Source organism: Adiantum capillus-veneris, chromosome 20, assembly GCF_014529385.1.
Source record: "Adiantum capillus-veneris isolate H3 chromosome 20, ASM1452938v2, whole genome shotgun sequence".
NCBI classification, from domain to species: domain Eukaryota; kingdom Viridiplantae; phylum Streptophyta; class Polypodiopsida; order Polypodiales; family Pteridaceae; genus Adiantum; species Adiantum capillus-veneris.
The window spans coordinates 142,629,921-142,774,099 of record NC_140950.1 but is presented as its reverse complement, the minus strand read 5'-3'; the positions used below and the strand labels follow the sequence as shown (position 1 = coordinate 142,774,099).

Here is a 144,179-nt window from a genome sequence, read left to right as displayed (position 1 = left end):
ATTGAATCTATATGGGACCTACAAAGTTGGTCTTGACCAATTGAAATACAATCGTTACTTGAAGCTCAACTTGGTTGATGAAGAATGCACCGACACTATTACGGTGGTGATCAATGATCCATACATAGAACTCTACATCGACAAGCTCCACCTCGGTGACTTTGTTCACATTGACAGCCCAGTTGTCAGACGCAAAAATAGGGTAGATGGGGGGTCAGCACTGTATTCCTTGTACATCGATGCTACTACTGCTGTAAGCATAGCGGAACCTTTCTCGGTGTCTCTTACATTCGAACCTGATTGCAAGATACGTGCATTTCTTGATGAGATAGGTGCAGAACAATCTTCGAGTGGACGTTTTCAATTGAGCACACTTGCTTTTGTTATTTTACAAAAGCACAGCTCGCAGTCAAGATTTGGTGGATTTATTGGTGACCTTTTGATTGCAGATGGTCCTCTCCCATCAGATAGGGAATTTGTAAGAATTGACCTATCTTGCTTATTGTTTTCTGCTCTTTTATTATACATTTGAAATCTTCCATGATATATTGATGCTGTTTTTTATTATGTTTCCATATTAATCTTTTCTTGCAGCTGAGTTTTGTGAATTCTCGCAAAGATGATTGCCAACAATTGCTTCAAGAAATGGTTGTGATGGCCCTATAATGTGCGTCGCAAGAAAAATCGGTGCATTCCTTGCCAAGGCCAATACCTTGTCAATACTGGATGTTACAATTCTAGTGCATGTTCGCAGTGCACGCCTCAGAGAGGAGCTTGCCGCCGTCTTTCAGGCTCAAACCAAAAATTTGGGCTACAATCGTGAGGTGCACTCATATAGCATATAGTGATTTATTAGAAGTGACTTCTCTCATTTTCTTACATAGATGCCTTGTCCAGGTTGTTGGCACCCTCCGATTCATCAACTAAAATAGTGTGTTGCTGGAGAAGCATTGTTCGAATTGTAAATCCATAAAAGTGTATAGACTTAGGCAGGCACCTTATTGTGGATCTTGCAATAACAACACCACAATAATCACAACACCGAAGCTGGAAGCACGTATTGCAACAAAAGACAAAAAGCTTCTTGATGTGCAAGTTATTGGTGCAGCAGCCGATTTAGTGCTTGCATTGGATAGAACCTTCAACCAAATTTACGCTGAGTCCATTTCCAAGGGAAGAAATACCTTGGCAACAACCTCACGGTTTGGCCGTTTCAAAATCAACGCGAGTGGCCACGTGGTGGCGTATCAAACTGAATCTTAGTCTTGTAAATGTTTGCATTTCATTACTAGCTACCCTTTACTTTGCTTGCTTGTTCTAATTATATCCTCAAACAAAACCAATGCTTCCATCCTCTACTTCTTTGTAACGTGCTTTTGCACACTTTTGGTTGTGGTTCTAAGTATTGTGGTTATGCTTGTTCTAATTATATCCTCAAACAAAACCAATGCTTCCATCCTCTACTTCTTTGTAACGTGCTTTTGCACACTTTTGGTTGTGGTTCTAAGTATTGTGGTTATGCTTGTAAGTATTGTTCGCTTCTTCCGCGAATTGAGAACTCAAAACATTTCTGTATTTCTCTTCTCTCTCTCTCTCTCTCTCTCTCTCTCTCTCTCTCTATCAATTATATGCAAAACAACAAACAATACTCTCTTCCTCTCTCTATAATGAAAAATTCTACTAGTTTCAGTATTCCAAAAGAGATAGACATTGACATGCTATTTATGCAAACACATCCTCTTAATCAACAATTGTTTCTAGCAATCCATAGTGTATTGCAAACAAACTTAAGCTTTTTAAACTTATAATGCAACAATGCTTGTTTGAGAACCACTTAACAAATTTTATTACACACTCTTCAGCTTCATTCTTCTTTGGATCACAACTAGAGTCATTGAGTGAAAGAGCTACACAATTGCATGCTCTATACGATACTTGTAAAACATCGATGAGTTTCACAATGGAAGTCATCAATATTTTTGCTCACAAATTCGAAAAAACACTTACCGTAATCCTTCACAATGCTACAAATGGACACAACAAAAAACAAGTAGTTGGAAAATCAATTGAACAGTTCAAAAAAGGACTTCTAATTATAAATGGATCTATTATCGGCTTCATCTATTATGCTTTCATTAGGAGAAATATGAACCTTGCATGGGCCTTGTAAGGAATCCTAATTTTTAGGAATTAAGGCTAATGTTGTGTGGGGTTAAGGGGGCAAGGGCATTGAAAAAGGTAGTTTTGAGTAGGCTTTTCTAGCTTTTTTGTTAGACAAATGTGTTGGGGTATAAAGCCCAATGTGGTCGCCCAGGTAAGTGGGCGGGCCGCCATGTATGTACACATATTCTTTTGTAAAAACCTAATAAGAACTCACTATGCTCTACACATTACAGTAGAGCGAGTTCACCATATCGTCGTGCTCTTCTTCTCGCGCACTCTCTCGCGTCACACTTCCGCTCGTACTCCTTCAACTGTTATCAGAGCTCAGATCGAGGCTCGGGGCACCACTGCAGGAGGCTAGAGTCACCAACTCAGATTGGAGTGAAATTCGACAGGCGAAGACATGGCCCCAAATCTCGTGGGAAAAACCGAAGGTCTTGTTGTTGTCAGAATTTCATTCTGAGGTCATCTCGGCCACCGTTCGGCTTCAACAAAGGTCTGCGCAGGCCATTTTCGACTACTTGGTCTCGACAGGTGCAGATCCGACTCTGCAAATTTGGGGTTTTTCGGCCTACGACTGGAGGTGCTGAGGATATCGACACTCCCAGAGTGTTGATTTGTGGCTGTCTACACATCGAAGGACGGCTCACAGTTCTTGGAGGCGTGTCACATACGACATGGGCGCATCTACACACAGACTATAGGCGACATCCACTAGTTCATCAGGTAGCTTGTGTTTGCTGCTTGATATTCCAGATTTCATCCTGACATTGTAGGTACTTCCACATGGGATGTATTGTCAGAGATGATGTATGTCTGTTGAGGGTTTGCTGGCTGTGAGTCACGCAGCAAACAACCGCCGCAGCGGTTACAGCATACAATGGGAAATTTGTGGATGTATGACTTTGTGGGAAGTCTATGTACTGTCAGATTTACTGTAGCCTTTGTTGAGGGTCGAGTGAGGTTTTATTGAGCTGGGGGATTCTCGAATGTTGAGATCCTTTCGGTGATACAGGGCTTGGAGCGATCCCTCGAGCACCCTTAGATAGGCAGCTAGGATGTATTGACTGTGAGTTAGACAGTTGGGATTGCATCTTTGCTTTACTTCCGTTGAGGCATTGTCACAGTCTATGCTTACAGGACAGTCAGAGACAGTACAGGTGCAGGACAGGTTTACCCACAGCTTACAGTGTTACAGAGAAAGTGGTTTTTTGAGCTGTTTTTTGGTCTGTTTTTAGTACACCAGAGCCATTTTACAAAGGAGACTCTGCCAAAATTTCTGCAGAATCTGAAGCTTTCTTGGTTCATTTGACAGGTTGATATTGGTTCAGAGGTCAGTTTACAGGGGAAACTCTGCCGAATTTTTCCCAGGAAAGTAAACTACTGTGAAGCGTAGCTATGGCTGGATCACAGGACAGTGCTCTTTACAATATCAAGAAGGTGGATGGAACCAATTTCCCATTGTGGAAGAAGCAGATTTGGCACGTGTTGGTACAAAAGAAGCAGATAAAACCTATAAAGCTCAAGGGGATAAAACCAAAAGATATGGACGAAGATGAATGGAGCGAAATGGATGAATTGGCACTTTCTACCATTATGCTGACTTTGGCAGAAAGCGTTTACTTCAATGTAGCAGACGAGATGTCGGCTTATCAAGCATGGTTAAAGCTGAGTGATCTTTATGAGAAGCAGAGTGCAGCTTCACAGGTATACTGGCTTAAGAAGCCTGTTGACTTGAAGATGAAAGAAGGGACACCTATGTCCAATCATCTGAATGAATTCAACACAATCTATAGTCAGTTGTCAGCTCAAGGTGTCAAGTTTGATGAACCTGTTAGAGCTATGTTCCTGTTGATCACATTGCCGAAAAGTTGGGACACTTTTCGCATAGCTTTGAGTAATTCTGTACCTCCAGATGGTTTGAACATAGCAGGTGTAGAAGGAAGTCTGCTTACTGAAGAAACCAATAGAAAGACAATGGACAAAGGCAAAGGAACAGCCTTAGTTGTCAGGGGAAGGACCAAAGAAAAGTACAAAGGTGGAAAGAGGAATCAGTCTCGTAACAAGTCCCGCAGTGCTAAAGGCAAGAGTGACATAGAATGCTACCATTGTGGCAAGAAGGGTCACATGAAAAGAGACTGTAGAGAATGGAAAGCAGAAAAAGGCAAAGAGAAAGCTGAAGACCATGGTGAGAAGAACAAGTCCTCAGTGAAGATTCAAGAAATAAATGTGACAAACATTGTTGCAGAGGATGACAGTCTAGTGTCAGAAGACATCTACTTCTTGAAGAATACAATGGACTCAGCTCTTCTTACAGCATCTGATGGAAATGCACTGAGTGACTGGATTATAGACTCAGGGGCATCACTTCATGTGTCTCCAAACAAGGAGTGGTTTACTTCTTATGTGACCACTAAAGATCATGTTCGGCTAGGCAATGGGCAGACATGTGAGATCTTAGGTGTTGGAGATGTTCAATTGAAGTTTCAGAATGGCTCTTCTTTCACGCTAAAGAATGTGAGACATGTTCCCGCAATTACAAAGAGCTTGATCAGCACAGGTTTACTTGATGATGCTGGCTACGTCACCATTTTTGGACAGAACATGTGGAAGATATCCAAGGGTTCTATGACAGTAGAACATGGAGTAAAGTCTGGAGGACTTTACATGATTTATGTATCAAATGTCTCTAAAAATGTAATCAATGTAACCGAGCAGCCGAACGTTTCTTTGTGGCATAGCCGGTTAGGACATATGTACAAGAAGGGAATGGAAATCTTGTCTCGTTCTGGTTATTTGTTTGGCTTTTCATTTAATGATTTTGAATTCTGTGAGCATTGTCTGTATGGTAAGCAAACACAGCAGCCACATAAGCATAGAAGCAGTAGAAGAGATACACACTTGGCACTTGTTCATAGTGATTTGTGTGGACCTATGCCTAACCTATCTCTAGGAGGAGCTTCTTACTTTATGACATTTATAGATGATTACTCGAGGAAAGTATGGGTTTACTTTCTCAAGCACAAGGATGAAGCGTTTAGTGTTTTCAAAACGTTTGTGACACTTGTGGAGAATCAGAGTGGCAAGAAGCTTAAATGCTTACGCACTGACAATGGTGGAGAGTATGTTTCAAAGGCCTTTTAGGACTTTTGTGAGTCAAAAGGTATAAAACGTGAACTTACTGCTCCTTACAATCCTCCTCAAAATGGTGTTGCTGAGAGGATGAATAGGACCATACAAGAGAAGGTCAGAAGTATGTTGTCTAATGCACAGCTGCCAAATGGGTTTTGGGCTGAAGCTGTATCAACAGCTGTTCATCTTGTAAATAGATCTCCTAGCAAGGTTTTTCAGAAGGATTCAGTGCCAGAGATGGTATGGTCAGGCAAAATGCCCTCATACAAACATCTCAGAGTCTTTGGCTGTGAGGCATATACTCACGTTCCAAAGGAATTTAGGAACAAACTTGAGCCAAAGAGTAGAAAGTGCATCTTTCTAGGCTATGGTAATTCTGGTGAGATGGGGTACAGAATTTGGGATCCCGAATCCAGAAAGGTTGTCTGCAGCAATGATGTTTACTTTAATGAATCCAAATATCATTCTAAACCAGAGAGGGTTGAGGAGATTAGAAGAGTTGTCTTCCAAGAAGATGGACCTGCACGTGCAAGACAAAATGTCAGGGCTCAAGAGGAGCAAGGACAGGATAGAGTGGAACCACAGGTTGTGGCTGAGCCTGAGCCACCTATTGTGCGTAGATCTAGACGTGTCACGCGACCTCCTGATAGGTTTGTTCCATCTATGAACTATGTCATGTTCACTGATTGCAATGAGCCTTCATGTTACAAGGAAGCAGTGCAAATGAAGGACTCCGGGAATTGGCAATTGGCCATGCAGTCAGAGATGACAGCTCTGCATAAAAACAACACATGGAAGCTAGTTAAATTACCACAGCGCAAAAAGGCTCTACCTTGTAAATGGGTTACAGGTATAAGATCACCGCTCATGATAGTCAGCCAAAGTACAAAGCAAGGCTTGTTGCCAAGGGCTTTAAGCAAGAACAAGGCATTGACTTTGATGAAGTCTTCTCTCCAGTGGTCAAGATGACTACATTGAGATGCTTTCTTGCATTGGTTGCCATATTAGATTTGGTGTTGCACCAAATGGATGTCAAGACAGCGTTCTTGCATGGTGATTTAGATGTGGAAATTTACATGCAGCAGCCAGAAGGGTTTGTTGAGAAAGGCAAGGAAGATTGGGTATGCCAGTTGTTAAAGAGTCTTTATGGCTTAAAACAATCACCGAGGGCATGGTACCATAAATTCCACAAGTTTATGCTTTCTCAAGGCTACAAACATAGTGAGTTCGATCAATGTCTATATACAAAGAAGGCTAAGGATGGTAGTTGGCTGATCCTTATTTTGTATGTGGATGACATGTTGATTGCTGGCAAGCACTTGGAAGAAATTTCAGCTTTGAAGTCAAAGATGGCAAAATCGTTTGACATGAAGGACATGGGTGAGGCAAGTCATATACTTGGTATGCGCATTGAGAGAGACAGATCAAAGAAGTTGATTTGGTTATCTCAAACAGAGTATATTGACAAGGTTTTGCAACGTTTCAATATGGAGAAGGGAAAGGCACTGAGTGTTCCATTGCCACCATATGTGAAACTTAGCAAACAAGATTGTCCTTTGTCTAAGGAAGAACAAGCTGAAATGGATAAGATTCCATATGCGTCAGCAGTGGGTAGTTTGATGTATGCAATGATTGCTACTCGCCTAGACATTGCATTTGCAGTGGGAGTAGTAAGTCGATACATGTCAAACCCAGGCAAGAAACATTGGGAGGCAGTGAAAGGAATATTGAGATACCTGAAAGCTACAAAGAGTATGCGTATATGCTATGGGAGTCAGGAGCTAAGTGTAAAGGGTTTTACAGACTCAGATTATGCAGGTGACTTAGACAACCGAAGGTCTACGTCAGGGTATGTCTTTACATTGGCTGGTGGAGCAGTATCATGGCGTTCTAGATTACAAGATTCTGTTACTCAGTCTACTACAGAGGCTGAATATGTTGCAGCATCAGAGGCATGCAAAGAATCAATTTGGCTTAATCGACTAGTAATAGATTTGGGAATCAAAGAAGAGATGCATGTGTTATATTGTGATAGTCAAAGTGCTATACAATTGGCTCGCAATCCAGTTTTTTCGATCTTACAATCACCTGGAGGTAAGCACATTATGGATGTAGTCACCAAGGACCTTATCCGTAAATTGAGAAATGTGGTTAGTGATGATGACGTGCAACAAGCTTGTGATGAAGCTGGAATCAGCACCAAAGCCTATCATGCTATTTTCCAACTCCTAAAGGATGCCCTCAAAGAGCATGGCATTGTGGAAAACCTATTTCCCATTCCTCACAAGGTCAACCTTGCAAAAAAGGCCACAAACGAAGATGTGTTCTCCCGCATTGGGAAATACCTACACATTGAGAACATAATGCCAACTTCCCTTTATGCTTCGTGCGCAACAAAGACAAGGGGAAAAGGTAAGAAACAATCCATAAGACCTTCGGAGAAAGGCTTCCCTTACACAATGTGGAACAATATTTCTGTGGACCGTAGAAGGCTTCAACAAGCCATGCTTAGATTTTATGAGTTACCTGAAGAAGGTGACACACTTTACTTTTTTCTTTGGTATTGTTCTTATCATAGACTTTGGAGTTTAAGGTCTTGGCACTATTTATTTTGTAGTGCTTGGCACAAAGGTCGCTTTTGTGTTGAAACTCGATGAGTGTCAAATAGTGAAAGGACGAAGGTTAGAAAGGCTAAGTGTCACTCTAATGAACGAGGCCCTTTTGCAAACCAAGCGAAGGGAGTCAGTCGAGGAAGTCAGTCGAGCCATCTCCCACCCCATCTTTTAGCATGCAATCAGAGAAAGACATTTGGTGGTTGGGTGCTATTGAGGTGCCCAAAGAGACCAATGGAGTACTTTCATGGATTTTTGAGAGAACTCCATGGATAACAGAAGTAATACACTCCCAAATTGCAGGTCAGAAGTTGGATGTTGAGGGTTTTGGTAGTTATGATGTGGAGTGGCACTTAGGTGGGGACTTGAAGACCATAAAGTGTTTGCTTGGCTGCAAACAAGGGGCTTCTTCTCTCATGCCTTGTCCATTTTGCACTCGAGGATACAAACCTAATGGACAAAAATCACATAAGAGCACTGCAAAGGTCGGTTCCATGCTTCCATGGCAAAGGCATGGAGAACAAGGGTTAGATTTTCGTGATGTCGAAAATCAAGGTAGAGAATGGGAAGCGTCTGTTCTGAGATGTCCCATGCTCAATGCCCCAGACCGTGATCAAAAGGACCACGCTTGGAATCCAATCTTTCCATTTCCTCTATCGAATGTATATTTTTGTACATTACACGCATTTGTGCGCATTTTTGATAGGCTATTGAAGCTCCACATTGACTATGCTTTCACGATGAAACCATTGGAAAAGTCCAAGGAAGCGATCGAAAGAGTGGAGGTACTCTTGAATTCCATTGGCTGTCACGGTGGAAATGTGTCTATCGTTGCTGCAAAGAACACAGGGGAGGCCCATGAAATTGCTCAACAAGTGGAAATGAATGGACAAAAAGCTAGACACTTTTTAAAGAAAGTTTCCCAAGGAAAGCCAAGTCGATATGCTGCTCAAAACAACTCCAACCAGTAGGCAGGTAACCTTTGGGAGCTTTGGAAGGAATTATGCAAAACTACTACTGACAATGATTCAAATGGCGAGCTTGCAAACAAGCGCAAGCAAGTTTGGGTACATTTTGATAAAATGGTCAAGCTTATGGGCCTTAACAGCACAACAGAAGAACAACGCCAATCATTTCAAGAAGCCTTGGCGGATTTTACCAAGGTCTTCACCCTTTCTTGGGGTGAAAATAACATCACACATTACATGGTAAGTCATGTTACATGGTGAATTTATTACAAGGGATTGTTTTTGTTAAATAATGTGGATCGTTTACTCATGTGAACAACATATCTTGTTTGCGTATGGTGCATTTTTTATGCACAAGTATGGATCGCTTGAAATTTTTAGCACTCAAGGCATGGAGAAGTCCCATTATCAAGCACGGGGAGTGTACTTCAAAAATACTCGACATGGTGGTGGAATGGTGCAATCCAATTATTTGGAGGAGATATTCAACAAGTTTTTTCTCACAACATTTGCTCGTAAGCTCACAATGGAGCATGCGCGACAATCCAAGATTGCTATTGAAGTGCGGAAATGGAGTCGTCAAGAGCAAGCAACAAGTAGAAAATGTCGTAAGGTCCCGCCAAGCATGCTGCATGGCGGCGATGCAGAGTGCGACAAGGATCAAAGTGGATTCTGCGCGAGTTACTACACGTGAACGCAGGGTCCAACTCTTAACGACATGTTCATTTAAAAAATAATATTTTTTTTCAAAATTGGTGTGAACAGGGCCCTTTTTAAATGGGCCCTTATAAATATTGCATGCTCTCATAAACCACTCATTTCTTAAGAACAGGTGAGCTCTTACCATACGAAATGGCGCGCACCAAACAAACCGCGAAAGAGCATCCGCCTGCCAACAAAAACACCCTTCAAGGATGTGAGAAGCCGGCATGGCTTAAAGGCACAAGAAAATGGCCACGAACACTTGGTCGTTCCAAGAACTCTTCTGGCAATGGGCATGGTAGTAGGGCACCAGAGTCATCGAGGGTTGTTGAATCTCCACATCCACAGAACAAACACCTAGAAGAAGAATGAAGCAACATGTCTAGCACTGGAGAGAAGAAGAGGCCCAGCAAACAACAGAGTCCGATAGGGAGGAGCCGTCGCGCCACCAATCACAAGCAGGACCATCCACGACTCGGGTGGTCCATACAGACACTGAATCAGAGAGTGAGCCACCATGGCTGCGAGCTGATATACCGCGCACACACCGGATGCCCAATGGGGGGAAGACATTGCCTTGAGGCCAGGGAGCTCTCCCCACGGCACAAGATCGGGAGCCAAGGGAAGAGGCTGCAGATCTAGTCCCTAAGCATGTAAACAGGCACAAGTCTAAGTTTTTCAAGAAGCCTAAACGTCGCCAGCCAGCAAATGTGCAAGTGCCCCCAAAACAACCGCAAGTATCCTAGGGGGTAGAGAAGCCTACCATGTGTCAAAAAAAGAGTGGCCACAAGGGCGCGCAAATGGGCCATCCAAAACTGATGGATGGGCCATTTGCGCACCCTTGTGGCCACCCTTTTTTTGGCACCTGGTAGGCTTCTCTACCCCCTAGGATACTTGAAAAACATAAATTAACTCAAAGCAATTGGTTTTGCATCATTACTTTAGAGAAACCACTTCTTCTCACTCAAATGTGTTTTATACTTTCTCCAGTATCATGTGCATCCAACTTCCGTTGTGTTGTTACTTCAAGCAAAAAAGACAGCTTATTGAAACATATCACCAATTACAACAATTTTCAAGATTGACAAATCACATTTAGAAGAATTTACAAGATAGAGAGACAATTCTGAATTTTTTTTATTACTTCCAAAAAGGTGAGTTTACATCATGTATCTGAGGAGTTCATAATTTTCTTGAACATTTCATGGCGCCTACCTTGCACGTAAGGCAACTCCCCAGTCAAGATGGACTGCGCTATGGCCTTTGAGTCAGTTGAGCCAATGGAAGCATGTATCCCTATCTGGGCAAGTACTTTACCATGGAAGCCAGTGCCAAACGTTGTGCATACAAGGGATTTACGCACTAGGAACACAAGATGCGCAGTTTGAGCAATGGTGCTCAAACACAAAAACTTGCTCAAAGCTTTCAACGACCAAGTCATAAAATGGGCTTGGGGAGTAAATTCATTATGGATAATGGCCACATCGCCAGGGGGGAGTTGTCCTAGGTAATGCACAAGGGAAGACTGAGGTCCAAAGCCCGTCCGCTTGCCACCCGTCCTTGCAGCAAAATCATCAACCTCCACGACATCCTGTCATAAACCAATGAAGTTTGAGAAAAAAGACAATGAAGGATAAAATAATAACATGAAAATTAGGATAGAGTTTACCTCCTGCTCCTTGTCGTCCTCCTCCCTGTTGCCCTTTGCATCCAAGTCAATGCTCCCATGCACCGCAGCTACGAGCTTTGGATCATCAGATGGGAGGTTGCATAATGGCATAGGCATCCTAGCGGCCTCAACCTTGGCTTGCGTGGCTTGGAATTCTTCCTCAGCCACGTGCAACTGCTCTGCTACCAGGACCTCCGCACATACAACTGCAATAGTATCAGCAAGAGAGTCCCCAACTGGCAAGAGCTTGCTTTCTAGGGCATCTGGCGTATTGTCTAAGGAACATTTGGTGCTATTGCATAGCACGCTCAAGCATTCATCCATGCGCAAGCCAAATGCTTTCTCCAAATCATGCATAAACACATACTCTTCCCCATCCACTACCACTAAGGAGAAGCGGCTGGTTTCTACCTCTGGGATAGCCACATCCGTCAATTGTAGTGGCACTGGAGTGTCACTAGGGCCAGCCACAACGATGGATTTCTCAACCACTTCCTCGAGCCCCCTGGGGTACTCGAGCTGAAGTGTCTTTCCTTCCGCTGCAAGGTTGATGGGGATAACCTCCTACTCCTTGGTGTCCCTGATAAAGGACCCAACCTGAAGGTGTGGTAAGCGGAGCTCCTCCAAATCATGTTCCTCACTCACCAAGAAGATAAATGTTGCTAGCCAAGAAAGGTACTCCACCCCCAACTTGCGCTTCTTGAGCGCTGACACCCCTGGGGCTTGCTCGTCCAAGAAATGGCCTGCGTCTGTGGCAATTTCTTAGAATCGTCGCAACCGCTTGAAGAATGGGCGATCACCTTTGTGTATGTAGTGCAAAAGATTGCAAGGCACCCAAATCCCTGCTTGTGGGGAGATAGATACGGAATATTTTATGATGTGCTCTTCCATGAACAGAAAAATCTCGGCAAATGCATCCATGTGAAGGGCAATTGTGGCATCAAAGTCAGGGAGCCGAGTAAAAAAGGTGTGGAGGTCCAACTTCCCTTTGTATTTGGTGTCCTCGAGGAAGAGGATGAAGCGTGACAACGGGGTGGATGTGGGTGCAGATGTAGAGGCTGTGGAAGAGTCCATGCTAGACTAGGGTGTAGATAGAGAGTGGAGAAGCTCAAGAGTTGCAAAAGTGAAAATAGTGAATGAGTTATGCGGCCCCCCTTTTATAATGGTCCCTTTTTTTAAGGCATTTAAAAAAAAGGCACTTTCACCAAAAAATGCTCTCTCATCTCAATGCGAAAAATTATATTCAAAGACATGATTTGCCGAAGCAAAGCATGTTGATTACATCGGGGATCGTTTTCAAAATTGCAAGAGTTACAAAGTTATAAGAGCGATAGCATAGTTCCATCCATCCCCCAGTCCTCCTCGACCTTCAATTTGTCTTCCATTCTCTTCCCAATCTGCGGACATTCATTACAATAAGCATCCAATGATCGACAAACTACGATGTATTGAAAATGTGGTGGAAGGATTCTCACCTTGTGACCTGTAAACGAAATTGTGTTTGTTGAAGGGCCTCAAAACCCATAATAACCAAATGTTTCTCGCACATTACTGAGAGTCCAATGCTTGTTCACTTGGACTGCCTCCAAAGCATCATTGGGCATCTTCACTGCAATGTCCAAGCTTGCAATAGCACCGTCTACACTTTGTAAGGGAGTCCACACTCCAAGCTTGCACATCCAACGATCATAATGAAATCGTATGTACAAAGAGGTGAGGGATTTCAAATAGCTCATTCCAATACCTGAAGTTCCAACCTTACAACGGTGCCGGTCCCCATTGTGCATGCCCTCCACAAAACCCCAGTCCTCTTCTAAAAGCCTTCCTAATTCCTCATAATGCACATCTTTACATACAAGCATTGTGGTAGTCTCCACAAACCCAAACTCTTTAAAAATGTACACAAAACAATGAATAGGCAAACACCAACTCAAGCCCACAGACCTAGAAGCTTTAGAGTATTTCAAAGAGTTTTGGACATCTATTATCATCTTTTTCTTGAAAGATGCTACCGACCATAAATCTGGCACCAGCCACTCCATACTTAATAAGGAAGTTATTTTGATGGGTTTAAGCATTCCAAACTCTTGTGTAGAAGTAGGCACAATATAGGAGTGAGAATAGAAGAAAATCCTTCTTTGAACCAGTTTGGTTGGGCAAAGATGTGCGAACATTGTTGCTCCAATATCCGCATGTATAGCATTTGTACCGGAGAGACTATGTAGTGGCTGCTCCTCCACCAACGTGGATGGAAATATGACTATAAATGCATGGCAAATCTTAAGTATGAATCCATAATAACATTACTCTGTGATTTCACACCTAGCTTTGTATTCTCAAAACATGTACTTACAGTGTGTTGGAAATCGAAGTGGTTGTTGCAATTGTATGCTTGACATTGAGAAAACATGTTGCACAATGGCTACGGTCCCCTTGTCTTTGCGGTTCTTGAAGCCAAGGAGCTTTCCTTTCTAATGATGATCCAAGTTTGCACGATTCCACACACGATGAGGGCCAATAACAGATGGTTGCATGTATACCCAAGCACCTTTGGTGAACTCTTGTGGCACCCACTCATCATCTATACCTCTAGTGCTGTGGCATGCAAGTGTTGTGATCTCATCCTTTGGCCGCCTTTGCGAAGTAGAGTTGGCCATGGCTGAGCAAAGAAAATTAGGAGGAGGAGCAGAACCTTGCTTGTTTCTACAATGTAGGTGGGATAAAGTGATAGGAGAAGGTGGTTAACCCTTGCTTGGTGTGGCAATGGGAGGAGAAGGTGGATAACCCTTGCTTGGTGTGGCAATGGAAGAAGAAGGTGGATAACCCTTGCTTGGTGTGGCAATGGAAGGTGGTAGGGGAGGAGAGAGGAGCTTTCTTGCTGTAGCAATGGAGATGGTGTAGAGAGAGAGTGTCGGAGTAGAGGATGAGTGTGATGGTTGCAACCAAGGAGGGGTTGAAAAAGGGGTTCTAAAGAGACAAAATCACTTTTTGCCTAAGGACTACTTTTGGGAGAGCTCTGGATAGTAAAAAAAGATTTTTCAAAAGTTTTTTATAAAAATTTGAATTTTAGGGTTTTTGAGTGCACGTTTTGACTTTTTGAGGTCAAAAAATGTTTTTTTTACCATAAAATAGATTTAGGAGGGTTTTAAGAAGATAAATTGAGTTTTGAAAATTTTGAAAATTTTCAAATTTTTGGGATTTTTTCAAAACCGGATCAAAAAGGAGGGAAGTTAAAGGTTCCCTACGGCCCACCCCCACCCCCTACCACCCCCCCCCCCTTCTCACTAAGTAAGAGCCCATTTAAGAAGTGTAAAACTACTTTGTCCCCCTACATTTTTGAGGGCATAGAGTGTGTCCACCACCCTCTTCTCATTTGCTGGCCTCTAATTAACCTTAATCCCAAAGGGCCCCTAGAGGGCTCATATTTTTCCTAATGTCACGACTTCACAATCACGTCGTAAACTTGTCCATTGGACAATTGAAGAATGTGATGCATTAACCCACTTGTGGAGAGAGAACATGCATAAACCAGCTACTCAAATCGTAGATCTATTTATTGAAAAGCAACCGCTTTGTGTCCATACACACTGTGCAATTACAACAAAATTGAAGCGACTAAGACATATAAAGCTAACAGAGACTGCATCATTGCAGCAACATCCTTCCATTCATCCACAACAAAAAAACAAGATTGTAAACAAATTCCTAAAGAGAGTTAATGACATGTTGTGGCCGGTTGTTTTTTCGCTCGCAAGTCACACATTTCACTCCTCCACTGTGCTTACATGCTGGAGGTGGAAAACGAAAAAGATGCTCCTCTCTATTCTGTTGTCGTGCATACAAAGGCAAATCAAACAAATCTATGCTGCCGTTTGAGAGCTTGCATACATTGGGCTTTAACAACCCTCTACTGCCAGTCCTGCAAACTGAACAATGTTGAAGCACGCCTAGTCTCCATCCGCATACCGTTTGCAAAGATTCGAGAAGTAACTTATGATGGCCAATATGGTTTGCGAGGCAGTGTCGTGAATGTCCTTGCAAATATCAAAAAAACACAACAAGTTCTTCCTCGATTTATCCAAGATGAGGCTTCAGTCTTGATAGGGCTCAAACGCAAGATCGAGTACACACATTGCTACTTATCTGGCCTTGTTAGACCATTGCTGACACTAAAGGCCACACACGCTCTTCTTCATACCTCTTTGTATAAGAAGGAAAACATAACCATAAATGATAAATGGCTTGCACACTTTCAAAAAATCTCACACTCATCACTTCCCCTAGACACAAACACATACGAGATGGAGAATGAGGAAGCTATTGACACTGATGTGCTCCTGCACAGCATCACTACTGTTGAGCAAGTTGTTGATTACAACAATAAAATTTTGTATGTCACACCAACAGAGGGGAACAATCCACTTGGTTTATTTGCTGATGTGTCCCTACGATCTTCTTTGGAGAGCCTAGAAAATACCACCAACACGTATCTAAAAATTACCAAACAGTAGCCAAATGGGAGCTTATGCACAAAGATAGACGTTTTTTCCTCAACATTGAAAACTTATTTTTCAAATCACTGAAAATCATGACGCAAAAAATACTATCCTCCATTTGGATATGCCTACGCAAAGCAAAACTTGAGCGAGGAACCTTGTCTGCTGAACATGTTTGTCAAAACACAAACATAGAAAAAGTAGTCTTGTCACAACTAGGGTACAGAGACTTCGAAGCGCTTCGTACCTCGCCAGATTACAAAGAAAAATTTTAAAAAAAAGGTTTTCGGCATGATTCGACAACTAGGGCCACCAACTTTCTTTGTGACATTTTCTTCAGCTGAAAAACGTTGGAAAAAACTTGTTGATGCCTTGGAACAAATAGTGCCGCTTAAACAAGATAGCGATGAAAGTGATAGCTCCTTCCGTAGAAGTTTGGTGTGAGCAGATCCAATAACAACAAGTCGCTTCTACCTTAACGGCTTCACAGCCATGAAAAGAATACTACTTAACAATAGCAAATTATGCGAAAAAATTCTTGATTATTTCTTCATGACAGAGTTCCAAAGCCGTGGCAGCCAGCATGATCATGGTCTTTTATGGGTTGAACAAGCTGCTATATTCGAACATGACACAGATGATGCTATTGTGGCATTTGTAGACAGGTACATAAGTACACACAGCTCCAAGCTTCCATCAGACCTTTCTGAAATACAAATGCACCATCATAGAAAAACTTGCCTCAAGAAAGTCAAATCCTGTCGCTTTGCTTTCCCAAGGTTCCCCAAGCCATTCACAATCATTCTCAGACCGACTACGACAACCATATGAGAAGCAAGAAAACTTTTAAATGCATTCAGAATAGCCTCGATACACTTCCCACTGAAACTAGCATTTCCTTTGAGGAATGGCTACAAAGCCTGCATTTGACATTCGAAGAATATACTTTGGCAATAACAAACTCACTATCCATAGCAACAATCTTCTTGAAACGAAATATGAAGGACATTTATACAAACAATTTCAACCCCACAATTGCAACACTATGGGACGCAAACAATGATATTCAATTCGTTTTGAACGCACATGGTGCAGCAAGTTATTGCACATCATACATGACAAAAATCGACAACACATTGATAGAAGCAATAAAATCTCAATTTGATATTTGTGTGGCCAACAATGCAACAACAATTGAGCGGCTACGTAAGGTCGGCAACACTATTCTCAACACACAACAAATTAGTGCACAACAAGCATCTTACATAGCGCTATCGCTACCACTCCATACTACAACTCGTGACTTTGTATACATAAGTACTAACCTTCCTGATCAACGTGTATTATTCTCAAAAGGAAAGCATGTCTACAAAAACTACACTCATCTGACACGCCGAAAAGTTGAATGCGCTTTTTCTCCTTTATAAAGACTTGAGACTTGTAGTTTTCGATGAGGTCTCCTTGATAGGTTCAAGCGTCTTCTCCATGGCTGACTCCCGTTTGCGAGCAATCAAGCGCATTCATGATAAACCAATCGGTGGGTTGATGTCGTTCTTTGTGGTGATCTATGTCAAGCAAGCCGTGTTAAGGATACCTGGATCTTCGCGCAAAAACATACGCTTTTAGAAGCAGTTTCCCCATCATATTGGCACACTCATCCACAATGCTACGAACTTACACTCACAATGCGACAAAATGATCCAACATTCATAGATATTCTTAATAGACTTTGAGTTGCACAACATACTTCTGAGGATTTGGAATATCTTAACAACAACTACTATAGACCTATTCCAACCAACCGTCAAGTTTCTCATCTATTTTACTCCAACAAAGAAAAGGAAGCTCATAATCTTGCCGTTTTCAATCAAATGAAGGGAACGCCACAAACTTTCATCGCTATTGACAAAAGAAATAACTCATGCAACAAAACAATTAGCATTCTTGCAGATCCCAAATCCACTGGAGGATTGCATTCCACACTCAGCCTAAAAGTAGGCATTGTTGTCGAGTTATGTGCAGGGAACTTGGATATTCTTGATGGAATGGATTAACGGAGCAAAAGGGGAGTACAAAAACTTCACAAAAACAAGCAAAAAAACAATAATTTGGGTTCATTTCTCCAACCCTCTCATTGGAAAGAGAAAACGCTATGAAAATCAAGCACTGTATTCATCAACCATTAACAAAGAATGGACCCAGTAGAACGAGTCGTTCGTGAATTCCAAGTCGGGAAAAGCTACTTGAACATCATCTCCAGATACCAATTCCCATTGCAACTAGCTAGTACTCGAACAATTCATCGTTCCCAGGGTCTTACATTGCAAATACTAGCCTTCAATCCTGAACACATAAGAACACATGGTCTCACATACACAGCATTGTCATGGTTCGAGACCCAATTAATCTTTACCTGCTCAAAAGAATACAACCTTCCCATATCAGGGTTGACCAACCTGTACTAGAAGAACTAGATCGCCTAAAAGCACAAGCTAGATGGATCTCCACTCAAAAGTCATTAGAAGCTTACTCAAACACACATATCATAATTCAATCTCTCAACATTGTGTCCTTCAATAAACACATAAGAAAGATTACAACAAATTCCATCCTAATGACATCGGATGTACTTTGTTTACAGGAGACAAGACTAACAAAAAAAATACCGCATTCAATATCAGGCTTTCTACAACACCAATTTAATGCAAAACTGAGTGTTTCAATTCTCCACCAAGAAACACTAATCCACTTTGACCATGGGAATATTTCTCGTCCGAGAATTGAGATGTTGCATACAACGATCAAGTTCACAAACAACAAAATCATCAAAATAGTTTCCCTTTAGAATTCACCTTCAACAAGGCTAAAAAATTTAATAGACGCATTAAAAACATTGCTTCAACAACACACTATGGAAATTCCAATCATTATCTTGGGTGACTTCAACATTGACATTAAAGTTCCTAATACTTCCTACTACCAGCTTTCCTCTTTCCTAAACAAATATAACATCCGACAGTTGGTAAAAGATGTTACAACTATCTACGGATCTTCCTTAGACCATATTTGGGCGAGCTCTGCAATCTCCGAATACGAATCAGGATCTAGCTACATGTACTGGACCGATCACTCTGCGACATACATTATGCTACCTTGCTGACCACCTTTGACATAGCCACTCCCCATTCATTCATCATGTTGCAGGCCTCCGTGATCTCTCACCTTGTTTGTGTGGTGGTTAGTATGGTTACACACATACTCTGAAACCTGCGCGACAGAACCGTGCACACACACTCTCTACAAAGTCGACAGGCTTTGCAGGTCCGACAGAGGCAGCAAATTAAATTCGAATTCTTTTTTTGCTTTAAATTTGACTTACACCTCTTGCGTGTGTGCAAGAACTTGCTCCCACCTTTGCCCTCGACAATCTTGAGATCTTCTAAGCTTGAGCGAGTGAAATAGTGAGCTTGAGAGACACAAAGAGAGAGAGAGAGAGAGAGAGAGAGAGTAGAGTTGTGTGTGTGTGTGAGAGAGAGAGAGAGAGAGAGAGAGTAGGGATTTGTGACATCGTACATCCACGACTCGCCGCTCTGCACCGGCATCGACGACACCTCTCATTATGCAGCGGATTTTCGACATCCGATCCCGACATTAGCGTTCTCACAGACGAGCATTTTTTCGTGGTGGACGGCTGTGCTTGCGACATGCGCGGGTGAGGTATCTCTATCGCAGAGGAGTAACACCCGGCATTGGCACCAAGGGCACCGATTACACTCTACGGCACAAGTTCAGCTTCAACTCCTTTGGCGGCTATTCGACTAGCGCATTTTCGTCTGGCACCGAAAATCGGCACCGACTTCCATATCGACACCGACATGCAGGTTACAGGAGGCTTTTGAGCCCGTCTACACATCACTTTCTGTAGGTTTTTAGGCACTTACAGATACAGTCCCTTTCAGGCGATTTTTGCAATTATTTCTATGTCCAAATGCATTGACAGATGCATGTTTGTTTGAGCACACATAGTACTATTGAGCTCTTTTGAGAGTAGATATCCACGCAGGGATCCTTTTTACTACATGCAACAGTTCTTAGCGCATGTTCGTGCGCAGTCACTCATGGACATTGAGTTGTGGTCACTGCCTATGTACGTTGTTTGTGGCACCGATTTGACGTGATACTTTGGCAGTTTTCTCGGTCATTTTTGAGACTCGGACCCGAAGAGTCCTTTCTGAGACTGTGGCTAGTCATTTTTTAGTCTGCTTTAGCCTTTTGGAGGGTCATTGCATGAGGTTTTTTTGAGCTGGGGTATTCTCGAATGTTGAGATATCTTTGGTGATACACGTTGCTGGAGTTTCCCTCTTAAGGTACCCTCACCATAGGATATGTATCTGAACGGTTTCTTTTGCTTTTGACACAGAGTTGACGATCACACGGCAGTTGCTTTTGAGCAGTTTATGCCTAGTGATTGTTTTGAGCAGTTTATGCACTTACTTTTGTCCTGACCGGTTTGAAAGTTTGCTCTCCGTACAGAGGAGACTTTGTCGGATTTTTCCCGTTGTTGGGGTAAAGGCTCTCTGCTTTTTCCCGGGGTCGCCGCCCACCATGTGTACGCTTTCTTATTCTTTGTATATATAAGAATAAGGAGGTCCTGACTCATAGTTCCTAGAGGTGCTCCACCCACATACTCTCGTGCTCCTTCCCTTCCCTGCATGCACCACACCGCGCACGCACGCACTCACAAGTGGTATCAGAGCTACAGCGATGAACTGCGCACGCGATTTCTTCCTAGTGACCAATTCGGAAGCGACAAAGCTCGCCGGCTATGGTGGAGCTCGGAGCTCTTGAGCTTGGTGGTGGAAGTAGATCCGACACGGATCAAGGCTTGATCGGAGGAGATCGGAGATCTCGGATCTCGACGGTTCTCGGCTACCCGGCGCGCATGGCCCTCCTTTGCAGAAGTTGGGAATTTTGGGAGCTTCAGGGAATCTCAATAAAGCAGTAGGAAGGAAATCTGCAACCTCGAGCAAGCTTGGAAATTCAAGCTCTACAGGCGAAGTCGAGCAGGGGGGGAACTCGTGTACGCACACACGCTTTTATGTGTAATCGAGCAGAGCACATCCAAGCAAAGCGAAGTCAAAGGGCTTTGGAAGCTTGAGGTACATCGAAGCAGGACCAAGCCAAGCACAAGGTCTTTTGCTTATGTGTGAGATACCATAGACACACACAATCAATTACGCAAGCAGCAAGTCGAGAGCAGGCAATTGAACTCGAGCATGTGCAATCAGGCAGGGCAGCGTGAGCAGTAGCAAGAGGAAATCGGGCCATGAGCTCTTGGGCAGGAGTAACACTGGCAATTGAAACCCTAGGAAGAGTCGACAAGCAGGCCTTATGAGTGGATAGAGCCGGGCAGAGATAAGCTGAAGCAAGGCTTAGAAGCAAAGCGTGTGCAAGCCTTGGCTTGAATCGACAGCAGATCCAGCGCTGTTGAGCGCGCATGGAAGCAAAAACTGGGGAAGGAAGCTCTGCAAAAAATGGCGAGCACTGCCCCCCACACACACACACATCCAAATTCCCATCTCTGTAACTCGTTAGGCTCGTCATTTTCTACAGCTCGTCAGTTTTTTGACAGAGAATTAAATTGACCTTACACACTATCTTTTGTGTACAAGGGTCCGTTCCCACCACAAGCCCTTGACACCCCTCTTTCCCCATCATCGACTCGCAGTCAGCCCCCTCCCCCCCGCCCCCCGCCCCCCCCCCCCTCACACAAGCCCGACAAAGTGTGAGTTGAGAGAAAGAGAGAGAGCGAGAGAGATATCCTCTCACCGCCAGAGAGCTTGAGAGAGAGAGAGAGAGAGTGAGTGAGAGACAGAGAGCACTTGGTGTGCACTCACGCACACATACATAGGTGTGTGTGCACAGGTGGTGAGTAAGCCTGAGCATCACCTGGCATCGGCAAAATTTTAGCGTTCTCCTCAGCATTGGAGACTCCCGTCCGGTGGCAAGAGACGGCCTCAGCATCAATTTTCGACACTGATTTGGCGGCTCAGCTTTGGCGATGACAAAATTTACGACATCCACTCATCAATTTTCCTTACGACTTGTCATCGACGGCTCAGCACAGCTTTGAGCATTGACGACTCAACGCATTGATTTCGAGATCGATCGTGCGGCTATTTGGCTAGCATGCTTTTGCCCGACGACGAAAGGCGACATTGAGCGTTTTCTCGGATTCGACTTAGCAAGAGCGAGCTCCTCTAGTGTAGCATCGCCATCGGCTTCCCTGCCACGCCCATTTCGGAGCGGTTTTGGCTCCGAAGAACGTCTCGGATTTCCGACCTCGACACAGCTGGAGACAATAGAGCGAGAGCGGCATTCGGCTCTCCCATACCCCCATCCGGAGCAGCCCAGCTCCAATGTACTCTCCATGGCGTTTTCGGCTTTGACGATTTTCTCCAACTTTTCGGCTTCGACAACACATTCGGCTCTGACGGCCCAAAGCGGGTTTTTCCCTCGAGCTCTTCACAGGTGTTTTTGATCAACGAGTTTACCAATCGATGAGGTAGTGTGTACTAGTTTCTCAGCAGTTCCGCTCACAGGTTGCACAGTCTTTCCAGCACAGATGATGTGGCACATGTACTGCTCATGTATGATTGTTTGGAGCATTCTAGAGAGAAGTTTTTTACACGGTCTTGTACAATTTCATGCTATGTATGCATTTGCGGATACAATTTGAGCTAGCTATAGCTCGCAGATACCAGGTTCACAGGTTTATAGGTGTTTTTGGACAGGTATACGTCCATAGAGCCACTTGGTCATGAGTAAGTTGTTTTGCCAAGGTTCTGGCAGTGCTATGTATGCCATTTGTGGATCTGTTTACTGAGACACCGAGTGTCTGTTCTTTTTGAAATTTGGTGAAATTTTTTGAGTTTGTACAGTTTTTAGGGAAAACTCTGTCGGATTTTTTTCAAATTATTGCCATGGTTTATGTGTATTCACAATTTACTCTCTAATGGTTTAGTGGTTGAGTTTACTCCCACTCTGGCAGTTAGCTGTAATTTTTTGTCTTGTGGTTTGCGTTGAGTTTTGGCTCATTTTGCAAAGGAAACTCTTTTCATTTTTTTCGTCTTCTCGACATAAAAGTTTGTTGTGTTGTGCCATCTTGTACAGTGGTCGATATATTCCCACTTTGATAGTGATTGAGGGTTTACTCTCATTTTGACAGGTTTTGTCATCTTGGACACAACTTGGTGTTCTTGTACCCACTCTGGCAGGAGTGAGATTAGCGTATGCTTGTGTGGCTACAGATAGACAGTCACACATTTCACAGGTTTTTTGCAGGTAGTTTCTCTTGTTGGATGCTTTTGTTCTCTATTTGCATTTTTTCTCGCATCCGCGCACACGTGCACTCACGTTTGCGAGTCCATTTTATGCATTCTTGGCACATTCAGTTGTTCTTGCACAATGATTTTACTACTTTCGATTTGAGTTTTCGCTCCTGTTATAGAGAAAACTCTGTCTAAATTATCCCATGAAATTTTCATAAAGTTTTTGGCCACATTCTCTTAAGTCATGGCTACAAGTAGTGCTTCCAAAAGAGAAGAGTACTACATTAAAAAGTTTAATGGCACAAACTTTGCTATTTGGTGGCAACGTATGCAAGACGTTTTGATCAACAAAGGCTAGATAGCACTCTTGCGTGAAAGAAGAGAGAATGCGTACATTGATGAACAGTGGGAAGACTTGAATGAGCGTGCCATAGCGACCATTTGCCTACACCTTGGTGAATCTATTTACTTTACCATAATGGATAAGACCAATGCCAAAGATTTATAGGATGCTCTATGTCAACCATGTGATGGCAACAATGCCTCGAACAAGGTTTTATTGATGAAGAAGCTTATGGGCATGAATATGAAAGAAGGTACTAATCTTAGTTCTCAGTTGAAATATGAAAGAAGGGACTAATGTTAGTTCTCACTTGAAATATGAAAGAAGGCACTAATGTTAGTTCTCATTTCATGTGATGGCAACAATGCCTCAAGCAAGGTTTTCTTGATGAAGAAGCTTATACGCATGAATATGAAAGAAGGCATTAATGTTAGTTCATAATTTACTTCAAAAGGTATCAATTTTGATGATGAAATGAAGGCCTTTTTCTTGTTTTGTTTGCTACCATCGTCATGTGATACCTTCAACATAGCCATAAGCAATTCTGCATCTAATGGGAAGTTAGTTTTCAGCAATGTTGCTAGTGCGTTGCTCACTGAGGAGATTCGACGTCAATCTCTTTATCTGAGTGGGGATGGTGATATGTGTGTGTCTAGTGGCAATTGTGACAAGCAAAGGCAGTGTGGTCATAGCTACGGTCGTTCTCAAGATCGTAGGCAAGGTCGTAGCAAGAGTCGCGGCAAAGACATGAGAAATTTTTGAGTGTTACTACTGCCATAAAAAGGGGCACTTGAAGAAAGATTGCCGCACATTTCACCGTGACAAGGGCAAGGAGAAAGCGAAGTTTGATAAACCTAAAAGTAGCGTGAAAATTGAAGATCTTAATGTGGTTGAGTCTCTAGCCATTGAGACAGTTTCTGATGTGCCAAATGATGTGTTAACTTTCACATCGGATTTGAGTCCTGATACATCGTTAGCTCTTGACAAGTGTTATGCGCAGAATTGGAATGTGGACTCGAGTGCTAGCTCCTCACAAGGAGTGGTTTTTTACATACACTCACACATGACACAGTAAAGCTAGGAAATTCTTATGAGCTTGATGTATGCGGTGTGGGCAGCATCAGGTTTTCTATGCGTAATGGCATTGAGTTTATGCTGCACAATGTCAGACATGTACCCAGATTGACAAAGAGTTTGATGTAAGTAGGATAGCTGGATGATTTGGGTTACACTACCATATTTACTCATGGTTTTTGGAATATCAAAAAGGGAAATATGGTCATGCTTAAAGATCAAAAGTCTGGCTCATTGTACTCAATTTATGTCTCTTCCATGAAAGAGAATTCTATTTGTGTACCGAGTTGCCATCGACAGAGTTGTGGCATAGCCGGCTAGGTCATATGAGTCAAAAGGGAATGAAAGTCTTACAGCATACCCCTGTGTTAGATTACTCTAACTTCTCTTTATGTGAGCACTACATATATGGCAAACAAACTAGGTTACATGAAACAGCTTGAAGGTTTTTTGATAAAGCCTGAGAAGTCAACACGGGCAAAACTAGTGTGTAGACTCAAGAAAGCTTTGTATAGATTAAAGCAAGGCTCAAGGCAATGGTACATCAAGTTCGATAAGTACATTCAATCCCAAGGTTAGGTATGGAGCTAAGAGGATCACTGCTTGTACACAAGAAGGTTGAACAATGGTTCCCTGATCATTCTGATTTTGTACGTGGATGTTATACTCATATTCGGGAAGTCAAAAGATGAGATTGCACTTCTCAAGGATTCATTAAGCAAGCAATTTGCTACGAAAGATTGGGCGATGCACATCACTTTCTTGGTATGCGTATCAAGAGAAATCGTAAACATGGTATACTTGAACTTTCGTACAAAGAGTATGTTTACAAGGCAAGGAGAAAAAGCATTGAGTACCCCAACGGCTTCATACAAAAAAATTAGCAAGCATGATTGTCCCAAATCGGATGCTGAAAAGACAAAGATGGCAAAGGTAGCGTATTCTTTGGTAGTAGGCAGTCTCATGTTTGCCATGGTTAGCACACGGCTAGACATTGCATATGTAGTGGGAGTGGTCAGCAGGTATATGGAAAATCTAGGCAGAAATCATTGGGAAATAGTGAAGCACATTTTGAGATACATCAAGGGCTCAACCAACACGTGCTTATGCTTTGGAAACAGTGATGCATCCATAGTTGGATACATTGATTCAGATTATGCGGGTTGTGTGGACATTAAGGGATCCACATCTAGCGATGATTTTTTGTTCGCTGGAGCGGCATTTTCTTGGAGATCATGTCTCTAAAATTGCACTTCGTCTTCCACCACTGAGGCAGAGTATGTTGCAATCTCCAGTTCTAGTAAGAAAGCTGTGTGGTTATCTCGTCTACTGGGAGACCTTGATATATAGACTCCAGTGCTACATTGTGATAGTTAGAGTGCGATTTTGTTAGCAAAGAACCCCATGTTTCACTCCAAGTCGAAACACATAGAGGTCAGGTATCATGTGGTGTACGGGATATTTGGGCTAGCAAATGCATTGAGTTAGTCAAAGTTCACACGGATGAAAACCCAATAGATGCTTAACGAAGAGCTAAGCCTCAAAGCGGTTCGCACATTGCATAGAGATGATGGGCGTAGGGTGAAGCTATGGTCATGCTTCACGTTTGTACAATTGTACATAATAGACCCTACATTCGTTAGCCACTTGGGCCACGTTGATCTTCAAGTGGGAGATTGTTAGGTTTTAGGCCCTGTGGCCGGTTAGAGCCCCCGTCCACTTACTGTTATTCGTTTGGTTATATTGTCAATAAAGAGTTAAGAGGTATTACACTCTCAATAGCTCCACCAAGTGTTGTGTCTCCTTGTTCTCCCCCTTCTCTCCTTCCCTCTCTTGCACTCATCGATTTTTCCCCACATTTAGTGCATCCATGGACCACAAGATTATATGCTTAAGGAAATGAATGTGCCACATCAAAGTTGATTTATTAAAACTATGGAGCTCGTTATGAAACTATGCCATATCTGAATATATAAGTGGAATGTGCTCCAAAGTAAGATTCTCCTCAATTGAGGGAATCTTAGAAAGCATACCCTCACCCTAATGAGAGTGAGACAAAGCTTCCTCTATAGAATTTGCCTTAACAAATTGTGACCTCAAAGTAGAATTCACCCAGTGTGAAGAATGAGTAACTTGATGAATAGAAACATCAAGGTAGATTTCACCTATTATGGTTGACAAGTAAAAACGTGCTCTTGAAGAGTGGAACCAATAAACAAAAAAGTAGAAGTGTGAGCCCATTTAGGAGAAAGATTGTGCTTTGCCTCTATAGTAGAGGATATGAGAGTAGGACTACCAAAATCAACCAATGTAGAGACGATATAAATAGTTGAATTAAAGGGATAATATGTAATAATATCAAGAGAGAATGTAGAATGAGAACAAAAACCAGTAAGCGGTAGGAGAGATAGTATGGTGATACGGGTGGAGGTGCTAGAAAGAAGAGGCTCAAAAATCTCCTCATGTGGAAATAGAGATGAAAGGTGGAGATGAAAGGCTCCAATAGAGGGCCAAAACAATATAGTCATATCAAACCAACCATCACAGGAGAGAACAATATCACCCAATTCAAACAGTTATGCCACAAAATGAGAGAGAGAGGCATTATCTAAGAGAGTGTGGACATCTCCTTCACTATCTTGTTCTCTCTTCTCACGACATCATCTTGTTGGAGAATGAAGGAGAGATAGGTTTGTACCCATTAATAATCTATAATGGCACTACATATATGGTTCTCGAGTGTGATTTTAGTGTTGCATATAGATGTCCCAACATTGGATATATGCATTAGACCCTCTTTGGTTTTCATGCATACACACACTTTTTTAATAGCGGTGATGACAACACACCATCACAACAATTTTCTAGATAGATATCCAAGTCAAACTGCCATAGGTATCATTTTCTTATTTTATTGTTCGGCCCTCGTATGGCCATTCTGTGTGGAACCACCCAATTAGTCTAAGAAGTAAGGGATTCCGAACTATGGAGTGGGGTTTAAACGGGACAAGGGATTACGAGTAGTAAGTAATCACTCTCCTGTTGGGGGAACGTGATAATTATCGTGCCCAACTTGATCTTAGAAATAGTTCAATTCGGTGCAACAAGCTCCCTCTGTGAGATAGGCTATCTCTCTAGTACTCCATTGTCACCCAAAAGACCACAACTGATATACATGTCAACCAAGGCATTGCCAATAACGGGGTTAAGGTCAGACACCAAATATTTCATTTTTTGGATCTATTCATGTGTACTTAGCCTTTTTAGTCATATATCTCTCACATTATAAGCAAAAAAGAGATCATTTGGAGAGGCTCTCTCAAGCTGTATTTGTTCAAAACATATAATTCCTTTCATAAAGTGTCCATGCTCTATATATGCTACCATTAATGTGTACCATGAGGTGACACTTTGGACTTGCAAAGTGATCATTGATATTTTAAAAAAGGCTTTGCATTTTCTCACATTAATTATTCGTGGTTAGGAATGATTTGAAGGATATGACCTTCTTTAATCAAATCTATTAATGGCTAAAAAGCATGTTAACCATATATGTTATTTATACTTTCTAGAAGTTTTATAATTACAAATGGTATGTTTAGAGTCCTCTTTATGAATCAAATCAAAATTTGTCAAAGCTTTTAAAATTAGATTCCTTGTTTCAACAGCTTTGTGTTGATATTTAATAAGTTACACATATTTACAATATAGCCATCCTCAAATTCAAGTAACATATCTGAATTTTAAATCGATTAACATTTTTAGTGAACATGCTTTTCAATAAAATTTAACGTGCTTTTACCTTGAATTTTTTAGCATCGCTTGAAAAAAAGAGTTACTTTTTGAAAACGAGAGTGCATAACCGACGATTGAATTGGTCCAACCATCTCACTAACATTTCGTATGTTCGAATTAGGGTTGCAGAGAAACGCACACAGCTTGGAGAAGACGAAGGAAGCTTAAGGCACACAATAGAGAGTGTGTTACTTAGTGTGCAATGGGAAAGATAGATAGCCCTAGAGTGATGGGCATATATACGATGCACGGGGAAAAAACCTCCTAAAGAGGGAAAAAATGCCCCGGTAGTCCTAGTGTGTTCACACATATCACTCATGTATATGGTAACAAATCCCCCCTGGAGTGATGCGGTGAACAAGAGCTAGCACATGAGTAAAGGGAAGTGCCATGCCATGAGGACATGATCAGTCCACAAAGGGGAGTAAGCCCAAAGCTTTGCAGAAAGCTTCGAGCTTCTCACGAGACAATGCCTTTGTGAAAAGATCTGCATGTTTGTCATGTGTTAGCACATAAGCCAAGGTCATCTCTCCTGCTGAGAGCCTCTCCCTGACACAGTGGTAATGCACCTCCATGTGCTTTGTGCGAGCATGAAAAACTGGGTTCCTCGCAACTGCCAATGCGCTTTGACTGTCAGTGTAGATAGTGTTGGAAGTGTCTTGCCCAACACCTAAATCAGCCATAACGTGTCTAAGCCATACACACTCAACCGTAGCTATGAAGACTGCCTTATACTCAGTCTCACAACTCGAAGTGGCCATAGTAGGTTGCTTCTTACTCAACCATTATATACATGAAGCCAAGCATGAAATAAAAACCACTTGTGGACACTCGCGTGTCAAAACAACCATCCCACCAAAAAAGCATGTAAATCTGGCGGCAATGATCCCCCCTTGGGATAAAACAAGCCAAGATGTAAAGTGCCACTCAAAAAGCAAAAAATCCTCTTGACAGTCTGCCAATGCTTAGACCCTGGCTATGCATAAATCTGTTGACTTGTGAGACTGCAAACTGAATATCTGGCCTCGTGTTGCATACATAAATGAGGCAGCCAACACAGCCAACAGCAGTTTGGTAAAGAGTGACATTAGCAGGATCGCGAGCATCATGTAGACTCAACTTCAAACCTGTTTCCATGGGAGTGACAATAGGTTTTCAATCCTCAAGTACAAACTTACATAGCAATGTCTCTATGTAACTTTTCTGACAGAAGGTAATACCACCATCACACTGCTTAAACTGTATGCCCAAATAATGATGCAGCAACCCCAAATCTTTCATCTTGAAAGTAGCATTCAAATCAGCCTTAAATTCAGCAATATGTTTCTCATTTGGTCCAGTGATCAGCAAATCATCTACATAAAGAACCACAATGAGAAGTACATCACCATCACGCTTTACATACAATGTGCTTTCTGTTGGACTGTTACGAAAGCCTTGTTTGACCAAATGAGTGCCAACTTTCTCATACGAAGCACGAGGAGATTGCTTCAACCCATACAAAGCCTTGTTACATTTGCACACTTTGTCCTCTTGTCCTGTCTTGACAAAACCGCGAGGCTGCGTTACATAAACTTCCTCAAATATGTCACCATCCAAGAAAGCAGTAACAATGTCTGATTGATGAGCCAACCAAAATGAGCTGCCAATGCACATAGAAAAATGAGCAGTAACAATCCCAACCAAAATGAGCTGCCAATGCACATAGAAAACGCACAGTAGTCATACAACAAGTGAGAGCAAAGGTCTCTTCATAATCTATGCCTTTTTGCTATGCATAACCCTTTGCAACAAGTCAAGCCTTATGGCGATGAATCTCACCATCCGGCTTGCGTTTCAACTTGTAAACCCACTTCGTACCAATGGCCTTTTTGCCAGGAGGCAAATCACATAAAGTCCATGTGTCATTTTCTATAAGTGCATCATATTGTAATTGCATGGAAGCCATCCAATTTTATGAACTCTGTGCTTCATCAAAAGACAGAGGTTCGTCAACATCATGTAAGCTAGACACAGCCAAAGCATAACAATTTGATGCATAAGATGCATGGCGAGAGCCTGAACGAGTACGACTAGACAAAGGTGTATCCAATTTATTGTCATGCAAAGTGTGCACCAGCCATTTTGGCATACCTCTAGCCTGCTCATTTTCCGCCCTTTCCTCATCAAGTACATCATGTACATCTGCATCAGTAATAGGTTGATTTGTAACATTTTCAAAAACCCCCATAGGCTGTACATTTGCCTCATTGGAACTTACATTCGTATTTCCACCCCTGAAAGAAGGCAACAAAGTGTTATAAATGTCATGTGAGCTTACATTATTGTCTCTAGTACATGACAGCAAGGGCTTAACAGAATCTTCTACAAACACTACATCCCGTGAAACCAGAATACGTTTTGTTTGCGAATGATACAACCTATAACCTTTGCTTTCAGCACTATAACCAACAAAAATACATTTGATGGCCTTATCATCCAATTTTCTATGATGTGTTTGTGGCACCAAAGGATATGCCAAACAACCAAAAACATGCATGTGCTCAATAGAAGTCTTTCTATCATGCCATGCTTCATATGGAGTCATAGACTGCAAAGCTTTCGTAGGATACCTGTTTAGTACATAAGTGGCACACATGATGGCCTCAAGCCAAAAAGAATGCGGCAAAGCTTGACTTTTGACCATACATCGTGCCATTTTCGTAAGTGACTTGTTTTTCCTCTCAACAACACCATTTTGCTACGGTGTATAAGGCACCATACATTGGTGTTTTATCCTAGAACTAGCTAGAAATGCATTGAATTCATGAGACATATACTCCCCCCCTCGATCAGAACGGAGGGTGCCCATAGTACATTTTGAGACATTTTCAGCCATAGCCAGAAATTGTTTGAAGCACATAAAAACTTCGGACTTCACTTTAAGCGGAAATACCCATGCATGCCCAGAGTAATCATCAATGAAAGTCACAAAGTCTAGGTAATTGCCCAACGAAGGAGTTTGCATGGGCCTACAAACACCACTATGCACAAGCTGCAACTTGCAAGTGGCCCAAACTGAACCATCCTTTGGAAACTTAGAATGCTGCATCTTACCCAAAATACAGCCTTCACAAACATGTTTGACAGGTGCTTCAAGAGGTGGCAAAGAAGCAACCATATCAGATTTCTGCAAATGCAGCAAACTGGCAAAATTCAGATGACCAAAATGTGCATGCCAAAGTTTTGCATCTGAAATAGCCCTTGAGTCTGCAACTGCATTTGCAAAATTTTGTCCACACTTGTCATACGAAGTGAGCTTATACAGCCCACGGCACAAAAGACCAAATGCAATAATTTCATCACCAAAATTGAGATCATGAACTGTACATTTTTCATCCACAAATTTGAGTACAAGTCCAAGTCTAGCAAGTGCAGATACAGACAAGAGATTCTTCTTGATCCCAGGTACATAAAGTGCATCAACAAGTGTGAAAGAACTGCCATTTGCAGCAGTAAGCACAATCTTTCCAACTCCCTGAACTGGATAAGAGGCATTGTTGGCACAAGTGACTGAATTCCCATGAGGGACAGACTCAAGAGAGGTGAACAATTCACGATGTGAGATAATGTGCTTTGTAGCACCACTATCGAAATACCACACATGTGAATCTACAGCAACTTACAAGAATACATCATGGATAGAAGGATTGTAAGTGCACTCTGCGCTAAAAGCCCATTCTGCATCAACATCAGCATTACAGTCTCCTTTTACAGAAGACTCAACAATGGTTGCATTTGTAGTGGAACCAGCATTTGCAGTGGAACCACCCTCTTTCTTCTTAGCCTCTTTGGCCTTCAACTTAGGACACTGCTTGATCGAGTGATCATTAGCTTTACAATAATGGCAACGCATCTTCTTTTTGCCCTTATCACCAGAATTTCCAGAAAAGTTGCTGCTAGCAAAAGCATTAGGAATAGAAGTTTTGCCACTCACAGCAGAACCATAAGAAGTGGTTGCATTGCTGTTACCATCAATTTTTTTGAGAAGCAATAAAAGCTTGTTCAACTGCACGCTGCCTAGTCGTGTTTTTTCTTGAAAGTGACTCTTGCAACAACAATGTGCATAATGCATCAACCTTGACAACTTCAGGATTTCCTTAGGTTGTCAATCTCCAAGTACTAGCAAAAATCTGGTAGGAATCTGGTAAGGCATCAAGAATAGTTTGCACAAGGGAATTGTTTGAAATGATTTCACCTGCAGAAATAAGTTGCTCATTGATATCCTTGACATCAGCAAGGAAAGTGTCCATATCATCTTCCTCATGCATAATCTTCGACTCCAGCTCTTTACGCAGCAAAGCAATTTTAGCCTCATCGCGACTTACATAAAGACCAGCCAATATATCCCAAGCCTGTTTTGCAAATTTTGTTGAACGAATGTGAGGAACAATGGTGCGCTTCACAGACAATGCAATCAATGCATGAGCCTGCACATCCTTTACATCCCAATGAGATTGTTCTGCCGTAGGGAAAACAACTCTAATAGCATCAATCCTTGCAGCAAGGCCTGCAACATCCTCAACATCGCTTGCATCCTCAGAACCAGGACGTACATCAATGCCCTGCATAATATTCTAGACGCCCTTTGACACAAGAATATGTTGCATCATGTAAGCCCACATAGGGTAATTGTCCCCCCCCAACCTGTCCTCAGCAGCAAACATCTTGAACACATCTGTGTTGTTGTCAGCCATGGTAAATGTTGCACCTCATGTGAAAACTGCCCAAAAAGAGGAGAAACGAAGTGGGAACAATACGTGCTATATAGCACAAACCGTAGAAGACTGTAAGGCACCTGTTATGTAGAAAATGACACTGACAGAAATTTTGCACAAAATGACGAAATAGCCTGTGCAAACCTGCTTGTAGTGGAAACGGAGGCCGAAATGAGCCCGAATAAAAAATTTGAGCAAATTGAGCTCTACGAGCCAACCCAAAATTTTTGTCAACCTGCGAACGCTTGCCAAACCTCACTCTAATCGGAGAAAGTGAGTAGGCGTGTGTTGGAGCAGCTGGCGACTAAGCCCAGGAGGATGTAACCTTCTCTAATACCAATTGTTGGAATTAGGGTTGCAAAGAAATGCACACAGCTTGGAGAAGTCGAAGGAAGCTCAAGGCACACAATAGAGAGTGTGTTACTTAGTGTGCAATGGGAAAGATAGATAGCCCTAGAGTGATGGGCGTATATACAATGCACGGGGGAAAAAACCTCCTAAAGAGGGAAAAAATGCCCCGGCGGTCCTAGTGTGTTCACACACATCACTACCACATGTATATGGTAACATTGTAAAGATGCACTTATTAATCATCATTCAGTATGCTACATTCAATGGAAGAGTAGTTGTATACTTTGAATTTTGAGCACTACATTGATCCTAGTATGTGCATAGAGTTTGTTCATTGTCTACACCTTGCAAAACTAGAGAAGTTGAGAGTTGCTAGATGTCAATAGTGATAGAATTTTTGCTAACATGGTTTCAAGAAGATCATTAAAAAATCATTATGTGCTCGCATGCTAAGCCCCAAAAAAAACCATACGTAACTATAGCAAGAAGGTGGCACCATCCTCACCCGATTATTTGTAAAACCACAAGCGCTCAAGATCGCTTTCTTCCTAGTGACAAGACATACTTGGTAGCTCCTCCATCTGCATATTGGCTTTTACGAGGGACAAGCCATGTTAAAAACCCAAATAGTAAAAAACCCATTGGCTTTTACGAGGGACAAGCCATGTAATTTGAATGCTATTGCACGTGCACATCAAACATACTAGATTTTAGACCGTGTCTTTGTCCTTATCGAGCATATCCTACAATCAATGCACTCCAACAGATCACTAAATCAAGCATACAGTACAATAAATGCCCTCACAACTCTCTCGGCTCTTTGGATAGAGGCTTTGGCTAGAGGCTTTCTAAAGTAAACTATCTAGATTTCTTACAATTTTCATAGGTAACACATCGATGGAGTACTTTGTTTGCCCTCTTCAGAAGGATGGTTCATCCTCATTGAGCTCAATGTCAAGCTCGTGTTCAGTGCCTTTATCTTGATACAAGAGTCCAGATTCATCAGCATCATAATTTGAGTAATCTCTCACGTCCAAGACCCATGTCCCTATTAGCTACTTAGCTTCCCATCCCTCAAGCAGTGAACTCATTCTCTATAGTGGTTGCCTAGAAGTCCTCATGTCATCCTTCTCTGTAGTGGTTGCCTGGAACTTATTCTATACAGTGACTCTGCCTAGAAGTTCTCATTTCATCCCTCAATAGTGATAATCTCAAAATTTCCTTTGCAAGCTGATCAAGGCTGATTCATACTCATCCAATGAGTTTTTTTTCATTAGTAGAAGATCAACCCTATCTTCTAGTCCACATCCCTCATGAAAAGATTAATTTTCTTCCCAGCCATGGAAACAACCTTGACACTACAACAAAAAAAGGTGTTATCGACGTATATAGCGACGCTTAACGTCGCTATCTTCATCGATATACGCATGGAAAGGCTTTATTTGTGACGCAGATAGCGACGCAGATATAGACGCAGTTATAGACACGGATAGCGACGCAGATAGCGACAAAAGTATAGACGCGGATATAGACGCATATATCAACGACCATAACAGAAAAAAAAAATCTTGGGCTGAGGACAGGTAGCTGGCCTGTGCCTAGTGAAAAGATGGACACGGCCACCACAGCCAGACTTCTTGCCCTCTGCCCAAGAAAGCGAGCAGCACCAAAATCAATCGTGCTCCCGCAGAAATTTTGGCAGAGTTCCCTTCGTTTTTACATAAACTTTTTTTAAAAAAAACCATATCATGTATACGCCTCCTACATGCTATGCATGTAGGATCTCACATGAGATTTAAGGCCAATGAAAGAAATGAAATGAACTTTGTGCAAAACCAAAACCGTACCAACTTAAAAGCATAACCATAACGAACCATAACCATAACTTAAAAGCATAACCATAACCGGCCATAACCACTTTGATCAAAACCATAATGCAGATAACCATAACCATAAACAAAATTAACAATAACCATAAGCATAACCAGAAAGTTAAACATAACCATAAACAAAACCTGAACCATAACTATGTCTATACAAGAATAGGAGAAATAACCATGTCTATACAATGACAATGACAATAACCATAACCATAAGGAAAACAATAACTGTCTGAACAATAACCATAACCATATATGTCTATACAAAAAAGAGACACAGAAGCGTGTCTGTGTCTCACAAAGCATATATATGAAATCCGGTCCACTGATGACTAGGCGTCACAACCTACACATAGGACAACTCACAAAATTAGTATTGATATTACTTCACATATACTTACTTAATTAAATCAACTCACATATATTAACGTCTTACCTCAAGCGATCAGCGAGACTGTAAGGCCTCCCAGTCTACAGGCTCTCCTGAATCATCAAGATCATTCAATACTTCATAGATACCTCTGCGATATCCATCTGACTCCTCCTGGCGTGTCGGGGCTCGATGCATCGCAAGATTCTGCGTTTATACAAAAATCAAAGTAATAAGAATACATGATTCATCACGTTTTAAAAAATGCCATAGTTAACATTGGATTAGAAACTCACAAACTCATAGCGAAAGGTGTCGAAGCCTCCGTTGCCAAGATGAGATGTCCCCCTGGTCATCTGTCGTATTTGCGCAGCCTCACGCTGCTGTCTAAACCGCGTGTCCGTTGTTCGCTCATCCTCCCTGATCTGTAGCCACGTCTCGTGTGGGATGCTTGAAGGCTTCGACGAGCCGGTCTTGAAAGCCTTCCGAGCTACATCTCGTCGATGTTTCACAGTGTCCCGTGCAACACCCTTGATCCACCTCCTCGGAACAATGCTTGAACCCGGAGCAGGCTGGTACTCTCTCAGGATGGTCTCCACTATGTAACTGACTTTTTCCTTTTCCTACTCACCCCAAGACGTCAGAATGCTGGTCGAAAACTGCAGCTCCGCGAGCTGGCGAATCCGCTGTCTCATCTCAGTCCCGACTCTATCCATGTCAATAGAACCATCTGCCTGTACAGTATAGAGCTTGGAGGCACCGGGATCGTGTGTCCCCCAAGGTGTCCGAGGTGTGCCAAGAGGTGTGTCGAGAGGTGTGTCTGGGTAGGACGGGGGTCATGAGCGAGGAGGGGTCGAAGCATCTGTGGACCCTCCTCCACAGCAACCACCACCTCCACCTGACGATCGCTGAGATCGGCAAGTGCGCCTGTGTTGTGGAGATGAGGACGTACCCGCCTCTGTCCCACCCCTAGGTGTCGAAGCGGCCGTGATGGGAGAAGCAGGCGTCATACCTGTAGGCATCCCCCCCCCCCCCCCCCCAGGCGTCAGACCCTCAGGTGTGAAGCCCGGAGGCGTAGTACCTGTGCCTCTGGCTACCCAGTACTGAGAAGCCTCTGCCATCCAAGCAGGCGTCATCCGTGTAACGAAGTCCATGAATGCATCTGCGCTCATAGAAGCGGGATCTGGAAACTGGTCTGCCATACTAAAGTCCTGCACAAAGAAAGTAAAATAAAGAGTCAGAACACAGTTGTTTAGATTAACTTTAAGCTTAATTTTAAATCAACATCTTCACACAAACACTTGCAGGCCTAGGCCTCGATGAGTGAGGCGCCATCGATAAGATCTTGCACCGTATCATCGTCTATCTCTAATTGCAAACATAACTCTGCCCCAACTCGTTCTGGCAGATTGTCTTCATCCATTGCATCTTCATCTACAAGTGTCAATTCTGCCTCGTCTGCATCATCCCTCGTATATCTGTCAGCTTCCTCTGCCATACCTTTGTCCATCTCATCTAATGTCACAATAGTATGGACGTTGTCTGACTAACTTTCCTCTGGGAGCTCTTGCCCTTCAAATACTTGTTTATTTCTTGGAGCAACCTGAACCACAAACCACTATTGTCGCTCTCGAGGGTCCGGTACAAAGACCACTTGCTCGCAATGTTCGGGGAGAGCAAATGTGTCACTCGCATCTGTCCAAACCTTTGTAGAATCTATTTGCACAAGTTTGTTTCCATCTGTGCGTACCGTTGCATTGCGAACAGAAGTAATCACCTTGAACCACTTCACATCCAACAAAAACATCTCAAACCGCCTGAAGCTTACTTTCAGGATATCTGACACCAGACCACAGTAATCCAGGTTGCTAGTGCTCTCATTTGTGTCTCTAGCACTGGCCCTGCTCTTTTGCATGAAACTAACCATTACCCCACTGTCAAACGTGTTTCTTCTGCTGTCAATTTGTTGTGTTCTCAAATGCTTTCCATGCGACCACAATGCCATGTATATATGATACTTCTAGTCACATCCAATAGCCAGCTCTTCCTCTTCTAGAGATATGGGTTCTCCGATCTGTCGAGCTGCTCTCACTGTCTTGTCCAACCATGCCATTGTAGGGAATTCAAGTAGAGGAGCGAGATAGTCTAGCAAGGGTAAGCCTCTAGTCGTTCGGCTTCGCCTGAAATCCTGTCGCTCCCTATTGTGTCTCTATTTCTCTTCTTCGTACCTTTCAAGCCATTTTTGCATCGGCGCTGAATTTTCTTCGGCACCCCTTGCCCTTGCGGCTCCTCTCCCACCAGTCTTGCATCCTCCTCATCGCTCCACAGTCGAGGAATTTATGGGTCAGAAACGGATAGAAATTCGGTCGTCAATACAAGAGACTCTTGCACCAGCCATCCTTCTGCCATGCTCCCCTCTGGACGCGCTTTTTGATGAAAAAAAACCCTTAAGTGTTTTCATGAACCGCTCTAGAAAGAACATCCAACGGCTATGGATTGTACCTACCACCCACTACAACCTCATCTACTACATGGACGAGCAAGTGCATTTGGATAGTTAGGCAGCTCGTGGGTAGATACTTCTCAATCATGCAAACTGCCTCAATGGAGTTAGCCCTTGCGACTGCAATAGATTCCTCCCGTATCTCCTTGGAAGAGATCCACCGCACTAGCTCTGAAATCTTGTATATGCAGGTCCGCACTTCCTCCGTTAAACACCCCTTGATCGCAATTGGAAGAATGAATTGCAAGAACTTATGCCAGTCGTGCGATTTCAGTCCTGAAAGTTGGTCGTCACGGGTGAATGTTGTCTTGAGACATCGCATATATCCTGTTGGCGTCCTGAACTCTGAAATCACCCTTTTAACTTGTCGCTCTTCGTTTTTTAGCAATACCCATGGCGCTCTTGGAAGTTTTCTATGGCCATCTGCATAGGTGAAGGGCCAGAGCTCTGGCATCTTTCCAACTGACTGCAAATCATCTCATGAAGCTCGATTGTTTTTCATTCCCACGATTGTCTTCCCAGAGGAGCTCTCCCACATTCTTGAATATATGCATTGGATCCAGAAAATGGTTAATCAGTAGATCACCCCAGTACGGCAACGTATGGAGAATGGATAAACGTTTCATTCTTGGAATAGGTTGCCCCTCATGTTGCTACCCTCGGCGACGCCACTCTTGTACATGCATAGGACGACATTCGACGCGACCAAGCTGACCTTCGAGCAAGTGATGGCCATCTGGAAGATAACGGTGGTGGCCTTGATAAATTTTCTTTCGAAGAGAGGCAGAATAGCGCACATCCAAAGACTGCCCGCAAATTGGACATGCATTGTATCCCGAAGTTGTTAGCCCTGCATATATTAAAGCATGAATCAGGCCAAGGCAAAGTGCTTGTGAAAAGCGAAAATTTTGTAAATCAAGAACCATTACCAGAAGCTTCTCCGTATCTTGGCCAATCATGCATAGTCCACATAAGAAGTCCATGGATCCTTGCATGTTGTTGTCCTACTGGTTCAACCGCATCTTCTATGTCGATCCCATGCCATAACTCCTAGAGCTCGTCAACTAGTGGAGCTAGATAAACATCCATGTTTTTTGCCTTGAACTTACCAGGTACAATCTAGCTTGATATCAAATGACCCTTCTTGATGGCAAGCCACGGCGAGAGGTTGTAATTGATAAGGCACACATGCCAAGTGTTCCATGATGAGCTTCTCAAGCCAAATAGATTGACTCCATCCATTGCCATGCCCAAACGCAAATTGCGTGGTTCACTCTTAAAATGTGGTCAGGTATCTTCAATGTGCCTCCAGGTCTTTGAATCAGCGGGCACCCTAAATGTTGCGTCAGTGGATCTATTCGTAGAATTCCACCGTATCAACTTTGCAATGGAACCACAACGAAACATGCTTTTTATCCTAGGAATAATAGGGAAATGCCGCAACACTTTAGCTGGCATTGTCTCGCCAACTGCATCTTGTTTGTAGCTCATTGCTCCGCACTTAGGACACGACAGACAATCTGCGAATTCATTGTGAAAAAAAATGCAATCATTTGGACATGCATGAATCTTGTTGTAGTCCAAGCCAACTGAGGTCAATAGTTGCTTTGCGTCTGGCCTGGAGGGGGGCATTTCATTGCCAACCGGGATAAGTTGCTCCCGCAACAACCTATTTAAGCCACATTAAATTAAAAAGATCTCCAAGCACGTCACCGTTGCAATCGGAAAATCTCTTTTGTAAATTACGTACCTAAACAAAGCAGTGACGCTTGTATCTGACCACCCGTACACTGACTGAAGATTCAAAAACGCCAGACAAGTACGAAGCGTTAATATTTTGGCGCCTTCATAAATTGGTTGACGTGCCAACTTCCTCAACATGTCTTCAGGAGATAGGCGCACGGCTTCTGGTGCTGCTTCGTTAGCGTTCTCCTCGCTTGTATGGAAGAAGGCATCCAGCATCTCCTCCATGTCGTCGTCTTCTGTCTGTAAGTCCTTTTCTGCTTCCATCCTTGGATCTATATTGGTCGGACCTTCACGCATAATCCTTTTTCTCTCTCTCTCTCTTAGATGTAGGTGCTATGTCGCGAAAATCAATGCCCGTTCCGTAGGAGTCGTATCGTAGATTCTGTACGGTTTCTTTAGCTAACTCTCCGTACTTGTGCACATGCTCATTACATATCCTACGCTTGCGCAGGATTTGATACTTGCAGAGCATGCACGAGCATGCAATCTTTTCCTCCATGTTAGTTGATGACGTTGCCATCTACAATGATTATGAATGTTGTTTTAATATATATACTCCTCGCAATGTAAACTACCTCGCATTCTCTAGTCTTGCCCAATCTCCGTACACCTCGGTCCAGAGGTGTACGGAGATCAAGACCACCGGTCAAAATCTCATCTTTATTGGTCAAATCCTATATGGGTAGACACATACGTGCACTCCCAAGTGTACATGGCAATGCATGTAGCGGGCAAAACCCCTTTTCCTCTTTTAGTTCCATAGTTTCTTCTAGAGGGAGAGAGAAGAGATAGAGAGAGTTTCTGTCCTTTTCACACATGCAATTGGTCAGCCAACCTAACTCTTTCTCTATCTACTCTCTCTCTCTCTCTCTCTCTCTCTCTCTCTCTCTCTGTAGCTATCTCTAGTTAATTCTCTCTCCCTATATATATATATATATATCACTCTCTATCTCTTTATTTCTCTCTCTCTCTCTCTCTCTCTCTCTCTCTCTCTCTCTCTCTCTCTCTCTCTCTCTCTCTCTCTCTCTCTCTCTCTCTCTCTCTCTCAACCTAGCCCCCGTCTTCCTCGCGCCACAGCATCTGTGTGTCTCCCCTGGGCGAGGGCGGCCCTGTGGGGGACGTTAAGCCACAGCCCAGCCCCGCTACCTAGCACAGGACGCCCGCGACCTGTAGCTCGTCAAGGACGTCGCCCACGACCTGCAACTCGTCAAAGACGTCGCCCGCACGACATACAGCTCACCAAGAGATCCCCTCTCTCTCAGCCCATAAAAACCAGGCTCTACTCACCTTACTTCTCTGCCCGCTTCCTTCCTCGCTGCTCGTTTCTTGTCTCTGCTACCTCGCCGACATAGTACATAGGGCATGGCAATGCTTTCACCCCCAAAAATTTAAATCACAAGCCCCTGATCCCACGCTGTGTGTTTCGACAAGAACCCCCCCTTTTGCAGCCTGATGTCGTCGCCCTTTGGTACCCCTTCTCCACGCAAGAGCTTTCTTGCGGTGGCAGCGGCACCGAGAAAGGACCCCGCTACCCGGTAAGAAGCACGAATCACAGCTCTTGAGGCTCATATTCAAGACCTCATCGAGGAGAACGAGAGACTCAAAGACCGCTTACAAAAGCTTGAAGATGCGAAGGAAGTAGAGAGCCAAGCTCTACTTGAAAAAGCACACGCAGTCGAAGCCTCACTCACTGAAACTGTCATGGCAGCCCAGAAAGAAGCACACGCAGCAACACATAAAAAGATTGACACAAAGATATAGACGGCCCTACAAGAATGTCGGCTACAAGAATCTCTTGGCCTCAAGGTCCGGAGTGGGGGACTACACTCACCATGGTGTACCCCGGAGGACACCCTTGAAGAAGCAATCATCAAGCTCCATGACATTCTTCAACCTATCTACATCAAGCCTGAAGATGTTGCTTGGATTAACGATACACATAGACATGTGCCACCCGAACACTGCATACTCACTTTCAAGAACAAAGATGAGCGTATGAAGCTGATATGTCAATCTCGACTTCTCAAGGGCAAAAAGCTTTGGATTGCAGAAGAACTGACCATGAATCAACTCAAGAGTAAAGCCAGCGAGCTCAAGAAGATGCATGAAGCGCGCAAGCAAGGTAAATGGGCAGTCTACCGAGGTGGCAAAGCGATCATCGAGGAATTTCGAAACCCCAAACCGGCTCTCCCCTTAGCCGGCGACCCTTAGGTTTTTTGTTCTCCCTTTACCCTACCCTCTTGATGGACCCTCAGTCCTTAACTGATATGTATCAACCCGCACTGAGAACGATTTGTTGTAATGTTGTGTTTTTGGTCCCATAGGTCATATATGACCTCCGTGGACGATAATTCAATCTATCTATCTATCTATCTATCTATCTCTCTCTCTCTCTCTCTATTTCCTATCTCTTAATTTCTCTCTCTCTATTCTCTCTCTCTCTCTCTCTCTACTTCCCTATCTCTCTATGTACTGATCGAATGAGCGACTGAGCTAGGGAGATCCAGACGCCCACGACTGCGGAGCTACACAACATCGACATAGGCTGCATCAGACGATCTAGGTAATTTTGGCTCGACATGCACAACGCCCGGTCAGACTACTGACCATGGAGGAGATTGATGAGGTCCGCCAGCGAGACAGATGCTGGATCTCCTATGATCTACCTATCCCAGCTAGCTGTTTTAGCTGTTGAGTCCACACCCAACAGTTTAGGATTCCATAATATTTTATTTTGTCATCTTGTTATTCTGACTTTGTATCAGATCTACCACATTGTAACTTTGTGGTCTCATAGGTCACTTTTGCCTTTTGAAGAGTTGATATAACATTTCATTTCATTTCTTTCTTTAATTTTAATTTTTTACGCAAACCATAATTCTCTCTCTCTCTCTCTCTCTCTCTCTCTCTCTCTCTCTCTCTCTCTCTCTCTCTCTCTCTCTCTCTCTCTCTCTCTCTCTCTCTCTCTCTCTCCTACACACACACACACACACGATGTGGAGAGAGAGGGGTTGGGGGGGGGGGGGGAAGAGTGCAATAATACCTGCTGCGCAGGTTTCGGCCAAGATCTGAGAACGCGCGCATTGAGGGCGAAAATGGCCCCTGCGCGCGGGTTCCCCTTTTCCCCCCCAAATTTTTAGCATCGATATGTCCGTCGATATGCTCGTCGATATACGAGTGGAAAAGTTTACCTTTCTACGCGTATTTCCACGTCCATATCGACGCAGTTATTGACTCACATATCGACGGAGTATAAGAACGTCGATATGGACGTGGAAAGGTACGAGCGTCGATATATAGGGCGTCGATAACTTTGGGTTATGTTGTAGTGTGACCCATATCTCTTGATCTCTCTTCACAACAACTTTTTCAATTGCAATCATATGTGTGGCAATTTGCGGCACATGCACAATCCCTTCCTTTTGATCTTGAAGCCCGCAAGTTGCACAAAGCAGCCATGACCCATGACAAGTTAAACCCTACCTTGGTAAATGTTGAAAGATCAAGTTCATGTGGTTGATACCCTTTTGAAGAGCTAGGGTTTCGATCATCTCAATCTCTCCTACTCTGGTCTTTGCGTTCAGAGCCTTCATCACTATCAATATATTCATTGTATCCATCCTTGTGATCACCGTGCTCTCTGTGAGTCCTTCGATCACCATCTATGTGGCTATGATGCTCTCAGCCGTGGTCTCTTTGTCTTTCATACCTTCTCTCACGTTGATCATTTCTATTGCAATCCTCTCAATCATGGTCTCTTCCCCATGCATATCTTCTCTCATGTCGTTCATTTCTATCACGATCTCCATCGTCATGTTGATCATGTCTACTACAACCTCCATCATAATCACTTCTCCTACTCTAGTATTTGCGCTCATCATCATCATCACTTCCAACATATCCATTGTATCTATACATGCAATCATCATGCTCTCTCCAAGACCTTTGATCACCATCCTTGCGCTTAGTGAGTCCTTCAATCACCATCTCTGTGGTTATGATCCCTATTAGATTCATCATGAATTGCTCCTCGTCTCTTGTTATTTGACTCTCTCTTACTCCATCTATTGGCGCTGCTTGTGCTTTAGTTGTTGACTTCCTCACCTTTTCCACTCGTGTTGATCACCTCCGGCCATTCCTTCCTTCTCCCACTTGGTGTCCATTGTTGCAGGGTGGCGCTGATGCTAAATATAACTACTACACTATTCTTGCGCTTGAAGCTTTGTCTCTGGCTGCTTCTTTTTTATATCAAATCTCTACTTGTTCTTGCGTTGGTCATATATATTATTACTACCTTTCGGTGTCAAATTCTCTAGCATTGCTATATTAAATGGTTCTTCTTTATGGAGTTGAAGTGTGGGGCGAGAGCATCTCAAAGTCTACTTGGAAAGAGTTTGAGAATGTCCAAAAGCATTTTCTCACAAACTTTCTCCAAGTTAAGACACAAATGCCATATATGCTCCTACTTCTTGAGTCGGGATCTCTTCCAATTGAGGTTATGGACATGTAAAGGGTTGTGGAGTACATGATAAAAATGCGTCAAAACCCCTCACATCGACTTCCTAGAATTGCATGGGAAGCAAGCAAAAAATTTCAAAAGATGCATAAAAGCAAGATCTTGAGCACAAAATGGATGCAAGACATAAAGAAGTGGTTTGAAATATGGGATGCATTACACTTGCTACATGATGCTTCAATTGACTCCCAAATGAATGAAGCTTTTCTACAACGCCAATGTATTCCGACTTGGGAGAAATCCGGTGGGTCACGCTTCATACATTACACCACCCATATTGCCCCTAACTACAAAACCATGTTCTTCACTAAAAGAGGAAACTGTACTCACACTTACATGCTTGAGCCTATCCCCTTGTTGGCGATACGCACTATCGCAGTCATTCAACTTAGCTCCCATTTCCTTCGATGGAGACAAGGCGTTGGGGAAATGGAGAATAGTCAAATCGACTGTGCACATTATGCTCACTGCAAGTTTGAGAGTCTGAGTACCACACACTACTAGAGTAATTAGCTTTTGGTCACATCCGAACTTGTTCTCTCGTGTTTTCAGTCATGACTTAGACCTACACACTTTCCTCTCCCAGCCACTGTGTGGGCTCTCCATTGTGACTCTCATAACCACAATTTTGGAGCATCAAGAGTCACTCATCAGCCGTACACTACATCACATGTCTTTGGTCCCATAGGTCATATTTGACCTCCAAGGATGATAATAAAAGCTCTCTCTCTCTCTCTCTCTCTCTCTCGCGTATACACATGTACACTCCACACACACACCACCATCCCCTCTCTTCCCTTTACCAATAGCAGCAGTGGCAATCACTCTCTCTACATTTTGTATTCACACATAGACACTATCACTCTCGCGTGCACACCCATTCTTTCGCTCTCTCTCATGAACTTCTACATAGTGACAAATGCATACATATCTATGCAATGCATGTCATTATGTGCACACATATAAAAAAGAATGTTAAAATCATACGCACATATACATACACACACAACATTACGCTCATGTAAAAAATATTAAAAATGTAGATATATATATATATGATATGCATGCACTACATGCATGACGCATGCATATGAAAACACTAGCAACCAAAGCAACATTTGAGCATGGATTATAAGACTTCCCACCCATAGTAGTTCAAAACGAAACAATTTTACCAACAGAACCAACAATGACCATTAGTGGTGGTAGTGAGCTCCCCGACATACCTATGAACAACCGAGATGACGACATGGAGCAAAGAAGTAAACAAACTAATAGAATTTTTCTACTAGTACTTATTCTACCTTCTGCAATACCCCACCCCTTGTACATTATTTGGTAAATAATTGTGTAAAGTCTCTCTCTCTCTCTCTCTCTACCCTTGGCACAATCAACAAAGAAGGGACATCTAGCACTATCAACATCAAAAGCCTTGGATGAAGCGAGGGAGCAAAACTTGAGAAACTTTTTCTGTTGAAGGTCAAAAATATTTATTGGTGCTATGTCTTTGGTTTCTCCAAATATTTGGAAGAGTGCATCCGAACAAAGAACAAAGGGTAGAGCTTTCTAACTTCCTTCAAGTTGAACGGCTTGCCCTCAAAGTCCATTGGCTCTAGAGTGGTGGCAAAGGAGCCCATACATATCTTGGTGGCCATATTGCATTGTTGGCTTGCTACGATGACTTGAAACCCATCAAGATCTAGATTTGCAGTGACATTGGGAGCTTGTACCAAATAGATGGTTCAAATAATCTGATGACAAAGAGAAAAATAATCTTTCAAACAATCATACAATTTAACTTTCCACTAAAATATTTGACAAATAATCTTATGCACACAATGATAGTGATGTGTATGAACACACTTAGAACCATTGGGACATTTTTTCCCCCTCTCTAAGAGTCTTCTTGTTGTCTTGCACATCATTTTATGGCAATCCTTATCTTTGTATTAGCACGTTCGGCAATACTACCTTTTGCATTGTGTGCCATTAAGCTTCTCCTTCTTCTTCTCCATCTTTGTATGCATTTCGACAACCCTATTTCAAACTTTTTGCACAGAAAGTTAATTATATGTCACAAAACAATCTAAAAGGTTGATGGTTAGAATCAAGAAATAGGAGAGGAGTTGAAGGTAGTCAACTCACAAAAGAAATATGGAATCACCCAAAAATGCTGGGCCCTCATCATGGCTCCTAAATGAGTGCCTTCTATTTCATTTTCACTTTCTATTGAAAAAGCAAGAGAGACTAAAAGAGAAAAAACAGCTCAAAGTGTTGAACTCATGCAAGAGAGTTTTTACCTTATGGTTTATCTCATCATGAGGTAGTGTGTTCTCTCTATAGCTCCTACAAAGAGGGCTCGCCCCCTCATGAGTAGGGATGTGCTTTGACTTTTGCCTCAAGCACCTTAGTCATGGAGCACTTGGTGCATCAGTCAAGCGAAAAGGCATGACTATACATTCATAAAGACCAAAAGTTATACGAAACGTGGTCTTTAGGATATCTTCATTCATTAACCTTATTTGATGATAGCCACTTTTAAGGTCAAACCTAGCATCGAGAATCACTCATCAGCCATACACATACTACATCACATGTAACTTTGGTCCCATAGGTCATATTTGACCTCCGAGGACGATCATAAAATCTATATATCTATCTCTTCCTCTTGCCCTCTCTTTCTCTCCCCTCTCCCTGTTTCTCTCTCTCTCTCTCTCTCCACATTTTCTATGTCTCTCTCATACACCCTCACACAAGGCAAGCTTGGTACAAAGAAAGCAAATAGGACACTTGTCAAGCTCCTCTTCATGTTGCCCTCATGGTGTGCCTAAAGTCTATTGGTTGACCTCCCAAGGGGTCCAATGATAACTTAGTTAGTTTAATTAATTGTTTATGCATTTATTAAGTCCTCTCTCTCAAAGGGGAAAGGGGACACTTGTCCCAAGGCTACCCTTGTTGCTTGACATGCACTAAGCATGTGATTGGCGAGGCTTGAGGAGGTCCAATCAAGTGCAAACTAGAGCTAGAAGAAAAAGTCAAATTGCAGTCTCAGACAAAAAAAAAGCAAATATTATCAACAGGCTTGGAATTGCACTTTTTTGAAATTTCGATGTCATTGAGGTTTTTAAAGGGATCACAAGCACTTTTGGCAAAAAAACACAGATTTTCATCCATCAATCACAAAAGAGGTAATAATCTCTTTTTTTGAGTCTTTACCTTATGGTTTATGACATGATGGGTTCTATTATGTGTATTAGAATGTAAACTTTTTTTTTTGGGGGAGACATGTTACATCCTTTTTGATGATGGGACCACAGAGACTAGTGGCATACGTAGTTAGAATATGTGAGCACACCAAGTGCCCATAGCTTGGGGTGGAGCCCATTCATAGGTGTGTTGGCCACTCAAGATCTCTAGGAGGTTGTAGATGGCGACATGGTTGTGTGGCTTGGTACACCACATGCTTGGATGATGACCACAACAAAGTGTAGACGATCAAGGTTGTATACACGGAACTCCTATGGTTGGGTGGGTAGACATTGCTAGTGCTCCTCTATTGAGAGCTCTACGTAGAGGTTAGGGGAAGTGCCAACAATACATCTATATTTTCGTGTGTGTATACTGCATGGAGATGGATTGCATTGTTTCTTATATTTATATGCTTTAAGAATAGGCAAATGCTTTATGTAGGAGTATGTGTAATACTAGGAGAACATGTAGGTATGAGCATGTATGTGTGTAGTACAAGGGAGAGGACAATTGGATAGGCAGGCTACATTTTATATAATTACTTAGAGTTCTTTGTTGTTTAAATACCGATTTGGGCCTTAGGAGGGTTCACCGTTCAATATCCCCTATATAACGCGCGTTTGCGGGGTATAAAATGTCTAAATGAATAAAAGGATCCCTTATTTTAAGATTTTTTTTTTCAAAATTGAATATAAAACCCCCTTATTTTAATGTATCTCTGTTAAATTGCTGCATTTTAAAACTCCTCCTTTTGAACTCACGTTATACATTAACATAGTTACAAAGTGCACCCCCCGAGATTTGGAGGGTGTTCTACTGGCACCTTGGCTCTCCTTGGCACTAATGACACCCCTAATTCAATGGGGATAGATGGCCAAAGAGCACAAGTGATTTTGGGCTAAATGCTTCCCACAACGCGGGGTGGGGATCTTTGGGCCTAATAGGGCTTGAGCCCATTGCATTCCAATTCAGAGGTGAAGGCTCTATCAGAACTTGGCATGAATATTTTGTTAAGGCAAATGTGTTGTAACTCAAACTCAAACTTCACAAGGTTCAAACTATATTTGCATGGTCACACACATTCCCACTAATGCACACATTGGCTACACCTATTCACATAAAGCAGGTTGACACACGATTGACATAGAAAATTTGATAGGGGAAAGATGGTGGATTCTTTACGTTCTTTGAGTCATTGATATGTATCGAGCATTGGGTACCATTTTACGTAATTCTTTTTGCTTTATCTAAGTCACTATGGGCATCCATTAAGAGGCTATTGTCTTTAAAATTAATTTGAGGCTCCACCTATCATAGATGACCTTTTTTGATTAGTTTTTTTTGTAGTTTATGGCCCCTCTCCATGGGATCATCAAGTGTCTCCTACGCTCAATCTTTAGGTGCCAATTTCTGCAGTAGAGTGAGATAACTTTGAGTGTGTGCATAGCTTGAATGCATATATCCATAACGGGTAATTATGACTCACGTGACCATACCCTTAGACATCTAACCCCCTCCTCTCTAATAAAGTGACATCATCATTTATTTTGAATTTTCACTGATGGCAGACTTGGAAGCTCACTCACAGTTCGCGCTGTTCATGTTCCACGGTCTGCCTGCTTCTGCTCAACCCGAGGACGTGAATCGCCTCACGTTGGCTTACTTCCTCATTTCCTCGTTGGATCTTCTGCACGCGCTTTCGCGTGTAAATCCCACCCCCTCTTCCCGTGCTGCTTCTTTCCTGCTTGGTTTCATCTCACATGTCGCTGAATGCTCGCACGCAGATAGATGCTACGCAGGTTATCGATTGGGTGTACGGACATCAAGTGCTTCCTGCACCGAGCTTGCATGACTCGGGTAGCTTATTGTGTGTGTGTGTGTGTGTGTGAGAGAGAGAGAGAGAGAGAGAGAGAGAGAGAGAGAGAGAGAGATAGAGATTCCTTTTGTGTAGGCAATTGTTTCCTGGGGTTTCGAGGATCTTTATCCGTGGGAGTGCAGTTCAGGCCTTTGGGGGTAAGCACTTCAACATACTGTTATACTGAAGACCGATCCCTAAAAATGATCTCTTCCAGGCTAGTGCTCTTCTGCACGATGGAGGTCACCTTGCAAGCACCTACTCGGCCCTTGCTATTCTGACCATCCTAGGAGATGATCTTTGTCGCGTACAGAAGCATGCACTACTTGGTTCAATGAAGAAGCTTCAACAGCAAGATGGAAGGTTGTTTTGACAGTAGATCTTTTTAGAACATGTCAAGACTATATGGACTGCAAGTCTTGTCGTGATGAAAACTTTGGCTTCTGTCAGTGCTGCTGATGGGTTTGATATATGTGATTTCAGCTTTACATCGGTGCATATGGGGACAGAAACAGATTTGAGATTTGTCTATTGTGCAGGTATTTATGCCAGTCTCCTCTATAATTTCTAGTTTGTCGCATATGCTTTTAACACGGGAGTGTTGGTGCCACAAATTCAGACAGCACAAATTAAAGTGTCACACACACCATGAAGATTGTGTAGAGGCTGTGGTGAAGTGTGAGTGTGTGTGAGTGTGAGCGTAAGAGAAAAGGCAAAAGAGATGTGAGCAACTGTGCAACTCAGAACCATAATAAACGACTACCATTACTAGGCCCGTATATAGGGGAGTAGGGTTGGGTACGACAAACATCCAAAAATAAAAATGTTGGGTAAAACCTAAAAACCCCATAAAATGAGTACAAATGGGAAAACCAACCTTGGTCCCAAAATGACCTCTCAGACCAAATTAGAAATGTCCGGTCATGCAGCATACATGCAATGCAGTGGGTAGCCAACCTAGGAAAACCACTAGCTGTACCAAAAGACTAAAAGTGTCAAAATGTGAAGTAGTAGGGGATGAATAACTCTTAACACTCCCTCTTGCCTGCTACTGAGATGCTGTAGCGTCGTGTAATGTGCAGCAGAAGTGATTGATGGTGAATGCTTAGGATGAGTGCTTACTGCATACTCAAGGTTCCTTGTACCTCATGAGAGATGTGCAAAGACTACATAGAAAAGAGAGAATGATACTGTGAGTGAAGGTTGAGAGAGAGAGAGAGAGAGAGAGAGAGAGAGAGAGAGAGGACTAACACCAGAGGGGGTCCCAAACCTCCCTCCAAGGGCCCCCCTCTCTATCGCTAGAGAGGTATTTGCTTTAGATTGCACAAATGCTCATACAATGGTCCTAGATGTTGATGGGATCTTGCTACGGATGCTTGGATCTAAGAGTCTAAGGGCTGGAAATGCAAAACGCTAGGGATTTTGACGAGGCTATGGCCGACGTCGAGAAAGGCTGAAAACTGAAAAAATGATGGCTTAAATCTGAAAACGTTGGTGTGATTGGCGGATTTGCGGTGATACGGCGAGGATATGGCTGAAAATTGTTAACGCTAGGGCTGATGTAGCATTGCGGGCTGAATTTGGTATGATAGGCTGATGCTAGGCAAAAACGCTAGGGAATTGTGGATGTTGATGGAAAATGCCATGAATGCTGAGGTGTTGCGGGTACTTGGTGCTTGTATTGAGGATATTGGCTTATGCTTGAGAAGTGACCCCTAGGGTCACTTATATATGGGATTAAAGCTGGGATGAGGGCAATGCCAAAAAAATCCCACAATTTCTAAAACTATCACTTATTAATGAGTTAATAAACTCACTTATAAGAGGTGCTTCACATGCAAATAAATACCTAGGATGGGTACTAATGCAACTGTTTCGGAACACCACCCAATGCCTACACGTAGCAGACACTGGCTACGCTCATGTGCAATCAAAGGGTATGCAACTAATCTAAAGTCTCTGGACATGCAGGTCTTGCGTACAGGCTCACAAGGGTGCGAGAACACTTCCTAGATTGTCCTAAATCCTAGAAATAGGAGTTAGCTTGTCCACATGCACATAGGGTTAAATGCGCATGTGACATGTCGAGACGAATCTCGCACTTGACGAGTTATGTTACTTTAGGCGAACAGGCGTTGGGCCTCTGGCCTTGTGAACGCGAGAGAGAGAACGACCAAAATAAATACATTGACAAAGAATTCTACACTTTAAAACCCTAAAACATTGTGCTTTTATTTAACAACACTTGTGCAATTCTATTCAATTTACGCTACAAGGTTAATCGAGCTTGCTCGAGTTTCTTCCTCTCGGAATCCCTACACCGAATTACATCTCATGCATATGTCGATTCTGACTATCTCTTCCCTTTCTTAATCCTTCTTCGGCTCTGAGTTATTGATCTAATTTCTCTTCTCCATGCACATCCCTTCATGAATTTCCCTGAGCACTAGATGCTCTTTGCCCCCAACTTTGAGTTCTTGCTCTTCTTTCCCTTCTCAATGCCCACAATATGCCTACCATCCCCTCGCTATATAACACCGAGCTTTCAACCCTATTAGGTCGCCATCGAAAAGCATAAGCTTTTGGTTATAACATTTCTCATGTGGAAATCTTGTCTTGATGACGTGGCAGCCGAAACCTTCACCTGTGCGATATCCTTTGCTTTTGGTGCTGTAATTGATCGCCTAGGCTTGCGGATGCTTTTTCCCTTCTGGCTCGTCGTCTCTTGGCCTCTCCTCTAGTTTCCATGAATGTAGAGGTTTGTAGTGCATGCACCTTGTGCATATAACCAATGATAATGAGTGCTTGTCGATGTAGTCATATGCAATGAACACAAGCCGAGATACTAGCCTCAATTGCTATTGAGTAGAAGATCACAACTATGGGTAACTCTTGCAACAATGTCAACAAGAGAATTTTCAATAAAATTCATTGGAAACAAATAAGATCTTACTTTGTCTTAAAGAAGCGTGTGGACATCACATTATTGTCGTCGACATCGTTGGCAAGTCCATTGCATCTAGACCATTGTACCAGATTTGTGCAATCAATAGCATAGACCTCTCTCGCCATAGAGAGGGGGGCCCTTGGAGGAGGGTTTGACAACCGTCTGGTGTCGTATTCTTCTCTCTTCTCTCTCTTCTCTCTCTCCCTCTCTGTCTCAACACCTTCATTCATAGTGTTATTCGCTTTGTTTGTGATCATTGTAGCACGGATAATGTGTCGTGCTCTCTACAATGGGTGGTCCTCAGTGCAATGTGCGTGACAATCTCACTCAAACAACTGAACAGAAAGGAAACAATAGACATCAACAGAGCTCACAAAGACACAACAGCAGACCAGAACATATGACTCGACTATCTCAAAGACTGATACAGACTCTGGCGTGGCAGCACACTCAGCTCCATCCCAGGACTCACAGGTACAATGGGGGTGTCGAGGTTCAGCTGTGCAGGGATGGTGAAGATGTGCTCTGTGTAAAAACCCACTCTAGATGACTACGTACAAGATAATCCTACCAAACTCTACTACTCATATATATCACCATAAAGAGCCACCAACGGCTCATAAATGTCAGCCATGTGGTAACCTGGCCACGAGGTCCACTAGACCACTGTCGGTAGGTACCTTGCTACGTGTCATTCCCGAGACCAGAGGGTCCGTCCAATGTGAACCAGACCAAGTGTAACCAACTGTCCAACTGTCTGTCCTGTGAAGTGACACTGTAGCCCTGCTACTACAGGTTGCCTGCCACAAGACCGCTCACCGTCTCGGTGAGAGGAATACTGAAAAAACTGTGAAGGAAAACCACTAGGTACTGCATCTGTAGATCTTTCTTGAAGTAGGTGTTAGGCCCATGACCATACATATCTCAAAAGTGGAGTTAAAAACACTACACTGCTTGCAATCGCCTTAAGCCTCTTAACTAGGAAAGAACCCAATATGTATGATTGCATAGCCTAAGAATCCCAATTGGCAAAAGATGAGGCTCTATAGCAAAGAGATAAGCTCAGTTTGATTCCAGCGCATCTTTATCTTCCCTAACCATAGTGATAGGAAAATGACTTGGTTGCAGATTAACCTTGCCACACTTTTTGCAACAACACTCTTCTCGAAAAGAGCTATGACCATAAGCCTGAGTAACACTGCAAATAGGGTTAAGCTCCATCATGATGGCAAAACGAAAAAGCCCTCACAGCAACAGGATGACAGCCAAGTGAAATCTTGAGAGCCAGTTGATCATGCGGGGGGGGGGGGGGGGGGGGGAACTTGAGGGGTGGGGGGTAAAAACTAGCTGAGGTTGAGAGGGGTGGGGAGGGCTAGATAGAGGTAAGTGGAAGGGAGGGGGGGGGGGGGGGAACTTGAGGGGTGGGGGTAAAAACTAGCTGAGGTTGAGAGGGGTGGGGAGGGCTAGATAGAGGTAAGTGGAAGGGAGGGGGTGGGTAGGGCGAGGGGGGCTAGGTAGGGGCGAGAGGGTAAGAGAGGGGGTGGGTAGGGGCGAGGGCAAGAGAGGGGAGGGACAAGAGGCGATGGAATAGGGGACAAGGGGAGGCGAGGGCGAGGGGGAAGGGTAGGGTTAGGGCTAGGGGCTAGGGTCGAGGGACGAGGGGCTAGGGGCGAGGGGCTATGGGCGAGGGACTAGGGGACTATGGGCTAGGGGCGAGGGGCTAGGGGCGAGGGAATAGGGGACAAGGGGAGGCAAGGGCGAGGGCGAGGGGGAAGGGTAGGGTTAGGGCTAGGGGCGAGGGAAAGGGGATGGGCGAGGGACTAGGGAAGGCGAGGGTTAGGGCTAGGGGCAAGGGGCGAGGGGATAGGGCGAGAGGGGGTGGTTAGGGGCGAGGGGAAGGTGAGGGGTTGGGCAAGGGAGGGTAGGGGCGAGGGGGAGTGAGGGGTGGGTAGGGGCGAGGGGGAGTGAGGGGGAGGGACTAAGGCGAGGGCGAGGGGAAAAAAGTAGGACTAAATGAAAATTGATAGGCTACACAGCGCGGTAGTTGATGGAGAGCAAGAGCTGAAAGTTGATTTGCTACAGAGCGCGGTAGTCGATGGAGAGCAAGAGGATGTACCATGAGCAAGACAACTATCAAGAGGAGGGAATTCTTCAAGCAGGCCGGGCTCTGTGAAGGGAGCTCGCCAGACCGAGAGGAGAGCTTTGTTTTGGTCGTAGAAGCAGAGACCACTGATGTTTGAAGAGGGGTGAACTCTTGTAGCGGTAATTTCTTCCCGCTTCTATGAATCTTCATAGGTGTACCCAATTCAAAGCCGTCCACCAAGGAAACATTGGAAGAGGTTGTACCTTCTGGCAAAGAGTGAATAGAGACTGCATAACAAGGCATAGATTTGGTAGCATCCAACCACTCTAACAAATCCTCCTCATCAGACCCTTCAGGTGTAGTAGGATGTTCTTGTTCAGGGTTGGTTTCCATTGACAAAGAACTATGATGCACGACGGGATCCATGCCTCCTTCAAGGCGAATTGGTTGCATCGGGGAGCCAGGAGTATGTATCCACATGGCATCGTTTCCCCAATCATGAAGTGCTTTAGTGTGTTGCAGCCATGGTCTTCCGATGAGCAAGGGAAATCTGCCCTCCACATGTGGAAGACGAATCACAACAAAATCCAAACTAAAAGTGAAATCTTGTATCTGCAGAGGCACTTTTTCCACTATGTCCACAAGGTATACTGTCCTCTGGTCGGCCAATGTTACTGTGAAGGGGGCAGGTTGAGTAGGCTGCAGGCCTAAAGCCATCATAGTGAACTCAGGCATCATATTGATGCAAGATCCACCATCCACAATTACTCCTGAAAATTGCTGCCCCAAGACGGACACTGTCAGGCGAGGGCTTCTATAATCAGTGAGGGGAGCAGCGGGATTGGATATCATATAGGACTCTGATGGTCGCACTGGGAGGTGCCCGCCACTAGGACTTGCTCCGGGGTAAAGTGATTGAATAACAGCAAGGGTGTCACTTCTAAAACTCGCATCTAGTCGCAACATGTCATAAGAGGGACACTTGTTGGAAGGTGTTCTTCAAGACTGTCTCTGTTGTAAGCTTTTCCTGTTCTACCATTGGTTTCTCGGGTACCTTGATCTTTTGTAGATCGGAAACTGCTTCCAAGAAAGCTTCATCAATATCGGAGAGCAAGGATTTGGATTCTTTCATGGCACTGGGGGATGGCTTGTTAACAACTGCAGGCAGAGTATCCATTGGTGTGAGACTGTGTGCGGGAGTTGAACATGTTGGAATGCTAAGACCGAGAGCGGCTCTCTGGGCCCGGGTGAGGACGCCCGATGGCTCCTCTACCAATTGCGACGGCTTATTTTTAGGGATAACCACGTGGGTAGAAGGGGGCGGCTGAGAAACAGTGCTAACTGCTATCAAATTGAGCTTGGGAAAGGCAAACTCAGTCTGGCTTTGACTTGGGTTCGAAGCCGTGGATGCCCGAATTTTAGGGCAATCCTTACTGTAGTGATCCTTCATATCAGGGCAATGACGGCAGGGAGGGGACCCTTCAGGCAGAGGGCATTTGCTTTGGTAATGACCATATTCTCCGCATCTGTAGCACAAAATGGGCCGATTCAATGGATGAGTCGAAGGACGAGGTGGTCCTTGCTCCATGGAGTTGGAGGTGGAGGCATAGAAGCTTTGAGGTGATGAGGGAGCATGGGTATGATAAAAGCTTTGAGAGGGAAAAGTGCTCTGCATACCTTGCATAGGAGGGGTTGTTAGCAAAGGTGGCATATGGTGTGGATGGCCACAGGGAGAAACCATGTTGGATGCAGGTGCTGGCCCTTGCTGAAGAGAAGGACCAAGACTTTGCTGTATTTGTCGCAATCCCTTGAGGTAGTAACAATCCTTGTCCTCATGTCCAGATTTTTCACAGAAGTGGCAGTAAACCCGAAGGGGACAGTCCTGTGGAGGATGTCCAGGAGAGCGACAAGAGCTGCACCATACCATAGCTTTAGTCTCCTGCTGAGACCGAAGCTCTTCTAGTTCTCTCTTGATTTGATCCAAAGCCTCAAGGTGCGATGGTTTCTCTTGTCTTAGAGAGATTGATTTCTCTTCTTGGAGGGCGCGTTGTAGTTTGAGGGCTTCGAGTTCCCTGCGCAAGGAAGTCAAAGGATCAGCAGGACTACCTTCCGAGAACACAAAGGGAGTATCTATGTGAGGAGAGTTGTTGAACAGCTTCCTAGCCCCCTCTATTCTAGTAGCAGCTGTGATCAATTCCTCCATAGTGGCGTCAGGTCGGAGGCTCTCCTGGAGTTTCTATTGAGAGGTTTTTGGAAGCGCCTTCTCCACCCACTTCTTAACCATGAATTCACCGGGTTGCTGGGGAAGCTTGGCAACCAGAGACTTGGTTTTGGTCATAAGCTCTGCAAAAGTCTCCTCTGGCCGGAGCACCATGTTGGCCAACTCATCCAACACTTTCTCTTGGTAGTCGCCCGGCCTAAAAGCTGCACAGAACTGTTGTCTTAAGTCTGTCCAAGTTGCAAAATGATTCTCTGCAAACTGGCTGTACCATTTATCTGCTAAGCCGTCCAAGGTGGATGGAAAAAGTACCAGATAAGCATCTTCCCTGTTAAGACCACGTCCTCTACAGAGAGATAAGAACCTCCGTGCATGGTCGTCCACATCTTCCGAGGAGAGTCCTTTGAAGGTGGGGAACTTGATGTTTACCTTGGCCAACACACTAGCCAACGCCTCCATGGCCCCTTGTTGAGCCTGTTGCTCAATAGCCTGCTGTAGCAGAATAGGAGAGAGCTTTATTGGAGAAGGTGATCTGGAAGATGTGGAACCGGATGAAGGAATGGGGAATGAAGGAATGGGGGATGTCTTATGTGGAGGTATGGTTGATGAGGTTAATGGACTTCTACTAGATACCACAGAGCGTCTTTGTTATAGTGCTTCAGAGGGCTCAGTAGTGCGCTTTGACGCTCAACTGACCGCCTTGTATGTGTCATGCAGTGAACAGCATAGGTCTAACACAGAACAAGTGAGGATAGTGACTAGACCACCTGATCCAGGACCAGTGACTAGACCACCTGATCCAGGACCAGTGACTAGACCACCTACCTGGCAGGATGAGGAGGGTTGGACTAGGGCGAGGACTAGGCCAGGACCAGAGACCAAGGACCAAGGACGAGCAGGACCAAAGACCAAGGACCAAGGACGAGGACTAGGATTTGGACCAGGGCGAGAGAGGACCAGACTTGCAGACTATCTCCACAGTGTAAGCAAGTGTGCGGAGCCCGGTAACAACCTATTAGCTTCACGATTTCATCTCCACAAGAGTGAGACTTCCTTTGAGGTCCCACCGTGATCGAGCACCTGTAGCGCGGATAATGTGTCGTGCTCTCTACAGTGGGTGGTCCTCAGTGCAATGTGCGTGACAATCTCACTCAAACAACTGAACAGAAAGGAAACAATAGACATGAACAGAGCTCACAAAGACACAACAGCAGACCAGCACATATGACTCGACTATCTCAAAGACTGATACAGACTCTGGCGTGGCAGCACACTCAGCTCCAGCCTAGGACTCACAGGTACAATGGGGGCGTCGAGGCTCAGATGTGCAGGGATGGTGAAGATGTGCTCTGTGTAAAAACCCACTCTAGACGACTACGTACAAGATAATCCTACCAAACGCTACTACTCGTATATATCACCATAAAGAGCCACCAACGGCTCATAAATGTCAGCCATGTGGTGACCTGGCCACGAGGTCCACTAGACCACCGTCGGTAGGTACCCTGCCACGTGTCACTCCCGAGACCAGAGGGTCCGTCCAGTGTGAACCAGACCAAGTGTAACCAACTGTCCAACTGTCCGTCCTGTGAAGTGACACTGTAGCCCTGCTACAATCATTTGCACTCTCTCACTAAAGGAACGGAAGGCTCTCCCTTCCATAAGTAAAGGGAACCCTTGAGCACAGTTCAGAGCACTCATCTTGAGCAAAGTTCAACATTCACTTCCGTTGCACCTTACATTGAAAGAAAAGCTGAGTGCGAAAAGTGGAAATTGTATTCACAGAAAGAGTTGGACAGAGCTCTTGAAAAGAAGATGAACTAGTTAAGGAAAGGCTTAGAGCACTCTTAAAGAAAGAGGAAATTGTGGATTTCCTTGGCTGTTTGGGTTGGAAGCCAACTTTCGAGGTGGCAGGCCAATCCAAGAAGTGTGTTCATTTCGAGGATAGCTTAGATTTTTCTTCGTCTTCAAAAAGTTATGACAGTTCATCGCCCTCTAGTTCTAGCGAGGAAGAGAAAAGGCGGGAGAAGCGGAGAAAAAGCAAGAAAAGCAGATATTTGAAAACGTCTAGGAGGCATGGTAGGCCATCTAGCAGTTTAGAGGAGGAGAACTCGTCCTCTTCTCACAAAAACAGAAGCGTGCACTTAATACTTTAAAGTTAATTTACTACTTTTTCATCAACTTTTGACATTTATTTCCATAAGCTAGCAATTGACTTTTTGGCTCTTGCCCATTGTGTGCATAAGTTATGAGGTGAAAAAAATACACCATTTTTTTTCCATGTCAAAATATGTACTACAACAAAAGATATGTGATAAGTTTTACAATGAAAATTCACGCAAATTTTGAGCTGTTTTTGGTAAAAAAACATAAAAACTCTATAACTTCCTAAAGAAATTATATTTTTCAAACTTATAAATGCATATTGAAAGCAAATGCCATCTTGAATGGAAAATATCATATTTGAGAGCCTATATTTATCAGTCACTATAAGTAGTAAATGAGAATTTGATTTTTGCAAAATGTTGTTTACAAGGTAATTTTCAGCCTTTCAAAGCTCTTTTCAAACAATTCATGCTATCTTTTTGCAAATTCATGTTTTAAGCTGAATGTAGGGATTAAAACCAAGATACTGTATATTTTTTGGAAACTTTAGAAAGCATAAATCCTCTAAATAAATTTGGATTTTGAAATTTTATGAGATACGCTTTATAACTGATTTACTCTTTTAATTTAGAAAACCAATTAAATGAGTATTCAAATGCCCCAAATTCCTTGTTATCAAGGAATTAGCTATACTTCATTAGTTTTGTCAAAAATTTCAAGTATTACATGGAGTTTTCTAGCTACTATCTTTTATATTAAATATCAAGAATTTCTAGCGTGCGCAGTGTTACAACAAAGGAAAAAGTAACTCATTTAGTTTCTTCAACTCTCTTCAATTATAATCTCCGTGGGAATTTTAAATCAAACATGTATATATAACATAGTCAAGACTTTAATGCACGGATATAATGTATTTTACTTTGTATATGATCCAATTTATAAAACATGGCTGTTTGACCCACATAGCTAAGCATAATTAAGTATTAATGTAAACTTTCTTTCTTTGAGTAAAAGCCTACATAATTACATAGCATTGGTATAAAGGAGCAATCTGAAATTTTCTCCTAGGCCTTTGGATTTTTTTTTACGTGTATGGTGCCTATTCTTTGCAAAATTTGAATGCAGATTTGTGCAACTATAATTATGGGTCAATCTGGTTATTCTTGTAGGCTCAAATATGTAAGGAGATGATTTTTTAGAACTCTATTACTATTGTAGAAATTCTTCTTAGAGGGAATTGTATGAATTCTTTCTTTTAAGCACATGGGATTTTTTTGAAAATTAAGAAAAAAGGACGCTAAAGTGTCCTTTTTGTTACCAAACTAGTGTTACAAGCACAAGAACCCAAAATAGTATTACTGTTTATGTCCCAAAAACTTTTCTAATGCATAAAAATCATAGCAGCTAAGGTACGAGATGGGTCGTTTTATAGGGGGTGTTTAATACGCATACTAGACGTATTTTTTGAGGATCAAAATAAAATACGTCGGTTTTTTCCAGATATATATTTTTTACAAGTATTATATTATATGGGTCCACACAAAAGTATATAACTTATTGAAGTCAAATGTTGTACATAATGAAACGGAAAGTTTTCATCTATAGACCCTAAACTCATTGCTCAATCAATGATAATTTCAATGCCCACGTTTTTTAACAAAGCAACGCATTGAACGTTTTAAAACGTCCCGCTCTATACTCTATTTAAAAAACGCGTTATTTAGCTTCTATGATTAAAATGCATGGATTCGTGAGCCTAATGGTTGAAATTTATCATACTTGTAGCCTAGAATGGCTATGTCTGCTTCGTGCTAGAATTTTCTGTGCGGGAGAAGCTTCTATAGTTAGTTGTTGGTGTAGGAGTATCCACACGAATACTTCTTCGCTGAAAACTACTTCTGGATTTTGTCAGAGTTCTGAAATCTATGTGGGCAACAAGTACTACGCCTGTCTAAGTGCATCTATTCCCCGCACGGACACACACAAGCTCTATGGGCTGTCCTGCACCTACGCCGCCCGCTTCGTGGAAAAGTAAATTCCTCACTCCCTCTCAATTGAAGGTCTACATGGAAGAGGGCAAATGTTTCTATTGTGGCGAGGAAGGCCATAGGAAACTAGATTGCCCATAGCTTAAGAAAGATTCTCCTCCTCGTGTATCAAATTGAGTACCTGACGTATAAGCAAACACCAAGAAGGAGAAAGGAAAACGTTAAAGGGGTGGGGCAACTTGAATGGGCAGAGAGTATTGATCTTGTTTGATTCAGGCTCAACCAACAATTTCATTTCATTGGATTCCTCAGAATCTCTTGGAATTACTCTCGAGAGATCGAGAACTCCAATCACTAGGACGGGCTGAAATCTGAAAACGCTAGGGGCTGAAATCTGCAAATTTGCTAATTGCTGAACTCTGACACTGTGTCAGCGAGCACGGCAACAGCGACGACGCAACGACGATGCGTTGAAAACGCAGATGCTGAAATCTGCGGACAGCGGGCTGAAACTGAAAAAGTTGGCTGATCTGACTGTGCGGCGAGGATCTGCTACGGGTAGGTGAGATATGTGAGGTTAGGGGCTTATCTTGCGGTGTCTTAAGTGCTGAAAACTGAAAACGTTGATGCATGGGCTGATTTGCGGGAGAATTGCAAAACACTGATGCTATCTGCGAAAACGCCAAGTTTGATTTGTTGAAAAAACGCTAGGCTGATTCTGTTGCAAAACGTTGGTCCCGATTTGCAATCTGCAAAACGCTAGGGCTGATCTGGTACTGCTGAAAACGATAGGCTGAATCTGAGCCAAAATGCTGGTCTTGATCTACTGTTGGCTGGAAACGCTAGGTCACCTATCGGTCTTTCTGAGAGAGAGAGAGAGAGAGAGATAGATAGTTCTATTATCGTCTTGGGAGGTCAAATATGACCTATGGGACCAAATGAACATGTCACGTGGTGTGAGTGGAGTTCATAAGTGACTCTCGATGCTCAAAAATGGCTGAAATGAGCGTCGCAATAGAGAGTCCACATCGTGGTTGGGAGAGGAAGGTATGTAGGGAGAGCTCATGGCTGAATATATAGGGAAAAGAGGACCTAATGTGGTCAAAAGCTGAGCACTCAAGTAGTGTGTGGTACTCACTCTCTCGCACTTGACGAGGGCATAAGGTGCAAAGTCGATGACACTCCTCGCCAGTGCCCCAACGTCCTGTCTCGCAGCGTAGAGAATGGGAGCTAAGACGAATGGAGGCAATGGTGCGGATCGCACTCAACGGGATGGGCTCAAGGATGTAGGAATGGGTTCGGTTACCTCGTTCCGAGAAGAAGAGAGATTTGTAGTTTGGGGCAACGTGTGTGGTGTAATGGCTGAAGCGAGAACCTCCGGATTTCTCCCAAGCCATGATACATTGGCGTTGTAAGAAGGCCTCATTAACTTGGGAGTCGATCGACGCATCCTTGACCAAGTGACATGCATCCCATCTTCCAAACCATTTCTTGATATCAAGCATCCACCCCGAACTTAGTATTTTGCTCTTGCATGTCTTTTGAACCTTTTGACTTGCTTCATATGCGATTCTAGGAAGTCGATGCAAAGGGCTACGTTGTGTCTTACGCATGTACTCCACAACCCTTTCCATGCCCAAGACCTCAATGGGAAGCGATCCGGACTCAAGAAGTAAGAGCATGTAGGGTGTTTGTGTCTTGACTTGGAGAAAGTTGGTGAGAAAACGCTTTTGGACATTCTCAAACTCTTTCCAAGTAGACTTCCCGATGCTTCCACCCCACACCTCCACTCCATAAAGAAGCACCGGTGTCACCAATGTGTCAAAGAGGTACTTTTTGAGAGCCCAACACTTGATCTCTCCTGCATTGCACATGTTCTCAAATGCATAATAAGCCCTCTTTCCGGCTTCCAAGCGACGCATTGCACAATCCTTCCATTTATGATTGGATGGAACCTCAAGGCCAAGATACTTGAAGTGATCTACCACTTCAAGTTTCTCATTGTTGTATACAATGCATGGATTTTCGTCATTGAGGGTCTTTACAAGCATAACCTTGGTTTTGGATCCATTCACGATCAGCCCGCTATGTAAGCAAAAGCGTTCCAAGACACTCATAAGCTTTTGTGCATCTTCTAAGGTATGTGTCAAGAGCACTACATCATCGGCATAAAGCAAAAGCATGATCACCGCATTTCCAATCTTAACCTCTTCTATGCCTTCTTGCTGCATAAAATCAAGAACCATGTATTCCAATTCATCAATGAGTAGCCCAAAGAGGGTTGGGGAAAGTGGGCATCCTTGTTTGACACCAATAGTGCTTGCAAAAAATTCTGAAATTCCATCTCCCATACGTAATCGACATATCACTTTTTGGTAGATGCGAAAGACTGCATGCATAAATTCTCTCGGCACTTGAAGGCTTTGCATACGTCTCCAAAGATTTCCTCGCGGTACCATGTCAAAAGCTTTCTTGAAATCCACAAAGCAACAATACAACTTTTTTCCTTTCAATCGAGACGCTTCCATAAGAACTCGAAGAGTGACAAGGTGATCAATAGTGCTATGATGCTTTCGAAAACCTGCTTGGCCAAGCGCACGTTTGCCATTCTTTTCAGCCCATTCACTTATCTTCATATCCATGATACATCCAAATAACTTTGCCATCAAAGAACCAACCATTATAGTGCGATAGTTGTTCACATTGTTTACATCTCCTCCTTTGTGCAAAGGTTTGATCCAATTTGCACTCCAATCATGAGGCATGCCATACTGAAGTGCAAGGTTAAACATATCGCATATCCAATATCGTGTTTTCTTGCTTGTCCATTTAATCATTTCAGCCTTGACACCTTGAAGGTCACCTGCCTTGCGAGTAGCAAGTTTCTCAAGCGCGCGGCATACATCTTCAATGGTAAAGAAGGGAGACATAAATGGAAGGGAGCTACAACCCTCCATCTTATCAACATTGGGTTGCTCATAGAGGTTCTTACAATGCATATACATATCCTCAAGAGTCAAGTCACCAAAGCTCTCAACGCGCTTGCCTTTTAGATTTTGCCAAAACTTGCCACATGCATGTGCTTTCTCTTGTGCTAAAAGAAGTTGTTTTTCGACTTCCCACCTTCTCCTCTTCTTTTGAACAAGTGCTTTGTATGTGTGTGAACATTCCAAGTAAACTTCCTTGTCTTTGATTGCATCCAATCTTAGCAAGTGTTTTCGGGCTTGACTACATTCCATGTCAAACCATTTCTTCTTGGTGCTACCCTTCTTAGACCTTTTGCAAGACATGTGTTTCGCCGAAAAGCATTCCTTCGCACAAGAGAAAATTACTTCTTTGAAAACTTTCCACTTGCATTCTAATGTTGGGCTCCCTTGATGCTCTATCATGCTTAACATTTGGTCCACCATATCAGCATATATAAGTGCTCGTTTGAAGTCTAGACGTAGGTACAAATGATTCACATCATGATTGGAGGCTACATGCTCGGGCCGTTTACCACACTTGAGGTCAATACATAACATCCTATGATCCGATTCCGGATTCCATTCACCAAGTGTAAAGCTTTGTATGCATTCTAGAGTGGCTTCTGAGAACAACATATAGTCAATCACGCTAGCACCATTGTGCTTTCTACATGTAAAGTCATTGGTGCCTTGCCATAGAGATACACCATTTGCAATGAGCATTCCGGTACTATTGCACATATGTAGAAGTGACTTTCCATAGTGATCCACTTCTTTTGCATCATTAGAACTTCGATTATACATGTATGAGTCATCCACTCTTCTTGATACATGCGGCATGTCGACTGGTTGTGTGTCGTGTTGTAACATATTTGTGCGAGCATTCATGTCTCCAAAAACAATGACTTCACCTTGATCCTTGTAATAAGCAATGTCTTCCTCTAGTTCAACAAAGGGCTGATCTCTATCCATATTCAAGCGAGCATAAAAGTTGGAGTCATAGTGAGGAATGTAGCAGCCGGCCACAAACATGACTTGACCATTTGGTGGGCTGATTTTCAGCCATAAGTAGCGTTTATACTTATCTTCTTTGACAATGGAAACATCTTTCAAACCCTTTTTGGTCATACATGCTATGCCTCCTTGGCCTCTTCGTTGCTTTGCATTTTTGGCCCACATCAAAGAATGTACATCGTATTTGTCAAATCCAAGAATTCGTTGCGCATCATGCTCCCATGTTTCGACAAGAAGTATCACATCGGAGTCATTGGTAAGCTCATCAATGCCAATTCCCGCATTCCATGGATACCCGTTACAATTCCAAAAGCTTATTCGCAAGCGTGAGTTGGTCTCATAGATCATGTGTCCCTATTTGTTGGGTGGACTTGCATCCTCCTCAAGTGCCTTTTCTTCTTGAGATGATACCTTAACCTTCTTGCTTCTTTCCTCGTATGCTTTGCGACGTACATTTTGTTGCATAAGAGTGCGATCCTCATATACATTACAACCCGTTCCTTTGAGGTAGATCCAACCATTGTCAAGGATGATCTTTCTCTTTACCTCATCAGCCATGGTACATACAATAGGTCTTTCTCCCGAGCGAGGGACTCCTTGTTTTCCAACTCGATGTGCACCATAAGCCATGATTCCTGACATGCCAAAGTGTGTAGCAAAAAACTCTTCAATAGCAACCGCAAGAGATTGGGGTGTTTCCATGCTTTCCTCCTTGATTCCACGAATGACGATGTTCTTTGAGCGTTTTTGTCGTTCTTGCAATTCTTGAGTGTCCACATTCTCTACATTCTTTGCTTGGACAACGGCTTGCGTGATAGGAGATGTAGAAACCACATTATCCTTACATATATCAGCCCATGATTTGGATGCATTTCTCATCTCACATACATCATGTCGTATTGTATCTATCGTTTCCTCTTTCAATACATGATCACTCTCAACTTTGCTCAAGCGCTCTTTCACTACATTCATGTCCACAAGAGAGCGTTTACATTCTTGAACTTCATTCTCAAGATGCATCAAGCGCGTTGTTTGCATTTCAAGAACCTTCTTGAGGTGCTCATTCTCCACAACGAGAACTCTTAAAGTACCATTTTCCATTTCAAGTGCGCGCAACTCTTCACCTTGCTTGTTGACGGTTTCTTGTAACGAGATCAAGTAAGCCATGATCATTGCTTCCGTTGTTGTAGACGATGTGGTTGGATTAGCATCCAAATTCCTTGGAGATTTTGCATCATTCTCCATGGCGAGTGTGGCTTTTCCACCCTTGCGAGTTTTGTCTGACATTGCCTTCAAGTCGGCAACAAAAACGCAAAGTTTTGACAGTTTTTTCAGTTCTGAAATGCTGTTACAGCAAAGCCTTCCATTACACAGAAAAATTCTGTCTTTACATCAATGCGTAGAGGGCTTCGTGCTCTTCGATTGAGGCTATAGATCACCTAAATCGGAGTTCGGATGAGCAAGTTATGGTCAAAAGAGTGAACTGCTGTCTACTAGGTCAAAAAACGGCTGTGTGTGTGTGTGTGTGTGTGTGTGTGTGTGTGTGTGTGTGTGTGAGAGAGAGAGAGAGAGAGAGAGAGAGAGAGAGAGAGAGAGAGAGAGAGAGAGAGAGAGATCACAAACGCAACCCCCCACTGACTATTAAAGCAAGAGAACCTCAATACAATCAGACGATGGAAGTGGGTACCCCCCTGGCCCTATAAATAGGTGCCCAAGGGGAGGTAGGGCAAGCCCTGATGAAAATCCCCACTACCCAACAGAAAAATGATATATGGAAATATATGTGGGCGCCCGGACAAAAGTTTGGGGCCGGCCCCAAACTCGAGCGGCTGGACTAGGAGAAACCGCTATGGGTGGCCAGCCCGGAGACATACTAGCCGTACAAGTATGCCTTAGACGTGTGAAGTAGCAGAGTGTTGTAAATCTAACAAGAAGGGTCATTGTAAGTTGGTGAACTTCTATTGCCTCCTTTGCCAGAAAGTGCTAGTGCTAGGTTTCTTTTATAGAGCTTAGCAAATTTGCCCTACCCAGTTTCCCAACAAACTCTCTTATTAATAACAAGTGAAAAATGGATAACATAGGGAAAATGTGCACTGAAAAATGCTCATGATGGGTACTGACTGTAATGCTCATGATCATGCTGTGTGCAACTAGTGCCTGGACATGCATGACCTGCGCACTGGCTCACAAAGGTGCCAGAATACTTCCTAAGCTGACGTGAACCCTACACGTGAAGTAGCTTGTCCACATGTACATAGGTTAATGGTGCACGTGACATCCCCTCCTTTTTAAAGTGAGGTATTGGTACCGAGTTGTATGGCGTCGAGGGAGAGTGCCAACAACGTCTGGAATCCTGGGAAGGACTCTTCGCCGGCCCACTCTGATGCGTGGGTCGTGCGATACTTGAACTTCATGAGGTCTGCAATGATTGCTTCTTTGGGCCGCGTGCAATCAATCTGGACACTCCAAGTCAAGATTCTACCGCAACACAGCAGAGATTCACTTCAAAACAGTTCACAATTCACAATTGATTCGACACGGCCCGGCGGAGTTCCGTGCCTAGAGATATTGGCCCCAAAGACTTGCGCCCCTTTCGGTATTTCTTTTTGTATTAAACAAAGTACAAGGGATTGGGAGGGTCTCACTCTCAGACTCTGTGTCGAGATGCTCTGAGAAGTGGGAGCCCAAGCCACACTTATAAAGGTTTACAAGGGATGCCAAAAACAGAGCCCCAAAAGCTCTCTCTGAAAAGCCTTTCAAAAAATAAAGCAGTTACTCTCATAAGCCTTGCTTAATTAAAGCAACTCCAAAAAGCTTCTCAGCGTAGGAAAATCAGCCTATGCAAAATTCTGCCCAGCTTTTTGCGCAGAAAAACTGTCCGTAAGTTGCCGTGATTCGCGTCGTGAAATGCGGGGGTCCGTACACTACTGCCTCGTCAGCACTGCCACACGTTTTTCCGGGATTGCTTGCCAGAGAGAAAGTGTGCGTGTATTTGCTGGCTGCCATGTCACTGATTTGTGACATTTCCCCCTCTTGAAAGCATTGTAATCGCCCTCGATTACACCTGCAAAACAGATAGAGGCCATAAATTGTCTTCGCAGACACCGACTGTAGTACCGACGCACTAGGAACACACATCTAGCACATGTAGCAATCGACAGTCACATCAAAGGACATCACTTGATATCACAGGATATCACATGACAAATCACATTCAAAAATTCATTCGGATCTCAGACCATGATTAATCGACAACGAATTTAGCAATCGCATCTAGATCCACTTGGGACCTCATAGATGGGCGATTAACTAATCCTTATTGCAATCACGTCTATCGAGATCTTTCAGGCCGAAATGCTGCAGTCATTTCGTCTATCAGTTCTTGCACTTAGACAAGTCAAGAACAAATCAGTATCATATTATCGGGAATTCCAGTTCATAAAGTCATACAGCAAAATACTGTCACCTCACAATATCCCTGAAACTCAAAAGAGACATCAATGACTTTAGTATCAAAATCAGGGCAATCTGTTGACAAAGGAGTGGAGCGACTCCCCTCTTGTGCATATCCACCGCACCAAATTCCGCCCAGCTGAGTTTGGGGTTCAATTTTGGAATAGACTATGCTAAACCAAAGCTTCAAGGTAAAGGTTCACAATCTGAGGAGTATTTGCTAGGTCCTCCTGCTCCATCCACTTCGCATCTAATGCAGGATAGTTCTTGAATTTAACCAAGAACCGCCTTATCATTTTACCTTTTACCTTTCTTTCTTTATGTGCCAAAATCTGTTCTGGAACGAGTATCTCCTCGTTTTCCTCCACTTCGGGTTGCTCATCAAGCTCCCCATCATCGGGCACATCACCTTTAAAAGGCTTCGGAGACTCACATGAAAAGCATTGTGTATCCTCCAAGTATCGGGCAGCTTCAATCGAAAGGAGACATCATTTATCTTTGTTAAAATCTGGAAAGGTCCATAGTATCTCATGCTAAGCCTTGGAAAAAGCCTCTCCTTTCCCTCTTTCTTTCCTAGGCGTGCCTTCTTAAAACGTAAGAGCACCCAATCGTTCTCCTTTAATTTCAAGTCGCGACGATGTCGATCTGCTGCCTTTTTGTGTCTTTCTTGAGATTTCTGCAAAGCCTCCTGGACCTTGGCAAAAGTCGTGTCCAAGTCCTGCATGTACTCGTCGGCTTCAAAAATCTTATCTTTCGTGCTTCGGAAGGGTGGAACCTTCGTAGCACCTTCAATAATCTCAAATGGCGCCTTCCCCGTCGAAGAGTGTATCGTGTTATTGTAGGCAAATTCCACCAAAGGTAAATACTTTTCTCATTGAGTCTTCTGATCTGAGATGTAAGACTTCAATAAATCTAGCACCTCTAAATTAGCAATCTCTGATTGCATGTTAGTCTGCGGGTGGAACGATGACGAGAACTGCAACCGCGTGTCAATGTTCTCCCAAATAGCCTTCCAAAACAAACTCATGAATTTGGGGTCTCTGTCGGAGACAATCGTTTTAGGCATGCCATGTAATCTAAAGATTCGGGCCACAAACAGTCTCGCTAAGTGATCCGGCTTGACTGTTTTCTTCACTGGAATGAAATGAGCTTGCTTGCTAAATTTGTCAATAACAGTCCAGATACCATTGTGACCACTCTGTATTCTCTGGAGATCAAAAATGAAATTCAGTGCAATACTTTCCCAGGGGCGGGTGGGTATGGGTAAAGGCTATAACAATCCCTATGCTTTATGCTTGTCAAACTTGACCTTCTAGCATACCAAGCAACTGCGTACACAATCGTCCACGTCCTTCTTGAGTCCCGGCCAAAAGAAGTATCTCTCCACACCTTTCAAGGTGGTAGCAATGCCGCCGTGACCCGTAAAAGGTGGACAGTGGCATTCGGTTAGAACCTTTTCCCTTAACGGTTGTGTAATGCACAACATCGTTTTCTTCATCAAGTAGCCATCCCAAATGAAATATCCCGCTACTACCTCCGCATTTTGTATCCGAGTGAAAATATCTGCAAAATCTGTATCTGTGGCATACTGATCAATGATACCCTCGAAGCTCCTATGATGTATCGTGGAAATAGTCAGAACCAACGGCTTCCGAGACAAAGCATCCGCCACCAAGTTCTTCTGTCCCTGCACATGGACAATCTGGAAGCCCCAAGCTCGGCAAAGTTTTGTACTCTCATCAATCGTGCTTGGGTCAATACCGATGCAATCGGGAACCAGTGCTGCTTTCATCTTGCCTTTCCGTCCACGTTCCTCAGCTGCTTTTGAACTCTCTGGCCTTTCTTCATCTTGATCTTTCTGTGCCTTTTTAGGGCACTTCGTGGAGATGTATCCTTGTGTAACTATGTCAGACTTTGTAAATAATTTATTTATTTATGAGAAAGGAATTATCTAATTAGTTGTGTGCACATGAGAATAGATATAGCAGTTCTGGGGCCTCAGGTGCGCCCAAGTTTGGGCCAGAGCACCTCAGCGAGACCCTAGTAGAAAATACCGTGAAGCCCTAGTGATTGGGAAATGGGGTCTTCAATGAAGGGGTAGATAGTAGCCTGAGATTTCAGGCTCAGAAATTACGCGTGCTAGTGCAAGCTCAAGAATGAGATGGGGTCCTTAGAACAACAGTAACCCTAGGGCTTAAATTATTTTTACAGCCTTAGGATAAGTCAATTAAAGTATTTTAAATGGTTTGTGCTGGACCAAATGGCCGGACAAGTGCGAATAGGTAATGCCAGAGCAGTGCCGGTACGGCATTGTGCTAGGGAGCAGCTAACATTTCATTGGTTGCATCTATGTGTGCAGTTGTGGTTCAATTTGCACGTTTCATTAATAGTTTGTGAACTTTTAAAAATGAAAGTTGAAGGGTTTTTAAGTTATTAAGTAAGTGTGCCAAGTGGCACACTTACCAATGCAAACTAACCCTCTCACTCTCACTCTCTCTCTCTCTCTCTCTAATTCTCTTGAGTATTTGAAATACAATTAAAAGTCAGTTTACGCTTCCGTAGTTTTGTGATAGTGCTATCAGAGCAAGGTCATCTCTCTCTTTCTTAAGGGATTGACGACTCTTGGCAGACTACAAAAATGGGAGGACGCGAGATAGAGTTCTCTCTCCTTCAACAGCAGGTGGCAGAGTTGCAAAAAGCTCTCCCCCATCCAGAAGTCCAAAAGATTCTCCATACTCTTGAGAAAGGGAAGGAGAAAGTGCTGATGGGGTCGAGAGAAATCCTACAGAACCCAAAGACGCAAGAACCAAAGAAAGAACCTTTAATTGGAACTTCCCGCATGCACGAGAGGCAGAGGAAACCTCTAGAACGTCATGTGCGGTTTAATCTAAAGGTTCAAGAGCAAGATCCTCTTGATTCTCCTTAGTTTTCTTCCATGAGGAATCTGGATGACACAGTCGCTCCAGAAGCCATGTTTCTTGACGATCCGTCGCAGCAAGAAGTGCATTCAAGGGAAAGGACTCTTGTCCACAAGGAGTCGAAGCATAGAAAGAAGGAGCACCATAAGAGGAAGCACCATAAGAGGAAGCACCACAAGCAGAAAACATTCAAATCAGGTGACAAAGACATAAAATTCGACACTTACAATGGACGGCGTGATAATGACAAAGCTTTGGCTTTCATCCACCAATTTGAAGTTGCATTTGTAGAAGGGAACTTTAAAGAAAAATCCAAGCTTCGCCATGTCAGCATGTACTTGAAAAGCACCGCCAGCAGTTGTTGGTTAACCCTTATCCTAGAAAAACGCAAATCCCAAGATTTGACTCCTTTCAAGAAGGAGTTTTACGCATAGTTCCTTCCTCCAGACTATGAGGAAGAAGTAAAGAAAGAATGGGATCGAATCAAGGTGGAAAGGTACGGAGTGTACGGTACGTAATCAGTACGTAAGGTACGTACTTCTGTACGGATCGGCCTTTAAGGTACGTGACCAGTACGTAACATTTGTAACAACAAAAAGAATAGTGACTTTAGTCTTTTTCAGCTTATACATACTAGGAACTACATAGAGTCTAGACATAGATACTACTTCTTAGATACTGCTTCAATTTGGTTCCTAAAAACAATCTCAACGGCTGTGTAACGCACAACAACGTTTTCTTCATCAAGTAGCCATCCCGAATGGAATATCCCGTTACTATTTTCCCATTCTGTATTCGATTGAATACGTCTAAAATCTAGATACTAATGGCAAGATGTCCCTTACAAAAAAAAAAAAAAAACCCATGTACACTACCTATCCGTACGTACGGAACCGTACCATACGGTTGTACCGTAATGTACGGATGCAACCTTGGATCGAATCTCACAGTCAGAGAACGAAACTGTTCCACGCTATGTGGATAGGTTTTGGGACGTTCTCTTGAAAGTCACTCCATTCAAGAAGATTGAAGATTCAAAGAAGATGCGCAAGTTTGAAGCAGGATTGCATGAAGCCTTGCAAAAGGCTATGAAGCTTTACCCTCGAGGTAAGTTGCAGATACTCATGGAATCAGCTCGCATAGCTGATGGAATACATGACAAGGGTACTCCCAGGAAGATGGAGCAAAGCACCTATCATGCCAAGCAGAAGGCTCTTCATGAACAGCCTACCTCTACTTCTTCTTCTCAAAAGAAGAAACGAACCGCCTCGATGCAGAAGCAAAGCCAAATCAGCCCAAGAAAGGGAAATATCTCTCTCGCTGAATTGAGAACCTACATCAGCGAAGGAAGATGCTTAAAGTGTGGACAAATTGGACATATGAAGGGTGATTGCCCTACCAAAATCCCGCAACCACCCTCTTCCAATGCAGTCCCAGATGTACAAGGGAATATAACCAAGGATGGAAAAGAAAGAGCTCTTCTCAAAGCATGGGGTAGCATCAACAACCAACACGCTCTTATTCTGTTTGATCCTAGCAGTACAGACAATTTAATCTCTACAAAGCTAGCCGATGACCTGAATTTACAGCCCAACCGTTTTGGAGTTTCTATTCAAGCACAACCAACGCGCTCTTATTCTGTTTGATCCTAGCAGTACAAACAATTTTATCTCTACAAAGCTAGCCGATGACTTGAATTTACAGCCCAACCGTTTTGGAGTTTCTATTTAAGCACAATCTGCTTTCAAAGGCCAGAACTTTAGTTCTACTCCAATCATAGGGAAGCTGAATTTAAAGGTCGACAACTACAAAGATCGAGTCTTTCTTACTAGCTTCACTTGAAGGGTGCGATGTCATCTTGGGAATGCCTTGGCACTACAAGATGTATCCCATTCCTGACTATGTTCAGAAAACTTTATCCTTTGATCATAAAGGAAAGGAATATCTTGTACTTGCGGATGCAGATGATTGGCGTATCCCCATCGCCAATCACATTGCAATCAAAAAAGTAATGAAAAAGTGTTTCAACGTAGTTGATTTTTGCAAGAGAGAGAGATGTGTCTGCTTCACAACTTTCTTCCTCTTTAGAGCAAAAAAGACTTAGATTACTAGAAAGGTTTAAAGATTGTTTTGCATACGAACTTCCAAATGAACTCCCACCTTCTTGACCTGAGGATCATATGATTGATTTGATCCCAAGAATTTCTCCTCCAAATCAGCCCCCTTATCGAGTTAGTCTAATGCAGCAAGAGAAAATCCTCAAACATGTCAACGAACTTTTGGAGAAGGGTCTAATAAGGCCTAGTGCTTCTCCATATTGTTCACCTGTCTTGCTAGTACAAAAAAAGGATGGCACATTCCGCATGTGCATAGACTAAAGCTCTTTAAATAAGATCACAATCAAGAATCGATTCCCAATTCTTCGGATTGATGACATTCTTGATAAGCTACAAGGAGCAAGTGTCTTAAGTCGTATAGACTTGAAGAGCGGGTATCATCAAATCCGCATAGCTCCTCAGGATGTGCATAAGACTTCATTTACAACAACCTTAGGGTTGTATGAATTCTTAGTGATGCCTTTTGGACTCACTAATGCACTAGCCACATTCAACAGAATGATGTATAGAATCTTTCACTCATATAGAAGATTTACTGGCGTTTTCTTTGATGATGTCTTAATCTTCTCAGAGATGGAAAAAGAAAACTATAAGCATCTCGTACTAGTGTTTGAAGAATTACGCAACACAAATTATTTGTGAATGCTAAGAAGAGAGTTCTTTTTAAAAGAAATTCACTACTTGGGCCTTATAGTATCTCACAACCAGGTGAGAATGGACCTTGATAAGATTCAAGCAGTACATGACGTACGAAGTTTTCTCGGCCTCAGTTCCTATTATCGGCGTTTTATTCGATCCTTCGCCGCCATAGCAGGTCCTCTCCATGATCTGACAAAGAAGCGGATTCCATTCCATTGGGGGCTTGAATAAAAACAAGCTTTTGAAAAGCTAAAGTATCTACTCAGTCACGGACCTGTTCTCACTGTCCCTGATCTTCGTAAACATTTCGAGGTATACTGCGATGCATCTGGAGATTGTGTAGGAGCAGTTTTGAACCAAGAGGGTCACGCCATAGCCTACGAAAGTCGGCACCTTAAAGATGCAGAGTTGCATGCTTCCATTTATGAGAGAGAGCTAATGGCAATAATTCATGCTCTTTTCATTTGGAAACATTATATGTTAGGAGCTGATTTTATAATCAAAACAGATCATCAGTCTTCCCTACTTTCTCACACAGAGAAAGTTATCAGAAAAGCAGATGAGATGGGCCAACTTTCTTTCAATGTTCCATTTTCAGATTTTACACACTTCTGGAACAAAGAATGCGGTTGCATATGCTCTCTCTAGGCATCCAAAGATCAATGCAATGACAACAATTTATCACGAGGAACTAGAATCTCTCAGTGAGATGTATCCTCAAGATCCAGACTTCGCAACAATTTGGGCAGATCTTCAAGCTGGTCACTCAAGGCCACCTTATTCCATTAGGGATAATACGCTCTATCGTCAACAAGCAATATCTCAGCCCGTACGACAGAAGGTGATGGATGAAGCACATAATTCTCCCTATGCCGGTCATCGGGGAATTACCGCTACCACTAGTAGTGCCCTCAAAAGATATTTCAGAAAGTGCTAGCGCTAGGTTTCTTTTGTAGAGCTTAGCAAATTTGCCCTACCCAGTTTCCCAACAAAATCACTTATTAATAATGAGTGAAAAATGGATAAAATAGGGAAAATGGGTTATGTGCACTGAAAAATGCTCATGATGGGTACTGACTGTAATGCTGATGATCATGTTGTGTGCAACCAAAGGATATGCAACTACTCTAAGTGCCTGGACATGCACGGCTTGCGCACAGGCTTACAAAGGTGCCAGAACACTTCCTAAGCTGACCTGAACCCTAGACCTAAAGTAGCTTGTCCACATGCGCATTGGGTTAGATGTGCACGTGACATTCAAGTTCCTTACCGTCTTGAGAGGAGAATCAATGACCTCTTGCCATCTCGAGTGAATCTCATTAATCGGGTAATTCCTCAGATGCTTCACATATTTAGGATTTTGGCAGCACTTCATCAATCTTTTCAGGCATGTGTCACCCGCTCTTGCAAAATTCCCTGTTGGAAATTTGCCTAAATTATCATTGGTTTCTTCAAGTCCTACACCGGGTATTAGCTTTTGTTCATCTCCCCACAAAGGGGTGTCGTCTCTATTAGATTCTCCGCGAGAACCCAAGTTTGCTGCGGAAGGGATCAAATCCTCTGTAGAAGAAGAGTCGTTCTGAGCTCAGATACCATTGTTACAGGCTTCGACACTCCAAGCGAGAAATCAATAGCAACACACGAACAAAAATTGCGTTGCAGCGATGACGTGGTAGGCTGTACACATTTCCGCTAACAGTCGAGCGTGATTTGCGGAGATGCAGCCTAGAGTTCAAGCTTTTGAGTTTTTAGGGTTAGGCCCCTTGGCTGGTGGGTAGGATTTAGGATTATTAAAAATCCCCAATCCCCCTTCAGATTAGGCTTCTCGGCCACACTTTCTAGGTTTAGTTACTCGGGTTTCAGTTCCTCTTGTCCACCCAACCATTTCTTTTCCAGTTGGGCTTGCCACGTCATCACTTGTGACATCTTTGAGCCTTTAGTCTCAATATACCCCGATACTGCACGAAATGGGGCCACCAAACCTTGCACATTTTCGTGAGACCATTCTCATGGGTAGCTTGTCACAATAAAGGCTGTTGTAGTAGCAAAACACAGAGTCTTTGCAAGTGATTTGGGTTGCAAATATTTGCATTTTAGTGACTGCGAGGCTGGGATAATTGTGCAAAACAAGACAATGTTTAACTAGACCTTGGGTTTTTAGCTGGTAGACGATGGAGAGCCACTACAAGTCATTGCGTGGACACCAGCATCGGCAAGCTGGGCCAAAAAAAATCCAAGGCGTCGGTGTGTGTGCCAATAAAAACTACGAGGATATGGCTCGCATCAACGTCAATATCCCTACAGTTTATACAAAGGCATTTATCAACACATATACATACGGATGCCCATACCAGCGCATATCCCAACGGCTGTAGCGGCGACCAAATCTATAAATTCATTTTGGGTAGAATGGCATGGTATTTGTTACTGCAGCAGCAAAAGCTAGGCTATTTGACCCAAGGAAGAGTGCAAAAGCAACCGTACACCATCTGAGATGAAGCGTTGTGTGTTGATGGCAGATCCGCTGAAAACAAGCAAACATTAGTAGTAACAAAACTCATACAAGAATAATTTAAACCTATATCAACAAACGTGCTCCATAATCATAACCTTAGCATCTTTGAAATGACAACAATCTAGAGACCATAACTTGCCGCCTTTTGAAATCCATAAGCCATTAATGTAGCATTATGAAACCATAAATATTATCATTACTGTAGCATACGCCAGCCATAACCATTAACGTAGCATTTGGAAACCATAACCATACGCCAACCATAATCATTACCGTAGCATAACAACGGTCATAAGCCAACCCTAACCTTAACCATAACCATAGCAAATTGAAATGATGACCATCTGAAGACCATAACTTGTTACCATTTGGAAACCATAACCATACTCTGACGTTTCACCAACTAGAACCATAAACTTAGTTGAAAGCACAATCATAAGTCAACCATAACCATAACCATAACCATAATCATTACCGTAGTGTATTCTAAATGACATCAATACCGTTCAGAAACCATAATTATATGCCAACCATAACCATAAACATAGCCAAGATGACAACCATAAGCTAACCATAGCAATAAACATAGCCAAAACAACAACCATAAGCCAACCATAATGGAAATGAAGACCATATAATGATAACCATAAGTCAACCGTAACAATATTCATAATCATAAACATAACAGAATGACAACAATAACCATGACCATGCTAGCCGCAGAATGGAGGCCTTGACGTACCTTCAATCAGAACATCGTGACTACAATTAAACGCATGTTCATAACAAAAACTATACATAGAAAGTACTATGAGGATTGCACCTCATCAAGGTAGTACGTGCCAGTTGATAGTCTCTCCCATTCTATTCTATGGCCTCCAAAAGAGCGATCAAGCTGTATTTGTACCCTCCGTTCGTGACAGCAGACACCCCATGATACACTCCTGCAAAACATGCTGAAGTTAGACCATTCTTATGTGTGGATCCAAATGAGATTGAAGCCTCAAAAACTCGTGCCAGAGTCTCATAACCTCCACTCTCGAGGTGTAAAGAACTAATGGAGTCCAATTGCGCTCTGGTGGTGTCCCTTTGCTACTGCAACGTGTCAGGATTGTCTTGCATCTGGTGCTGTTTGGGAAAATTCATTTTCCCAAACATACAAATTTCCTTCCCTTGAACTTGCAAAGAGGACATTTTTAGAAATTTGGGTTATATTTTCAAATTTTACATTATTTTTCTCTATTTAGGAGTGGAATTTCTCCTTTCCCCTTGCCTTCAGCGGGTGTTTTTGAAATTGAAAACGGCACGATATTAAGCTGAGACACATTTTTCCCAAACACTGATCCTCGCTCACTCTGCTTGATTGAGCCATAGGGGCTTTATCACCCCCCCCTTATGCGCATCTCTTGCCTCTGAGCTACAAATGTGCCATCAGTGAGCATTTAAATCTTATTCAGGGTGAGGCTGTTGCTAAATGCGGCCATACATACACATGAAATTGGAGACACTTTTTATGTCTTGTACCATTTAAATGGCTGAAGGAACTTCTAACAATGAAATAACTCCCTTTATTTGCAGAAATTTCCATCAATAAGCTTATTGTAACAACTTGACAAAAGCAATCTCATCGCTGCAATGCAATTTAAAACTAGTTGTTTTAAGATGGGACAACATTCATGAATCAATGCCATGGAAAACACTTGCTGATGTGGATGACCTTAAAATGAAATGACCTGGTTCTTATAAAAGGTTCTTACAGTAAAGGAATTATGGAATACAAATGTTTAAACTCAGATATTCTCAGGTTTTGGGTAGCTAAGTGCAAGTAATCTTAATTTGTTGATTTATATCAGGGAGTACATAAGTCAGATTTTTGTTTTCCAAAATAAATTGGGGGTGATAAGGGTTGGGGCTTAGAGGTCACATCAAGAAGTTTCAATTGGAAGATACTGAGTGTTGCTTTGATTTGCAGTTGCGATATCTGTGATACTCAATGATTGGGCAGGAGTAGACACACAAAAGGCAAGCAAATACATCCTAGATTGTCAGGTGTGCCTTTTCTTGCATTTTTGTTTTTCCCAACAAAAGCACATGCATATGCATGTAAGAGTTGTTCTCTGGCTGATTTGCTAAGTAATGCTGTGTGTAATAATTATAGTCTACTCGTGCAACAGCAAAGCCTATCTTAAGGTTTCATTCTTAGCTGCTATAGCCATTTCTGATGCAGTCTTATGACAACGGCTTTGGATTGGTTCCTGGTCAAGAATCTCACGGTAATTTCTCTTTAAAATTACCAATTGTTGAGAAGTGCGTCTTTTTCTTGAAATTTTTGTGCATTGTTTGTTGTATTTGTTGAGGTTGACATGAATTGATGCTTATCAACATTAAAAATTACTGGTAGACAATTGTGGACCAGGGGAAATTGAGGGGAGATTGAGAAAGAGACTAAAATTAGGCAAACAAGTAAGAGAATAGGCAATTTTGTGAATTGGGAGGTAAAATTGGGGAGATTGGGGGAAATAGAAAATGGCAGAGTTGATTAAATTCAAAATTTGAAAAATTGTCAGAATCAGGAATTAGGAGATTTGGTAAATGGGAGAATTGGGAATTGGATTTCCAAATTGAAAATTCGAGAGGATGGGGAATTGCAAATTTGCGAAATTATGAATCGGAGAGAATTGCAAGTAAGGAGAATCGGGAATTAGGGGAATTGGAAGAACTGGGATTTGGAAATTAATATAGTTGGTAAGAGACTTAGGGATTAGGGTAATTGAGTAAAGTTGAGAGGAGTCTGAATTGGGGAAAGTCGGGACGTTGGAAAATCGAGAGGATTGAGGAGCAAAATTGTGGGAAATTGAGAGAAATGCATATTGGGTGGGATAGGGATATTACTCAAATTGGGGGTGTGGGGGAAGTGGTTCAAATCACCAATTTCCTATTTTATTGTTTGCTGCTGGACCTTTTGCTCCTTTGTCAACAAAACTTATGGGCGTTGGGGCGGACTTGAGGCAAGCGATCAACTGAGATAGAACCGGATTTTGGGATCGTGAGGTGGTTTTTGACACTGAGGGCTGCCGATCACATTTTGTATTTGGATCCGACCAAAACTTTTCTACATTCGGGTATGGGGGAGACTTTAGAACTGGTTCAGGGTAAAGAGACAGTAGCATTGAAAGCTATTTTCAACCAAGAGGTGCTTCACACTTGCACCAAAGGGCTCTCTCTCTCTCTCTCTCACACACACACACACACACACACACACACACACACACACACACACACACACACACACACACACACACTCACACACACACACACACATTTTTATTTTGTAAATCTATTTGATTAATTTACTAGTGGGAAACCTCAAAGCAAGGAAAACCCACCGAAAGGGTAATGTACAAGGGGAAAAACATAGAACTACTCAGCTGTACAGAATAGCTAGAAACAATCATAGGAAAGCAGATGTATCTCTGCGGTGATATCACCAACTTCCAAAGCAAATCGTAATGATTGCCTAAGGGAAAGCTTGAAGAGTTGGAACGGGTTTGCATGAGTATGATGAAACATGCAAGCATTACGCTGGCTCCACAGGGTCCAATAAGCCCAGTATTTGACCCACATAAAGAAGAGCGCAAAACGCTGTAGTGTCGATGATAAAATGCCAAATACCCAGAACCGTTTGTGAAAAACAACCCCAGTCCGACATAAGAAATCAAGACAATGATGAGGCCAATGCATCAGTGGCAAAGTGGCAAAAAGAGCTGAACATAAGCCAACAGAATGCTCTGAACAATTCGGAGACGAACATGTAATGGCCAAGTGGATAAGTTCCAATAGTGCAGTTTGGCATTCAAACACTGGATAACCCAATCCACTTTCTGAGAATGAGTGACATTCCATCCAATTCGATAACCGAAATGCCTAGTAATCACGTTTGGAGAAAGAATCTCACCTGGCCACAACATACTGTGCCAATCAGAAGAACGAAGAGGCAAAAGCTTCGATTTACAAAAGTTGACTGTAAGCCCAGCCGCAATGCCAAAAAGTTCCAAGGCTTCCATAATCACTTCGACATCAGCCTTCTAATTACGAGGCATAAACAACGAATCATCTGCGTAAGCCTGGCCAACAAAGGTATGACCCGAAGGTAATCGCAAACCATGAAGACGCTCAACAGAAGTCAAGTAATCAAGATAAATCAACAGCGGGTAAGTGGCTATAGCATACAATAGAGCACTAAGGGGGCAACCCTACCTGACCGAACAACCAAGAGGCCAAGATTGTGTTGATTCACCTTCCAAGATCCCCGAAGACGTGCTACATGCATACAAGAAATAAACCACATTTGCGAATTTAGGACCAAACCTCATTGTGGCAGCAATGAAATCCCAGTGTACAATGTCAAAGCCCTTTTCAATATCAACTTGCATAACCAACACATTCTAATGAATGTACTTAGCATACTCCATCCCAATCATAACATTAGCCAAATTGTCCATAATCTGGCGACGTGGAATGGAACCATATTGAGCTTGATGGAGTCCTGCAAAAAGATGGTCCTTAATGCGGTGCACCAGCATCTTAGCCAATATCTTGTAAATCACCGGCATCAAAGTAATATGGCGCCAATGAGAGAATCGCTCGTAAAGAGCTTGCTTAGGCAGCAATTTAAGTAAACCTCCTTTCCAAGATAGTGGCAAATCCTGTTTTTGCCTTGCTGCATTTATCATGAAAAGCAATGGAAATTCAAGAGCCTCCCAAAAGGAGAGGAAGAATTCCACAGTAAGCCCATCCCAACCAGGAGACCGCCAACGGGGCAAAGCAAGCAACGCACTATGCAGTTCCGAGGCAGTGAACGGGTCCTCAAGGCGACATGCATCTTGTGGGGATATGATCGGATGAACAAAGGATAGCATCAATTGACGCGCATGGCAAGCAACAGAGGATGCCTGAGAAGAAGCAACCGATAATGCAAAACCATGGCATCTGCAAGTTCTTGCGTCGAAGAAGTTTAAACACTTGGGGAAAGCATAACCCGCTTGATTGCTTGCGAGACCCTTGTATGATGCAAATGCTTAAAAAATTGCTTCAAAGCAAAGCCTTTATCCATGAAAGCCTCTTGACGGGCATGTGTCTGCCATTTAGCAAGTTTACGCTTGTCATTATGCTGAATACACACACAAGCTTCGCACAACTCCGACATTTCAGAGTCAGACAAAGGTCGCAAATTAGGCAACACTTGCAACTGTTGACAGCTTGCTTCACATCCTTAACATCCCCCCGAGTGCACTGCATATAATGTGTGCCATAGTCATAAATGACACTTTGCACCCTCATAACAAAGCGATACCAGGTAGCATCAAGATCTAAATGCATGTGAGCAAGAAGCGGGGAATAATATCAGAAATCATGTCGTGAAAAGCCGCATGAGTGAGATAGGGATTGTTAATATGTAACAAACGTTTCCTAGAAAGAGGTCAATCACAAAGAGATTGCCCAAAACTCACATTCAACAAAACAGGGTAATGATCATATAACTGCGAGGTGTAATCGATGCTGACCACACACACAAAATCCTTATATTGTTGCAGATAAGCAAATATCATCGATCCAAACCGCACACGATAAGAAGAGTGAGCAACATGCTGAAAAGTAAATCCAGAGGCATTTGGGTGCAAATGCCGCCGCCATAAATCAATCATCGGAGCAGTAGCAAACAGATTATCCCATTCTAGCCTTTTCGCAGACAACATGTGCGAATTTCGTGTGGTACTATCATCCATCGCAGGAGTATTGTTAAAATCACCGCAAAAGAATGCATTTGAAGTCCATAAACAAGAAGAGATGTCTCGCCATAGAGCAGCCCGTTGCCCAGATGTTGTATGCGCATAAACACCTCCAATTTCATAAACCTGACCGTTCAATAGGCATTGAACCACCATCCAACGGCCCTGCGGATCATTCTATAAGAGAGCTGGCTGAAGCTCATGTCGAACCAGCATCAATAAACTTGAATAGTCTTGCAAACCAGCATATGCGATCCAATAACAAGCAAAATAAGAACACTGACCAACAAAGTCATGCTGGTTGTGTTCTTGCAAAACCACTATGTCTGCCCTACATGTATGTACATAGTGCCAGATCAATCTCCATTTGTCAAGGTTACATAACCCACACACATTTTATGTAATTCATTTAATGCGGCTGTGCATTCTCCATCCACCACATCCATGCCAGAACCCATCCGTTGAGTGAAAGCAGGAGACTTGTCCATAGGATCTGCCTGAGAGGTGAAAGCCTCACCCAAAAACACATCCTTATAAGAATGCATCGCTTTTTTCTAGGCATCAATCAACTTGCGGTTGTCATTGCAGGGAAGCTGTTTAAACGATGCATTCTTGTTGGCGTTAACTAGAGGAACATAATTACGGGAGGAAGTTGGAGTACAAATTTTCACTGTCTTTTTAGGCACCGCCCATGAGCTTACATCACCTCGGCCCAACATTTTTGCCTTTCCCTGTATTTACATTCCCAACATTAACAGATTGCGGATTTTTGTTTTTCCCATTGTCTACATTGGGAATCACCTTCATAGTAGAAACTCCATTCAATTTAGCTTCACCAATAGATTTGCCTATAGGGGCAGGGGCAGAAGCGGGAACAACCGAAAGAGGGGGTTGTAGAACTGGTTCAGGACATTTAGATTGCATTTGACCAAATCTACCACATCGGAAATAGGAGTTTGCAAATTTGCTCCATTTGAGTTCAAAAGGACGCTTGCCAACCCATGGATCCCCTGAATCCACCATAATTCCATCCGGGGTATGCTTGTCCGTATCCCAAAGAATGCAAAATCTATTGGTATTCGCATCCAATTTCGAAGGGCAAATTACCTTGCCAAGCTGAGCAGACGGAAGAAAATTCCGCCACGTGCGAGGGAAATCAACAATTTCTACCCACACAGGACATTTGTGACGAATAAGGCTTTGATAGTCCTTTGTAAGTGCCCACGGTCGAACATGAGTCATTTGCATGCCAAAAAAGTGCGGAGACATCTATAACAAAAGGTTTCTAGCCTCAGTGTTTGCCAGTAAAACCTCATAGAGACCCCTAGCACCAAAATAAACTCCTCGGACAGCCTGGCGTTTGAGAAGGAAATCAACCCATTGTCCGACATCGTGCGCAATGGGCATTTTGCCCGGTAAAAACAAGATGACCGCATTCATGGCATATTGCGCGACCGGATCCATAAGATCCTGTAAAGGAATTCGCACCTCAAGGGCAGGTGCCTGAGCATTCCATGCTTTCCGTGCCTCTTCGAAGTCTTTGTACAGGCAGCTTTTGATTGTAGAAACACTCTCTGAGACATTGTCCATGGTTTTACGACGCTTGAAAACACACTGAATTTCTGACCTACAACAAGCGAACCACGAGCGAAAACCAAAACAAAAGAGTTTGTTTTTTGTATTTTGATTTGTTGTATCTATTTACAATGCCCTCAGAAATATATACATCTCCCACATAGGACATACATCTCGCAAAAAAAGCCTGGAAAATTGAACACTGAGACGGAGTCTTTGGGGTTTAGGATTAAGACTAAATATTGTCTGGAAAGTTGTGTACTGTCACTACCTGGAAAATTGCATACTGTCACTGACTGCAGATTTTCTGGCGCAATTGCTGTAGCAGGTCGCACAAAGCTGACAGTGGTCGAGTAGGCTGAGGGGCAGCAAGGGCAGATCACCTGCAGGCCTGGAGCAGTTACGCAGAGCAGGTGGGAGACTTCATGGGCACCACAGAGGCGCTGACGAGGTGCAGAACACCGCAGCAGTGTACAGGATGACCTTCGCGATCGACAGGGGGCAGAAATTTAACACACACACACGCACACACACTCACACACCTGTTGGCGCAGGCGTAGTGAGCTGCAGTAGGGCGTAGGAGATTCTGGCAAGACAGGGAGCATAAATTCATCACACACACACACACACACACACACACACACTCTTTTTTTTGTAAATCTGCTTTGATTGCTTTACAAGTGGGTAACCTCAAAGCGAGGAAAACCCACGAAAAGTAAGGGATACAAAGAGCAGAGCACTATGAGGCTCCGAAAGCTAGAAGCAGTCAAAGTAAATCATGTAGACATCAAGAATGATGTCTCCAGCGTCATAAGCAAAATGTAGTGCTTGACCAAGAGATAATTTGAAATAGGGGAAGGGGTCAACATAAGTGCGTTGGAACATGAAGGAGTTTCTATGGTGCTAGATGGCCCACAGAGTCCAAAATCTAACCCAGGTGAAGAACACCGCAAACTAAGAATGCGGTGAGTGGAGCACCCCGAAAAGCCAAAAGTGTCTGTGAAAAGAGCCGGAAGGAAAACGCAGCTGAAGAGCAGTCGACACTTGCCGAATGAAGGCTCTGGAGTGATGACAACGCCACACACACACACACACACACACACACACACACACACACACACACACACACACACACATTCAATTGAAGACGTCCACATACACACATTGAGCACCATAAAATCTATTGGTATTGATGTTCTTATATTCACTTTGGGGGTGGTATCATCATAGTGCTCTTGTGAAGTGGCAGACAATCGTCTTGGAGAGACTCCAAGCTTTAACATTTTTTTGTTGGTACAATGGGAAGAGTCTAGAGAAAGATTTAGACAAGTTTAATGGTGAGGGCATCCACCTAGCTAATGTTGTTCTAAGTGTGGAAAGGAGGACCATCCGACTGCAAGACGCTACTTCAAAGAAGTCAAAGAGTAGCGACAAAGAGAAGAAAAAGAACATAAGCACATATAGAAAATGTCAAAGAACAAGAAGATCAAGGAAGAAACAATCACTTTATGATTTCCTCTACGCTTGTCTAGGTTGATAGCCTAGGTGTGCTTGTTCTCTACGTTGATCCTTGTTGGAGGGGAGCCTTTGAGTTAGAGCCCTTTGTGGGCAAGTGTCCATAGCATGACAAGATGATCCTCTTGTAAGTCCATGTGGTCGACTGCTCGTCTCCATGTCGAAGGCGACATATATCTCCTTTGCCATCGAGTGCGTAACGAAGCTTGCGGGGGTGGGCCGACTATGGGTGGCTGCTCGAGAACATGTTACAATCCCTCAACATGTGTATTAAGTATGCGGGTCAATGATGGGTGTAAGGGCTGATGGCTCCTTGAAGTTTTGCCATGAGATAGAGCTCTCTCTGCTCAAGAAGTGGTGCACAGAGAGAGAGAGAGAGAGAAAGAAAGAAAGAAAGATTTTTAACGTCTATGTCAGGCCGAAATCGGCCTATGAGACAAATCAAATGTACATGGTGTGTATGTCATCCGTCTATCGGAAAGACAAATGAAACAAAACTGGTGCACAGAGAGAGAGAGAGAGAGAGAGAGAGAGAGAGAGAGAGAGAGAGAGAGAGAGAGAGAGAGAGAGAGAGAGAGAGAGAGAGAGAGAGAGAGAGAGAAAATGAAATGAAATGAAATGTTATATTAACGTCTTCAAAAGGCCAAAATGACCTATGAGACCAATCAGTTACAAAATAGTGAATCTAATACCATGTCTGGGTACAAAAGAACTAGAAAAGAACTAGAAGTGGAACAAAATACTACTACTACTACTACAATCTAAAACTACGTGGGTGTAGCAGCTGATACAATAGGTACCCGGTAAACTGGATGTAACAGTGTGTGAAACAAAGATGGAAGAAATGGTGAGGATCCATCCTCATCTGCACTCTGGATGTCGAGAGAGTATGGCTCGAATCTTCTGTTGTAGTCTCCGTCGATGCTGTGTAGCTCCTCTCCTCAGTCGCGGTCGTCTGTATCTCTGTAGCTCCAATGCTCGGTCGATGAGAGTGCCAGTAGTGGTCGAATGAGTGTGGGACGAGCTCTGCAGTGGTGGCTGCTCCTCTGGCTGTCCCATATCTAGTGAAAAGAAATCTGTAATGTGTCTCTGGGACTGCCTCTCTCTAGCTCTCCCCAGTAAAGTGTCTCTACACCTGTGTAACTCAAGTAGGTATAGTCCAAGACATCTCTGATCCTCATAACTCATGACCCTAGATAGAGGACCAAAACTCTCTCTGAATAAGCAGTGGAAACGCAGAGAGAGAGAGAGAGAGAGAGAGAGAGAGAGAGAGAGAGAGAGAGAGAGAGAGAGAGAGAGAGAGAGAGAGAGAGAGAGAGAGAGAGATTCCTTTGCAATTTCTTGTACAAATGCTTGACATGACATTCTTCATTTGTGGCTTGCACTCACTTACTGATGATGTTTTGCGTGCTAGAGAAGAGGGTTGGTCTCATGTGCAACGAGTGGTTACAAAGGTTATGTGCCATAAGTTACTAGCCCCCTTCTCTATGCAGGAGAGGCATGACACAATGCTTGGCCTCGATGGTTGTGGCGGATGGGTTGACTAGGTCGTTCTTTTTTGCAGTTCTGGGATGCTCTCATCTCGGCTACGCTTTTCAGTTTACAACACATATTTGACACAGAAGAGATGCATGTCTCTATAAGTTCATGACTGTTAAGGTGGTTACGCCGCTAGCGGAAGCTAAATAGCGAGAACTCAACCAATAACAGAATTTGTCAGACGAGAACGGAGCTTGACCCGCAGGCGCATGGAAACAACTAGGTGGGTGTCAAATCACCTACTCGACCTTCTAATGACAATCACTACTAAGGAAATCAAATCTAAGTTCTAAAATAAGCAAGTGACTGAAATCCGTACTACGAACGAATGCTATACAAAACAGAATCTAGAATCGTTGAATCGATTTCAAACTCAAGGGGAAGTCTATACACTAGGTAAGAACAACACCCTAAAGACTTGAACTGCAAAATCAACCTATAACCACTCCGTGCGGTAAACGCGTATGAAGACAGGCCGAAAAATACAGGTGATCGAAACTTGACCCCGATGGTACCAATGTGTAGCTCTACTCGTTGTGGTTCTATAGATATGCTGCACGCTCCATTTCGACACACGAGTTGGAAGAAAACTCACACCGAAGCTCGTAGGAACTTACCACACATAGAAGCTGATAGCGTGCACTCTTGGTATCTGTGCGTAGCTCTTGCCGTTGCCAACATAATGGCGGTGTCGCTTCTCCAATGGCGGCTCCGTAGCTCGCGTAGCAAGTAGATAAGACTCTCTCTCTCTCTCTCTCAGACACAGTCACGGCGCTCAAAAACTCACTTTGATTAATAATCTGAATTGTCCTTAGGTTACAAAAACTTTGGCTTATATACCTCAACTTTGGAGGTGAGAACATCTCTAACTAATTACATCAGCAAGTGAAATTACTTCGGGATTACAAGCTGGAAACTCAATTGAGTCCCGTTACTTAATGAATGGCTCAAATCAAAATCAATGTCGAAAAGACATTTATTACAATCAATGGTTACAAATGATGAGTGTGAGCAAAAATGTGGGTGTGATCCTCTGCTGGCTCAACACTCCTCCCCTTCCGCGTTCATGTCGTCCCTGACATGACTTTTATGCTTGGTCAATAAAGTCTTGTCGTCTTGAGCATCTGCAAATGTGATTCGTATCGTAGGTTGCCGATGGTCAAGGTTGGGCCGAATATTTTGCTTTCGTGGGTGAAAAAGCCGGTGTAGAAAGCTTCTTCGAATGTTTGCATGTGGAAGCTAGGCAAAAACATAATCCTTTGGTATAGGAGGTGTAACACTTTTGGAGAAGGCTGCAATGAAAGATCGTACATCATATCAGTCACCGTGTCGGCCGTCGATAGTAGACTCGAGGTCGTGGCTTTATCTGGCGCGAACACTTCAATACAAGCTAAGAGAGTCCTGCAGTTATTCTTGAGCATCTGACGTGAAAGGTCAGGAGAGCCAGTAAAGAGCTTGATGGTGTCCGTTAGGGTTTTCACCATGTAGGCTTTACCTATTCTCTCTCCTACCTATTCTCTCTCCTACCTATTCTCTCTCCTGGGATAATTAAGCCAATTTGGCTTCTTTTTTGCAATCATGCCATGCTCTTTTCAGTTTCTGACTCTTGGCACCGGGCAGAAGGTTGCATCCTCCCGGATCTCTTTTGGTGCCTCCACCAAGTAGATGAGGTAGGCTGGGTATTTGTTCAGCCAACCTTTCCTCCATCTAGGTTGTGAATCTACTATCTTCTTTGATTGTTCCTCCTTTGTGATGTCGTCTTCGTAAAGAGCGACATACTGCTCCTCCTCTATTCTCTTTTTCGTCTTTAGCACTTCAAATTTCATCAAAGGGAAAGGCAGGCTGGGTTGCATCCACTGTTCATGGAGCACTTTTGTGTCAAGTCCCTGAAGTCTAATGGAGATTAGGAGTCTCCTCTCCCATTCCATTTTCGCCTTGGCACTCTCCTCTGCTGACTTTTCTATTTGGTCATGGAGCCTTTGTTCTTCTTCTTCAGAGATTCTTGAAGTCGAGGCCACATCTTGAGCTGGGGCTGGATCTTCAATTGTGGTTGCCTCTCCAGTTTCTGGTAGCTCTATGGTTGCTCTACCTGATTCTTCGTGTGGTGTCTCTGTCTCTCTTCTTTGTTGCTCTTGTAGATCTTGGAGCTGTTTGCGGAGGGCCTCATTCTCTGTCCGTAGTGTTTGATTTTCTAATGTGAGCCTCTCCTCTGCGGCCAATGATCCCTCCGCAATGTGCAACCTTTGCACTTGCTCTAATCTCAGCTCTCTTTGTAAGCTTCGGACCTGGTCTTCCAAAGTTGGTATGATAACTCCCTCTTGTTCGGTTCCTGCTCTGCTAGCTCTAGGGGTAGTCCTGAGTCTAGTGATTGTTCTTTCTTGGAGCTCGACTCTCTCCCTTAGCTCAATGAGCTCATCCTTGGCCGCCTCCAACTCATCCTCTAGCCGCTCCCTTGCTTCCTGTGCACTTGTCACTTCTCTTGAAGCCTCGGCTAGCTGGAGTATCAAGCCGTCTCTCTCGTTTTCCGCGTCATAGAGTGATGCTTTATGACTTTCAGATTCCGTCATAGCATTCTCTAATTTTCTCTGCAACTCCGCTTCCCTTTGTTTGGCTGTCTCAATCTCTACTTCCTTTGCCTTGGACCTTTCTTTTATCTTGCTGAGCAGTTCATGCACCATGTGCATGTCTTTTTCATCATCATCTGTCAACTCTAAAGCTCTTTCTGCCACCACCTCCACTGACTTTGGCTCTTCTAGTGCTTTCGGTTCGTCCAGTTTCTCTTCACTTTCTTTTGTACTCTTTGTTTTTTCCTCCGTCCCTCTCCGTTCATCTTGTTTTTGTAGGGTGATCCCATAAACTGCCTCAAGGGCCTCTTCTTCAGTGTATCCTATCGCTACCAGATACTCAAAATCATTTCTCTTTTGCTGAACTGGATCTATCTTCTTTTCTTTGGTCTCGGCTTCTGGCTTTTCCATAACATCTGTGTCCACCTCTACTGTGGTCTCTTCCACAATTTTTTCCGTCTTCTTCGGGCTTGGTACATCAGTAAAAGAGGGATGTTTGTCCTCAGCTTCCTTGGATTTCCCTTTGTCGGCTTGCCCGTCTATCTCTTGAGGCTTAGTAGACTCATCTACTTTCCTTTTCCCCTTGTCGTCTTTTTTCAGCTCAGCTTTTAATTGCTGTACCTCCTCTTCAGTGTATGGCTCGACAGGTTGCTGCTCCAGAATAGCCTCCGACTCCTCATAAGCTTTAATATATTGATCGTATTGATCAATATGTGGCCTGGCTGAGCTAGTTCCGACTTTAGTGGGGTCTGGCACCCACTTTTCTTCAAAGTCACCCTTTAGAGCTCTTTCTGCTCTAAACTGCTCCACTAGTCTTTCCATTCTTGCCGCTTTCTGACTTTTGGTTTGCTTGGGAGAAACCTTCTTCTTTACTTTCTTCCTAAGCGGCTCGTCCACATCCTCTGTAGGTTCTGAAACTACTTCTAGTTTCCGGCGTGCTCTTGTGGATGCCCTCTTGGATACTTCGGGTTGTTCTTCCTCCTCGTCGGCTTCTCTAAGCCACTCATTCTGGGAGGGAACCTTTGGCCACTGATCTCTAGCTCCAATAGCTTCATAAGCTATTCTTGTCAGAATTTCCGCTCCTCCTATGTACCTTGGCTTCTCGTTGTGCATGGTAATTACTTGCTCGTGGATGTGTTGAGCGTAATTCACCTCTTTTGGCATATTGCTCTTTAATACCCATGTGATGGTGGTCGCAATGGCATGGGGTGGTGTCGTATACTTTTGCGGTCTTTTACTGCAAACATGAAGAAATTGGTTGTACAGTCGGCAAAGGGTTGCCGCTCTTGGGTCCGCCATATCTCCATAGGTTGCATTTTGCTTCTTGGGCCCATAGACCTCTATGGCCTCCCTTCTTTCCCTGACCAAGCTCCCGCTCCCTTTGTTGTGCAGCTTCAATGCGTCTGCAATGAGCTGTGGAGTGATCTGTACTTCTACTTTCTCTCCATCCATGGCTGTCAATGTGGCTTTTTCATCCTTCTGAATGGATGTTGCCAACTCGTACACTCTTCTTGTATCCACACCTGATGGTCTCGAGGTAAAGAAACTGTGCAAGTCTGCCCTTTCCAGGTACCTGCTGATGTCTTATGACCTGCTATAATCTATCAATTCCTGTGGGATCATAGGTACATCCACCGCTTGCCCTTGAGGATCTCTGAAAGTCCCCTGGTAGATCTTTATTCCCTCTTTCTCCAATACTGCTTCCTCCACCCAAGTTTTTGTTGGCTTGAGGGTTTCTGCTGGAATGTCAAATGGTTCCGCTTCTGCAAGAGCATCTTTGATTGTCGGTTCTTTTCTCTTCGTTGCCGATGACTTGGCGGAATCCATGGATCCTGTAACTCCAATTTCAGAAGTTAGCGTCTTTTTAGTACTGAAAGCCGAAATGAAGCTTTTAACTATTCAAATGACTTGAAAATTGAAACATGAGCTATTCAGGGCCTAAGGATGCAAGGTAGGTGAAAAAATATGAAAAATGGGCTCAAAATCATGCTGGAGACATCATACGCGTATGATGTCTTTTGTGTCAAAATGACTTCATATTGGTTGTGCTTGTAGCTGATAGTGTATACATGATTATCATATGCTTTGATTTAAGTTTGGATACCATTTGGTCAAGTTTTGGCCAGTTTAGTCCAGTTTTGGCTCTTGGCAAAATTTTGAAAGGGAATTGGATTTTATGATCCAAATTGTATAAAACTTGGTGGTTCACTTTCAAATGGCATGTAGATCACTTCTGTGTGGTGGTTGAAACTCTGAGGTGCCAAAATCACATAGTGAGACATCATACGCGTATGATGTCTTTTAGTGTATTTTTGGACCAAATTTCTCTATAAGCTTGGATTTGGCTTTAGATAGGCTTATTCAGTGGATTTATGAAGTTTGGATAGATTTTGGGCTAAAAATGGCTCTGGAGACATCATACGCGTATGATGTCTTTTTCATCAATTTTGCATGGGATTGGTTCTGTGGACTCCCCATGTACTAGTGAAGGACTATATCTACTCAAATCTTGGTTTGGACTTGAGTATGTTGGATTTGGGTCAAAAATAGGCTTTAGGTGAAGGATTTTTCTCAATTGGTCTACTGGAGTGATCCTCTTGACCAAATGGTTCCAAATTTCATATGTAGCATGTATTAGATATATATAATGGATGTATGATGACAAATGAGCAGTTTTGGCTTTGTAAATGCAAATAGACATCATACGCGTATGATGTCTTTTGTGTCAAAATGGTGCTTTTTGGTTCCAGATAGCTTGTAGATGTGTTAATCAACAATCCTACAAAGTTTCAATGACTTTGGAGTTATTTTGACAAAATTAGGACCAAAAATCAATTTTATGGCTTACTTTGCGTCTTTTTGGTTTTCCTTGGGTTTTCTAGCTCCAATTCTCATGATACTTTGTTCATAGGATGTGATTAACATGTGGAATGAGGCTATGCACTCAAATGTTGAAATGGATGTGAAATTCATGCTGTAAGACATCATACGCGTATGATGTCTTTTCTTGAAATGTTGATCTTTTTGTGCAAAGAATGCTTTGTGCTAGTGCCCTAAGCCTTGCTAACTAGTTTTCAACTTAAAAAGTCATCAGTTTAGCTAAAAAGCCCTCTTATAGGCATTTCAGTCTCCGAAGTCGTCTTTTTGTCTTGGAGTTGAATTTCTTCAACTTTTCTTCTCGAGAGTTTCATTTCCAGCTCATTGGATATGTTGTGAAGCCATCTATTTGGTTGAACTTGATTTTGGCTCCCTGTTCTCCATCTTTCTCCATTTGGTTGCCCGAAAGCGTCTTTTTCACCATCGGTAAGTGAATCAGCTTTCTTTTGGGTTTTGTTTGCAAACATAAGTCATCCATGTATATTTGAAGCTGCTTGTGAAGTTTCATTTCATTCGGTCGTCAATTTCAGCCGTTATGCCAAAATGACGCTTTGTGTGTCCGCAGCCGAATCGGTTGTTCCGACCTACTTTTGGTGGTCCAAACCTGGAGATACTCTATGGTTGCATTGTCCTTAATGTGGTTGAACTTCCTGTGAAGTTTCGTGTCGTTTCGACAATTTTTTCCTGTCTGCCTCTTGCTGGCTCTGTTGACCTAGGGTTTTTCCAGTCGTTCTTTCTCGAGCTTTGAGTGTTAGAAACCCATCTTCTATACTAGGGTAACCCACCTATAAATTCTTGCAAGGTTTGGTTAGGCGGTTGTGCCACTACTAGCATTCTACCGCATTCCCCGTCTGCTCTTGTTTCTTGGTTTTGGTCAGTTTTCGCGACAAAAGTTAATGATAAGCATCAAAAGCTTATGGCAACGAGTCTACCTCTCATGTCTGGTGTCCTCTGAGCTCTCGTAGCAGTCGTAGAAGGCTGTAGAAGGTTGGATGCTCCTGTGTGCTCTTTGCTCTCTCCAAGAAGGTAATAGTGGAAATGAGCTTGAAAGTGAAGTGAAAAATACTTAACTTCGGACATCCCGGATCACTTGTTACCAAATTTGACATGTGCTTCTATCTCGTCGTGAAATGCACTTTAGGATTTTAAATTTCTCATTTTGGACTCCGTTTGACCTGTTTCTGAGAAATCTGTCCACTTTGCCAAAATTCTGTCATTTCGGGCTTTCCGCAACTTTTCCCGAATTGTACTCAATTTTTACCATGGGTTGCCCTTGTCATTAGGATCATCACCATCTATTCTTTTCTTTTTTCTGATCTCGTTTCACCTGCTTTTTATTTTTCTTTTATTTTTATTAAGAAAATCATAAAAAATAAAGGAAAATAGCAAATTGAAGCCAAAAAATTCCAAACATACACAATAAATAGCTGGTAACCCTGTGTATATGAATATACACTTATTTGTGATTTCTGGACTTGGATTACCACTTTTTTCCACTTTTTAGCTCAAAACTCATTCTTATTTAGTGATATTTACACGTCTAGAGACCCAAATTCATCATTTGATCTCTTCTTGTTGCAAAACAAGGTATATAAGGGCATAAATATTATCAATATCCGCAATCAAACATAAAAATTGCAAAATCATGTAAGACACTGCCCTTGTAATATAATTTTTGTTTTTCTTTGTTTTTGTCGCTTGTAGCTGCTTTGTAGCTCCTGTATACCTGTATACCTCCCCCCCTCTTAGTCTGAGTCCTCCCGGACGACTATGAAGTGTCTGTGGGCGAAGCATTGTAGTTGTTTTGGTCATAAGTTCCCAATGCAATTGTAGAGCGATGATACAACAGTCTTTCCAATAAAGCTGCTCTTTGTTTGATTGAAAGATTGGTGGTCGGGTTTTGGGGTTGTTTTGGCACTTCGGTAGTAGAATCAGTAGACGGATTCTTCTTTACCTTGTTGTTCTTTTTCACAATCCAAATCTGCTTCCGCTTCGCTTGTGCTTACCACAAACTCTTTGCGACCCAAACCTGCTTTGTTCTTTGTGTTGATTTCCTCGCCTTGAAATACCTAGGAGTTTCCGTTGATTGTACTGAAGGGAGTTCCTGTTTACAAATCTTTGGGATCCAAATTTGCTTGCTATAGCTTTGTGCCGTCATGAACTTCTTTGGAATCCAGATCTGTTTCACTGTCCTTGATTGTCTGGAATCACTCTGTTGTCTGGTATTGAAAACTCTGTTTTTCACCTTTGTTTCCTTTGTCACAACCTTTTTTGGTCTCCATACCAACTTTGACTCCGTTTTTTCCCAAGGTTGAGCTGTTATATTATTGCTTGTCTTCCTTATCCACTGTTGAGAGTTCCTCGTCGAAGAGCAATCCAGTTGTATAGAAACATTTGGTTGCCATTGCTTCTTCTTTTTCTCTGGTTGTTGTTTACCTTTGTTCTTGGATTCTTCCTTTGGAGTTGGCTCTGCTTCTTTGGTGAACTTAACTGATTGGCTTTAACCTTCGTATTTGATAAGCACTGATTTAGAACTCCAGTCAATCATTGCATTGTATTGCTTCTGCCATGGTTGTCCTAGCAATAATGGATGTTGTGTAGCTTGGTCTTCAACCACGTAAAACATATGAGGATACACATACTGGTTAATCTGTATATGTAAAACTGTGCATCCGACAGTTTTGATTGAATTCTCAGAGTAACTCTTTAACTCTTGCTTGGCAGTTTGTAATTTAGTGTCATTTGTCAATTGTCTATACAAACTGAGTGAAAGTAGGTTAGTTTGAGCTCCTGAATCCAATAGTGCTCTGGCTTTGATTTGGTTGGTTCCTACTTTGCATTCAATGATGGGTTCTTCTTTGTCATTATCCATTTCTGTTATACTGACTACGTTTATTCGTATTGCTCCTTCATTGCGGTGTTTCTGACGCAGTAGTCTTCTTTTCTCCATTCTTTCCTTCGCCTCGGCTTGCGCTTCCTCCACAATCTTTTTCTTTTTCTGGACACGCAGCTTTTCTTGATGTATTTTGAGAAGCATGTCTTGGGTTAGCAGCAAAAGATACTTTTTCACTCTGCATCCACTTATCCAATTGGGCATTTCTTCTCCGTCTAATGTAGCAAGCTTGACGGCTCCACTTGGTGATAGATCTTTAATCACCAGAGGTCCCATCCCTCGCTTTTTAAGCTTCTTAGCATGCTGTTTCAGAGTGTAAACTAGGACATAGTCCCCAACCTTAAACTCTTTAGTTCGTACATGCTTATCAAAAAATTCCTTTTGTCGCCTTTTTTGAGCGTAGATAGAAGCTACTGCTTTTAAGCGAAGCTCGTCTAGCTTTTCCAGGTCATCTATTCTATCAGAAAGCTCGTGCTCTGTCCACTCTAGATCCTTAGCCACCCTTAAGGTTGAAATCAAGAATTCTATTCGTAAGATAGCATTTAGCCTAAAAACCATGTTATATGGGGTCGTTCCTATTGATGTTTTATATGCTACCCTATATGCCATAATGTTGAATGCAACTTCTGGTCCCAGTCAGTTCTCGACTCAGATACAATCTTCGTAAGGACCGTGCATATGGTTTTGTTTGTTGCTTCAGCTTGTCCGTTTGCTTGTGGATGATACGGGGTTGATTTCCTATGGATTACCATGAATTCATCTAGAAGGATCTCTATCACTTCATTTATAAAATGTGTGCCTCGATCACTCACAATTTCTATTGGCAATCCATATCGTACAAAGACGTATTCATATAGAAATTGTGCCGTGGTCTTGGCATCTGCTTTTTGAGTTGCCTTTGCTTCGACCCACTTTGTTAGATAGTCTGTAGTCACAACGATGTATTGTGCATGAGTCTTATATGCAGGAGGTGAAATAGGTCCGACATAATCAATCCCCCATTTTGCAAAAGCTCTTGCCCCCATCATTTGTCTAAGCGGCATATCATCTCTTTTAAGTGGTACTTTGGTCCGCTGACAGTCATCACACCGTTTAACGTATTCCTCAGCGTCCATATGTAATGTTGGCCACCATATTCCTGCGGCTAAGACAAGTTTTGCTATCTTATCACCTGAGAAATGGCCTCCACCTACTCCTTCATGAGCTTGCTCCAGGATTATCACATACTCAGACTCTGATGCGCAAATCCTAAGCTGGTTGTCTTTACCTCTCTTATAGAGTTGATCTCCTATTAAAGCGTAATCTCTAGCTTCTGTCTCTACAGATTTCTGACGAGCTTTTGACGTTCCTTCTGGGAAAGTTCTATTTGTGAGATATTCAACAATATACTGACTCCATTTCGGAGCGATCATTATCTGATATAATGTCGAATACTCTGCTGGCGGTTTTGATGAACATACAATACATACAGTGACATATTCATGTACGCTTTCTTTCATTCCTGGCCAATAGACTCCCAATTGTAACAAATTCCTATATGTGTTCCTTCTTGAACAATGAAATGCACATTCCTGAACATGTGCTTCGCACAGATATATATTATATTCCTCAGGATTGATGCATAGTCGTAAAACATGATCATTTCCCAATTGATACAACCTTCCTGCAACCAATTGAAGATTCTTGGATTGCTGAATAGCAATATGTTTCTGGTTGTATTCTCTTCTATTAAACTCTCCTCCATAGGTTAATAGGCTAACGACATTTTGAGACCACTTCGGTATCATTTCTATGTTGAACAAGTACGCGTCTGGCATGTCGTCATCTACTCCTATAGGGTCTTCCCATTCGTCAATCGCGAAAGATGATCAGCTCTAAGATGTGTTTTTCCTTTCTTTACTACTACCGTGAAGTCGAATTCCAGTAAGATAATGAACCATCTCACTATTCTCCCGGTATTGCATGGTTTATTCACTAGGTAGAGCAAGGCTTGGTGATCCGTAAAAAACACAAACTTGTTGGCTAGAAGATAATGCCGAAATTTCTTCACAGCATATATCATTCCTAATCCTTCTCGCTCTGTTGTGGTGTAATTCTTCTCTGCATTGTTGAGCTGTCGACTGGCGTAACAGATAGGAAAATCCATGTTTCCTTCTTCTGGCTGAGCCAGAATGCATCCTATTGCATATGCCGAAGCATCTATATGCACATGGAATATCTTCTCCCAATCTGGTGATTTCAAGACTGGAGCAGTAATGAGTGCCTCTTTCAATTTCTTGAATGATTCCTCACACTCCTCTGTCCATTCAAAGTTCACTATTAGCCTGTAAAGTGGTTGGCCTATTATAGCGTACATGTAAATGAATCGTCTATAATATCCGCAATGTCCCATAAAGCTCTGTACTTGTTTCGCATTGGTTGGTCTAGGCATATCCACTATAACTTTTATCTTCTCTAAATCCGTGGATATTCCGTTTTGTGAGACAATATGTCCCAGAATTTTGCCCTGTCGGACCATAAACACACATTTCTCAGGATTGAGACAAATGCGATATGTCCTACATTTCTCAAATACTTTTCTTAGGTGTTCTAGATGCTCATCTCTCAGAAGAGAATGTACACATAAGTCATCCATGTATATTTCTAGAAACAACCTTAAGTATTCTTTGAAAGCATGCGTCATCAGCCTCTGGAAGGTTGCGGGAGCATTGGTTAGACCAAAAGGCATAACCCGATAAGCATAAATTCCCCACTCCGTTGCAAAAGCTGTTTTATGTTGATCTTCCGGTGCTATGGCTAGCTGGTTATATCCTGAAAAACCATCAAGAAAGGAGTATGCTGTTTTCCCTGATACACGCTCTAGAACATGATCAGTTATCGGCAGGGGATAATTGTCCCTGATTGTTGCAGCATTCACTTTCTTTAAGTTGACACACACTCGGAGTTTTCCGTTCTTCTTGGGTACCACCACAATTGGAGATACCCAATCGGTGTGTTCAATCTCGTATATGAATTCAGCTTCCATTAGCTTATCTATCTCTTCTTTGATTCGCTTAGCAAACGTATCATTATATGTGTATGGTCTCTGTCTGCTAGGCTTTGCATCTTGTTTTAGTGGGATTGTGTGTTGGCATATCGATGGGTCAACTCCCTTTAAGTCCTTATAAGACCATGCAAACACATCCCTGTACTCTCTGAGAAGACTCAAAAGTCTCTCTTCCTCGCCTGGAGACAAATCTGTGGCTATGTACACCGGTCTAGGTGTCTCACCTGGAGCTGCTAAATCCACTTTTTTTGCATTCCTCCGGTCCGTCATAAATTCGTTCTCCCTTCTCTCTCGAATAGGTTGGGTTAATACCACCTTCCTATCCTCTATTGTGAATTTCCTGTAGTGAGAGGGAACATCCATGTTTTCCTTGATTTTGGCGTTTTCGTCCTCTTCACTCTCAATTTCTGTCGTCCAAACTTTTTTCAAAGTTTTCTTGAGCTCTCTGTACTTGTTTCTACGTTCTAACTTGGACTCCGTGTGTTCTCTGTTGCGCTTGTTCTTTACTGATTTTTCTGTTTCAGTTTTCGTTTTATTCCTTTGAACTTGATTTCTTGAGCTTCTTTTGTCTTTTCGTAAGCTCTTTTGATCATTGCCTCTCATTCTTCCAGAAATCTTGTCCTTAACACAATCTTCCGCCTTTATTAGCATTAGGAATTGATTTTTTCCTCTTATTCTAGGCATCGGATTGGTTATAACCCCCTTTGTTTTTCTCTTTGCTTTATAGCGTTTCTGGCGTTGTTTAGTTTGGTTCGGGAAATCATAAAATCGGACATCCGTTATAGTTTCTTCGTTTCCGCTTGAATTGTCCGTTGACTCGTTGTCTGCTTCATTTCCCCACTCTGGATGACCGGGAATGTCGTGAAACACTTCTTCTTCATTTTCCTTTTCCAGTGTATCGTTCTTTTCAGTTTTTTTTTTCGAGTATAGTTCTCAACATGAAGTACGGAACCACGTCGTACCCGTCCTTGTCGTAAAATTTCGTTGTGGGACCATCCGGAATTGCACAAACATCTAGGGTTGCTAGAATGTGTGTCCATTCTAATGGTTCAAGCGTGTCCTCTAGAAAGGGTTCTCCTATATAAGCTTCGTCTTCGATAGCCCTTTCTAAAACATATTCCTTTCGCCTCAGACTTCCACATTTCGAGGCTCCACACATCCATAACTCCTTGGGCTTACCTAACCAGGCTGGAAATTCGGATCCCGCCAAAGTAGCTGAATCAAACTCCTCTACCGGTGTTCGGTTCACATCTTTGTAGCTATGGTCTTTCAGGTTCACACGTGTAGTGGTTTCCATATTTCTCACGTATATGTGATCGTAGCCTCAATCTTGGACCATTTTCAACTGTCTCATGAATGGTCTTTGTAGTATGATATCATAGTTATTCTTCTTGCCAAAATCGACAATAGCAAAAGTATGTTCGTATTCAATGCCGCAAGAAGTCACTACGACTTTCTCTAATAACCCCATAGGTTTCTCCATGTGTCCATCTGCTAATTGGAGTTTCAACCTAGTTTTCCTTATTGCTGGTTTCCCCCATTTTTTCCAGATTTCTTTTGTAGCAATGGCTACCCCAGCTCCGCTGTCTAGTATTGCCATCGTGTTCACTCCTTGGAATTCAACTGGTAAGGTTGTATTCCCCTCTTCACCTTCGCAATACTCTCCGACCTTGTTTAAGGGTACATGCTTAGCGTTCTTTTGTGGTTTGCTCAGCTCTTGTATACCCTCTTGCAGTCTCGATGTTGGGTTTTTTATTCCAAATTTCTCCAAGCATTTTCCTACAGTGGTCCACATATGTGGTCTTAGCCTCAAAAGCTCAGCTAGAGTGATAGTGCATGTCACTGGTGTTGACAAGATCTCTATCAATCCTTGTGAGTCCATGATTTTTTCTGATGAGATTCTTCGTGAGGGAAGTGCTCTAATCTCGGATTTTGCTTCATACTCTCCTAAGTATGAAGGTAAGGTATTCAGTGAGTGAGGTTTGCTCTCCATTGTTCTAACAGAGCCCCCATCTCCCCAGTAAGATTGCAGATCTAAGTCCACTTGAGATCCTGCCTCAAATTCCACTATGGGAGGATTTCTGATGTCCTTTTCCCAATTTGTCTGATTAGCTTGGCAACTTAGCTCGTTTGCAAAGTTTGCCTCTTTCACTTGTTTCCAAAATTCATTGTAATCCTCATCTCTTCCGTAAGACCTCTGTATGACTGGATGAAAACTCTCTATCTCCTGATCGGTTGTGTTCAATACTATGCGGTCATCCTTGTGTGTATTTTCAGGCTTTTGTGCACTGGGAGTCTTTTCAGCTACCCGTGAAATGATAGTCTCTTGCTGAGTTGGGTTTTCCGTTCCACAATTTATTGTTTCCCTTGGTGGTTCTAATAAGGCTTGTGCAGTCTCGATCATTCTCTGGCACATTTCAAGTCTCTGCTTTTTCAATTCCGCGTTTGGGTATGTCATCCACCTCTGTTCTTGTGTTTGGTTGTTCTTTAACCTAGCCTCGTAAGCTCTCATCAGTGCGTCCAATGGTTCGTGTACTTTGTCGACTAGCACTGATCCCCCTGAGCTTAAGCTCGTTGTTTCTTTAATACTCTTTTGTTTCGTTCTTTCCGGGCTCATCTCTCGTTTCCCGTTTTGACTCTCAAGTTTTTCTAATCTATCTTTAGTTCGCTTTAGTTCCTCAGCTAGAATAGCGTCTTCACGTTCTTTTCTCAACTTCATGCGTGATTTTCTAGCTTTCCATGTGTTTCTTTGACTCCGCGGTCCTTGACTAACCACTTCAGTCGCTAACTTTCCCTTCTCAGGTTCTCTAGTGGTTTTCTTAGCTTGAGCTCTAGTAACAACTTGCGTTGGTATCAGAGTTTCATTTTCAGACCCACTGCTGGTAGGAATAGTTTCTAGCATATTCAATGTCGTCTTTTGCACTTTGTTTGGATTCTTTGAACAATCCTCAATGAAGTGAGTAACCCCACACTCAGTGCAATAAACGTTAATTCTAATGATTTCCGTATGTGGACAAACATTCATCAGATGGTCACCTCCACACTTGTAACAGGGTCCTAGTGCTGGTCTTGGTCCCATTTGATTCGTCCTTTGTGGATAGGATGGTCTTTGTCCTGTTAACCCTCCATGAGCTATGAACATCAATGTTCTTGCGTCCAAATTGTATCTCTCTTCATCAGAAGCACTTGTAACTGTTGGTATTCCAACATTCCCAATCATGCCCCATGGTTCTGGTTGTTTGGGTTCTTCTGGTGGGTAATACACAGTTGGAGACATGTGTGCACCAGATTCTTCATAATAGGCTTGAACAGGCACTAAGGCTTGTTCTTCCTGATTCTCTAAGGTTGGTGCATATCTAATGCCCACTGGTCTTGCTCCTGGTAAAGGTGGTTGTTGTCCCAATACCGGTTGTGGTCTTTCTATCCCCATAGGTCCTGGTACATTTTCCGTTGGGTATCGAGGTACTGGATGTACCTGAGGTGGTGCTAATTGAGCAGGAGGTGCATACTGACGCTCCCTTACATACCCTTTGTTGTAATAGCACTCCTCTGTTGGATGGTTTGTCCATTTTTGTTCAATAGCACACCATTTCAGTGGTTTTGGCAATGGTTTTTGGTATGGTGCCATCCTTTTTAGAGCATCTTCTATCATTTGCTCTACATTTGGCATGGTTGTTGTTTGAACATTCTTTTTAGTGGTAGTCTCGCTCGCTACGGAGTAAGAGTTACTGGATGCAAAATCTGTATCCGCTGACACCTCTCCATAAACCGTACAGTTATCCACTAAGTACAATGCTTCTCTCGTTACTTGCTCGAAACTTGTACAAGCTTTCAAGTGCAAGTCCTTCTTGAGAGTGTCGTTTCTCAATCCCTCAATAAAGAGAACAGATAGTCTGTCATCTTGTGGTCGTTCACGTACTGGACATCTCTCAATGTATTGTTTGAAGCGAAGTGAAGCTTCCTTCACTTTTTCGTGTTCTCTCTGATTAAAAGCATATATTTGTGAGACCGTATTGTGCTTAATCCCTCGTTTTGAGAATTCCTCAGCAAACTCTCTTAGCAAATGGTCAATGTCATGGAATCCCCCTATGTTCAGTGGTTGAAACCATGTCAATGCCGTACCTTCTAGAGTAAGACCAAATCCCTCGTATTGTGTATGGAAATCGGTTATCTGCTCAGCTCTTAAGACTTGCTTAAAGAGTGACACATGTGCATACGGATCTCCTGAACTACCATACTTCTTTGGCATACACTTGGCTACTTGAGATGGTCTCATACGTCTATGGTCTGCTACCAATCTCATTGCTCCTGTGTCCCGGCTAAAGCTTTCTCTAGCATCATGGACTTCATGGGTTACCCTTGTCGGTTCCCCTGCTCTGAATCTACTACTAGGAGGTAATTGTGATGGTTCCGCTTCGAACCTTGGACCTGGAGTGGTATACGTGGGGATTGGAATTGCACTACCTCGATTCGTATCCATTGACTCTCTGGAATGTAGTGATCCCATTGGTCCGGGCTTCGAGTACTGAGGTTGACTGAAAGAGTCAGCAGCGTGAGTTCTTTGTCCTCCTGTCGTCATTGGGTTTTGCACTCCATTTGTTGGTGCTGGTCTTTGTGAGCTAGAAGTAACATAATACTGATGTAGTGGTCCCCCAAAGTATGTATATCCTTCTAATTCTTTCTTGCCCATTGTTGAGTATTGCCTCCCATACTTGTCGTAAGCGGCAATTTTCACTTCCGATCCCTCTGTGTAGGTAAAGACATAAAGTCTTTTTTGGTCTGTCAACTCTCCGGTGTAGGGTTCTTCACATCTATAATAGAGATCTTGCTCCCCATTATTATATTTGTATAGCCCTACATAGATGTTATCAGTGTTGATCCTTGTAGTTTCATTCTCTCTTCTTAACCTCGCATCAGGGAAGTTCATTATTGGTGCTTTCTCCTCGAGTTCTTCATCTACTTTGGCTTTGGTGCCCATCAATCCCCACTTGTCCACAATGTTAGGGTTTAGGACTACCAAGTACATGGTGCCCTCGTCATCTAGATATCTATCTCCGCTATAGCTCACAGGCACTAAGTCCTTGAACTCACTAGGTCTCTCTTCTATCTTTACACAATAGCGGTCCATTCCATCTTTGTAGATCTTGGCACCTTGCTCATTGTCGTACTGATATTTTATGAACAATAGCTTCATTATGGCGGAAGGGTTTGATGATCTTGCTGCCATATTTTCTCTGTTGTTCAGGTTAAAGTGTTCCATGTGTTCGGTGAAAATCTTGTAAGATCTCTCCGAAGAAGTATCAGAAACACTTCCTTCAAAGATCGACTCTAATGGTTGCACCCAACTTTGGTTTACACTTCCCTCGGTTGATATGACACTTGCTTGTTCCCCTTGTTTTGGTTGGTTATTCTGGAGATTTCTACCCGATCTCAAATTCATCAATTCCCCTAAAGGACTTTAACTTTTCCGTCTCGGCAATTTGTTTTCCCAAGTTTTTGGGGTCAGAATTGATCCAAACTGACTGATACTTGGTCAATTGTTTAATCTTGTCAGTTGGACATCTTCTGTTTCGTCAAGTGAGAATTTTGTTGCACTTATGCTGAAAAAGACATTATACGCGTATGATGTCTTTTTTCACAGATTTGGACTATTTTGGTTATGCTCACTCTCAGTAGTCCCCTTATGCTCTGTCCACTCACAAAATTCAGTTTGAACTCTGTTTGAGCAAGTTATGGCTAATTTAGGCTTTTCTTGGCAATTTTCCGCTTTTGACTTGTTTTGGGTCAATTGTGATCCAAATGGGATGAAACTTGAAATATAACCTCTAGACAGCTATTACAATGGATCTGTGTTGGCAAAGTATCAAAATATGTCGAAAATTAGGTAGAAGACATCATACGCGTATGATGTCTTTTTCATCAATTTGGGTCAAGACTTGATATTTATGCTTTCTACAGTGTTTGCAACAATCTTGTCAGGTCAGATATAAAAAATAAGCAGTGGATGTGCTAAAAGACATTATACGCGTATGATGTCTTTTGTCCCAGATTTTGACTATTCTTGGTTTTAAGCCTTCTCCAATGTTTATAATTGAGTTTCAAGTGTTTTTGTCAGGTTTGAATGTAAAAACAAGATCTGAATCCAAAATTTCCTATTCTGTGCGTTTTTTGGACTCCGACTTGTCTTTTTGGGTTTCTTTGAGTGTTAATGCTCTTGTTTTAAGTTGAAAATAGGGTATAACCCCCCTTTTGAACACTCTGGTAAAGTCAAAATTTTTGTTTTGGTCTCTGTTTGGTCATTTAAACATCATACACGTATGATGTCTAAAGTTGCAGATTTCCAGTTTTTTGGCACAGAATCCTTCCTAAAGCTTTCTCAAGTGCTCAGCAACTCCCAGATACACAGAAAATTTCTCTGACTTTTGTTTATTGCAAGTTTCACTACTAACTCGACGGTTTAGTGATCTAACATGCAATCAACCATATCAAGCAAATACTCCAATGATTACTAGCTCCAGATCAGGATCAAATGAAGTCCTACCTAAGCTATTCCTAATCATAAAATGGGTTTGGTAATTGTGATTTTAAAGAGATTCACTGTCACTCACGGACTAGCAAATTCTTCTTCTATCAACAACTACTCAACACCAACAAAACAACAAACAAATCTAAGCTAAATTAAAAATACTGTCAACTCGGAAGACCCAGGAATACCCCACTTCTTAGTATCTCTCGAGATCTTCGGAGTCCACCACTCCTAGATCTTTTCTAACTAAAGTATACAAAGTAGTTTATACGACTCACCTCGTAGGATTAGTCTAAGGTCACCTACTTAGGGTTCTCGTCCCCGGCAACGGCGCCAAATGTTAAGGCGGTTACGCCGCTAGCGGAAGCTAAATAGCGAGAACTCAACCAACAACAGAATTTGTCAAACGAGGATGGAGCTTGACCCACAGGCGCATGGAAACAACTAGGTGGGTGTCAAATCACCTACTCGACCTTCTAACGATAATCACTACTAAGGAAATCAAATCTAAGTTCTAAAATAAGCAAGTGGCTGAAATCCGTACTACGAACGAATGCTATACGAAACACAATTTAGAATCGTTGAATCGATTGCAAACTCAAGGGGAAGTCTATACACTAGGTAAGAACAACACCTTAAAGACTTGAACTGCAAAATCAACCTGTAACCACTCCGTGCGGTAAACGCGTATGAAGACAGGCCGAAAAATACAGGTGATCGAAACTTGACCCCGATGGTACCAATGTGTAGCTCTACTCGTTGTGGTTCTATAGATATGCTGCACGCTCCATTCCGACACACGAGTTGGAAGAAAACTCACACCGAAGCTCGTAAGAACTTACCACACATAGAAGCCGATAGCGCGCACTCTTGGTATCTGTGCGTAGCTCTCGCCGTTGCTAACACAATGGCGGTGTCGCTTCTCCAATGGCAACTCCGTAGCTCGCGTAGCAAGTGGATAAGACTCTCTCTCTCTCTCTCTCTCTCTCTCTCTCTCTCTCTCTCTCAGACACAGTCACGGCGCTCAAAAACTCACTTTGATTAATAATCTGAATTGTCCTTAGGTTACAATAACTTTGGCTTATATACCTCAACCTTGGAGGTGAGAACATCTCTAACTAATTACATCAGCAAGTGAAATTACTTCGGGATTACAAGCTGGAAACTCAATTGAGTCCCGTTACTTAATGAATGGCTCAAATCAAAATCAATGTCGAAAAGACATTTATTACAATCAATGGTTACAAATGATGAGTGTGAGCAAAAATGTGGGTGTGATCCTCTGCTGGCTTAACAATGACTTATTTGTATTAGGAGTATGCAGATGATATTATGCTCTGTCAGATATGACACACCCACTTTGGATAGTCGACGGGATGCCTCTTGCGACCTTTTGCTTGGCCAGCAGGCTCTTATCAATTGGCACAGTCTTTTGGTTTTCTTGTGGAAGTGGATGGGGATTATCAGTGGGGTGCACACGATAATTTCACTTGGCTACCTAGAGGTAAGACTTGCAGATATGTGGGTTTCCATGTCCGCATTGATGTGTCGATTGAATAGCAGTTTGCACCCGTGTTGGAGTCTATGAGGAAGAAACTTTGCAATTGGTCATCCTTGTATTTATCTCTGGCTGGCAAAGCACGTGTGGTGAACCAGGTTCTTGCGACGGCTTGGTTCACCACATCGTACATGACTCTTCACTCAGGCATCATGGGGTGTTTGAGACGCCTTGTACACAACTTCTTGTGGAGTGGCCTAGATGGCTCTACAAACATCCGACCGGGACGCATTCATGTTGCCTAGAGAGGAGGAAGGATTGGCGATTATTGATCCGGAGATGCAAAGCAAGCATTGCTTACGAAGCTGATAGTTCGTGAATTATTGGGTAGAGCCTCGGCAACAATTTTTACACCATGCTTTATCACACACATCTCCTCGGTTTGGCGCCTGACCATGAGATTTATCTTTATAGATGCACCCTTGGGTACATCTCATTTGTCATCATTTATGCGGTGCTTGTTGCCGATTTGGAAGGAATTACGACTTTGTCAGATATGACCAAGGTAGGATCCGTATGGTACGACACGTCTGTACAGCAGGGTACCGTAGCGTACGGATCCATATTGTACGTTTTTTTTTTCCCCCTTTTTGCATTGAAAAAAACGCTAGCGTGTCGGTACTTTTTGGTTCCCCCTTCTTTAGCCTTATCCCAACGCCTAATTTTGTAGACATTTCTTTGCAACAATGAGCACAACTTTCATCTGCAAAGCCTTGCGCAGAGACTTCTCCAATTTCTCACGTGGTAAGTGAACCCGTATGGACTCTCTCTCTCTCTCTCTCTCTCTCTCTCTCTCTCTCTCTCTCTCTCGTCTCTCTCCTTGTCTCTCCGTGGTATTCTCTCGCGAAAGCATGAGCGTTTTTTTGTCGTCGCTTTTCAATATGTGGGTCCACCATGCCTCACAAACCCAACCCAATCTGGAATGCACACACCAATATCACTGCGGTGGTGATTACATGAGGGCAAGCAAGATCAGGAACACGCACTTAAGACTTGCAAGTATTGTGGAAAGCAAAACACAAGTATTGTGACGGGCGTATTAAGGCCCTTACTGGCATCGGTACTACTCAGCATTGCAGAGGATGCAAGCTTATTCCACCAGAGATTAAGGATGCATTGAAGTTGGAGCACTTCTCAGCAGGGCGTCTTCCCTCGTCCAAGGGTAAGAAAGCACATGAGACAACGGAGGACGCCTTGCAGGATGCGTTTATAGATTTGCCAGGTGTATATATATGTGCGTATGCACAATCTACTTTCCCTTCATATGTTCATGCACATTGCTGGGTAAAAGAGTGGCAAAAGATTGCAGAGAGAGATTGCTCGCACTCTCATAGAATGCAACATTGCATTTAATGTCTTGCAGACAAAGCAATGGAAGCGAATAGTTCGAGCCATGGCACAAGTTGGCGCCACAGATTCTTGGAGTGGCTTGGGCTATCAGAAGATGCGCACGTCCATGTTAGATGAGCAGCGAGAGGTCATTGATAGAGCATTGGTCCCGGTGAAAGATGGGTGGCAGCAGTTTGGTTGTACCATCATCTCTGACGGGTGGAGTGATATTCGCAAACGCCACATCATCAACATCCTTGTGTCCTCTTGCCTTGGTACATACTTCCTATGTGTCGTGGACGCGGGTAGGGCCGGTGAGCAAATTTCGGCGGAGTTTCTTTTTGAACACATCAAGAAGGCCATCAACGAGGTCGACAAAGAGAATGTGGTACAGGTATTCGACATTCCTGAATCCTTGGTTCCCTTAAAGTGCCTTTCACTTCTGATGACATCAATGATCATTTGACATCCTTCAATCTCGTGCGCTTTTTTGTAGCTATAACTAATAGGTTATTGGTTTTGCAGGTTGTCACGGACAATGTGTCCAACTGCAAGACCATGGGGGAGATGGTTGAGGGGGAGATCCCTCGCATAGTTTGGACTCTATGTGCTGCACATTGTCTCGACTTGCTCATGGAGGATATTGGCAAGTTGTCTTGGGTATAGCTTGTTGTTTTTGATGTAACAAAGATGGCTACTTTCTTCCGCAAGAAACATCAGGCACTTGCCATGTTCAGGAGTCACATTCACTAAACATGGTGCATTCGTCGAAGACTAGGTTTGCATACATGTACCTAGTGCTTTAGAGGCTTTACAGTTGATGCACCATGCGCAGATTGAGCCTACGAGGTACATACAGAGGAAAGTGCTCGATGAGAGCTTTTGGGTAGAGGTGCACCCCTTGGCAGTGGCTCTCCAGCTTGTCTACCTCCTCTTGCATGTGACAGACATGGAGGGGTCCTATCTTTGCCGTGTATATCATGTATTCATGCAAATGAGGCATCACATAGCAGCATGTACCTCTTTGACATCGAAGCAGTAAGCCAAATTGTCAATGCGTTTGGTACTATATTTTGGTTCAGCCTTGTCGCTTGATCCTTGGATGTTTTATTTTGTTTTAACTGCTAAGTCTTGTCAAACTCGAGTCTTGACTTTGGAGTCTTGTGAATTGTAGGCGGGATGACGCTCTGGCTATTGTGGAGAGCCGATGGACGTTTATGCGTCATCCCATTCATGGGATGGTTGCTATACTCCATCCTCTCTACAAGACTTTCCTGACCCTACTGCAGAGGAAATAGAGTGCCGGATCAGAGATGAGCAGGAGGAAATTCTACGAGAGCTTCATGAGAGCGTGGATTGGCGGGTCACTTGATCATGAGTGCGATCTTACAACATCTCTCTTCTCAAAGAGGTTGCAGATCGAGAGAGCACGACGGAAGAGCATTCGACGAGGCATGTTGTCTCTGCATAGTAGTCGTGGTCGAGCGAATGAGCCATTGCGTCTCATTCAAACTTAGGAGGAGGATGACCCATTTGAGTAGGAGGCAGCTGCTCTAGGAGGTCCCACCATTGTTGATCTAGAATTCGATGAGGAAGGCAATGTCTTGACAGAGGGAGACATGACCTCCTCATCTTTAGAGTCCGATGTGGATGTTTGAGTATCTTGGTTCTCATTTAGACAATAGTATGTACTTTGCAGTTGCTAGCATGCTTTCTAGTTTTGTTGACTCTTGAGGTCCGAGGATTATGGATATTAGATGTCCTTTTTTGTGGATTATGGATGATTAGATGCCGTTTTTTTTGTATCATCTTGGTATTTTGATGGAATTACGCTTTACCATCGATTTTTTGTGTGCAAATTGGCTAATCATGATCAATATGAACTTTGAAGCTCTTTGTAGTAACTAGTTTGTTGTTAAATTTCAACTTTTAGATCGTGATATTCGAATTGTATTTGCTCTCGTCACTTGAATGTTGATTTGGTTGAATGTCGAGCAAGGAGTCACGACTTGTTGGTTTGTAGAATAGTGAACTAACATCCTCGGAGTGATACCGATGAAGTTTATATCAAGTACGGACCGTATTGGAGGTTTTTGCCCTTTAAAAACGAAACACACAAATTTAACGTATCTAACAACTCAATCCATTTGGTACTACATATGGGACGTACTGAATATGTACCGTACCTTACGTACCTTACCACCTTGCGTCTTGCTTTGATTTGCCACCTGCCTTCGTGAGCCGGGACGGTAGGGAGACAGCCCCTTGTATGAAATGCATATGTGACAGATTCATAAGGTCGTGAGTTGGACGAGAGGACACACATTAACTGGGCAGAGTTGTTTGGAGCTACTTACGGGATCCGCAGAGGGTTTGCTGCCCGTATGAAAGAGATTGATGAGCTATTCCACCCGATTGGCATGCCCTCATCGGGGGACATACTCTTTTACCTTCTCATCACAAATGGTGGTGTGTTCGAACCTCACTTGGGAGACCCGATTGTTGCTCAAGAGGAGAATCTCGTCTTTAGCATTGCGGAGATGGCCTTTAGCATTGCGGAGATTGGCCATCATGGACGTCACATCAGACTGGAGTTGTAGGGTGAGGTTTCACTTGATCAGCAATTGATTGCCCATTGGCAGCCTGTTAGAGTGATAGGCTCTTTCCAGAGGAGGTCCTCTGTTGACCCTACTTTCACTACTAAGGAAACACTACTTTGGAGAGTGTGGATTTGGCGAGGGAAGCTACTTGTTCAGTTGGAGTGGGATCTTGGTGAGTGGCAATGCATTCGTTGAGCCATGATGGAGCCCCTCATATCCTTTTTTGAGTACTTTGTTTCCCTTCGGAGAGGACTTCTTTTGCAGACTCAGTGCCCTCCTCACCATCCACGCCAAACTCAAAGCTTTGGTAGGATCAACGCATACCCCCCCGCCTTCCAAAGATAGTTTTGGTAATGCATTTGAAGCCTCTCGGTTAGCCATAGGATATGCTTTTTTCATGTGGATGATAGCACGTGCAGGATTACTTGTCGGTACTTTGTCGGCAGTCACTGGTCATGACACGACTTGTCAGAGATGTACTTCAGAGCCTCAGTCTTTGAGGCACTATTTCTGGGTTTGTCCTTTTGCACAGCTAGTGTGGATGGCAGTTTGTTGTTTGTTGATTCGAGTGGGGCATGCACGATGGTTCCTCACGTGGGGGCCAATTGCATGACTTTTGCAATTTCAGGGGTCACACACCTTCCATGGCTTACCCACAAATCCGGTCTTCCTGCTTACTACCTTGGGTTATAGACCCGACACTACAAATGATCCCAGATGCAGGTCAGTAGCTAGGTTTATGCCAACTACACAGAGTATTTGTATTAGGGCTACAATGTCACTGGCACGGGACAGGGAGTTAGTCAAAGTTGTCCGGGTTTCACACTGGACGGACTCTCTTGCCGGGTCGGTGACACGTGGCAGGGATACGCGTGGTGGTTGAGTCGACATTGTGGCCAACGCACCACCACCACAATTCAGAGATAGGCATAGCTGCAATGGATATTTTGCAGCCGTTGGTGGCTCTTCATGTTTGTATATATCCGTAGCGGGTTTGGATCAATGGTTACTTTTAAGTGGTTAGTAGTCTGAGTCTATTATCTTGAGTTCACACACAACATGTCTTCACGTCTTCCCTGCACAACTGAGCCTCGACACCCCCAATGTACCATGAGTTCTGGGCTAGAGCCGAGTGTGCTACCACGCCATGGTTTGTATTGGTTTCTTTTAGTTAGTCGATGTTCATACTGTTCATGTTTCACTATTGAGTCTTGCTATTGTTGTTCTGTTCTTCATTGCCTTTTGTGTTTCCATTCTGTGGAGTGAGATCTCATGCACACTGCACTGCGGAGCACCCACTATAGAGAGCACGACACATTGTCTCCACTATAGGTGCTCTCATTTTTGGCACGCTCGATGGGACCTCAACTGAAATCCATTGCGTGTAGAGAGTAGAGTCAAGTCGAGGAGTTGTTGGGTTTTCGCTCTCTACCTGTCTTTCTCTATTGGGTTCGATTGGGTCGGCTTAGTCTTAGTTCTAGACCTGTTGGTCTAGTCTCTCGTCTTGGTCTAGTCTCTCTGGTCCAGGTACACCCAAGTGGTCCAATCACTCGCCTTGGTCTAGTCTCTCTCTTCCAAGTCCAGCCAAGTGGTCCAGTCTCTCTCTCGCCTTTGTCTAGTGGCGATTGGACCAGTTTTCAGCAAGTTAAAGGTCTTCGTGCCCAAAGCTTGGTTGGGCTTTTGGTTAGTACATGACACATACAAGGCAATCAAAAGAGCGACAAAGCCCACTATTAAGTCCTCTGAGGTATTGCCATACTATTAAGCCCCATTACCCCTACCTTCCCCTGCAACTATCTCCAGTCCCTCAACCAGTTTTGCACCTCCCTAGTCACCCCCATCTATAAAGTTCTCATCCCTTGTGTTACAACAATCTCCTACACAGAGAGCTATGGAGGAGCTTACAAGCATTCTGGCTAAGGTGAACATCAAGTTCTCGACTTTCAAAGGTCTCTCTACAGAGGATGCCGGCGACCATGCTCGAAGGTTTGTTTCTCTCTCTTGAGGTCGTGGCCTCAACCGCGAAGACGCCTACTTAGTACTCTTTCCATCTACCTTGGGTGGCTTAGCAGACAAGTGGTACAGTCAGTTTGCAGAAAACCACTTTACTACTTGGGCCACATTGAGACAACAATTCTGTGAAGCTTCTAGACCCGTGGACTTCCAAGAAAAGGTTCTGGATGAGTTAGCCAATCTAATGCTTCAGCCCAAAGAGACTTTTGTAGAGCTCATGACCAGAACAAAAGTCTTTGGTTGCCAAACTTCGTGCAACCGGGTGAATTTATGGTTAAGAAGTGGGTGGAGAAGACTCTTCGCAAAACGTCTCAGCAAAAACTGCGGGAGAGTCTCGGACCCGATGCCACCCAGGAGGAGTTTGTTGCAGCTGCTACTTGGATAGAAGGAGCGAGGAAGCTGTTCACCAACTCTCATCAAGTAGAAACCACCTCAGTCCTTTTAGAAAATCCCAATGATTAGGATGTATGCCGATGTTGCCCAACCCCTAACCTGCCTGACCAATGCTGCCGTACCATTTCAGTGGTCCATAGCTGAAGCTCAAGCCTTTGCTTACCTGAAAAAACGTGTAAGGTGCAATGGAAGTGAATCTTGAACTTTGCTCAAGATGAGTGCTCCAAACTGTGCTCAAGGTTCCTTTTACTTACGGAAGGGAGAGCCTTCCGTTCCTTTAGCGAGAGATCACAAACAAAGTGGATAAACACTGTGAATGAAGGTGCTGAGACTGAGAGATAGAGAGAGAAGAATACGACACCAAAATGTTGTCAAACCCTCCTCCGAAAGCTCCACTCTCTATGGAGAGAGCGCTCTATTGCTATTGATTGCACAAATCTCTACAATGCTTGGACTTGCCGACGATGTTGACGACGAGACGGCTGAAATCTGAAATCGCTAATGGCTGAAATTTGCAACTCTTTATTTGCTGAATTCTGATTCTATGTCGGTGACGACGGCGATGCAACCCAGATGCTGGTATCTGCGTTTTCCGGGCTGAATCTGCAAACTTAGGTGGATTTGACCGTGCGGCGAGGATCTACTGCAGGAAGGTGAGATCTGCGAGGTTTGGGACTTACGGTGCCGAATGTTAGTGCTGAAAACTGAACGCTGATGCTTATGCTGGTTTTGTCGGGGTGGATCTGCAAAACGCTAGGTTGCCTGCTGATCCAAAAATGCTAGTGTTCTGTTGTGTTGTGCTGTCGGGGGGCTGCTGCAAATGCAAAACTCTGGGCTGATTTGCAAAGCTGAAAACACTGGCTTGTTCTTTGGCTGAAAACGCTAGGTGATCATGCCGGGGTTCTTGCTAAGAAGGTGCACTGCCGGATGTCTGGTCCCTGCTGCCTCTTCTGCCAGAGAATGCTAGCGCTAGGGTTTCTTATATACATGCTTGTCAAAATTGCCCTACCCAGTTTCCCAACAAAAGTCACTTAAAAATAATAAGTGAGAGTTGGCTAAAATAGGTGTATGCGTGGGTCGTGCGATACTTGGAACTTCATAAAGTTTTGCAATGCTTGCTTCTTTGGGCCACGCCGAAAGCGACACAAAGTCATCTGTGGCTCCTTCAATGCTTCAATTTCGTCTATAGTCATGCGGCTACCATCTTCAAGAATCTCCGAGGATGAGAATTCTTGAAACCACTTCCTACACAAAAACATGAACATACCCATTCCATGTAAAGTGATTGGAAAAAATTCTAGTCTTCTTTAAAGACTGTACATGCAATGTAGATGAACATAGAGACGGAATGCCAAACTATTTATGAAACACACGCAAACAATGGGGTCGAATCTGGACTTTTTGATCTAAATCAATCAACGGAGGTGAATCAAAATGGAAATGCCTATGCTTGATGCTCAATCCTTCTTGTGCTCTTTCGGATACTATGTCATGCCAAGGAAGAGACATGGAATGTGAATTCCTTGAATGCAAACATTTCATATTTCCATGAGTAATTCGCATATATCCGTGCTCATTCTTGAGTGAATCGTGCTCATCGTACAGTAATCTCATGCCTATGAAAAGGGATCACGTAAGGACGATGACTAAAATACAGGAAAGCATCACGAATGAAACACTCGAACAATGCGTACTGACTAATCATTCGTACACATAATACTTCCTGTGGGGGTTCTTTGGACCTCGACCCGAGAGCCAAGATCGATTTTTCGTGATTGATCGAATCTCCAATGAGGTTAGCTTCATGAGACAAAGTATCAACTAAACAATCATCCTTGTGAACAATCACATCATTATCGTGCAAATCATCATGCTCGTGAATAATCACATCTTGATCATGCAAATCATGTGTGTCGTGCTTTGGAAAAGAAGAGACTGAGAGTCTCCTTCTCCTGATTCTTTATAATCTTCGCCTGCACATTAGAAATGAGAGATGAAGAATGAACAATTTGCTCTCCACGAATGACAATGGGAGAGTCACTTTTGGCATTGAAAGTGAACATATTAGCTGACCAATCAATGAGAGGGTTATGCTCACAAAACTATCGAATGCCTAAAAGCATATCACACATCCTGAGAGAGGAGAGACTATAAATTTTATGCGGAAGGACGCTTGTTGATTAGTAAACAAAACATCGAGGCACTCTTGCGTGATGAGAGAGTCTATACCGGGAGAGAAACCTGACACCTCGAAAGGAGATGTCTTGCTAACCTCCAAGCGGGCTCTTTTGACAAGAGAGTCACTAATCAAATCATGCATACTGCTTGGGTCAAACAATATGACAAAGCGTTGACCCTTCACATGACCATAACACTTAATGAGAGACTCATCAATAGGAGGATCATGAGAAACTTGGGTCGAACTCGTGTTCTCATTTATTACATTGACAGAGGAATTGGGTTTTGTAGATTCATTAGAGTCAAGCTGAGGACATGTTCTTTTTATGTGACCCTTGATGTGACAATGAAAACAACAACCTTCCTTAGAATAAATGCTTTGTTCTTCCGACGTGATGCATCCTCCTAAAATTCCTTTTTCTGCCTTTTCATCTGGAGTGAGCTTAGGTGTAGCAATTGTGTTAGCTTTACCCTTAGGTTCATTTGAAAAGTTCTTTTCTGAGAGACTAGAGGAAGATTGGTTAGAAGAGTTACCATTTTACCATTCTTACCGTTCTGAAAAGTCTGAGTGGTACTTAGAGAAGTCTTGTTTTCCTTAGGCTTCCCTTGTTGTGCTTAATCTCTTGTGCGAGAGCAATCTCTACCGCCTTGTTGAGATTGATTGGATCGACGACTTTGACATCAAACATGATATAGTCGTCCAACCCGAAAATGAATGCCTCCTTGCGCTCATCATCTAATTTGCGTAATTGGGTGCCGAGTTCCAAAACACGACATAACTGTCATATCATTTTGCTTGAGACTACGCCAATCGTCTTTCAATCGTGCTAGGTATTGTGGTGGCATAAACTGTGCCTTGAGCTTGTCTTGGAAGTCGGCCCAATTGAAGGAAAGGGGTGCGTCTTCCTCGGCTTCCTCTAGGTGCACGGTCAACTTTGCTTCTTGCCATGCGTGGTACCAATTAATGGCATCACGGGCAAGGTACATAACTGCCGTCAAAACATTGTTATTTCCTGTCTTCTTAGTTCTCGCAAAATAAGCATTGAATTGATGCAACCAAGAATGAATAATCGTACCATCCATGTTACTGTCATACTTACTGAACGCGATCTTCTCGGTGACGGGGTTGTTGGAGTCCGAATCTTGGCTTGCGTCACTGGATGAACCACCAACATCTTTGGCCGGCTCGAGTTTCGAGGTGAGAACTTGTCGGACCAACTCTTGCATGCATAGGTCTCTCTGTACCTCACGCTTTGATGCCAAGGCCGCTCGTCTTTCTTTGGCCGCCAAGCGCGCTTGCTCACGCTCATGCTCAATAGTTGTCTTTCTTTCTGCTTTTCTTTCTTTTCGTTCCTCGGCTGCCAAGCGCACTTCGTGTTCCAAGGCAACGCGATTCGCTTCTTGTTGTGACATCATGTCCATCATCGACTGGACCAAAGCCTCCATAGGATTTGGTGCAATCCTTGGCGTAGATGGGGAAGGGGGAGGGTCATAAAAACCTCCTGATGGGAAAAATTCCTCTTCGCCACTGCCATGCTCATCACCTCTATGTGAAGTATCCATTCCACTTCGGGTAATGCCTATACACTAAATGAAGTCTTGGGTTGTTAAGTTGATGAGGAACTTGGATTCTTGTGGGTCTTGGGTTCTTGGGTTCTTGAGTCTTGAGGTTCTGGAGTCTTGGGGTTCTTGAGGTTCTTCTTTCGCTTGCAATCTGTGTTAGAGAAGGATCTTCTCTTACCCAAGCTCTATTTTTTTTTCCGCGGGCGCACCCCTTGGCGGCCTTGCGCTCACACCAAGGTTGCTTTTTCCCACCTCACGTTGATTGGCCGGCCGCTAAGTGCACGATCCGCTCTCAATGAGTGAAAAGAGGCACAAGGGGAGGCTGGACAAGCCCTTCTTTCTGGGGTTTCCTGTCACTCTTCAAAAACATGATTAGGAATCGACACGCCCTTGAGGACTTGGGTTACGTGCGACTTCAACAAGCAAAAAAAATTATGTGGTTCTTTCCTTGAGTGATACAGAACACTGCCAAAGCTCTGATACCAATTTAAGGTGCAACGGAAGTGAATGTTGAACTTTACTCAAGATGAGTACTCCGAATTGTGCTCAAGGTTCCTTTTACTTACGGAAGGGAGAGCCTTCCGTTCCTTTAGCGAGAGAGTGCAAGTGATAACAAACAAAGTGGATAAACACTGTGAATGAAGGTGCTGAGACTAAGAGATAGAGAGAGAAGAATACGACACCAGAATGTTGTCAAACCCTCCTCCGAAGGCCCCACTCTGTATGGCGAGAGCGGCCTACTATTGATTGCACAAATCTCTATAATGCTTTGGACTTGCCGACGATGAGGACGACGACGAGACGGGTTGAAATCTGAAAATGCTAAGGACTGAAATCTGCAAATCTTTATCTGCTGAATTCTGACTCTATGTCGGTAACGATGTCGATGGCGACAATGCAACAAGGACGCGTTGAAAACGCAGATGCTGAAATCTGTGTTTTCCTGGTTGAAACTGCAAACTACACTGGATCTGACCGTGCGGCAAGGATCTGCTGCGGGAAGGTCAGATCTGCGAGGTTCGGGACTTCTACTGCGGTGTCTTGATGCTGAAAACTGAAAACGCTGGTGCAAATCTGAGTCTTGTCGCAAAGAATCTGCAAAACGCTGGGAGGTTGTGCTAATCCAAAAACGTTGGGCTGAATTGGAGTCTTGTTGCAAAAACGCTAGTGTTTCTGCTGGTCCTACTACTGTTGACGGCTGCTCTGCAATGCAAAAACGCCAGGGCTGATCTGGGAATGAAAACTGTAGGCCTTTGCAGATGCAAAAACGCTAGGTCTGTTGATGGGGGGGGGGGGGGATCTTGCTGAGAAGGTGCTTGTTGAACAGATGTTCCAGCTGCCTCTTCTGCCAGAAAGTGCTAGGTTTCCTTATATACATGCTTGGCTAATTTGCCCTACCCAATTCCCAACAAATGTCACTTAAAAATAATAAGTGAAAATTGGCTAAAATCGGGAAAATAGGTCTATGCACTGTAAAAATGCTCCTGATGGGTTCTGATTGTAAACCTGATGATTATGCTGTGTGCAACCAGAGGATATGCATCTACTCTAAGTGTCTGAACGTGCACGGTCTGCGAACAGACTCACAAAAGTGCCAGAACACTTCCTAAGCTAGACTGACTGAACTGAACTGAACCCTAGTCATGAAGTAGCTTGTCCACGTACACATAGGGTTAGATGTGCACGTGACAAAGCGCCTGATTGAAGCTCCGATTTTGGTAGCTCCTGATTGGTCCCTAGCCTTTCATGCACATATTGAGGCTACTTAGATAGCTGTGGGTGCTGTCCTCACTCAGCCTAGCAAGGAGTTCAATCTCGATCGACTCGTTCATTATGCAAGCTGGTTGCTCACTAAAGCGGAGCGCAATTACAACACCACCGAGAGGGAAGGTTTGGCCATTGTTTATGCTCTTCAAAAATTTCGGCACTATTTATTAGGGGTTCACTTTAGAATCATTACTGATCATCATGCTCTGCGTTATCTGCTAAATAAGCCACAAGTTGCATGCATGGTTTGGCGGTGGCTCCTTTTGTTCCAAGAGTTTGATTTTGAGGTGGTATTTCGTCTTGGCAAACGTCACATCATGGCCAACCATCTCTTGAGTTCACACATGTAAGGAGGCTACTGGTATCGAGGATGACTTTCCAGATAGCAATCTTTTTAAGGTGGATACCACCCCAAAGTGGTACGGTGATGTTTTATCTTTGTTATCCATTGGCCTGTTCTCAGAAAAAGCTTCTTCATTGTAGAAGCGACGATTACTATTCAAACCTCGACCCTTCACTGTGATTGGCGGTCAGCTCTATAAGGCTGGACCAAATGGTGTTATGAGAAAATGTGTTTCTCCCCATGAAGTGGAGCATATCTTAGAGGATGCCCATAGTGGTGGCCATTATCCATCACGGCTCAGAAAATTCTACAGAGTGGCTTATGGTGGCCATATGTGTTTTGGGATGCCATTGCTCAATTAAAAGTGTGTGATGTATGTCCGCGATGTGCCCTAAACCGTGTAAGCACTCCGGGTTTCCATGGCATGGTTGCCATTGAAAGATGGGGCTTGGACTTTGTGGGTCCAATTTCTCCGCCGGCTCAACCAGGTAATTGCAAGTATCTCCTCGTGGCTACGTGTTACGCAACCAAGTGGGTAGAAGTACTGGTAACAACTGATTGCACTAGCTCGACAGTAGCAAAGTTCTTGTATGAAAATATACTTTGCAGGTTTGGGTGCCCCTTGGAGATCACTAGTGATAGAGGCAATCATTTTTTGAATGTATTGATCACCACACTCCTCAGCACCTACAAAATCTTCCATCGCAAGTCGTGCTATTACTATCCCAGAGCAAATGGCCAGACAGAGAGCACCAACAACAAAGTTCTCATTGCTCTCGAAAAGCTTGTCATCTACATCCGGCTTCCGACACTGTCTGGGCGTATCGTACTTCTACAAAGCAACAACGCTCTACACTCCTTTTCAACTAGCTTTTGGTTTGTAAGCTATTGCTCCTTTTGAGTTCAACTCTGGATCATCTAGGGTGGGCAGCCTCCGGGTCACAGCTTGGACTGCCTTGGCCAACCTCTCTCGGCTCTCCTTGCTGAAAGAAAACCGCCTACAAGCTTCTCAAGCTCTGTAAGCAGAGCAGCTTCGTCGAAAAGCATGGCATGATCGCCACCTTCGCAATCCAAAAATAGTCCAAGGATCACTCATGCTACTGTACGAAGCGAGTTACCAGAAAAAGTCTAAGAAGTTGATTCTAGCCTGGCAAGGACCATTCATAGTATAGGAGATTTGACCACAGGGGGTGTCATAATAATCAATATCTAATTCTCCTAAATTATTTTCTCATGTTAAATTGATCATTTAATATGGGGAAGTGCAAGGGGAGAAAAAGCTAGAATATTGGTTAAGCTAGCAGACCCGCTACACTAGGGATTCAAAGGAGGGAAAATAGGGATCCAAAGGGGGGGCCATCTGCAAAAGAGCCATGTGCAACAATGGGCTAAAAAGACCCTAAGGTTCAGCCCGTTAAGACTTCCAAAATGCTAAGGTTCCAAAATTCAAAGGTTGTGTCCAAAGGTCAACCATGGGGGAATTGGATGCTTTGCGTGTGACCCAAAAAGTCTTTACAAATCCCTACATAGGAGGGGGCGAGCCTTGGGAGTGGGGGATGAAAGAGACACACACACACACACACATAAGCTCCCTTTACACAAAGGGAATGAGGGACACATGTCAGCTCCCTAGCCTAGATGCCCACAAGGTGTACCCAATTCCTATTGGATGGCCTTGGAGGTGGACCAATGAGAACTAAACTAGAGTAAATCTAGTTTAATTAATTTAAAAACACTTAATAAAAGAACCAATGAGAATTAAGTCCTCTAGAAGACTATTGGCCAGTCTCCCAAGGGGTCCAATGAGCATTCAACAGCCCAATGGCTTGCCCGATTCCTATTGGCCAGGAGGCAAAAAGGGTCCAATGAGAGTTTAGTTGAATTATTAAATTACCTAAAGCTCTCACAAAAGGGGAAAGGGGGACACATGTCAGAAGGCTATCACTTATGCTGCTTAATTGTCATTGGCTAGCCATAGGGAGGTCCAATGAGAGGACAGCAAGAGCAAATAGCAAGAGGAGTCGCCCAAGAGAGAGAGAGGGGGCTGATTTTTGCAAGGATTATCACACACACACTCACACAGTCTATGTGAGAAGCAAGAAAAAGACTATCTCTTCCCAAGCTTTAATGGAGAGCTCATCACCTACTCTAATCTTGTGAGATAGAAACCTACATCGACACACTCTTGGCATGTGGATGCAAATCCAACCAAGAGCCAAGCTCCAATGCATGCTCATCTCCTCTACCAAGCTAATTACTAAGCTAAGCTATGCTAATATGAGTGATTATGTGAGGATATGTACATCTTTCTCGTAAGACTACTCCTTCTTCCTCTCAATCTACTCTCATACCCTGCTAGCTCTCACCATCTTTGAAGGTGTGTGAGGTCTTGGATCTGAGACCGGGGATAATTGATGTTGTGTTTGCTAAGTGTTTTGCTTAGTGCATGAAGCTTTCATCTTCATTGCACTAGCTAGTCTTGAAGGAACACAAAGAATTGTATTGTACAATGTCTCTCTTGATGGGAGAAACCATAATACAAAGCCTTTTGGAGGGGGGACCGGCTCCATGCAAATCCGGGCCTCAACTGTTGTGAATAGCTTAATTTCTCTCTCTTTTGAAAGTATTGTTCATGCTATCTAACTAGGTGTTATGCTTTCTGTTGCTCTCTCCACCCAAGCACTCTTGTGATTCTCATTAGGAAGCTATTCTAATGAAATGCCCACTATGTTCATGCAAATTTCCGCTACACACAAGTTTTTAGGCCATTAAATGTTACATTGGTATCAGAGCACAAGGTTTCTCTTTTCTTGCTCAAGAAGGGAAGTTCTCAAGCTAGCTATAAATGGTTGGTATTAGTAATTGCCTGAGTAAGTAGAATAGGGATTTTTCAGCCTTGCAGTGCGTCTGCCGTTGTGCAGTTAACGGGGTATCACCGTCGAGAGCTATGGTCTCAATAGTGGAGTCCTATGGGGCTTGCCTACGCCTTAACCACTATTGAGCTATTAGAAGCTTGACAGGAGCAGGTGTTGTTTTGGTGTTGAACGACCCTCTCTTCTATTCCTTGCAATTAATGGTATTCGAGCCACGGGTACAGTAGCTTGAGTGCTTTTTTTAAAGGGGTAAAGAGGAGTAGCAACTAGGGCTTGAAGTGCCAAAGTACACCTAAAAAGTTGTTAGAATGGCTGACAATAGTAAAGAGAGTGAAATTAATGTTGATAACTTTAATGTTGCTAATGAGCAAGGTACTAATGATGCTTCGATGCTTGTTAACTATCTTGTTTCTAGGCTTCAACAAGCCATGGGCAATCCATCTCTCCAAAGTGAAGTGCAACGGCAGCTCCGTGCTCATGGGATTCTCCAAGCTGACCACCATGACGAGAGAACACCTAGGAAGCCTCCTTGTGAGACTTCCAAAAGAGGTCTCTCTCCGATTCGGGAAGAAGAAGAGAATCCATAGAAGGGCTCAAGAATTTACTTCTTGATGATGTATCTCCTTCCCAAAGGAGAACTCAAGAGCCTCCATCGAAGGAACAAGAAGGAAGTGAGTCTCCCGCCACTTCGGCGAAGATGGCTCCACGAAGACGGCGGGCTAAACGCTCTCCACCACCAAAGCGGAGAAGACCATTGCACCCTTCTCTACACCATAATTCAAAGAGGGATGATAAAAAGCAAGAGAAGAAAAAGGCGAGAAAGAGGACACCCTTTTCTCCATCTTCTTCATCCTCTTTCTCTTATGAAAGTGATGGTGAAGACGACGAAGATCAAGACAAGAAAAAGGCGAGAAAGAGGTCACCCTCTTCTCCACCTTCTTCAAATTCTTCACCTTTTGAAGAAAGTGATGGTGCAACCTTTGAGCCATCAAAAAGAAGAGGCCATAGGAAATCCTATGCCGCATGGAAGAGGTCGTCCAAGCTGAAGAAATGCAAAGAGGGAGGGAGGAGCATCTCTTTCCTTACCTATGATGGCACCTATGGTGCTACGGACAAAGTCTTGGCCTTTATCCAACAGTTCGATGCGGCGTTTGGAGATGAGGGCTTCACGGAGTCCTCTAAGCTATGCCATGTAGCTATGCACTTTCAAAAGTCCGCCAGGCAATGGTGGTCTAGCTATGAGCCAACGGTGAAGCTTCACGAACATGGAAAGCTTTAAGAGCTTCCATTATGAAGCATTTTTTGGCCACCGATGCCAAAGACAAAGTACTCACCGAATGGCAAAGCTTAAAGCTCTCTCCCTATGAATCCATCCATAAATATGTAGACAAGTTTTGGGACCTACAACTCAAAGCAAATGTCTTCAAAACGTTGGATTTTGTAGAGCAAAAGCAACAGTTTTGTGCGGGCTTAACCGAAGAAATGACGGAGTATGTCAACTCCCAAAGGCCACGCACCATATCGGCGGTAATACACTATACTATGGTGGCCTCTCGAATCAATTTCCAAACGGGGGCTAAAAGAAATAATAAGCCCACGGAAAACAGGGGTTCCAACGAGCCTAAGGGGAAGGACAATGTCCAAAAGTCTCCTAAGGGCAACTCCAACAAAGCTAAAGAGAAGGGAGTTTACAAAGGTAAAAACAAACTCTCTCCTGAAGAGCTTGAGCGTTATCGCAGGGATACCCGGTGTTTCAAGTGCGGCGAACAAGGGCATGCGTACCGCACTTGTCCCCAAAAGAACAACCGCCAAGATCCTCCTAGAGCTACCTTGGTTGAAATCCAAGAGGAGGAGACTCACCAAACCCACCACAAAGGATCTCTTCTATGCCATGCTTGGGGAAAGGTAAGAGAACATGATGCTTTTATTCTCTTTGACCCTTTGGGTTCTACTCACAATTTTATATCTATAGAGTTGGCCACCAAGCTAGGCAAACAAGCCTACGAGATGGGAGATGTCCTACCCGCAGACAGTGCTTTCAAGGAGCAAGAAGCTTCAGTCACTCCCTTTATCGGGAAATTGAGGCTCCATGTCCAAAGCTATGTGGACAAAGAGGACTTCTTTATCTCTCCTCTCAAGCATGAGGATGTAATCCTAGGGGCACCATGGTTTGATTGCATGGTTGCCAATGTTGAATTCCCTGAAATGAGAAACTCCTTTAAGTTCAGGGAAAAAGATATGTATATAGATGCTAAGGAAATGGGTAACACTATACCCATTGTACATACACAAGCTCATTGCAAGTCAATAAGAGCTCGATTTCCATGTACATGATTTTTGTTAAAGATTCTCAAAATGAACCTTATGTTTTAGCAAAAGAAAATATACATAATCAAAAGGAATTAGAGTTATCCAATTTTCTCAAGGAGTTTTAAGATGTCTTTATTGACGACATCCCTTGTGAGCTACCTCCTAAACGAGGTAATGATGACCATGCAATTGAACTTCTTCCAGGAAGTTCACCGCCTAACAAACCTCCTTATAGAGTTTCTCAAGCTCAACAAGAGGAGATTATGCGGCAAGTGCATGAGTTAGTTGAGAAGGGCATGGTTAGGCCTAGCTCATCTGCATTTTGCTCACCTGTGCTATTAGTGCAAAAGAAAGACGGAACATATCGTATGTGTGTCGACTATAGAGCACTAAATAGGATCACTATCAAGAATAGGTTTCCCGTTCCACGGGTAGAAGATCTATTTGATAAGCTACAAGGATCGACCTACTTGAGTAGGATTGACCTAAAAAGTGGCTATCATCCAATAAGGATAGTTGATCAAGACATTGTAAAGACCGCATTTCGCACCACATTTGATCTTTACGAATACATTGTCCTGTCTTTTGGCTTGACCAATGCACCAGCCACATTCAACCGCTTGATGGAGAAGCTGTTCTGGCCTCATCGAACCTTCACTGGAGTGTTCTTTGAAGATATTATCATCTACTCTAATTCATTAGACGAACACAAGAAACACCTCCAAGTAATATTTCAAGTTTTAAGAGAGAAATGTTAATCGAAAGAAAAATGACTTTTTTTTTGCAAGAGATTCAATATTTAGGTCACATTCTCTCTCAAGATGGCATCCAAATGGATCCATCAAAGTTGGAGGTAATAAAAGGGATTCAGTCTACCTTAAAGGGAATTGAGACATATTTCTATTGGCGTACCATGAAAGTGAACATACAAGAGTATTTTTCTAAATGTGTGGTATGCCAAAAGACAAAATTTGATAGAGGGAAGCAACTTGGATTGCTTCAACCTTTGTCAATCTCTAATTCACCATGGGAGAGCATATCCATGGATTTTATCTTTGGATTGCCTAAGTCTATCCATGGGAATACGGGAATATGGACAATAGTAGACAGATTCAGTAAACAAGCTCATTTTATACCTGTCAAAAAGACTATCAAAGCCCATCAAATGGCAACCCTCTTCATTTCACAAATTTTCAAGTACCATAGCTTGCCAATGTCCATAGTGTCGAATAGAGATCCTAGAATGACCAGTAATTTTTGGAAGGGTCTCTTTGAGAATTTAGGGACAAGGCTAAACTTCTCTTCGGCCTATCATCCACAAACGGATGGCCAAAGTGAAATAGCTAACCTAACAATTCTCGATCTACTAAAAGCCTATGTAATGGAAGTAGATCAAAGATCCTAATGGGAGAAGTACTGACCCTTAGTGGAATATGCTGTACATACTTCCACGGGAAAAACACCTTTCGAGGTAATTGAAGGAAGATCAAAAAGTCCCTTGCTACTTAAGGTACATGGGAAGATCTTCGCTACAGATGAGTATAGCCGGAACCTACAAGAATCTTTTCAAAAGATTAAGGATGCTATCTCTATCTCACAGCAAAGGCAAAAGGCTGTTGCTGACAAACACAGAAGAGCCCAAGCCTTTAAAGAAAATGATTGGGTCTTATTAAAATTCGCCAAGGCTCGATTAAGGTACACGACGGGCAAGAATCCTACGGGACACCAAAAGTACTATGCTAAACTAGCAAAAAGGTACCTTCCAGATTCTTTGGCAAATCAATGAGATGGCCTATCAACTCAAGTTGCCCAATCATTGGCTCATACACAATGCTTTTCATGTGACCTATTAAAGCATTACAAAGGAGAGCCACCTCAAGAACCAACTATTGAAGACCCACCGGAGATCGAGGACCAAGAGGAGGTGCTGCAGCACGAGTCCATTCTCCGACATGAAGACAAGGTACTAAGAGGCGGTAAGACAATCCCACGATATCTTATTAAGTTTGAGAATTATCCTTTTGAAGATGCTAGATGGATGCAAGGCATACAATTAAAGGATAACCTAAACCTTGTCAATGCTTACAATGCTTCCCAAGAGTAAGCAAATGTATAAATTGTTAAAAAATGAACAAAGTTTTTGTCTTATAAGACTCTCTTTTTCTTTATTGTGCACAAAAATGAAGTAGTATGCATGCTTAGATCAAGTTTGCGTAGACGACGTCTCCTAAACACCAAGTAGAGCTTGTCACTCTACTATGGAAGATTGATAGGACTAATGTGCAGACATGCTTGCGGCAGCCTCAGGCTCTCAAGCACCAAATGGACTAGTCATCCATTGTGGAATGATGTCGTAGGGTAACATAGGGATCCTCTACCCGCTAAGAAAAAGACTCATGAATATGCTTTATCTTCTCTACACCATAGTCGAGGACCACTATGATTTCAAGAGAGAGGTAATGTCATAATAATCAATATCTAATTCTCCTAAATTATTTTCTCATGTTAAATTGATCATTTAATATGGGGAAGTGCAAGGGGAGAAAAAGCTAGAATATTGGTTAAGCTAGCAGACCCGCTACACTAGGGATTCAAAGGAGGGAAAATAGGGATCCAAAGGGGGGGCCATCTGCAAAAGAGCCATGTGCAACAATGGGCTAAAAAGACCCTAAGGTTCAGCCCGTTAAGACTTCCAAAATGCTAAGGTTCCAAAATTCAAAGGTTGTGTCCAAAGGTCAACCATGGGGGAATTGGATGCTTTGCGTGTGACCCAAAAAGTCTTTACAAATCCCTACATAGGAGGGGGCGAGCCTTGGGAGTGGGGGATGAAAGAGACACACACACACACACACATAAGCTCCCTTTACACAAAGGGAATGAGGGACACATGTCAGCTCCCTAGCCTAGATGCCCACAAGGTGTACCCAATTCCTATTGGATGGCCTTGGAGGTGGACCAATGAGAACTAAACTAGAGTAAATCTAGTTTAATTAATTTAAAAACACTTAATAAAAGAACCAATGAGAATTAAGTCCTCTAGAAGACTATTGGCCAGTCTCCCAAGGGGTCCAATGAGCATTCAACAGCCCAATGGCTTGCCCGATTCCTATTGGCCAGGAGGCAAAAAGGGTCCAATGAGAGTTTAGTTGAATTATTAAATTACCTAAAGCTCTCACAAAAGGGGAAAGGGGGACACATGTCAGAAGGCTATCACTTATGCTGCTTAATTGTCATTGGCTAGCCATAGGGAGGTCCAATGAGAGGACAGCAAGAGCAAATAGCAAGAGGAGTCGCCCAAGAGAGAGAGAGGGGGCTGATTTTTGCAAGGATTATCACACACACACTCACACAGTCTATGTGAGAAGCAAGAAAAAGACTATCTCTTCCCAAGCTTTAATGGAGAGCTCATCACCTACTCTAATCTTGTGAGATAGAAACCTACATCGACACACTCTTGGCATGTGGATGCAAATCCAACCAAGAGCCAAGCTCCAATGCATGCTCATCTCCTCTACCAAGCTAATTACTAAGCTAAGCTATGCTAATATGAGTGATTATGTGAGGATATGTACATCTTTCTCGTAAGACTACTCCTTCTTCCTCTCAATCTACTCTCATACCCTGCTAGCTCTCACCATCTTTGAAGGTGTGTGAGGTCTTGGATCTGAGACCGGGGATAATTGATGTTGTGTTTGCTAAGTGTTTTGCTTAGTGCATGAAGCTTTCATCTTCATTGCACTAGCTAGTCTTGAAGGAACACAAAGAATTGTATTGTACAATGTCTCTCTTGATGGGAGAAACCATAATACAAAGCCTTTTGGAGGGGGGACCGGCTCCATGCAAATCCGGGCCTCAACTGTTGTGAATAGCTTAATTTCTCTCTCTTTTGAAAGTATTGTTCATGCTATCTAACTAGGTGTTATGCTTTTTGTTGCTCTCTCCATCCAAACACTCTTGTAATTCTCATTAGAAATCTATTCTAATGAAATGCCCACTATGTTCATGCTAATTTCCGCTACACACAAGTTTTTAGTCCATTTACCGCTAGTAAATGGCTCCAGTATCAAACGCTACTACCTCTCACCATAAACCATTATTCATACCTCGGCAATCTCTCCCCACTAGTAAACCTACAGCGTGTCGTTCAGTCTAGCAGTAGATGAGGTGTGTTTCCTACCAACCTGCTAACGCTTCACCTCACCATTGTCTTTATCACAATCCTTGCCTCACTTTCTCCTGACCCACTGTTTCAACATCGATCTTTATGACTACATTTGTCTTGTGCCCACAAGTTTTTCACTCAATTCGTTTTGGTTAATAGATGTATTGTGTTCTCTAATCAACACTCTCCCTTTGAGATATGGATTGGTACCTTTAATCAGTGGCATTGTTGTTTTTATCTAAGGTCTCTATTTGTTTAATTGAGTACTTCTCTCTTTTTCGTAAAGCCTCTCATCTGATTTACCACTTCCCTTCCAGATGTCGCTTTTCAAGATTATGCCTAGCCTTTGTCGTACTGTTCTTATCCAGATTGTAGGGAAATCATATAGAACTATAGAGCATCTCCCAATTTATATCTTCTTAGTTGTTCAACTTCCCAAGTTGTTTCGTTTTCTGCTTTTCTCCCATTTGAACGTCTTGCATGAAAGCCTTTTAATATTCCCTATTGAACTTCCCTGGCGCGAATTTTCCTGAAAGCCCTTTCAATCTTCCCTATCTAACTTCCTGGGCACTAATTTTTTCCCTCGCCCCTACCCTACCCTAACCCTCTCGCCCCTACCCTATCCACTCGCCCCAATCCAAACCGCTGCGCCCCTACCCTTTCCATTTGCCCCTACCCTTCCCTAACCCCCTCGCCCCTACCCTATCCTCTCGCCCCACCCTACCCTATCCCTCGGCCCTACCCTAACCTAACCTCCTCGCCTTTTCCAACTCTCTCGTCCCTCCCCAATCCATTGACCCTATCCCTCGAACGCTACCCTCTCTAATCGCCCCTACCCAATTTTTCTCGCCCATATCCCTAACCGGTCATCGATCTCCTCGTCCTCCCCACAACAATTAGCAGATATGGCCTATTTTTTTTCTATCGGCCCTACACACGAAGGCGCCACTTCCTTATCAGCTTCGTCGAAAAGCATGGCATGATCGCCACCTTCGCAATCCAAAAATAGTCCAAGGATCACTCATGGTACTGTACCAAGTGAGATACCAGAAAAAAGCAAAGAAGTTGATTCTAGCCTGGCAAGGACCATTCATAGTATAGGAGATTTGACCACAGGGGGCAGTACAATTACTAACTTTGGAAGGTGTTTCTTTACCGCTGGTAAATGGCTCTAGTATCAAACGCTACCACCTCTCACCATAAACCATTATTCATACCTCGGCAATCTCTCCCCACTAGTAAACCTACAGCGTGTCGTTCAGTCTAGCAGTAGATGAGGTGTGTTTCCTACCAACCTACTAACGCTTCACCTCACCATTGTCTTCATCACAATCCTTGCCTCACTTTCTCCTGACCCACTGTTTCAACATCGATCTTTATGACTACATTTGTCTTGTGCCCGCGAGTTTTTCACTCGATTCGTTTTGGTTAATAGATGTATTGTGTTCTCTAATCAACACTCTCCCTTTGAGATATGGATTGGTACCTTTAATCAGTGGCATTGCAGTCTCTATCTAAGGTCTCTATGTGAGGTCTCTATCTGTTTAATTGAGTACTTCTCTCTTTTTCATAAAGCCTCTCATCTGATTTACCACTTCCCTTCTAGATGTCCCTTTTTAAGATTGTGCTTGGTCTCTGTCGTACTGTTCTTTTCCAGATTGTGGTGTTCACTTCACAGGGGATTTTAGTTTCTGATCGTTCCCTTGTGCACTTAGCAATGTTTATTCGCCAAATGTTGTACCATCCCATCTATCTCTCTAAGATATTCTATCCCCACATTCAAACTGATATTCACTACTCTCCTCCTCCTCCTCTCCTCCACTCAACTCAACTCAATTGGGGCTTTCCAGTGTGCTTAGGCTAATTATTTCCTCAGCATGCGTTGCTTTACCAATGCAATGTCATTGTAGGGATATCATACAAAACTATAGAGCATCTTCCAGTTTATATCTTCTTAGTTGTTCAACTTCCCTAGCTGTTTCGTTTTATGCTATTCTCCCATCTGAACGTCTTGCATGAAAGCCTTTTAATAAGCCCCTCTCCAAACCGCTGCGCCCCTAACCCCCTCGCCCCTACCCTACCCAAACCCCTCGTCCCAGCCCTTACCACTCGCCCCTCTCCAAACCCTCTCGCCCCTACCCTAACCTAACCGCCTCGTCCCTACCCTATGCCCTCGCCCCCCCTCGCTTCTACCCTATTCCGTCGCCCTTCTCCAAACCCCCTCGCCGCTACCCTATCCATTTGCCCCTACCCTTCGCTAACCCCCTCGCCCCTACCCTAACCTAACCTCCTCGCCCTTTTCAACTCTCTCATCCCTCCCCAATCCATTGACCCTATCTCTCGGACCCTACCCTCTCTAATCGCCCCTACCCAATTTTCCTCGCCCATATCCCTAACCGGCCATCGATCGCCTCGTCCTCCCCGCAACAATTAGCAGATACGACCTATTATTTTTCCATCGCCCCTACACGCCAAGGCGCCACTTCCTTATCAGAGCCCTACCTATCTAACCTCTACCACCTCGCCCTTGCCTTTACCCCTAGCGCTTTCCCTCTCTCTTTGATTGGTTTGATATGGTAGGTACCAGCAAGCAAGTGCGGAAAGCAGCTTTGCGCAAAAAGCCAGTTGTGGCTGTAGAATCAGTGAGTGATGACGACTCAGAAACCAATAGCAAAGGCCTCGAAGACGTCACTTCAAGTGACCCCAATGATGAAAGCTACAACGCGTCAGCAACAGTTTCAACGTTGGATTTTGAAGCTGACTATGATTCAGATGCTTCCAGTGATCACACGGAACAGTTGAAGGGGAGTCCAAGCAAAGGAAAAAATCAAGTTATCACTCATGAGATAAGAAGGGCTTCAACATCTAAAAGTCGCTCAACTTTCTCCTTGGGTTTTTTTCTACAGTCGCCTCGACCATCTCTGAGGCAGGTCCTTCCAATGCTCAGCTACAGAGTCTAGGTCTCATAGCACTGGCTGCTAGCGGTCTACCAACCACAGTTCCTGTTGAGATGATCCATGAGCTTTTAAAAAAATTTCCCAAGGTAAGGGGCCACAAACTCACTCCTACACGACTTGGCCATGCCATGAGAATGACTAGCTTTCCATCTGTGAAACCTGCTACACGCACCTTTTCTCAGCTGTCTAAGGATGCAATAATTCAGGCATGTCAAGAGCTGCTCAATACGGATTATCCCCAATTCGAAAGAAACAAACTCATGGCCATCTTTAGGTACTATTTTCTAGCCAGTGATGTGAAAGCAGATAAGGGGAAGTGTGACTTATCCACTGGATTCTCCCACTTGGACGGCCTCTAGTGTTTGATCCACACCTTACCTTGTGGATGCTCTATACATCCTTGCAATCTCAGGCCAAACGATTTAGGGCCAAGTGCAGTCTGTGCGTTGAGCTTCAAATGTTTTGCAGCACTTCTTTCGGCGTGGGTGATAAATATTCATGTAACCCTTGCCCAGGTGGATGAGGATACCCAACCAGTGATGCGAATTGCGAAAAGAAAATCTCTAACTATTGAGACTGATTAAAAAGTCAAGAACAAGAAGAAAAAGAAGACCAAAGCCAAGGTGGTTAAGGACTCAATAGAGTCTCTACGCGCATTGCCAAAGTCAGAGAGCCAACAGACTAAGGTGACACATCTTCCGGGACGCTCTTTGTCTACTTTCATTCCTTGCTCTATTGTGCCAGTGTCTACTTCCACCCCTCGTGACTACTCGGCCGCCTCTCCCTCACAGCATCCTCTCCCTTCTTCTCCCATATTCACCCTTGTAGTAAATATATTTCCCATCCCGTCAACACCAATCATCCCAGATGTACCCACTACACCAGTTGTAACCACTTCACCCATACCTAATCCTAGCCCACCAACAATGCCACATGGTCCTACGCGTCCTCCAACACCTCATGCACCTGTTGCGTCTTCAACAATGGCGAACTCTACTTCTCTGTTTGAGGTTTCTGAGAAGATATTAGAGGATTCTAGGAATGCTATCGCCACCATAGAGTTAGGAACAGAGCACTTAGCGGCTACACACTAGCGTCACTCCGCTACTTACGCAGCTATGGAGGGATCTCTACGAGTCGCTGAGAGCGCCATGGCCGATCGGGATGTTGCTATTTTCGCACTACAACAAGCCTTGAAGATAAAGTCCCAAATGATTGATGACCTTAAAGCTCATGTACGAGGATCTAGAGAAATGCTTCTACATGAAAATAGGGCTACCCGGACTCCGATGATGGGCGTGGGGTATGGATGGACTAGATCAGGTACACTAATGCAGACTGTCGCAACAAGTCCTTCTTAACAATCTATGGGACTCTACACACAGCCTCTAGTTCAGTACTACAATCAACAGTATCCTCAAGGGTTTCAGTCGTCGCGATTGCCCCATATGCAGAACGTTCCTTGCTGCGACGGTGTTGTTGGTGCACACCGCCATGGTTTGTTACTAGACGCCCTCAGTACACTACCGGACAAGTGCTACCCTCTGCCTTGCAGCAAGTGGTTGCTCCCTTCACAGGCAGCCCAATTATGGACAGTAGAGCCCAACAGGCTCTAGACCAACAGCGGGGTTTCACCATTGATTTGTTGGCTCCACCTCCGGAGACTAATACTTCGGGTGTTGTGGCGATTAATCTTTCTCTTGGGTGATGGCATTACAGTCTTTTCACCGTGGCAATGCAGTGCAGTAGTGTTTTATTTTGCAATCTTACGATCTTTTAGCAAGAAAGACTCCCGGCGCTCTTGCATGCGGTCAGAACTACCCCGAAGTCTCTCAAATTGACCCCTGAGGGTAGTACTTATGCCTACCATGAAAATTGGGCATCTCCAAAATTTCCTTCAAAAGTGATACCGAGGAATTCTTGCTCAAGGCTCACAAGGTGTAGGTAAAAGGTTCACAAAATCTTTTAAATAACCAACTATACATGGGCCCTCCATTCAATCTTTTCTAGAAACATGAGAGAAAGCGTATCTATTGAGGTGCAACTCCAAGACTTTTGGAAGGAAATGTATGCATGCCATTCAAGGCCCTAAAATACAAAAAAAGGGGGATTTTTAAGGGCGTCTCTCTCTCTCTCTCTCTCTCTCTCTCTCTCTCTCTCTCTCTCTCTCTCTCTCGTTAGCTCTGCCCTGCTCATCGAACCCTAAAGCTCCAGCCTCGCGACCCCTGCTCGTCTCCCCCTAGGCGAGGGCGGCCCTGTGGGGAGGAGTTAGCCTCAGCATAGCCCGCCACATAGCGAACGACACCCACAGTCCCTCTCGGTTGCGTTTTGCAACTCCTTTGCCCTACCCTACTCTCGCTCTGGCCGACTTGGCCCTGCTCCCGGTCTGGTCCCCTCATCCTCGCCCCGTTCCCGTTTTGTGGCTGCACCACGTATTGCTTGTCTGATGAGAATGAGGCGGCACCACAAAGAAAACACAAGGATAAACCTAACTCTCTAAAAACAGGAGGTTGTTCCAACCCTCGGAGTACGATGACCTCGATGCCAATCACTCGCACTCGCAAATCTTTTCTTGCGGTCGCATCAGCACCAAAGAAGGACCCAGCTGCTTGTCAAGACACGAGAATCACGACTCTAGAGGCCCAAGTCCAAGAGCTCATTGAGGAAAACGCTCAACTCAAGGAGCGTTTGAGCAAGGTTGAGGAATGAAGGACATCGGGAGCCAAGCTCCAATTGCAAAAGCACATGAGGCGGAAATCAAAGCAGCCCAAGAAGAAGCTTATGAAGAAACACATAAAAAGATTGTCACTGAAGTACAGGCAACATTCCGAGAAAATCGATTACAAGAATCCATTGGCATGAAGGTTTGGATTGGTGGACTTCATCTGCCATGGTGCACAGACGAGGATACCCTTGAAGATGCAATCACCAAGCTTAACGACATTCTCCAACCAATAACTATCAAGCCAGAAATCATCTCTTGGATCAACAACACACATAGAAGTGTGCCACCCAAGCATTGTATTCTTACTTTCAAGGACAAAGAAGAGCGACGGAAGCTACTACACCAGTCTTACCTCGTGAAGGGAACAAAGCTTTGGATCTCCAAAGAGTTGACCCCGAATCAACTCAAGGTCAAAGAAAGTGAACTCAAGAAGATGCACGAAGCTTGCAAACAAAGCAAATGGGTAGTCTACCGAGGTGGTAAAGCCATCATCCAGGAGTTTCGAACTCCTAAACGGACACCTCTTCCATTGGAGCCCCCCTAGGTTTCATCCCTCATCTTCCTTTTCATTTTCATTACCCTCTTGGCGGACCCTCAGTCCTTAACTGATATGTATCTATGCTTCATTGGAAAGCAAACGTTGTAATGTTTTGTCATTAGGTCCCATAGGTCATATTTGACCTCCGTGGACGATAATACAATCTCTCTCTCTCTCTCTCTCTCTCTCTCTCGGGGGGGGGGGGGGGGGGGGGGGGGGGGGGGGGGGGGTCACTACAAAAAAAAAAGCATATCACGTGTGTTCTGCAATAATCATTATTTTATTCTATATTTGCTCACATTTGCACATACAAAAGGGCGTTTAAAAAAGGATATTGAATTTTTTATTACAAATTGAATAGGAAAAGGGTCTCTTTTATCGGTGAAAAATTCACAGCTAAGGGGTGAAGTAGTGGTTGAATGAATGTGATATATAGGTTCTACATATAGTGACCCCCCCCCCCCTCTCTCTCTCTCTCTCTCTCTCTCTCTCTCTCTCTCTCTCTCTTTCATTTGTCAGAAAAAAAGGGGCCTCCAAATTGGTGGTTACTTTTACCAACTGTAACCTCCTTGAGGGCCCACCACTTTCCCCACTTCTCATAACCCTTCTTGGAAGTAACTCAAGAGTCAAGAGGCACACACACATGCTATAAAGGTGGTAGTCCTTAAAACAAAAAGAGGACATCACTACAAGCTGCCAAGGGAATTGACCACAGACTCACCCTATACTCATGGATTCTTCTACTCAAGTTGGGTAAATCTAGGGTTTACATTAGGCTGACATCAATAACAAGCTGAGCTCTCTTTCGACACTTGGCTTCCACCGTAAAGATTTTACATTCTAATGTTTTTTTTTGGGTGATGGTGGTAGGTAACAGGAGAGTTCTTTACCTATAATGCATTCACTTGACACCCCTACCTCAAAAGTTTACATTTTATGCATATGGCTCCTCTCTATCCTCTACCCCTCTATTTTCCTTTTGTACGAGGCATCAATAGAAATGGCTCAATGGATTTTTGCAAAAAGTGGTGCTCTTTTTTCTATTCTGTATTTCTTCTTTTTGAAAGTGATTAAAATGTAGTGTGTGTGTGTGTGTGTGTGTGAGAGAGAGTGAGAGAGAGAGAGAGAGAGAGAGAGAGAGAGAGAGAGAGAGAAATGTTATGTTGTTATATATTAACGTCTTCAGAAGGCCAGAATGACCTATGAGACCAGAAAGTTACAATGTGGTGGATCTGATACAAAGTCAGAGTAACAAAAATGACAATGACAAAATAAAATGACAGAATAAAATGCTATGGAATCTGAAACAGCTAGGTGTGATCTACGTAGATAGGTGGGATAGCTAAATCACAGATCACAAAAGATCCAGCTAGGTGGGATAAGAGAGAGAGAGAGAGAGAGAGAGAGAGAGAGAGAGAGAGAGAGAGTTTTTATGTAGGTGGTGCAACATATTGTGCTATTGCTTCGTTGTTGATGATGGGTTACATAAAAGTTGATCCATTATCAAAGATAGTATCATCACCTCTGCTGGATATCAGTGGCCTCATCAAGTGGTGTATACAGGTATTCTAATGAACTGACTTAAAAGTTTACCTCTCTTGAGCTAAAGCATTACCTGAAATGGCCTGCCAACAAACAGTTTTGAGGCAGGGAAGATCCTATCTGAAGTGGTTTTTGAAATTTGAAGGTTAGCTCAGCTTTGCCGCTATCACCTCAATGAGTGAAAGTTTTGTGCAAATAATCTTTTCATGAGACTTGGCCTTTATATCAGTCCATCCCATGGCATTTCCTCCCCATTGATCCTTAACCCTGTTAAAGATGTGCATGGGTTGTGTGCATGCATGCCCTTCCATATGTTTTCATTTTGCATGTGTCTATTCGTGCACTTGCGGTGAATCTTCCATTGATATCTAGGTGTGCAGCCATGGCATGATGGAGCTGATGGTTATGTTTTATTTAGGAATATTATTATATGTTCTGGATACTATAAAAGAGCCTATGGTGTTTGCTTTGACTTAAAAGTCGAGGAACAGTGCTCTAATTTTGAGTTACAAAGCTTACCATTGGTGAAAGTTTCTACAGAAACAGACTCAATCCGGGGGTTTTCATGGCAGAACAAACAAGGATCCTGACACATGCTATGCTTTCTGGCAAGTTACTTATTTAAAGTCTTTTCAAGCCTAACAACAGCTGACGAGCATCTTTAAGTTGTGTGCAATGGTAATGTACAGGGTGGCAGGTTCACTTCATCTTCTTGGAGCTGGCCATCTTTGCAATGCAGATGCATTGCAGGATTTCTTAAAGAGATGTGCAGATAAGGTAAAGTCGAAAACCTCTAGTATAGTATGGGTACGGCATGAAGGGCTCAGTTTTATTGGGTTTGAGTATGTTAGCAGAGTTTCCACTTTGAAAAACTAGTTCTCATACTAGAAGACAAACATATTTTACAGTATGGGGGTTTCAGCAAATGGCCGGGGGAATCGCCAGATCTTTTACATTCATATTATGGCATCTGCGGTTTGAGCTTGCTTGGAAATCCGAATATAAAACAACTGTGCTGCAAGCTCGGCATGTCAATAGAGGCTGCAGACAGACTTGAAAGGGCTCGAAACGAAGGCTGAGAAAGTGCTTCCCAAATTGTGAAGTAAACAAAGCACCTACGGGGGAATGCCATCCGTGGAGACGTAGCAATATTCAGGATTAGATATTGAGGGTTGACTGCACTGTGGAAGTAGCATAAGCTTTTATATGATGAACTCAGTAAAGATCACATGCTCAAAACATCTACTGCCTTGGTTTCTAAATCATCCCTTCAGATCTTTGGTTTCTACTGGCTGCCAAGTGAAGAGATGAACCCTTACTGCATTTACATAATCACCATTGCTTACCGAGCATGCCTAATGTGGTAGGTTGCAACCTTCAAAGAGGGATTTTTGGCTTTCAAATTTTCAAAATGGTATTGCAATGACAAGTATGGCACATCATATGAGGAGGCACGTCAAGAGGCCTACTTCGTTTGCAAAATATTTTTACGTTTCTTGGGGACACATTTGTACCTCTCTCTCTCTCTCTCTCTCTCCTCCATCATACACCAAGGTTTTCTCTTTATTTTGTACTAGTTTCGATTGTTTTGTCTTTTCCGATGGATGGAAGACGCACAAATGTATACTCGATTTGTCTCACAGGCAGACTTTTGACATAGGGTCTCTCTCTCTCTCTCTCTCTCTCTCTCTCTCTCTCTCTTTGAGATCTCGTTCCGCCTATGCGCCTATAGCATGGATGGGGGAGAGAGAGAGACTCTCAAGGAGCTCTCGTTCCGCCCGCATGCCTACAGTATGGATGAGAGAGAGAGAGAGAGAGGTGTTTCCGTTCTTGTTGGTCTTCTGCAATTGAGAGACACCACTTGATAGGTGCACACAATTTACTTGTGTGAGACAGGCGCATGACACACAAAGCGAGGCCATCGCACAGAAGCATAGCAAAGAAAACTTTCTCTCTCTTGCCTTGGCCCAATCCATTGTGCAGGTCTCTATTGGTGAGCTCTTAGGCACCTCTCTCTCTCTCTCTCTCTCTCTCTCGTCCCATCACCATGGAAACTATTTTTGGCTGGAGGGTTGGATTAGGCATACTTTCAATGTTTTTCAGTGCTGATTGAGACTTATTTTAAATGTTATTTTAGTTTTAAAATAGTAAATGGATCTAGTCTCTTTCAAATGCTATTTCTTAAAGTCAAATTCATTTTTTTGATACATTGAAAAAGGCTTTGTATTAATAAGATTGTAATCCCATGATCTTGAATTATCTTTGTACTTGGCTGTTTTCATGGTTCTATTGAATAAGGGTCCGTTCCTAGCGATTATAATTTTTTGTGGTTGTCAATTTAATTCACTCACCATTGTGAGTTTTGCAAAAAAAAAAAAGAAAAAAGATTGTGACCCCATGATGGGAAGTATTGATTCAATAATGGTTTTTGAATATATTGATTTGTAAAAGGTCCTTTACTTAGAGACTTCACAAAGATTTATTTCATTAAATTGTCTTATTTTTTGTGTTTATTAATCTATCATTTTTATGAAAATGGTAAATTATACATTTGCTTTAATTTTTCTAAGTGTCTTTTTATTATGTTTTTTTTTTTGTTTTCAAATAATAATGTGCAATGTGCAACTTCATCTTATTATTTAAGTGGGACCTTTGTTAATCTATAAATCATTCATGATTATGGCTATATAATGGATGTATTATGTATGTATAATGGATAATATAGTAAATATTTTTATTTTATTTTGTTTTCAAAAGATAATTTTCAATGTGCACTTTTTACTTTATTATTTAAGTGGACTTCTCAACCATTTTTGCTTTATAAAAAGAAGCTTTAGTGAAGTGTTGAGTTAGGCATACTTGCAATGTTTTCAATGATGATCAAGACTTAACTTAAATGTTATTTTGGTTTTAAAGTGTTAAATGGATATTTTTATTTCACCTTTTATTTTACTTCCTCACATGGCTCGACTTCTTTTGTATTCTATTCTTTTAGAATGCTAAGTAAAGCTTCACCTTGGATAATTCTAGTAAGTTCTATACACACACACACATATACACACATACATATAATATATACACACAATATAAATAAATAATATATATTAATGATTTTTTCAAGATTGGGGAGACCTAAGGGTAGGCCTTGTGATTTTATCACTTGTTTTTTAATTAACAAAAGCCAATCTATTTGCGCACATGCAGAGCCGTAGAGTTGGTTAGCTCATCGCAGATCGTATTCTGTCGTGATTGATGTGAGCTCGAGCTTGGGTTGTGTTGTGGTTCCAAAGTTCTTGTGACATGCTTTGTTATGCATGATAGTCGAGCATAAAGAATGGAACAATATTTTGCTCTCTTTTATGCTCAAAATATATCTTGTTTAGTAACTTAACGACAATATTATGCTCTTTGGGAGGAGAAAATCATCGGATTTTTTGCATGCTAAATCCTTGCTCTAGAAAGTGTTGTAAAGTTTTGTTTGGCATAGAAACTTGTGTGCTATACCATATACATACCAAAAACTAAAAAAAAAAACCCTCAATTTATTGGAATTATATCAAGAGACATATTTCCATTCTTTATATGGATTCTATTGTGTGCTATACTTAAAAATAACTTGAAATGAACACTAGAATGTCCTTTTGAAACGAAACCAATGTTAATGAAGAAGAATCAAGAAGAGATTTGCTTGAATTCATGTTAATCTAAGTGTTCAAGTCTCTCTTGCATGCATCATATTTAGCGAAATGATCGGGGTAGAAGAGGCAAGAGGGATTGCCTTGGAAGTTCAATGATTGACTCTTTAGGTCTTCAAGGAGGTGTTATAGCCTATCCCTTTGTTGGTATCTACATTGAGTTATGGTAGTGACATGGAGAGCAAGGGCATTGGGCATTAAATTGAGCATTGCATTGCATTAGACGAACGAACACTGGACGTCCGGCTCGGACAAAAGAGTAACACCTTTAGCCCAACACTTTCATCAAACTCTCACATCCATTTGGTATTTCATGTATGTCATTTATAATAATGCTTACATCAAGATGATAATGTTGTTAATCAAGATGCGTTGGTTGATATCATTGAACCTCTCCGTTTACCATATGAATCAAAGATAATCATGGATTCTCATGACTTACGGATACAATATCGTGTCTCAAGTACTAGTCAAAGCAAAAGATAAACCTGAAAAAGGTGTGACAGCTAATCAACTTACTAACTTAACCTAGAAAGAGCAGAACTTGACAACAAAGTTAAGATATAATCTATATCTATATTATTATATCTATAATGGAGCTTAAAATTTTCAAGGAAGGACAGAACATCCACTTATCACACCTTGGTTCATTTAAGAAAAAACTCCAAGAAACATTTAATTTGGAATCCAAAAGTGAAAGGCAAGTACTTAAATGGCAGAAAATGAAAAGAATTTTGAGTTCTAGCAATCATCAATGTGAAGTCAAGTCAAATGAAAAGAATTTTGAGTTCTAGCAATGTCAAGTCAGTCTGTGGAGGGTCTCAGGACTTGCATGAACGCCTGTGCTGTGCCTTCAAATTCCATGCAATGCATAAATGCATGTCGTCGGTTAGCCCTTCAATCAGTTCTGATTGAGTCCTTTTTTGCACAACCTACAGGCTGTAGTAATGTCTACGCGCGTATGTAGGGATGTGTCACCATATGTGTGTGTGTGTGTGTGTGTGAGTGTTTGAGAGAGAGAGAGAGAGAGAGAGAGAGAGAGAGAGAGAGAGAGAGAGAGAGAGAGAGAGAGAGAGATATGCGATTAGCAAGCTGGCAACTGGCACTGTGCTTCAAATTCCATGCAATTCATACATGCATGTCTTCTCTTAGACAGTCAATCAGTTTTGATCGACTCTTCTTTTGCATGACTTGTAGGCTGCACTGCCGCTGCAGCAACGTCTATGTGAGCGTGTACGAATGTGTTAGCGTGCGTGTGTATGTGTGTGTGTGTGTGTGTGTGTGTGTGTGTGTGTGTGTGTGTGTGTGTGTGTGTGTGTGTGTGTGTGTGTGAGAGAGAGAGAGAGAGAGAATGTAACCATATAGCAAGCTGGCACCTAGCGCCTATCGGAAGGTCGTCCATCTAAACAGGAATAACGAGTTTGGAAGCGGGCCCTCTGCGCATAATCTCTCTCGAACTCTCGAGCAAACACTGGACTTGGTGCAACGTTTGAACGATGACACTTGATCTTTATACGCATAACAACAATGCACAATAGTTACGTAAGCAAGAGCAATCCATATGTGCAACCAACCTTTTTGAGGCAAGTTAAACAGAGGCAACAGTGGCTAACCTTAGATGGGTGTGAAAGTTCAATAGCAATGTTGGCATGACGCTTTTGTTGAGCGTAAATTAAATCGTCCAATTCTGCTCTAGGCAAATTCTCGCCACCATCCTTCTCCACCTTCGATGTTGCCTTTGCTCCCACCTGTCTACTTTCTCCCAATCTTTTATCTTTTTCTCTCCTCTCTATCTTTTGGTGTTCTCCTATCATAGAGAGTAGTCAATCTTCCAAGTTAAAGAGTCAAGTTAAGTTAAAGAGTCCTCCACCTTTAAGGGTCAAGTTAAAGAGTTTAAAGTGTGTGCACAAAGCAAGCGGGTGAAAGAGGTCCTCATACAACATGCTTTCCAGCATGCAGACTTAAAGTTGTAAACATCTTTTCCAAGTTTTCCAAGGCATTGACCCAACTGTAAGTTATTTCAACATCTCGCTTAGTGCATGATTATATTCGAATATTAAGTGGTGGATATCATCTTTGGTATGTTTCAGATATTTATCCCCATCGAATAGGACAGATTGGCAACCAGTTGAGAGCATAGTTGGGATTTTTGATGCTTTCCATGCGTTTATTGGTGAGCAAATGTACTGAGGAAGACAACACAAGGAACTTGCAGATAATGGAATTTTCTTTTATGATATGTCATATGTGGAACCGAGAACTTCCATTGATTGGGGTCCTGTAGCTCCTGTCAAACAATGTTTCAAAAATGTATATCTTCAATGTTTCAAAACTTTACATATTGTGTTGTTTCTGTCAAGATTTATACAAGTAAATTGCTCCCTTTCCTTGCTACTGTTCTCTCCCCCAGTTTGTGCCATTCGTCCCCTGTCCTCTCCCCCGATTTGTGCGACTCGTCCCTTGCCCTCTGCTCCGGTTTCTCCCCTGCCCTCTGCTCCGGTTGGTGCTACCTCTGCCTCTGGGGACGCTGGTCTCGGGCATCCTTTCGCGTCGCTCGAAATCATGGGCCTCTTCCATGGCTTCCCATGCTTCTTGCACCTGTGAACCTTCCCGTCGTTCTTGCTCTTGTCATCAACGTGCAGCCCATTCCTCTACTTTTGTGGCGTTCGCATAATATTGATTTATTGCTTCTTGCATATTTCGAATTTCTTCTTGAGTCTGATTGTGGCGTTGCGTCATTTCGTTAATGCGAGCCTCTTGAAACTCCTCAGCTCTCACCGCTTTCTCTCTTGTGCGTCTGTTTACCGAGATTATAATATGCTGGATGGCCATTACAAAAAAAATTCGCACATCGTTGGGGGTATAGTTATGTAATCGAAGTTCCTGTAGAAGCGTGATACAGACATTTGTTGCTTCATACATACGTTGCAGCAAACAATAAAACAACAGATTGCTTACGTTCGGTACATCCATAATTTTATTGATGAGCAACAGGGCATTCAAACAGGTTCGCCAGCCCCACAACTATAGTCATCAGTCTGCATGGGCACGGTTACCCATTCGTGCCGGACTACATTTCCTAAATCATGTTCTAACAAAAGATGCTCTACACAGCATACAAGTTTTTTCGCGGCACTACATACATAACCACTTGAGTCAACAACACATTACAAAGAGACACTGCTTTCCAAATGTACCCAAATGGACCTTACGTTTTTACATGATTGTGAAACGCCCTGCTTTGCCCGGAGTTTGTGTAGTAAACAATCTTAGCTTCCATGTCAAATAACATCAGGCTCCAATGATCACTACAAAGACACCATCAAAGATGAGGAGAGATTCTCAATGCAACATATTTTTTTCAAGGCAAGAAAATACTCACGATTGATTGTACGCAGTGACCAGAAAGCGCGCTAGATCAAAGTTGACTCTACTAAACTAGTTCATCAGAATAAAAAAGGAAACTGAGTTGTTCTGTAGATAAGGTGATATCAGCGGATCTATTACGTATACTTTGTCTTGAACCTCAGGGGGCAGAAGCGAGACAGCGTGGCTAACATGAACAAATGGCAGAGATTAGACTTGAGGTATTTCAGCGGGCTAGCACTGCCACAAACCCGTGAGTCAATACCGAGCAAGTAGGGTAGCTATTGAATTCCATCCGCCACTGACTTGCTTGGTATTGACCCATGTCTTAACGGTAGTGAGCCATTATAAAGAAAAACTTGACGACTGCCGCAAAGACATGCGTCAATACCGAGCGAGTCAGTGGGTGATAGATTCCAATTTCAAAAGCCACTGATTTGTTTGGTATTGACCCATGTCTTTAAGGTAGTGAGCCATTATAAAGAAAAACTTGGCGAATGCCGCAAAGACATGGATCAATACCGAGCGAGTAGTACCACTATCCAATTTCATAAGCCACTGTCTCGCTTGGTATTGACCCATGTCTCGGTAGAGACCCATTTAATGAACCGAACGTGGCTTTTAAAGAGCATGAGAATTACTACAAAGCAACGTTGACGACCTCATTCGTTGCGAGCGAGTCGGTGAAACTGCGCATGCACCGAAAGTCTAGATGATCGAGGTTGAAAATACAGGCCTCGTCTGACCTTGCAGGCAGCTGTATCTGCGCATGCAAAGGGGCTGAGATCAACAAAACTCTTAACTCCTCTTCATTCTCTTCGTTGATTTGCTCTAAAATAATTGACTCATCCGATACGTTGGATGGCCCTTGTGATGCAGAGCCTTGCCCTTGCCTTTCTTGAGCTGGCTCCTTGGCTGCCTCATACTCCTCCCTAACAGCCTCAGGCTCCTCAAGCTCCAGATCATTTTCCTTCAATATTGGTTGCTCCATACATGCCTCAGGCTCCACCTTGGCCTTCTCTTGCCCCTCATCATCCCTTACTGGCTGCGGATCCTCCATGACTTGCTCATTTTGGTGTCTAGCTGGCTCCTCCATAACTGTCTCTGTTTCTTCCATGAGTGCCCCGGGGTCCACTCTGGCTTGCTCATGCCCCTCTGCGTCTATCTCAGCCTGCCTATCTATGTCGTTTAACTCGACCCGTGATCGGATCCTTCTACTGTTTGTTTCAGCCCTAGACGGCTCTGTCTGTCGTGCACGAGGATGGAGAGGGGGGATGTTGAGAATATCCATGGTTCTACTATCCCAGATAGGCACTGGCTGAAGCAGCCCATCGTAGCGAAAACGCAGCCTACGAAGAGTATCAAAATCCCGCGGCATGATAGTGACGCAGTGTGCATGGGCAGCCAGGATATATCCATCGCTGAAGAATTCCACGAGGTAGTCTTCAGCAATTTCTTGAAGGCAGA

At 43.2% G+C, this 144,179-nt stretch overlaps 1 protein-coding gene and 1 pseudogene across 2 annotated transcripts; both read left to right on the top strand.

Annotated features, from left to right (window-relative positions):
• LOC147433337 (uncharacterized) overlaps positions 1 to 1,263 on the top strand; it is a 2,039-nt pseudogene extending 776 nt beyond the window's left edge.
• Positions 1,264 to 49,194: 47,931 nt separating this feature from the next.
• PGGT-I (Prenyltransferase family protein) lies at positions 49,195 to 137,217 on the top strand. 2 transcript variants are annotated; one of them, XM_086492939.1, is made up of 11 exons: positions 49,195 to 49,362; positions 49,442 to 49,514; positions 49,609 to 49,670; positions 49,730 to 49,875; positions 49,996 to 50,051; positions 78,449 to 78,525; positions 78,704 to 78,749; positions 135,548 to 135,672; positions 136,192 to 136,259; positions 136,341 to 136,428; positions 136,560 to 137,217. In XM_086492939.1, the coding sequence occupies exons 1-11, from the start codon at positions 49,219 to 49,221 to the stop codon at positions 136,728 to 136,730; spliced, it is 1,056 nt and encodes a 351-aa protein (XP_086349065.1). In that variant the 5' UTR covers positions 49,195 to 49,218; the 3' UTR covers positions 136,731 to 137,217. The 2 variants fall into 2 exon arrangements, with proteins under 2 accessions (XP_086349065.1, XP_086349064.1); XM_086492938.1 differs by having other exon boundaries at positions 136,506 to 137,217.
• The last annotated feature ends 6,962 nt before the right edge of the window (positions 137,218 to 144,179 follow it).

What these genes read in the sequence shown, in the direction of transcription:
- PGGT-I (XM_086492938.1), top strand. Translation starts at nt 49,219, where the DNA reads ATGGCAGACTTGGAAGCTCACTCACAGTTCGCGCTGTTCATGTTCCAC. An exon ending in TGCAGTTCAGGCCTTTGGGG is followed by an intron (nt 49,671 to 49,729) that starts GTAAGCACTTCA and finishes GATCTCTTCCAG; the next exon opens with GCTAGTGCTCTTCTGCACGA. An exon ending in TCATCAAGTGGTGTATACAG is followed by an intron (nt 135,673 to 136,191) that starts GTATTCTAATGA and finishes AAGTTTCTACAG; the next exon opens with AAACAGACTCAATCCGGGGG.